Raw genomic sequence first — 118568 nt, forward strand, 5'->3', positions numbered from 1 at the left:
AAGTTTTCTTATAAACCTCTTAAGCTGGTAAGATCCTTAGGCAAACTCACGTGAGATATTAGTACAATTGAACCTAGTGACTGGACATTTCTGGACCTCTCACCAGCAAGGGATGGGAAAAGGAGAATTCTTGCTCTCATCGCCCTAGTGGCTTGGGAAATATGGGAAGACAAGGGAAGCAGGGTATCTCATCAGGAAATCCCCCAAGAATACTTCTCTTTATGGGCTGGTTCCTTCTCACCTTTCTTATCTTTCTCTTTTTCTCCCATATAATTTCTTATTTCTCCTATTTCTTCCAGCTAGAGACTCTTTCCTCTTCTGGGTAATACAGTTACTTGGGGAAGAAATTTATAGTAGTGACAAGGAGATATATTCCCTTACTCCATCCCCAACTCCGAATGTGAAACCAGAAAAATAACTAAATTATCAGTGTGGCCAGCTCCATGCAGAGGTTTAATGTGAAAGACTCAGGCCCCAAGTTGGAATGTAGTCTAGTTAGTCTCATCAAAGAAACCAGAGCCAGCTGAAGGTGAGTGGTCTTTTTACCAGGAACTTAGTAAAGAGGGCTTCCCTGATAGCTCAGTTGGTAAAGAATCTGCTTGCAATGCTGGAGACCCCAGTTTGATTCCTGGGTCGGGAAGATCCCCTGGAGAAGGGAAAGGGTAACCACTTCAGTGTTCTGGCCTGGAGAATTCCACGGACTGTATAGTCCCTGGGGTCACAAAGGGTCGGACACGACTGAGCAACTTTCCCTTTCTTAGTAAAGAGGAAGGAATTGGTTAAGAACATAGGCTCTAGGGACTTCCACAGTGGTCCAATGGCTAAGACTCTGTGCTGCCTAACGCAAGTGGTCCGGGTTCCATCCCTGCTCAGGGAACTAGATTCCATATGCCACAACTAGAGACCCCGCACGCTGCAACTAAGACCTGGCATAGCCAAATAAACAAAGAGAGAAATATTTAAAAAAAAAAAAAAAAAAGAAAGAAAGAAAAGAAAGCTCTAACATCAGGTAGGCCTAGATTTGAATCTGGATTCTACCACTTATTGATTGTAAGACTGGAGCAAGTAACTTAATTTCTCTTAGCCACAGTTTGTTAGTTTAATCAGTAAAATGGGGGTAATATCATTTATTCCAGGGGGATAAATATGGTTGTCGGTTTAAGAAGCTCATCACACTGCAATGTAATTCACATAATCAAGTCCAAGCAGACAGTAGCTATTTATTATAAAAAGTTGAATCAGAGAATCAAATTTGCTCGGTGCCATAAAGCACTTACTTCACAGGGATGTATTCATATCCCTTTGGCAGGAGTAGCTTCACAGATGGATGCATCAGACTATAAATGTGTGATGCTGTTCACCTGAAGATCATCCAACTAATTACCCTTAGTCAGTTTCTCTGTTCACTAAGCAGGCTTCTAACAGGGCTTTCTGTGTAGCTTTGTAATAAGGACACAATATGCTCATCAGATCAGCTGACTTGAACATTCAGGTCTGTGTGGCCATGATAGCTCTCCTTAGAATAAATAAAGCAGAATTCCAGTTTATACATCGGCCTCTTGTGAGTCCAGCTGCATCCAAGAGATGGATCAACTTTGACAAAATCCACCTCTAATCCTGTAGAGTGTTGTACCCTGTGCTGCACCAAAGTACTAGCCCTCCAGGGGCCTCTGAACTGCCAACTGCTGACCTGCAAGACAGATATAGCTATATAGTCCAAGAATTTTTAAAATTATCTGAGAAAATACTTGAAAATCAGGAGATTTCACCAAACATGTGAATACAAGTTTCCAGCTGCTTTTGAAAACCCAGCCAAAGGGCTGGACCTGAGGCAGCTGTTTCCTGTCCAAAGGGCCAGCCTCCTCAGTCCAGCATCCCAGCTCTTAGACCTGGTCATTTCAGTCAGCTATCACCTGGCGGGCCTCAGAGGATTTACTTCTGGGATTCCTGTTCTAAACAAGAACACTTTGAAGATTTCCTTAGGGTTTTTACTCCTTGCAAAAGAGCGGGAAACTCAGGAAGGAAAAAGCCAATCAAATGAACACCATTTAGTATAAACAGATGAGAAGTTTGGAAACACACCCATGTTTTAGGACTTAAGGTGGCTCAGATGGTAAAGCGTCTGTCTACAATGCAGAAGACCCGGGTTTGATCCCTGGGTTGGGAAGATCCCCTGGAGAAGGAAATGGCAATCCACTCCAGGACTATTGCCTGGAAAATCCCATGGACAGAGGAGCCTGGTCGGCTACAGCCCATGGGGTCGCAAAGAGTCGGACACGACTTAGCGACTTCACTTCATTTCACTTGGACTGTGATAGTCTCCTGGGCACGTCTTTGCATGAGCAGACGGGACCACAGGGAGCTGGTAAGAGGCTGAATGTGGGGAAGGAGTATTGAGGCTGATAATTGACAGGGAGGAAGTGCGTGACTTGGGGGCAGAAGACAGAGAGAAGGGCAGCAAGTACTGGTGAGGCATCAACCACTCCTACTTTTTAACCTTCTCTCTCCACATCTCTTGTCCCAAACAAGACCTGCTTTTGACCAGCATTGGAGGAAGAAGTAAGACAGGACAGGGGTTAGGGTTATGGCAGAGTCCTAGGCGGCAGTGGGGTAATTCAGCATCAGCACCGAAAGAGAGGTGAAGAGGAAGTTTCAGCCATCCTTCTAGACCAGCCAGCTCTTAGTGGCCATTCACAGAAAGAGACGGAGGGTAAGTAAAAGGTTAAGTGCTGCCTGTAGAACTCTAATCAGGCATTTTCACGAACTTCTCTCAAGTTCAGCAGATAGTGCTATTCAAGAAATCTTTATACCCAACAGGATAGGAAATAAAGTTTAGTAACCAATGAGGACATCAAGGGAGAGAGATTGTTTAGGAGAATTCTCAAGCTGCCCTTCAGTTAGAGCATCTGGAGAAGTGATCTAATTTCAGAAACTGTCTGCCTTAAGCCCTTCTCTTTATGATCTAGATGGAGGTCACACAATTAGATTTCAGTGGCCCATTCCAGGGCATCCATCAATTGGCTCTACACATCAAACCACATCTTTTGGCTTCTTGCTTTATAAAAAGTCAACATGACTGGGCAAATCTCTAAGCCATCCTGCATTACTTTCATTATTCTCCACCTTTGCCTTTGCTTCTGTTGCTTCCAGAGCTTAAAATACACACCAGGTCTGCTGTCAGCCATGTCCATCAGTTTCACAAAGGCCTGTCCTGAAGCTCGCCTCCATCTGTCAGTTACACGGATCATGACTTGCCTCCCCTGAGAGACTGGTGGTCCCACAAGGCACCAAAGGAGGCACATTAATCTGGGAGTTGCATCATCAGGGCTGTGGCTGTAACGACGACTCTGAACAAGTCAATTTGACATCTCAGCATACAATCCTTAGAGGCTAAGTGATGCAGTCTCTGAAGGCTTATAGCAGCAGTGGAGGCAGGATGAGCACCCTAGTGCTCTGACTTTTCTTTCAATCAGTGGTTCTTTCCACTAAGAGTGTGCATGGTTGCACACTTTCAGATCTCTTAGTTACCAACCGTAAACAGATTTGTTCACATTACCATCGAAGGTAGAGATGGGAATTAAATCAGGTGTTTTTCGTCTCCAAGTAAATACCTCCTGGGCTTCATTACATTCTGATTCAGAAACTGTGCTTTTAAAGAAAGTATAGGGTGAACCACGGAGAAGGTGATGGCACCCCACTGCAGTACTCTTGCCTGGAAAATCCCATGGATGGAGGAGCCTGGTGGGCTGCAGTCCATGGGCTCGTGAAGAGTTGGACACGACTGAGCAACTTCACTTTCACTTTTCACTTTCATGCATTGGAGGAGGAAATGGCAACCCACTCCAGTGTCCTTGCCTGGAGAATCCCAGGGAGCCTGGTGGGCTGCCGTCTATGGGGTCGCACAGAGTTGGACACGACTGAAGCGACTTAGCAACAGCAGCAGCACGGTGAACCACTGTGGATTGTGGATACTTGCTTTTTTTCTACCAAAGAGGTTTTAAAAAGCAAGAATGTATACTTGAATTCAAGTACAGTTTAAGGTACAATGGGTTAGAATATTGGAGAACACAGCAATAGTATTTTTTCATCTCAAGTACCCCTCAGTAGATAATTAACCTGGGCTATGATTAAAAAAAAAAAATTCTATTAGGCCCATTTCTCTTGTGGCTAATGCTGTTGTGCTGCTTGCTGTGGTATTTTTTCTTTGCTTCATTTTAAGCAGACCACTCACGGTAATACTGCAAGTATTACCATTTTTGTAACTATTCCACTTTCCTCCTTGCAATAAAAAAGCCACAGTAGATAAAAACATGAAGTTTTATATTTTCACTTATGAAGACACAACTCTTAGGAAAATCCGAGTGGCAATTGGTGGGTTTCCTGTGCAATCAACTAAGAGAAGTAGCTCTTGCATCCATATAGAACACAGAGTTTTCAGGATACTCCTCTGTTCTGATGCATACTTTGCCCCATACTTGAAGTTTGTGTGAAAGGAAAGTCTGATCTATCACAAAGAGTTCTAACTTTTGTGGATGGGTGTCATGAACCTCTTTGGCAAACTGGTGAAGGCTATGTATACTTTCTTAGAATAATGGTTTTATAATTGCATAATAACTTACACTGGAAACCAATTATACTGATGTACAGTTTTATCCATGAACCCCTTGTGTCAAACTTATTACAGTGCTGACTCAGGCCCCTCCATCTGCCTAATTTTTAGCTTTACAAAGCTTTTCAAATTTTTAGCTTTTCAAACTATGAGGTTAGAAACACAACCTCTTAGTACAGAGTCAAACAAATATGGAAAGTCAAGTCCAAAGTCCAAGTCACAAAGTGCCAAGACACTGGATCACATCAGGGAGCAGGGCTAGCTAGTTAGCAGGTGGCTGCCGACCTGGGATGAATCCAGGGCAATGCAAAGGCTCTCTTCCCACACCCCCCAAACCCCTCTTCTCCTTGTCCACTCATGCTTGAAATCCCTTAATAGAGTCTAACTCCTTTGGTTTAATTAAATAGAGGATTTACTCTTGTTGAAAAGCAAAAACCCCTGGGAGAGGTAATTCTCTGTGCCAAAGATTTTCAAATTTATATTCAGTAGTAGAATTTATTTTTCAGATGTAACTTTAAATAGAATGCTGATAGGTGAATAGATGCAAGTTTTATACAAATTTAGTATAATGTTATATGCTACATTGTATGTAAATAAGAATATATATGTATTTACAATATTGGAAACAGGCTATTTTGATAAAGACAAATTATGACATCAAAATTTATGGATAATAGTGCAGTCTCACATTTATCAGAGCATACACCTTATTCTGTATTTTATTTTGCCTGCACAAGATGGAGAAAATCCTGACATAAATAGATAAGTAATTTCTAGCTAATGATTGGTTATGACATTTATTATCTCAGGATTTTCTTCAGTTAAAATAATCCAGAAGTTTAAAGACTAGTAGGAATTTTTTGTTTCAAACCACTAATGACATTTAACAACTGGTCATATTCCTTAGTAATTAAAAATTAATTGGTAAGTACTTAATTTGGGGATATTTGACAAGTAGATTAATAAATAATTTGAATCCTGAATTCCTGACTTCATAACCTTAGGCAAGTAGCTTAACCTTAATCTCAGCTTCCTCATGTGTAAATGATTACAAAATAGCATCTATTTTACAGGTGAAAAAGTTAAGTAAGACAGTGTACATAAGCAATTAACACAGTGTCTGGCATACTTCATGAGGGCTCTTATTATTGAAGAATTGAATGACCAAAAGTACTTTTTAAATGTGCCATGGACCATTTTAAGATATTCATCATGCCCAATTTAAATTTAATTTCAGATATCTCAGCACCCTTATTTTTCAGATATTCATTCAGTTTCAAAACAATCTAATCTTGTTTTGTACCTGAGTCCAAAATTTCAAGATGATGTTTTATTTCTGACTTTTTATCTGCAGTTGTAAACAAAGTAACACCGCAATACTGCAATGTCCAATTCAGATTGTATAGCACATTTGAATCAAGTAAGGCCCAACCCAAACTTAAAATGAGCAATGAAACAATTTATGATACTATATTATCACGATGCAATATGCATTACTGTAATTGTACAGTTCACTATTATTCTGTGCCAAATGTGCACCAGAGAGCTTGCCTGGCTTTTAATGGATGGGAGCACACAAGTGTTATATGTAATACTAATGCCAGTTAATGTTAACAGAATGCTTACCTGGGGCTAGGAGCTGCTTTAAGAACTTGACAAGGAAATGGCAACCCACTCCAGTATTCTTGCCTGGAGAATCCCAGGGATGGGGGAGCCTGGTGGGCTGCCGTCTATGGAGTCGCACACAACGACTTACCAGTAGCAGCAGCAGGAGCTGCTTTAAGAACTTGACAAGTATTAGCTCTAATCTTCACTTATTTACCTTGTATGATTATTATAGGAGTGTACATGAGTGGATGTGCATTTCAAAATATGACTGGTACACAGATAAACCATATCTAATTTAAAAATCACCCTTAAAAGAAATTCAAATGTGCACACGCACATACATCGACATGCACGCATCTGCACCCATGTGCTCATGGAGTTAACCAAATAGCACAAACTAACAAAGAGTCGGACACGACTGAGCGACTGGACTGAACCGAACTGAACCCGTTGATGGCATTGAATGCGTTAAAATTTGGTGTTTAACTTACATATGTATGTTTTATTCTTTATTATGCTTCAAAATAGCTTAAATATCAGAAAAATGAAATATGAATTAAATGCTTGAAGGCTCCCTGAAGCTCACTGGAGCTCTCTGTAACAGTTTGAAAACCAGGGCATTAAACCCTAATACTCACTTACAGTGGAGCGTGAAAAGAACCAAATCAGATCCTTTTTTGGATACAAGGGTGTGAAAAAGGGAGAAGTATGAGGTTTTTAATATTCATTAATTTTCCAGAAAGACAGGAACCTTATTAAGCACCTATTATGTTCCAGCAATGTTAATATATTATCCCCATAACACCCAAGCCTAGTAGACACCATTATTCTGATTTTACAAAGAAGGAAACAGAGGATCAGAGATGTTAATTTGCTTACCTAGGGTTACACAACTGGAAAATGGCAAATAGGACCCAACTCTGATCCATTCAACTCCAAGCCCTTATTCCCACCCGACTGCCTCCCATCTAGCTTCCCCGTTTTATAAACTAGGAAAATAAGAATAACTGAACTAGAGTGACTGGCTCCTAGAAACAGTTAGTCAGTGGCCAGGCTGTTACAAGAATCCAGGAACAAGAGGGTTTCACAGATAAACTTCATCAGATGGCTAAGTGGGAAGATGCCCTGTGCCTACTAAGAGTCAGCAAAACCATTATTTCACTTCCAGATTTGGCAAGAAGTAACACAGCTTCAGAGAAGGCATGGCAACCCACTCCAGTACCTCTGCCTGGAAAATCCCATGGACGGAGGAGCCTGGTAGGCTGTAGTCCACGGGGTCACGAAGAGTCGGACACTTACTGAGCGACTTCACTTTCACTTTTCACTTACATGCATTGGAGAAGGAAATGGCAACCCACTCCAGTGTTCTTGTCTGAAGAATCCCAGGGATGGTGGAGCCTGGTGGGCTGCCATCTGTGGGATCGCACAGAGTCGGACACGACTGAAGCGACTTAGCAGTAGCAGCAGCAGCAACACAGCTTCAGTGTGGGGACTGGCTGGATGAGACCAATTAATCCTCTCCTATTATGTGCAAAACACTGCTTGGTGGCAGTGGAGGATGTGAAAAACAAACGGACCAGACAACTGTCCCCATAGCAGTATGGGAAAGAAGGCATCATCATGTGAAATGTTAAATAGAATCTCTGGAAGGAACCTCAGTAATACTTTGGTTCACCCCCTTGACCCCCTAAGCTTTAAATGACTGTATAAAACATGGCATAAGATAATATGTGATATTGCCAACAGTCATAACTAAAACTTTCAGAGCACTTATTTGTACCAGGACCTCTGCTAAGTGCTTTGAATTATTTCATTTAAATCTTAATACAATCCTGGGACTTCCTTGGGAGTCCAGTAGTTAAGAATCTGCCTTCTAATGCAGGGGACACAGGTTTGATCCCTGGTCCCCTAAGATCCCACTTGCCGTGGGGCCACTAAGCCTGTGTGCTGCAGCTAGAGAGCCTGTGCTGCAACTACTGAGCCTGTGCTCTCTGGAGTCCGAATGCCACAAGGAAAGGCCTTGCATGTCACAACTGAGGCCCAACACAGCCAAAAAAAGCCAAAAACTCAATATCATCCTATGAGACTCTTTTATCATGGACATTTTACCCATAAGGAAATGGAGGCCATTTCTGTGAGGTTCTCCTTCTATTATTAAGAGTCCACAGCAGGCAGTCTAACCCAGAAATGGGATGCTCCCAGCTAAAAAGTGGTTGGAGTTTGGCGTGGGGTTGGTTTGGGAACGCATGCAGGATCTCAGCCCGGAAATTCAAGAAATAACAGCGTTCACAAGAACTTAGAGAATGTGCGTTACCTGATGAGGGCATGGCCTCCAATTTCCTCTCCCCACTTCCAGACGGGCTTCTGTGAGAGGACCAGACGTGAGCCAGTGGCATTGGCCGCCTCACTTTCTTAGGTTTGTCAGCACTGCAAACCAAAGCAGAACTAACGTTCTCAGTCACCTCAGCCTCCAAAGCCAGTACACCACTCTATCACCACCATGCTGGTGGAGCAGGCTAGGAGTCAAGAAGAACATGAAAAGTCACTGTTTTCTTGGAAGCTCTTTCAAGACAACCTGAAGAGGAACCTCTCTTTAGTGACAGAAGTGGGGGTGTTGAACATGCCGCTGCAGTTCTTGGGTAATGACTGTGTGTCATAAATAGGATGTGGCATTTCGAAATGTCTTTAAAGCTATTTCCTTTTGTTCAACTAATTTAATTTACCAAATGCTCCTGGGAAAAGGGAGGGGGACAAGATGCTGACTCTACATTTCCTGAAAATTCAACATTTTCTTTTGAAACTGTTCTCACAGAAATCCCGTCTGATTGTTGCCTTCTGGCTCCCTCAAACCCTACCTCTGTCAAAATTCTGCCCTGGCAGGTGTGGGAAAGAATAGAGATGCAGAACTTGAGTGAATATCCACATCTGTTTTTGGAAAAAAGGAACAGAAGCAGCACAGAAGGAAGTAAAAGAGATAATTGCTGGCTTGAACTACAATACATTTTACTTGTGGGCAGAGGGCCAGCTTACAGCAGGCGGAATATGCAGGCCCATCTTATTGGAATTCAGGGGTGGGCCTCCATTCTTGTCCGGAGACAGCTGTAAACCAGCAGCCCATAGCAGCACAATCAGGCACCAGGTTTTGTCAAGGAATGCTGATACGTACAGAAGCAGCTTTGTCTGCTTCAGCTGCACCCCTGCCTAGTGAAATGACAGTCAATCTCTGATTCCAGATGACAAGAACTGGATAAAAACTTAAAACAAATGGCGACCTTTCAAAAGATTAATTTGTTTACCAACAAAATGTTCCCTCTTTGTCATCTGAGATGGGGGTGACCTTCACTTTCCCATATCTAGGCTGAAAGGATGCTGACTATAGTCATCTGTTAAGTTAACTCCATCTCAGCAATTATTCCCTTTTTTATTTTTAGTGACAAGAAGGGTTTATTAATTCACTCTGCTTCTTGTTATGGTTTATAAATGCAACAAGCTCATTCTGAATTACTGCAGTGTAACATCAATTTGTTTAAATCTAATTCTGCTACCGTTGCCAAATTACGTTGAGACTGTAATTGTGGCCATATGCATGGGCTTAAAACACAATCATGTTGTGAAATAGTCCTTCTTTCTGCCCCCACCCCTCCTACTTACCCCCACCTTACTCCTGGTGCTTCTTCTAATCATTTGACATTAACACAATTGCCTCACTTTCCATTACTTTATCACTTCAGAAATGAATGCGCTTTCAGTGAGAGTACTACACACACCCTAAGTGAAACAGTAAAGAATGAAACTATGATTTGTGAAGTGCGGTTGCTACCCAACTAAGTTAGTGCAAAACACTGCATAACATATGACTCATAAAATCTAGAAATCATAATAGTATTAAATCCAACCTCATGAATAAATAAAAGATTCTAAGTTTACATTGCATTATATATTTATTTATTTGGAAAGTGGGACCTAAGAACTGGTATAATTCTACAGCAACTCATATGTTGCCAAAAAGAAAAATGGTTTTACGATTCTTTTCTAGGTCATAACAGTTATAATCAGAGTTATTTGTGCAGCAATTCAAAGCAATGTTTTGTTTGGCTATTTTGTTATGCATTCATAATCGTTCTTTTAAAATTCATGGTAACAGATACATGTTTCAAGCCTTTTAAGAAACCCTTATTTAAAAAAAAATAAATCAAAGTCAAATTTTCTGTAGATCTTTTAATGTGCTGCATTATAAAGTCTAACTGGAACTGAATGTCAATGAGTAAGTATGAACAGAACCAGAGACTTCTTCTTGTCTATTCAAACCTGTAAGGCCCTGCTCAAGAATGTGTTAGAGGGTTTTTGTTTTAATTTGGCAAATTTAATGTATTGAAAAAAATCAGTGACTTTCACTTTTAACGCTTTTTTTTGTGAATTGCTTTTACACAAGAGAGTTACAGGATATATAATTCTAAAGGCAGTTTTGTGGGGGCAGGTATATGTGTACGTAGAGTTATATGTGTTTTAAATGCGCTAAAATCTTTTCATCAGCCTATGATTATCAGAAAGTATATATCTTTTCATAAAATGGAGAAAACACCGGTTTCTGGGAATTGGTAATGTAAATTAGCAACAAATTCAAATTTGCTCTGTCAAAAGTATCTAAGATTACTTATAGGCTTTTGACAAGCCATTCAAGTTTCATAAGAAGTAAGGAAACACATGGCCCTCAGCAGCCAAATAATAATCCCCTTTGAGTGTTTAGAGTGGTTATAAAAAGCAATTAGCTCTGATGCTGTTTTTCTAATTAACTATACATCATAATGCCAGACACATTGCTTCAGTTTGGGTAAGTGCTTTCAAAAACATTTTCATAAGTGGTAAATCACAACTGTATTTATTCCCAAGTATTCCACATGCTTGTTTAAAGCCAACACTGGAATATTTCTTTCATAGGACTTTTTGCATAATGCTTATTTTACAAATCTAAAATGAGAATATGTTTTTCAGTTAGTACCATCGTCTATACATATATCAACATAAAATGATAGGGTCAACTATTTTGATTGAAATGCCAATAGTTTGAGCAAGATGGATATAATGTACCTACATTTTAAAGGTTTTTGGTATAGATTTTTATGAAGTCAAGTTTTACAGGGGGAAAAAAGGATCTTAAATACAGTCAATGAGTATACATTACCTATGTGTCTACAAGGCCAAGTGCTTTCCCAAGTCCTCTGTGTTCTAAGGACAAGGGTACACTATCCAAGGCACATATCCTACTTGGGAAATTTTGGATATAGTTTTGAATTCCCTGTTTATGTCAGAATTTTTGTTCAGATTCATTAAAGCAAAGCTTAATCCCCTCTAAATCTAGAGGTATATCTTTTTAAACTTCAATACTCATCAGAAAAAGTTTGCATGAAATGCTGCAATTGCCTTGGGCTACAAAGCCTCAGCGCTCCACCAGCTAAGCCAATATTAATTCTAGACTGATGGGGAAGACCAACAACAACAAAAGCGAAATCTGCTTCCGTCTGTACAGCCAGAAAAATAATATTTTTATTTCAAGGGCTTTGGGCTCACGGGAAGCAGATAAAAACCCTTTCACATTATTCACAGTGACATTTTAAATAAAGTTTCAGCAGGAATAAAAATATCTAACTTTCTAGTTATTTCTTAGGCTATAAAAGGATTTCTATGATAAAATGCTCTTAAACCAACCCTGTTAGAATAACATAAAGCACATATAAAGAAACTAAAAATATATTTCAGGGTTACATGAATGAAGTAGGCAGTTGAAAATGTCTACGTAGGAAATTTGAAAGATTAAGAGACTATTATGCTGGTTAGAAATGGCTTTGCAATTTAATTCTAAAATTAATCTTGTTTTTAGTTTTGATTTCACTGAAAGATACATTTAAGAGCTTTGGAGAGAAGCCAAAAGTTAAAAAAAATGTATTTAAAAATTATAGATATCACTTTGGTAATTATTTTCAATATTAGAAATGATCTCAAATAAAATAATTTTTCTAATTAAAATCAAGCACTACTCTTGATTCTTCTAAGAAAACCATGAAACACAGAAAGAGTACAATCCTTGCTTTAGGACACTCAGCAGCAAGTCAGTGGTAAAAATAGGCACAGACTCTGAGATTCCTTAATGACAGTCTCCTTATTATTTTTCCTTCTCATCACTTTGCTGACATAAAGGATCAGCCCCTACTTTCTTTAGATTTAGAATAATATTCTTAAATTTTTGCCTATTATATGAGCATATATAATTGAAGCTTACGCCTTGCTGTTGGTTTCTTTTTTTTCTTTTTCTAGGAGAAGCCTGTACACAAAAGAAAATATTTAAAAGCTCTGTATTCTTTCTGTTGTTAAATTACCTCTTCTTGTTAAATTTTGGTACTAGTTAAAATTATGGTACTAGTTTATTTAGGGATATCAGATAAAATAGAAAAATTTGAATGATCTATACATAGATCTTTAAAAAAGAAGCTTACACTTTCTTCACCATTTCTAATTACAAACAGAATGAATGCCACTTCATTTCATCTCCAAAAATTTCTAAGGACAAAAGGATCCAATTCTTAAAATCTACCTTATGTCTTATAGCACCAATGAATGAATTTTAATTCTAAAAAATAAGAGCTCATTAAAACCACTCATTACTTACACTTGCTTTTCTCTGGTTAATGTATGGCAAACTGATTCCATAGGTCGCATTTACAGCAGCTCTGTGGTGGATGCTTTCAGGATCCTGCATGATTTTTATATTCAACCCTGTCTTTCGCTGAAACAAAGAAACAATGAAAGTTTCATGCTGGATGAACAAAACTGCTTGTTAACATTTTATACCCTCAAAGGAGTATAAAGTTCTTTGAGAATAATTATTTTAATGTAATTCTCACTGGAAAAAAAATGTATATCTCTTTAGGTCTTTTATTTAGGTAACTAATTTTGTCTTTTATTCACAGAAATAGAATTTTCTGCAGATTTTCCTTCCCGAATCCCTGTTACTCATAAAAATCCACCATTCATTTTCTCCAAAATACTGCTAGAAGCCAACCAAGGTGGACAAAGGGTAGAACACCTGGTCTCGATTTAGTTTTAGCTTTCCAGGTCAAGAATTTTGCCAATGAAATCTATACTACAACTATGCAGGCAGAGGGCTCCCTTGGTCTGTTAATGTGGCCACTTTTCTCAAGGGACATTTACAGGTAAACCTCAGTTAGGACTTGGTAAATTTACCACAACAAATGTATCTCCTCCTTCATAGAGATTTTGCTATTTTATAGGGGAAATGTATGCTTTCATTAGAAAAAAATAAAACCCACACATCTTTTTGAACCATGTGTTCCTCATTTAAAATAATTCAAGTGAGTTACTGCTGAGATAAACTACCAGGGAAGGCAGCATAGTGGTGGTGGGAAGGGGCGCTGGACAGGTGACTGGAGACCTGCGATCCAGTCTTGCTCTACCCTGGACTGTCTGCACGTGACCTTAAGTAAGTCACTTTCCTTCTTTGGAAGTCAGTTTCTTTATTTGCAAAATGTGGCACTAGACTGGACAGTCTCCTGTCGAATTATCAACCCCCAACACCTCCCTCCCATGTTTTGCATTCTATGCTAAAAGGTAGCATTCTATGCATTGATGCTAAAAGGTAAGCTGACATGGAATATGGTAGTACCAAGAGTTTCTGAAGTCTTTGGGGAGTTTTAAATTTAGTGAACTTTAGCATATTCATGATGTTGTTCTATCACCACCCCTGCCTTAATTCCAGAACATTTTCATTACCCCAATAAGAAACCTCATACTCATTAACAATCACTGCTCATCCCCTCCTCCTCCCAGAGCCTGGCAACTGCTAATCAGCTTTCTTTCTCTTGTTTGTGCCCATTCTGGATATTTCCTATAAATGAAATCATACAATGTGTGGCCTTTGTGACTTTTTTTTTAAAAGAGGTGTTGTGAGCAATTAAAAACACTGATTTCCTTTCAATATAGTGCTAGTTCTGAGGGTGATCTGATGCAATTGTTAAAACGGTTATAGGAACCAGACAGATTAGCTCATGCTGCAGTAATTTCTTTGATCCTAAGCATTCATACATGGCCTGTGCCTGAGGTCAAAGTGAAGGGGAAGGCTACAAAAACACCTTTGGAATGCATGCTGTCTAGATAAGTTATTTCTTAATACAGCCTCCAAACCTTCCTTTTATTTCTTTAAAAATAGTTTTTAGACAAATCTCCAGGTAACTGCACTCAGTTGTGCACTTTAACTCATGCAGGAACACAGGTTACAAATAAGGCACAGCTTTTCTCTCTCTTTAAAGTCCGTGTGGTGACAAAAATAATGTAGTGCCTAATTACAAATGGCTTTCCTTCTGTGGGTAACCCACATGTACAGCACTACTCTGGGGTTTTTGCGTGAAAGCTGAGCGCCTCTTTTATTGAAATTAATACCTGAACATAATTTTTTCCTTCTTAATTAAACTTTCAGAATAATTTCCATCCTACCAAGGATGGGGAAATTGCTAATATGTATTATATTGACTGGATGTGGTTTCTGTAATTAGGGTGTTTTTAAAATGTGTATTCTGGATACAATTGATGGTAATAGCTTCATCTATCATGTCTAAGCTTTGTTAGAACTTTTTAATTCCGGGATCATTGGCTCAGTGGACTATAGCCATTTTCTTAGTTTTATTATGCTCCATCAACTTTGCATGGCTATAGGACTGGTGTAGAAACAAAATGATCAAATTTAGAATCACTGTTAAAACTGGCATTAAAATCTAGTTGTTCCCTTCCATTTTTACATTTCTATGGCACTAGACACAAATATTTCTGGAAAGAAATTGAAATGTAAGCAGAAATTCAACAGAAATGTCAGGTTGTAATACCAATTCTTTATTAGTTTCTAAAGCAATAGAAAGATCCTTTAAATATTAATATTCTATTATTTACCCTTTTAACACCAAAGCATGGATATATCAAAATTATATGTAGCACATATGATTTAATTCCCCTTTTAAAAAATATTAAGAGTCTACATATAAATGATATAAAAATGTCAAATGGTCTCACTGAAAATCACTGCCATATACATGCATAATCTAAATTTATCTTAAAATCTACAGAGAGGTATAGGAAAATATTTATGAGCATAAATTATCAGACCCAGTAATAAGGTTTTTCAAGGAAAACAATTATAGATTAAAAAAACAAAATTAATCATTCCATTAAGCATAAAACCAATGTTCTGGAAGATGATCATTTTTTGCCAACAGTAAGATAAATATCAGAAATAATTTAAGAAAATTTTCTTACATTGTTCAAGAAAAGACAGCAATTTATTTAATCTATCTTGAGTCACTAAACAATCTAAACTTTGTATTCTCTTCTTTTGATAGTAATTACAAGCAGATATATCAAATGTGACTCTCATTTAGACTTTGGTTTGTAAGAACAAAAGTTATTATCAGAGCCAATTACTGTTTTACCTACATGGCTGCACAGAAGCAGGGAGCTCAATTTTCATCTCATCAGTGATTTTGTGGTATTTATTTTATTACTATGCCCACAAAGCGATATAAGAAGGAAATAGCTTATGCTATTAAAACTAGGGCTTGAACATAAGAGGCTAAGGTTTCTTTCAAAAGAAGTTCTGAATTAAAAACACTAGGCAGCACATAATACCAGCTCCCCAGACATGAGCAGACCATAAAATGACATACATCTGAGCAGTAGATCCCACACAGAGTAATCAAAATTGAAATGCTTCACAAACAAAGTTGAGACAAGCTATTTACTAAGTTACAGTATTATCAGCATAACATTATTCTCAACAGTGTTTGCCACAAGTAATGCCTTCTAAAGTGTACACTGGTTAGTACTATAGTCCCACTGGTTAAAGGTATCTGCTATTTAATCTCAAAAGAAAAAGAATCCAGCCACCTTTAATGGTCTGATTCTTTCAACCAATATCATATTTAATTGAAAGAACAGTAGACACCAAATCCTACTTCAAGCTATATGATCTAGATTTTTTTCATTTGTAAAACTGGGAAGTATTAATAATACTTTACCTTCAGGGGGTTGTTTGTGAAGTTTAAGTGACTAATGTGTGTTAGTATCTCACAAATGATAAAGTACTATTCAGTATCCTACAAGTAACACTTTATGCACTGAAACACCTCAAATATATAAAAATCCATAGTTCTTAATATTCCCCCTTCCCAAAAACCCAATTGATAAAATAGATCAATTAATCTGAAAGTAGATAGATAAAAGAAAGAATCATATATTTATTCTGTTTTTCCTGAAAAATCTGTTTTTCAGATTCACCAAAGAGTTGCTAAGGGAAAGTTCTTCAGGGAAGCTAATAAATGCAGAAGGAATGATAGAATTATAAGATCATCACTCTGCAATCTCTAATGAAATAATTAGGTAAATATCAATTTTTGCTAATATCACGGGGTGAAAGGTTGTGGGGAACTTTATATAAGACTAGATCAAGCTGGTAATACACAGACTTACAGATCAACCGTAACATCACTAAAAGAAAAAAGAAACTGCCTCCTGATAAACAGTAAAAGCAAGTGCACAGTACCACCTGTGAAGTATTGCCACCGAAAAGATATTACCTGCATCCAATCAAGCTTCTAGATAGAACTGCTGCTGTGCTGTGCTCAGCTGTGTCTGACTCCTTGTGACCCCATGGATTGTAGCCCTCCAGGCTGCTCTGTCCATGGGGATTCTCCAGGCAAGAATACTGGAGCAGGTTGCCATGCCCTGCTCCAGGGGATCTTCCTAACCCAGGGATCGAACCCAAGTCTCCCACATTGCAGGTGGACTCTTTACCACCTGAGCCACCAGGGAAGCCCAGATAGAACTGCTGCTGCTGCTGCTGCTGCTGCTAAGTTGCTTCAGTCGTGTCCGACTCTGCAACCCCATAGACGGCAGCCCACAAGGTTCCCCCGCCCCTGGGATTCTCCAGGCAAGAACACTGGAGTAGGTTGCCATTTCCTTCTCCAATGCATGAAAGTGAAAAGTGAAAGGGAAGTCGCTCAGTTGTGTCTGTCTCTTAGCGACCCCATGGACTGCAGCCCACCAGGCTCCTCCATCCGTGGGATTTTCCAGGCAAGAGTACTGGAGTGGGGTGCCATCGCCTTCTCCGATAGAACTGCTAGTTTACAAGAAATACTAGAGCAGGGGAACATGTAAAATGACACCATGAGATTGTAGTCAGCCAAATCCACACTAAGCGGGTGGTGAACCTATTTGAGAAATGACCTGATTTCTTAAATATGTGACCTTTTAAAAACTGAAGTATAGTTGACTTACAATGGTGACTCTCTTCATGAAGCAAACTGTTACAGATAAAATGAGATACGAATGAAACACATGATATTGTACAACATAGAGAACATAGTCAATATTCTATAATAATTAGAATCTTAAAAATCGAGAATCATTTTATTGTACACCTGTAACTTATACTGTACAACTATGCTTCAGTTTTTCAAAATGAATAAATAAAATGAACAACAACAAAAAAAAAAACAAATGCAATCTGCAGACATTTTTTACATCCTGATTCAAACAAACAATAGAAAAATAGTTTTAAGACAACTGGGGAAGACTGAACGTGGACTGAGAATTATATAGTATTGTGCTCACTCAGTCGTGTCCGACTCTTTGTGACCTTTTGGACTGTAGCCTGCCAGGCTCCTCTGTCCATGGGGTTTTTCAGGCAAGGATACTGAAGTGGGTTGCTGTTTCCTTCTCCAGGGGATCTTCCCAATCCAGGGACTAAACCAGAGTCTTTTATGTCTCCTGTATTACAGGCAAATGTAATATTAAGTGTTAGGTGTGATGATACGTCTGTGCTTTATGATATCCCCTCTCATATCCCTGCTAGGCTAGGGGACCAACAATCACAGCATCTCTTAACCCCAAGCTGCTTCTAAAAGTCCAGGTGCCTCAAGTTCACAAAACCTTAAGATTTTAGTTCCATTCAGATGTGCCCATCCTGTTTTCTGATCCTGGTAGGAGTTGAATTGTAGAAAAAGAGGAAGGTTAGGGGAGAGAGCTAACATTTATTTAGCTCCCGTTTTGTGCCAGGCACCATAATACGTTGGGGGTTGCCATAATCCAAATGACGTAGTTTAGTCCTTAAAACGGCAAGAGGGAGTATATGGAACTATCCTCTTTACCAGTGAGGATAGATGGCCAAGTGATATTACCCCAAAGTGAAGAGACAGGATTTTGCTTATGTCTCTGTCTTCAAAAACCTCTTTCCATCATAACATGCTGCCACAGCACAAAGAAATGTTGGTTGATACACTCTTGATTCAGCTTCCCATCGTCAGATCCTTTACTTTCTCTCGAATACCCACAGGCACTGCTCCGATCTGTGCCCTCATTGACTGTTACACGGACCTCTATAATGAGCCCTGAGATGGGTCTCCTTGAGTCTGCATAACCTCCAGTGTGACTGAACCTCTGGTTACTAACTGAAACACGTATCTCGCCTCTAGTGGTTTCCTTTAGAGGGGCCCTTCCTACTTTCTAGCCCTGTATTCTGCCACTTCCTCATGACTGCTCAGTGACCAGCCAGCCCCCACATATAAAATGTTCTCTCCACCTCTACAGGTGAGCAGGCTGTGCCATTTTCTGGGAATGTCCTCTTCTCCCCCCCACCTTCAGCTGGTCTCTGGGCACACTGTTACTAATAATGAAATTGGATCGGGTGCAACTTCCTCTGGGAGATCTCCCCTAACCTCCATCTCTCCTTCTCTAACTCCCAACAAAATTCATTCATTCATTCCAACATTTATGGAAAGCCTCACTGAGGTGTCAGTCAATAAAGACAAGTTTTTGTCCACATGGATCTTACATTCTTGAAGGAATGAGAGGAATCAGTTAATAACCATGTAAACAAATATAGACTTAATTTCACATTTCTATAAGTGCTCTAAATAAAATACCCTAGGAGAATGGGAGGCTGCCTTAAACATGGTGGTCAAGGAGAGCCTCTCTGAGGAAGTGACAAGTATACTGAGGCCTGAATGGAATAGTCACACAAAGATCTGGGGATGATAGAGAAATCAGAAATCGATGATTGAGAGGGGAATAACTAACTGGAAGAGCTAAGGTAAATAAGAGGCTGGCTTTAACCAGAGAAGGGACATTTCCTCCACTCTGACAAGGTAGAAGACATGAAACGTAAATCTAGAGATAGAGAAAGTAAATATGGTTATAAAAGGGTAATGGGAATGGGAATAGGGCTGTTTGTCACTGTGACTGAAAATTGGAAGAATATTACTTCAGTAAGACCAAATTTATTGTCCTCGTGTATATGAAGTCCAGAGATAGGCTGTTCAGGGTTGGTCTGGAAGTCCAGGAAGTTGCTAGGGACCAGGTCCCTTTCAATTTAGTAGTCTGCTATCCCTAATGTATGGGCCTCCTCCTCCTGGCCTAAGACGGCTGCAAGAGTCCCAGCCAACACAGCTCCATTCCAGGCAGCAGAATAGAGAAAGAAGAAGAAAAGGATTGAAGAGCAAAAGTCAGATATCTTTTAAGGAGGTTTCCAGAAAATTTCCCGAAATACTCACCCCCTAATATTTCATTGGATAAGGAAATGGCAACCTCCACAGTATTCTTGCTTGGAAAATCCCATGGACAGAGGGGACTGGCAGGCTACAGTCCATAGGGTCATAAAAAAGTCAGACACTACTTAGAGATTAAACAATAACAACATTTCATTAGCCAATACTTGATCATATGGCTATGTCCAACTGCAAGGGACACTGAAAAATGGGATCTTTATATTGGGCAGTCATGTATCTACCTAAAAATCTGCAGCTCAGAAAAACCTTTGGGGCCCAGTTCCTTTCCTCCTTTATGTCCTAACCATCTTCAGAGTGTTGCCTTTTGTTCCTGTGGTTGTCACCTCATGGTTACAAGAGCGGAAGGGGAGAAGGGACATGCCAGTTGTTACTATACCCTCTCATCGAGAAAGCAAAACATCCCCTAGAACCAACGCCAGGACACTGCCACTCAGTACCCACTGGACAGAACCGGGACATGTGGTCACACTTAACTGCAAAGAAGGCTCAAAAATGAGGATGCTTATTCCTCTTGGCATGATGCCATCCTGAACAAAATCACAGTTTACAGGAATGCAGATGTTAGATGAATATCAGATAGGGAATTAACAATTTCTGCCACAGCCATCAATCTAATCTAGCTAAGAAATCAAGTACAGTGAGACAAAAGCGATAAATGGTGAAATAATGAGGGGTCAGTGGATTGAATGTCCTCACGGTAATGAAGGACTGTCGGAAGAACATATTATGTGAACTGGCAGGCCAGGACAAGGAGGGCAGAGGTTGCTGTGCTTGAAACAGATTTTAGAGATGATGTACTGACTGGGTACAACAAGCCCAGGCATTCAGCATATCCCCCTAGCCAGAGTACTTTTGCCAAACCTCTCATATCACACTTGCCACTCTGACTGTAGAATGCCTGACTGCGGGCTGTGAACACCGACAGCAGTAAAATCTGCACTCTAGCCCCGAACACATAGTAGCGCTGACATCAAAACGCCTGAAGAAATGAATGAAATAGCACACCTGCGAGAAAAGACATTTTTTGGTTTTACTATGTTTCTGTCATTCTTACAATATGCCATGGTGACACAGTCAACAGCTTGGAGCAGTTCAGTTCAGTTCAGTTCAGTCGCTCAGTCGTGTCCGACTCTTTGCGACCCCATGAATCAAGCACGCCAGGCCTGCCTGTCCATCACCAACTCCCGGAGTTCACTCAGACTCACGTCCATCGAGTCTGTGATGCCATCCAGCCATCTCATCCTCGGTTGTCCCCTTCTCCTCCTGCCCCCAATCCCTCCCAGCATCACAGTCTTTTCCAATGAGTCAACTCTTTGCATGAGGTGGCCAAAGTACTGGAGTTTCAGCTTTAGCATCATTCCTTCCAAAGAAATCCCAGGGCCGATCTCCTTCAGAATGGACTGGTTGGATCTCCTTGCAGTCCAAGGGACTCTCAAGAGTCTTCTCCAACACCACAGTTCAAAAGCATCAATTCTTCGGTGCTCAGCTTTCTTCACAGTCCAACTCTCACATCCATACATGACCACAGGAAAAACCATAGCCTTGACTAGACGGACCTTAGTTGGCAAAGTAATGTCTCTGCTTTTGAGCAGTAATGTGTGCCAAAGGTGACATCCTGTCCAATTTTTATGGCACAGGGGCCAATTGCTAATTCCACAACCTCCCTATCTTTGCTGCAAGCAACTCTCATGAGTTGGTGGCCAGGGAATGAGGTCCCTCTACATGCCCAGAAGTTAGCATCCCCTGGTAAGCCAGGGAGAGAGGCAGGAGAAATTTAGGATGCCATCTTTGAAATGTCATTGAACCACGGGATATCATATATTAATAATAAATTTTGAGTATGCTTTTCAGTTGTAATAAATAGCTTATGATTCTGGAAAAGTAACTATGTATCTACTTGAATCTTCTCACAGAAACCTTTCGTAAAAAAAAAAACAAAAACAATTTATTCAGCTGCTTTCTTTATTTTCCCCAAGTTTCAAGTTGTAAATTTTCCTGTGGCAAATTTCCTGTGGCATAGTGTTATTAGACTATATAGGCCTAAGGGCCTACTTTTGCCCATTTTTAATAGAAATAACCCCAAATGCCATGTTTAATTACCTGTCCCATTAGCCACAACTTATATACACTGTAAAGTATAAACCTCTTTATATATGTAAACCACCTGAATGGTAACTAATTACAGAAAAACAGCATTGCACACGATAGAGTATAATAATGTATTATGAATAATTCTAATGTGGCTTCACCATTGCTGTATTGGTGTCACTGCAACAAATCAGAAAGCAAAAAAGGTCACTTTTATCAGGAGCATTACGTTGAGAAGTTTCTTTGGGAAAATGTATTTATTTATTCTTAAATATTTATTTGACTGCTCTGGTCTTAGTTGCAGCATGTGGGATCTAGTTTTCTGACCATTGATCAAACCCCCTTCATTGCGAGTGTGGAGTCTTAGCCACTCAACCACCAGGGAAGTCCCTTTTCAGGAGAGTGTAGAGGGACATATCTGAGGATAATTCTGGGGATGGTTAGGACCTTTTGTTAAAAAAAAAAAATCAACAATTTATTCAGCTGCTTTCTTTATTTTCCCCAAGTTTCAAGTTGTAAATTTTCCTGTGGCAAACACAGGGATGGAGGTCAGGGTTTCGTATTTTTAACACTCGCGAGGAAAAGCCAGCACTCTGAGGTTACACTGAGCTGAGTCTGAATCCTCGTTCTCCTGTTTCTTAGTTCTAAATTACTATCACCTTTCATCCTCGGTACGCTCATCTGTCAAATGGGGATAGCAGTAATTCCCTCCTTCAGAAATGTCGTGGGGATGAGATATGACTTCCTCATCATGGCTAACACAGTCTCCTGCATGGCCTCCCTGCCTCTGCCCTTGTCCTCCTACATCGCAGTCTCCACAGGACAGGCAGAGGGACTCTTGCCAGTTGTAAATCATACCCAGTCGGTCCCCTGGTGAAAAGCCTCCCATCTAACTCATGATCTCTGCAGTCTTCACAACGGTCTGTAAGATCTGACCTCCACCCCTGCCCCTACTTTTCTCCTCCTTGTATCTTCCTCTCCATCTTCCTTGCTGTTCACACTCCCAATTCAGGGTCCTTAGTGGTTCTGTCTTCTCTGCCTGGGATACTCTTCCTCCAGGTATCTGCACAATGCCTTGCTCCCTCACGTCTATCAGATTTCTGCTCGAGAGTCACCTTACAATTGAGACCATCCCAACAGTCCCTATGTTCCTACCCTAACTATTCTCTCACCAACTAACATATTACACGTTTACGTTTCAAACAGTTTTCTGTTTTTCTAATGACTACCTTACCCTAACTAGAATGACAGCCCCCTGAGAATAGAGAAGTTCGGTTGATGCCTGAAATAGTGTCTGGCACATATCAGGCACAGGGCCCCGTACCTACTGAATGCTATGTAAGTGTTCATTCTTCTGATTATTTGTTGACCAGAATAATGAACACTTACATAGCACTCACCAGGTATGCGGCACTGTTATAAACATGTCCATATGTTACTTCATCTATCCTTACAACAGAGTATCACAGAGCCCGTTTTGCAGATGAGGAACTGAGGCATGGAGAGGTTAAGTGACTTGCTGAGGTACAGAGAGTAAGTGGTGGAGAGCTAGTATGGGACATACACCCATACTTCTAACCATCGTGTTGCCATCTATTGAGAGCCTATTCCAGGCTGGGCACTGTCTAGTCACTGGTTACAGCAGTGAACTAAACAGAGTCTCTCTGCTTTAGATTAATAAGGACTTAAGAAATAAAATAACAAAACGGACTCATAGACATACAGAACAGACTTTTGGTTGCCAAAGGGGTGGGGGGCAGGAGAGGGATGGACTGGGAGTTTGGGGCTGGTAGATGAAAACTATTATATTTAGAATGGATAAACAACAAAGCCCTAATGTATAGCACAGGGAACTATATTCAATATCCTTTGATAAACCATAATGGAAAAAAAATATTTTAAAAAAGAATGTATTAAAAAAAGAAATAAACAATATATAAACCTTAACAGGTCCAAGTTTGTATAAAGAACAGTAAAAGTCATTTGGAAGATAACTGTGGAAATCTAAACATAAACTGGATATCTATTATATTCAGGAATTACTGTTAATTTTGTTAGATGGGATAATGGTATTGTGGGTAAGGAGGAATGTGTTCATTTTTAAAGATGCATGTAAAAGCATTAAGGGATGAAATGTTATTAGATCTATATTTTAAAACATTTCAATAAAAAATAGGTGAAGTGAAACTGGTAAAGGTTAACACTTATTAAATCCAGGTGAAAGAAAAATAGTTATTAATATACTATTTTTGGTTTATTTGAATAGTTTCATACTAAGAAGGTCTTAAGAAGTCACAGAAAGGGAAAAGTAGTTTTTAAAGGTTACTGCTCTCATGGAGTTTATATTCTAATGAGAAGGCAGAGTTCACAATGCTTGTTGGTTTCTTGTAGGCATTTACTTTTCCCCACTTTATTCTATAAAATCCACCTGGTATTTCATTAGCAAAATTTTCCCACCCAATAAGTGAGTTATAACCCACAGTGAAAATATGTAGAGCAACCCTTTCTTACCCTTTTTCCATCTTTGATCTCTCATCACATTATTCCTCATAATGACAAAAACCCTCAAAACTTAAGTTTTGATCAAATTTTGAAAATCATTCTCAATGAGATCCATATTCACAAAATTAAAGATCCTTCCCATCTTATACACAGATCTTATATATTGCTGTATCGAATTAGATCACAATCTATATTTTTACATTCTTTTGATAGAGTATCCATTTTATGGAATTCATTTGGAGAATAACTCTCAAGCAATGAGAGCCATTTATTTTCCCTGCTCTGTAAACATACAATTTGTATCATGCGTCTAAGTAGTTCCTTGGATTTAAACAATTTCAGTTCAGTTCAGCTCAGTCACTCAGTCGTGTCCAACTCTTTGCGACCCCATGGACTGCAGCACGCCAAGGCTTCCTTGTCCATCACCAACTCCCGGAGCCTACTCAAACTCATATCCATCGCGTCGGTGATGCCATCCAATCATCTTATCCTCTGTCATCCCATTCTCCTCCTGCCCTCAATCTTTCCCAGCATCAGGGCCTTTTCCAATGAGTCGGTTCTTCACATCAGGTGGCCAAAGGATTGGAGTTTCAGCTCCAGCATCAGTCCTTCCAATGAATATTCACACAGTAGGAAACCCTTTCACAGGAGGGTCTGTGGGGAGTTTTGGAATCTCAGAAGGCAAAATAACTGGAAAAAAAAACAAAAAAATCCACAGAATACACGCCTAACTGCAACTGCCGAAAAGAGAACTTTACCGCGAGAGGCTCTAACCTAACAACCTAACATGCAGCCTGGCCCACTCACAGAACAAAGGATTGAGTGAATACCAAAGGAGAGCTAGCCGGTTAAACAGCTTAGGAACTTCTGTTTTGAAATTTGCCTTCAGACAGCTCACCAGACACAAGAAAATCAATTACTCTCTTGGCCTATAAAGTTTTTCTCCTTCTCTTCCTCCCTCCTTCTTTTGTGTTTGCTACTATTTCCAACACTCTCCTTGACTGTTATGAGTATACATGTGCTCAAGGTGCCTAAAAGAAGGGTTGGGCTCATGTTGATTTGAAGCTAAGATATACTATAAAGAAAAGGTACCAGAATATGGCTTTTTAAATGTTACAGAAGAGTGATAATTCTTTATTGTGATTCTTAATTACAACTGAGAAACTCCAAATGATTTGTCATTTTAGTTTTTTCATGTGAAATGGAATTCCAAAAACAATTTCTTCACTTTGGAGAAAGAGCTTAAAGTAGCAACTGGGGTTTACCTAGTTTAAAAGGTTGGCAGTAGGCAATTAAAGGTGGTGATATCCCAGTTGGATTTCACAACTACTCAATAATACAAGGTTTTAAGTTGGTGCAGTAGGCTTACAGAACAGCTGGCAAAACAGCACTGTTTGTCATTGACTTTACAATGCAAAATTAGGGCTATCTTTGTGTCAGCAGTTATGCATTTTTAAGCAGATGTCACTGATATTAGATATAAAACAACAATAGGGATCCAGGCCCTGGAGGTAAAGTCAGGGTGGGAAGCAGCCCATGCCTCCTTCTAAATGAAGTTCACCCCTGCCTGCAGTATTTAAAAGAACACGGGGCATATAAGATCCCTTATCTTTATAATCATTGGCCAGGATTCAAAACTCTTTGGGGAAAATAAATTTCTGGCCATAGTTTTTTTTCTTTTTTTTTCCTGGAATAATATTAGTAACAGCAACTATGTGTTCTAAAATAGTCCTAATTTCATATATTTTATTTCATTGTCTTTATAACCTAGAGATCTCCAATTTTGTGTTTATGAACCATTCTGGCTCCCCTGAGACTCTTGGCAAAATAAAAATTTAATGAAAGCAGAGACTTAATAGTAACAAAGATGAGAAGTTTAAGTTCCATTTACGATAGCACTTTTTTTTTTTTCCATGAGAGTGTTTATTATTACCTGGTATTCTCTTACTGATGGTGTATCTCCATCGCTCAAGAATGGGGACCTGGTCTGAATTGTTCCTCCCAATGTGCCTCTAATAGTCCTTGGCACATAGTCAGCACTCCACAGATGGTAACTGAAGAAACCCAATGTGACAAGTCCAGTTACAAAGATAGGAGTGAGCTGCTTTGAGAGTGCAAAGTGGAAGTCATACAAGAGTATCAGGATGTTAATTATAGTGTATTGGTTCAGGCTGTTGTATCTGAATGCCATAGACTGGAGGCTTATGAACAACAGAAATTCCCCACTCTCACCTCCTCCTCCTTCCAGCCTCTGGCAACCACTAATCTGCTTTCTGTCTCTATGGATTTCTCTCTTCCTATCTCTACTCCTGTAATCATTGGAATACTCATTGGAAGGACTGATGCTGAAGCTGAACCTCCAATACTTTGGCCACCTGATGGGAACAGCTGACTCATTAGATAAGACCCCGACGCTGGGAAAGACTGGAGGTGGTGGTTTCCAAATACTTGGTGTGTGTTTGCACCTGAGTTGTGTGTTGCACTGTGAAAACTGCTACACTGTGGTATATCTTGGCATATCTGTCACATGGAGGAGGAAATGGCAACCCACTCCAGTATGCTTGCCTGGAAAATTCCATGGACAGAGATGCCTGGTGGCCTATAGTCCATGGGGTCCAAAGTGTCAGATACAACTGAAAGAATGAGCATGCACAGATCCCTCTTAATGCAGGAAAAAAAATGACAGTAAAAATCAAAAAGTGTGATGCCATCCATACAAGGAGCCGAGTCAACAAACAGACAAAATATATATAAAATACTATGAACGAAAGACTTGAAAGACAAGTGCTTCGGTATAACCCACAAAATAAAATCGGTCATTTGCAAAGCACTGCCATGATCTACACATGTTAATTCAAATATTCCGTATTTTGCAAAAAAAGTCATTTAAATTTTGTCATTCACTTCTCATACTTCTTTATGTCTTTGTTAATGTCCCTCTTTTATTTTTTTAATAGCAAAACTGCCTTATGGCCAATGAGTTATGCAGCAAAAATGCTTGAGGTGAAAAGAGTTGCAGCAAAGATGTCCACAGCAAAGATGTTTATGGACAGAGTACCTGGAACTGATACAAGCCAGGGTAAAAAGGGTGCCACATGATGGCTGCCCAACTCTGTGAATATACCAAAAGTCACTTTTAAAAGGGAGAATTATGTGGGATATAAATTAAATCTCAATAAAGCTATTGTTTTAAAAGGGGTATCACAGTGGTTAAGAGCACAGTCTGGATTCCTATATTTCTGGATTCATGATCCTTGCTCTGATACCAGCTGTGTTCTCTTCGCCCATCCAATAGTTAACATTTCTGAATCTTGGTTTCTTCGTCAATAAAAGGAAGATAATAATAATATCTCCTTCTAGGATTATTCTGAAGATTAAACAATTTAACATCCCCAAAGCACTGAAAATAACACCTGGTACCCAGAAGAAGTGATTATCACTTTGGGGGAGTGTTATCACTTTGGGGGAGTCAGGGAGGGAACAGGGATTCAATTGAGAGCACACCCAAAAGTCAGAAACATCTTGGGCTCTATTCCTTGCCACCTGGAAACTTAACTACAAAGAAAGCTCTTTTGTCATAGAAATTGACTATGCCATGAACATATCTGAAACAACAATGGCATGTTTTTCCATTTAGAACACAATTTCCTGCCTTCACTCTTGGAGAAAAAAAAAAAAAGGCTTCCAACAGCTTTATGGAGATATAATTCATAAACCTTAAATTCACCCTTTCAAGGTACACAACTCAATGTTCAGTGGATTCCCAGAGTTGTGCAGCCATCACCACTGTTTGATTCCAGGACACTCCGTCATCCCCAAAGACACCTGACAACCATTACAAGCCACCCCCACTCTCCCCACCCCTCCTCCAGCCTCCGGGAACCACCAATCCACTTTCTGTCTCTACAGAGTTCTCTTGTCCTACCTTTATTCTTGGAAAGGCACGTGGAAATGCACTGTGCTCCTTTTGGGGTTGCCAAAGTTTCCCCTCAGATTCCAGAGGGAAAATAAATGTTTTCTGATCAAGCACAGCTGGGAACAACCTAAGTTTAAAGAAAAATATTACAATCAAATTTGCTATCCTTAAAGCTTCAAAACTGTAATTTAAAACAATGCTTCCTAGTTAAAGTACATTTGATAGGAAATATTCTATTGGTAATTACAACAAATTTGACCAACTTTAGTATTTTTACCACAATAAAACTGCAGTTGTTTATTAAGCATAAGAACTTCCAAGTCTGATAAGGACCCTTATAGCATGAATAAAAAGCTATATCTCTGGCTGAATTTATATGACTTACAATTGACAGAATTATTGCACTATAAAACATTTCTTGGTTAAAAAAAATACAGTATGCTGTATTTTGTTAAATAAAGTTAAGTCACAAGATAGCCAATGTTAAATATATTAAAAACGCTATTCCTAAGCAGTTCATCCTTATATCTTTAAACTTCTACTGTTCTATGTAATTGCAAAGACTTAAGGATCAACTGGCTTCCCAGGTGGCGCTAGCAGTAAAGAACCCACCTGCCAATGCAGGAGACCTGAGTCGCAGGTTTGATCCCTGCATTGAAAAGATCCTCTGGAGAAGGAAATGGCAACCCACTCCAGTATTCTTGCCTGGAGAATCCCATGGACAGAGCAGCTTGGCGGGCTTCAGTCTACAGGGTCACAACGGTTGGACACAGCTGAAGCGACTTAGCACTGAGGATAAAAAGTGTTAAAGGTCTTCCTTGTTAAGCAGTCAGGAGTTTCATGGGATAGCAATGCGCAAACAAAATAAAGCTATAAGAATGTGCATATGCGTGTAACATAGGTCTTAATTTAAAGCAGGTTCCAGTTCTTTAAAATGGTTAACATAATTGAGGTCAATTAAACTTAACAACCAATGACTTGATTTCTTGATTCTATTGTCCACTTCTGTAAAATTATCACTAAAAAGCAATCTACAGACTTCTGGTTTCATTTCAACATGGAAGGAGCTTGGAAGTTATCACGCCAACCCTCACAATAAGAAACAGCTGAAGAAACAGAAAAGCAACTCTTCTTAGATACATCAAAGAATTGAGGAAACTGCAGGGAAAACTGCTGCCTTCAAAACTGGAAAAAGAAGTGGATAAACCCAAGAGCAGAAACCTGCTGCTAGAGCCAGTACTGGAAGAACACTTAAATTCTAATCAACAAAGTGCTGGAGGTTCAGCATAGATTCACATGAGACTTAAAATTTCCGAGGGGCCAAGTCTTAGCACAGCCTACAATGAGTTTTACTTCTAGGAGCCCCACTTTATTTTCTCTGTGAACATCAGAGGAAAAACCCCTCCTGCTTCTAGCAGGGCAAAGAAAAGGAAGAGAGGCCATTTCAAAACACTCCAAGCTCTGTTCTTTGTTCTGTTCTCTGCAATGAAGGCTGTGTCTCACAGAGAACTCTTTTACCAGAGCTTTATCTGATCTGAAGGAGGGCAATTAGCCAACTCCAGCCCCATTTGGTCTTCCTATCTCACCAAAGAGGGGGAAAAATGCTGAGAAAAACTTGTGAAGAGTCCAGGGGCACAGACCTTCCAAAAGATTGAGATCTAATCACAGGATTATTGAATACTTCCCCCCAACACACACCACATCCACTTCTGCAGACACAAGATTACAGATACAAGAACTGCAAGGCTCACATTCTACATAGGAAGGAGCCTCTAGGGAAACACAAAGACAATAGAGAGGCTAAAAACAAAGATAACTGGTGAAATTGAAGCCTCAGATACTGACGGTTATAGCAGATGGCGTAACTCCTGGCTAGAAAAATGCCTACTTACACTAAATGCCTACTTACCTGCCTGGTATTCTCTGTGTAGTTTATCATCTGTCATTAATTTTGGAAAACTCTTAATATCTTATAGAAAAACCTGCCCTTTTTTTCCGCACTCTCAGCAGCACTGAGTACTAGGGTGGCTTTATATGTTTTGCTAATTTGTTAGTTTTCTGTAACAAATTATATCACAAGCTAACGGATCACAGCCTTGTCTAACTCAGTGAAACTATGAGCCATATCATGTAGGGCCACCCAAGACGGATGGGTCATGGTGGAGTGTTCTGACAAAATGTGGTCCACTGGAGAAGGGAATGGCAAACCACTTCAGTATTCTTACCTTAAGAACCTCATGAACAGTATGAAAAGACAAAAAGATAGGACACTGAAAGATGAACTCCCCAGGTTGGTAGGTGCCCAATATGCTACAGGAGATCAGTGGAGAAATAACTCCAGAAAGAATGAAGAGGCTGAGCCAAAGCGAAAACAACACCCAGTTGTGGATGTGACCGATGATGGAAGTAAAGTGTGATGCTATAAAGAACAATATTGCATAGAAACCTGGAATGTTAAGTCCATGGATCAAGGTAAATTGGAAGTGGTCAAACAGGAGATGGCAAGAGTGAATATTGACATTTTAGGGATCAGTGAACTAAAATGGACTAGAATGGGTGAATTTAATTCAGAGGACCATTACATCTACTACTGTGGGCAAGAATCCCTTAGAAGAAATGGAGTAGACCTCAGAGTCAACAAAAGAGACCAAAATGCAGTACTTGGGTGCAATCTGAAAAACGACAGAATGATCTCTGTTCGTTTCTAAGGCAAACCATTCAATATCACGGTAATCCAAGTCTATGCCCCAAGCACTAATGCTGAAGAAGCTGAGGTTGAATGGTTCTATGAAGACCTACAAGACCTTCTATAACTAACACCCAAAAATGATGTCCTTTTCATTATAGGGGACTGGAATGCAAAAGTAGGAAGTCAAGAGATACCTGGAGTAACAGGCAAATTTGGCCTTGGAGTACAAAATGAAGCAGGGCAAAGGCTAACAGAGTTTTGCCAAGAGAATGCACTGGTTATAGGAAACACCTTCTTCCAACAACACAAGACACAGCTCTACAAATGGACATCACCAGATGGTCAAAACCAAAATCAAACTGATTATATTCTTTGCAGCCAAAGATGGAGAAGCTCTATATAGTTGGCAAAACAAGACGGGGACCTGACCGTGGCTCAGATTAAATTGAAAAAAGCAGGGAAAACCACTAGACCATTCAGCTATGACCTAAATAAAATCCCTTACAGTGAAAGTGACAAATAGATTCAAGAGATTAGATCTGATAGAAAGAGTGCCTGAAGAACACTGGATGGAATTTCATAACATTGTACAGGAGGTAGTGATTAAAATCATCCCCAAGAAAAAGAAATGCAAAAAGGCAAAATGATTGTCTGAGGAGGCCTTAGAAATAGCTGAGGACAGAAGAGAAGCTAAAGGCAAAGGAGACAAGGAAAGATAAATCCATCTGAATGCAGAGTTCCAAAGAATAGCAAGGAGAGATAAGAAAGCCTTCCTCAGTGATCAATGCAAAGAAATAGAATGGGAAAACAGTAGAATGGGAAAGACTAGAGATCTCTTCAAGAAAATTAGAAATACCAAGGGAACATTTTGTACAAAGATGGGCACAATAAAGGACAGAAATTATATGGACCAAACAAGCAGAAAATGTTAAGAAGAGGTGGCAAGAATACACAGATGAAATATACAAAAAAGATCTTAATGACCCAGATAACCATGATGGCTCATCTAGAGCCAGACATCCTGAAGTGTGAAGTCAAGTGGGTCTTCGGAAGCGTCACTACGAACAAAGCCAGTGGAAGTGAAGGAATTCCAGCTGAGCTATTTCAAATCCTAAAAGAAGATGCTGTGAAAGTGCTGCACTCAATATGCCAGCAAATTTGGAAAACTCAGCAGTGGCCACGGGACTGGAAAAGGTCAGTTTTTTCATTCCAATCCCAAAGAAAGGCAATGCCAAAGAATGTTCAAACTACTGCACAACTGCACTCATTTCACATGCTAGCCAAGTAATGCTCAAAATTCTCCAAGTGAGGCTTCAACGGGACATGAACCAAGAACTTCCAGATGTTCCAACTGGATTTAGAAAAGGCAGAGGAACCAGAGATCAAATTGCCAACATCTGTTGGCTCATACAAAAAGCAAGAGAATTCCAGAAAAACATCTACTTCTGCGTTATTGACTATGCCAAAGCCTTTGACTGTGTGGGTAACAACAAACTGTGGAAAATTCTTTAAGAGATGGGCATATCAGACCACCTTACCTGCCTCCTGAGAAATCTGTATGCAGGTCAAGAAGCAACTCTTAGAACTGGACATGGAAAAACGTACTGGCTCCAAATTGGGAAAAGAGTGTACTTCAAGGCTGTATATTGTCACCTTGCTTATTTAATTTATATGCAGAGTACATCATATGCCAGACTGGATGAAGCACAAGCTGGAATCAAGATTGCTGGGAGAAATATCCACAACCTGAGACAGGCAGACAGCACCACCCTTATGGCAGAAACCAAAGAGAAACTAAAGAGCCTCTTGAAGAAAGTGAAAGAGGAGAGTGAAAAAGCTGGCTTAAAACTCAACATTCAAAAACAAAGATCCAGTCCAATTACTTCATGGTAAACAGATGGGGAAACAATGGAAACAGTGACAGACTTTCTTTCCTAGGCCTCCAAAATCACTCAGATGGTGATTGCAGCCATGAAATTAAAAGACGCTTGCTCCTTGGAAGAAAAGTTATGACCAACCTAGACAGCATATTAAAAAGCAGAGACATTACTTTGCCAACAAAGGTCCATCTAGTCAAAGCCATGGTTTTTCCAGTAGTCATGTCTGGATGTGAGAATTGGACTATAAAGAAAGATGAGCGCTGAAGAATTGATGCTTTTGAAGTGTGGTGTTGGAGAAGACTTTTGAGAATTCCTTGGACTGCAAGGAGATCCAACCAGTCCATCCTAAAGGAAATGAGTCCTGAATATTCATTGGAAGGACTGACACTGAAGCTGAAGCTCCAATACTTTGGCCACCTGATGCGAAGACCTGACTCACGGGAAAAGACCCTGATGCTGAAGGCAGGAGAAGGGGACGACGGAGAACGAGATGGCTGGGTGGCATCACCGATGCAATGGACGTGAGTTTAAGTAGTCTCCGAGAGTTGGTGATGGACAGGAAAGCCTGACGTGCTACGGTCCATGGGGTCACAAAGAGTTGGACACGACTGAGTGACTGAACTGAACTGAACTGCTAATTTGTTAGGCAAAAGAGTAATATTGGTTTGGCCAAAAAGTTTATTCAGGTTTTTATGTAAGATGTTATAGAAGAACCTAAATGAACTTTTTAGCCAACCCATGATACAGTTCAATTTGTATTCCTATGGTTCAACAGTGTTATGAAACATTTTTCACACATTTACTGGTTCTTTGCATTTTTAGCTCTGTGAGTAGTCCACTGATGTCATTTTGTCTGTGTCAAGGTGTTTAATTATGATTATGGCAAGAAAACACTTTGTATTTAAGAGTATTAGTAATTTTTGTATTCCATATGTTGGAACTGTTTTTCCTATTTGTTATTTTATGATGCTTCTTAAAATTTTAATTTTTTGTTTCAAAAAACTTCAAAGCCACCAAGAAACTGAAAGGATAGTGAGGATGCAAACACCCTTCACCTAGATGACCAAGTGTAAACATCTGGTCCCCTGTGTTTTGTCTCCCTTTGTCTCTAGGAGGTAGTCATATTCTGAATAAGTGGGATTTCTGTACTGCCTTGTAACAACACAGAAGAGGGTGGCTCTAAGGGGGTCCAATAACTGAGTGAGAATATACCTTCCAATCTATGCTTATCGTTTAACAGAAACCTCTTCTTTCCTTCTCATTGTTTCTCACTCTTATTTATTTGCTTTGTTCTTTTTTTCCCTCTCAAACAGTAGTGTAACAGAATATAAAACGAAGATTTCTGTGCAGTTCTGATGGTGTTGGTACAGATGGTAGTCACCCTCCTAGTGTCAATGAGCAAAGGGTGGTCGTTAAGAACAGTGTGAGCAGATACATCATGCAATAAAATCTGTGCAAGCCAGCAATGGTAAGAGGAAGAACCACACTTTGACATAGAAGAAGAATCATTGCCAAAGTGGGAATAATAATGAAACCTATTTTGAAAACAATACAAAAGCACTTTGAGCTCTTTGGAGAAAATATACCACTTTTGATAATATCCTTATCATTGTCTTTGAATGACTGCTGGGGAAATCTTCCATTTGCTGGAATCCATTGTCATCACATTGTTTACCTACTGGGTTTTGTCTCTACTAGACAAAATACCACCAGATTTTTTTCTTGAGCAATACTGGCGAAAAAGGAAAACCAGCCTCTGTGAAAATTAGACTTCTTGGCTTTTATATAGTTATGGTGTAGGAGAGGACACTTGCAGACAGTTGACTGGACTCTAGTCTGGGCCTCACTGTTCTTTTTAAGTTTTAAAAATTGAAGGATAGTTAGACTATAATGTTGTGTTAATTACTGCTATATAGCAAAGTGATTCAGTTATACATATATATGCATTCTTTTTTAAAATATTATTTTCCATTATGGTTTATCATAAGATACTGAATATAGTACTTTGTGCTATACAGCAGGACCTTGTTGTTTATCCATCCTATATATAAAAGGTTACACCTTCCACTCCCAGGGACTGCCTTGGATCTGCTTACTTTTAAGACCCAGTTTGGACTCTCTCCAGTTTTTGACCATGGCTCATTTCATTTCATTTTCAAATCTGAGGCCACTTTAGCCTCCCAAATCCACAGCTATGACTGAGATGCTCCCCCAGGCTTGTAGGGCTCCTACGAACTTGCCAGGCTCCTGTTTTCCTGATAAGACAGCCAGTGGTTGTATTACTTTATTGAATAGGAAAGGAAGGATGCAAAGACCATTTCTGGGTTCCAGCTCCACGCCCCAGTTCACATCTTTCTCCACTCTTCTAGAACCTAACAGGGGCAAGTGTGCTCCTTGGCCATGGAGAACGGTGCAAGCAAAGTGCTCTGCCAGAATCTTGGTATTTGGTTCTCTGCTACCTAGTCTGTTCTCTTCAGCTAGCAGAGCGTGCAAAACTGCAGCCCAGAAACTTCTGATGAGAAGACAAAGAGGAACTGGACACAGGCCAGGAGAACTCTCTTTGGAGCTGGTGACAGACATCTCGTCTCCCACCCTACTTCCCCTACCTGCTCCATGTTGGAGCTTTCTCATGGCCATGTGTACACTCCATCTCTTGGATGCACACTCCCCACCTACTACAGATCTCCTGGCTGCCGTCTAAATAGTCCTCCCAGTTTGCCTTGTGTGGCTCTCTTAATTTATTATTATTTTTAATATTTGTTCATTTGGCTGTGTTGGGTCTTAGTTGTTGCATGTAGGGTCTAGTTCCCTGACTGGGGATCAAACCCAGGCCCCCTGCACTGGGAGTGTGGAGTCTTAACTGCTGGACATGAGGAAGTCCCTATTCTTTTAATTTAGAACTGAGTCAATATGAGGTAGTAAAATAACCTCCAATATTTTCTTCTCCAAGAATCCCTTTGTTATTTTCCCTACAGATTCTTTGTTTCAAACGATGATTTATATAAACCTATCTGAAAATTATATTTTTATTCTCAAATTTAAAAATCTAAGATAGGGCAATTCCCTGATGGTCCAGTAGTTAAGACTTCATGCTTTCATTGCCAAGGGCATGGGTTTGATATCTGATGGGGGAACTAAGATCCCACAAACTGCACGGTATGGCCAAAACAAACAAACAAAACCCTAAGATATAAATGACTTCAAACTAGACAGACTAGGGAAGGGTTGCCTCTGCCAAGGGATGATGGTTGCCTGTGGCACTACCTTCATGGAGGGGAAAAGGAAACGGGTACACTGAACACCCGAGGCTCTGTTCCCAACTACGAGAGCTGGGACCTGGTTGTATCTTTGGGTGTCTCTCTGAAACTTGACCTCCCTGTCTGATATGATTCATTTACCCTTGATATATATTTACGATGCGAAAAGGACCACAGGATTTTAAGCTTCATACAAAACCTTGATCTACGTTCACTTCAAGTCAGAAGGCCTGGACTGAAGAAGGTCCAAAGTAAGAAAAGGTTATTTCTCTTTTTATTTCTTTTTAATTTTTTTTTTACTATGGTTGGCTTACAATCAATTATACATATATACTCACCTAGAGTATATACACTCACCTAGAGACAAACATTCTGGAATGTGAAGTCAAGTGGGCCTTAGGAAGCATCACTATGAACAAAGCTAGTGGAGGTGATGGAATTCTAGTTGAGCTAAGTCAAATCCTAAGAGAAGATGCTGTGGAAGTGCTGCATTCAATGTGCCAGCAAATCTGGAAAACTCAGCAGTGGCCACAGGACTGGAAAAGGTCAGTTTTCATTCCAATTCTAAAGAAAAGCAATGCCAAAGAATGCTCAAACTACCACACAATTGCACTCATCTCACACGCTAGTAAAGTAATGCTCAAAAGCTTCCAAGTCAGGCTTCAGCAATACATGAACTGTGAACTTCCAGATGTTCAAGCTGGTTTTAGAAAACGCAAAGGAACCAGAGATCAAATTGCCAATATCATCGAAAAAGCAAGAGTTCCAGAATAACATCTATTTCTGCTTTATTGACTATGCCAAAGCCTTTGACTGTGTGGATCACACTAATCTGTGGAAAATTCTGAAAGAGATGGGAATACCAGACAACCTGACTTGCCTCTTGAGAAACCTGTGTGCAGGTCAGGAAGCAACAGTTAGAACTGGACATGGAACAACAGACTGGTTCCAAATAGGAAAAGGAGTACATCAAGGTCATATATTGTCACCCTGCTTATTTAACTTATATGTAGAGTACATCATGAGAAATGCCTGGCTGGAAGAAGCACAAGCTGGAATCAAGACTGCTGGGAGAAATATCAATAACCTCAGATATGCAGATGACACCACCCTTATGGCAGAAAGTGAAGAAGAACTAAAGAGCATTTTGATCAAAGTGAAAGAGGAGAATGAAAAAGTTGGCTTAAAGCTCAAGATTAGGAAAACTAAGATCATGGCATCTGGTCCCATCACTTCATGGCAAATAGATGGGGAAACAGTGGAAACAGTGTTAGACTTTATTTTTTGGGGCTCCAAAATCACTGCAGATGGTGACTGCAGCCATGAAATTAAAAGACGCTTACTCCTTGGAAGAAAAGTTATGACCAACCTAGACAGCATATTAAAAAGCAGACACATTACTTTGCCAACAAAGGTCTATCTAGTCGAGGCTATGGTTTTTCCAGTGGTCATATATGGATGTGAGAGTTGGACTATAAAGAAAGCTGAACACCGAAGAATTGATGCTTTTGAACTGTGGTGTCAGAGAAGACTCTTGAGAGTCCCTTGGACTGCAAGTCTGATCCAACCAGACTAAAGGAGATCAGTTCTGGGTGTTCATTGGAGGGTGATGTTGAAGCTGAACTCTAATACTTTGGCCACCTGATGCAAAGAGGTGACTCATTGGAAAAGACTCTGATGCTGGGAAAGATTGAAGGCAGGAGGAGAAGGGGACGACAGAAGATGAGATGGTTGGGATGGCATCACCGACTCAATGGACATGAATCTGGGTGAACTCCAGGAGTTGGTGATGGTCAGGGAGGCCTGGTGTGCTGTAGTTTATGTGGTTCCAAAGAGTCGGACACGACTGAGCAACTGAACTGATACTAATACTGATACATATATCTACTCTTTTTTAGATTCTTTTCCTATATAAATCATTACAGGGTATTGAGTTCCCTGTGCCATACAGTAAGTCCTTATTAGTTATCTATTTTATACATAGTTGTGTGTGAAAAGATCATTTCTCTTTAACTCAATACTAATTTTAATAAATCATCTCTTAGGTTGTATTATTAATGTATATGTTAGTTTCTCAGTCCTGTTTGACTCTTTGTGACCCCATGGACTATAGCCCACCAGGCTCCTCTGTCCATGGAATTTCCCAGGCAAGAGTACTAGAGTGGGTAGCCATTCCCTTCTCCAGATCTTCCTGACTCAGCGATTGAACCTGGGTCTCCTATATTGCAGACAGATTCTTTACCATCTGAACCACCATTTCAAGCAAGTTTTATTACTTTTGTTTTGTTTACCCTGGATACCAAAATCATCTTTACAGTAAAGCACATCAGTCAGTCAGTCAGTCAGTCAGTCAGTTCAGTCACTCAGTTGTGTCCGACTCTTTGCGACCCCATGAATCGCAGCACGCCAGGCCTCCCTGTCCATCACCAACTCCTGGAGTTCACTCAGACTCATGTCCATCGAGTCAGTGGGGCCATCCAGCCATCTCATCCTATGTCGTCCCCTTCTACCCCTGCCCCCAATCCCTCCCAGAATCAGAGTCTTTTCCAATGAGTCAACTCTTCTCATGAGGTGGCCAGAGTACTGGAGTTTCAGCTTTAGCATCAGTCCTTCTAAAGAAATCCCAGGGCTGATCTCCTTCAGAATGGACTGGTTCGATCTCGTTGCAGTCCAAGGGACTCTCAAGAGTCTTCTCCAACACCACAGTTCAAAAGCATCAATTCTTCAGTGCTCAGCCTTCTTCCCAGTCCAACTCTCACATCCATATATGACCACTGGAAAAACCATAGCCTCCACTAGATGGACCTTTGTTGGCAAAGTAATGTCTCTGCTTTTCAATATGCTATCTAGGTTGGTCATAACTTTTCTTCCAAGGAGTAAGCATCTTTTAATTTCATGGCTGCAGTCACCATCTGCAGTGATTTTGGAGCCCCCCAAAATAAAGTCTGACACTGTTTCCACACATGATGGGCTAAAAACTGAAAAGAAAGCTCCAGATGATCTAAATAGCATAAAAATCGATTTGCTTTAAACTATTTCCTGTAGGAATTGAATTTGACATGTTGTTGTTATTGTCTAGTTACTAAGTTGTGTCCGATTCTTTTGGGACACAATAGACTGTAGCCTACCAGGCTCCTCTCTCCATGGGATTTCCCAGGCAAGAATACTAGTGTGGGTTGCCATTTCCTTCTGCAAGGGATCTTCCTGACCCAGGGATTGAATATCCATCTCCTGCATTGACAGGCAGATTCTTTCCTATTGAGCAACCAGCGAAGCCCTTGAATTTGGGATACGCTTTACTAAAAATACAAAAGATGTAACCAAAACTAGGGCCCTGAAATAACTGTCATGATGTCAAGCACTGAAACGCAGGAAAAATAACACAGAATAACTTTATTAAAGTCTAAATTCTGCCATTAACTTCATATGCAAAACTTGTATGGAAATTAGAATGGATATAAACAAAGCACAGGAAATTTTGTCTTTACAGTCATCTCACTGAGTGAGAAAAGTTGTTTGTTTTTTTTTGTACTTATATTAGACCCTAAAATGGCTATTTTACTTACCATTTGGAAGCATGAGAAGAATATAAGTTATAATCAATAGGAGTTGTTAACACATGTTGGTGTACAACGTTTAAATACTTCTCGATGTGTATCTGTTACAGAAAAGTTAAAGTTTAGGCTGTTAGAGTGGACTGGAAATCCTCACCTAATTTTCTCCATTTCATTAGGTTAACCCTCTGACTGATGTAATTAAGCCAAAAGAGATAACATGCTATGTTAATTACAAGCCTAAGGTATCATTAGGCATCTCAAGGCCAAATTACTTTATCCCAAAAAGCATCATAAACAGTTGAGACTCAAAGCTTAGGTGACCTGTAGCATTTTTCACAAATGAAACTGCACAGTAGTCAGTTTGCTACTTGGTCGGGGAAACTTGCTAGGTACCATGGACACAGAGTAATGTCTTTCTCTTGCCAGGACTTCAAGCAAGCATCTGAGGAAAGAGTTTGGCCTTTAGGTAACAGATGATTTTAAATGGCCAAATCCAAAGACTCCAGCTGGGTCCAGCCCTCTCACCATCACGTTATCTAGGACAACAGCATGCTAACCTGATGAGGCAACAACATATTACCCCATCTCTCAGCCTCAGGAGCTGAGCTAGGAAGCCAGTAAGATGGAACAGTGAAGCTTGGAAGTAAGAGCAGAGATGCTGATAGAGGTCTAGACGATGGAGGCTGTCTTTATTGGAAACACGTGCTAATCGATCCTGGTTTTGTACATGAGTGTTATCCTAGTCTGAAGATTGGATTCTTCTGTGCCCTTAGGTCCATCTATAATAATGAAGTTCCTATCTATTTTAAAAAATATTTATTTATTTATTCGGCTGTGCCAGGTCTTCATTGCAACATGTGGGATCTTTAGTTGGGGCATGTGAACTCTTAGTTACAGCAGGTGGGATCTCGTACCCTGACCGGAAATTGAACCCAGGACCCCCCTGCATTAGAAGCTTGGGGTCTTAGCCACTGGACCACCACAGGAAAGTCCTCCTATCTCCTTTATTTCTATTTCCAGTGTTATGTACTAGGTTATAATATTTAAAAATTACTTAATCTTAAAATACTTAAGCTATTAAGGAAGAGTGAACTCTTGTTTTTTAGAACCCCAGTGATTCTAATAGAGACTCTCTGTGATGTGTTGGTATGAATCCTTTTCTGTCAGGCATACTGTTGGACTAAGAGTAGTTATTTTTAAAATTATAAATTCTTTTTATCAAACCACACTTTAGGGGTCATAAATTACTGCATAATCATATATTACCCATATCACATTCTTTGTGGCATGTGACAGGATGTAAATCAATCAATCAGCTAATAATCACCATTCTTAAAAAATGAACAGGATGGGAAAGCTGATGACCAACCAAAGCCCCCTCTGTTCCAGAATTGCACGGAGCCTGTGAGAAGCACAGTTCTTCTGGAGGAATCTTTGTCTCCTTCCAGGATTTTATTTAATATCTAAAGCTCTACTTACTTTTAACCCCATTTCAGTCCTTTTGATGGCTGTTTCAAGATTCTGAATGTCTAGAGCCCCGCCTTTTTCCTCAAGTGGGAATTTTGTTAACTTCTCCCTTAATTCATAAAGATCTTCATGGACCTAGGGAGAGAAAAATGTAAAAGAATACATAAATATTACACCTAAAACAGTTACTTGGCTTAAAGGTTTGCAATCTGCTTGAACTGCTAAAGACAATAAAGTTGATTTAAAGGTGGTGTTCATTGAAAAGACTGTGCTTATAGTTCTAGGATGTGCTTTATTAGATGGCTCCAGTTACTGTCTTTCAGAGTTTGAAAAATTAAGATTTCATACAATTTTCTATTTATCCTTCCCCCATTAGAAACAGATCCAAGATAAAATTGCAACCCAAATACCTTCTGCTTTCTCTGGTGGAAAAGAAGGTGAGTCAGATATAAGAAAAAGTTCATTCCAAACTCGGATTTCTACTAATTGATTGAGAGGTTAAAAAGAAAAAAGAAAACTTCCAGAAAAGAGAGGTTCTAGTGAAAACAGTGCCTGTCAAAAGAGAATTATAAATATGTTGACAGGGTCTGTTGGTTTTCCATTCTAGGTAGATCTTCCCCACTTAGCGCTCTGAAGGAGCAGTTTTGTAGGTGTGGCCTTAATTTTATGTACCCAGAAATGAAAACAATCCATGAAGAAAAAGCAACATGTCATTACTTGAACATTTTCCTTCAGTTCATATTTTCCTTAGAAATGAACATTTCTCCAAAGTCAAGCACCCTCAGAGTAATATGAGCATTATGAAATTAGACAGCACAAGATTTTCTGCCTTCATATTAGAAACCAAACTTCCAGAGACAAATACAGATGGCACCAATTATGGCATGGGCTGCTGCCACAAGAGAAACATTTCGCTATGCAAATTTATGAACCCAACACCTGTTTCAGCAATAGTCACACCAATAACAATCTGCAGATTGGGTTGCTAAAGGCATTTTGAAACAGTTACCTTTTTCTCTGTTGGTATAACTGGACCTACACATTGATCCAGCCTATGTTATCAGTTACTCTCAAACATTCCCAAGGAGCCAAGTATTTGAAAGATCAAAAGATTTGCATCTTTCCAGTGATGAGCAGCACAATCTGGCAGACAGATCAGGTCATTTGTACCCTGCACAGATTATCATGTTGCGCCTCCAGGGCTCACAGACTGAAATTTGAACACACCTACTGTTTGCTGATAGGCACTATGGATGAAGAGGTATTAATACTTTTTTGGATTTTTTTTGTCCAAATTACTGCTGCAAGCTATTTACATTCTATTGTCTAAAGACATTTGGAAAGTACAAAAAGGCGGTTCAAGGGCAAGCGCACTTCCAGGCCCATAGTTTTGTGGTCTAACTTTTTCTTTTGTAAGGTTTAGTTGTTTATGGCTGCACTGGGTCTTCATTTTCCTCTAGCTGTGGCACGTGGACCGCTCACTGTGGTGAGCTGTTGCCGAGCACAGGCGCTAGGCTCACAGGCTTCAGCTGTTGTGGCTCTAGACAGCTGGCTCCGTAGTTGCAGCTCACAGGCTTAGTTGCCACAAGGCATTTGGGATCTGTCTTCCAAGAGCAGGGATTGAACCCGTGTTCCCTGCATTGGCAGGAGGATTCTTAACCACTGGACCACCAGGGAAGGCCCTGGCTCAACTTTTGAATGCACCGAATTTCCTTCTCGTAGCTCTAGTATTTGTAGCTTCATGTATCCTTCTAAAATTATACCTGTCAACTGCTGGAGGGAGTGTAAACAACACTGGATTATTTATCAGGGAACTGAAAATCTGGTTACTTCCTCTGTTTTGTAGGAACCATTACGTCTTCATAGCGTTGTGAGATAATATGTAACAGTCTAATAGTAATAACTCGGTAAAAGGCAGATGAACGTGATTCCTTGTTCTATTACTAGTCACACAATGTCCGTGCACACCATCCACATTTCCTCTAGTGTGAGGAAATTACTAGAGTGAGAATTAGTCTTTTTATGGAATGAAAATGAGACAATACATGTGTAAATGAACTAATATAGGCTTTGGAATCAGACAGCTATGAGCTAGAATTCTATTTCCTTTTTTACTAAAGTGAGATAGGCAAATTTACTTTTTTTTTAGAGCCTTAGTGTTCTTGTCTGTAAAATGGGGATAAACAGCACCTTTCAACACAGTGGCAAGAATAAAATGAGTTAAAAAGATGTAAAGTGCTTTGTCCAGGGCCAGCCACAGAGGAGGACACTGAGCCAATGTTAATTCTCTTCTCCTGATTGGTAAAACCTAGTGAAACACTTTGTATGTAACTGGCACTTAGTAAATATTCACTGATTTGAATTACTCTCTTAATCTTTCTCAAGAGCTTTTTACTTTCCTAGCCAGGTATTGTCTTCTTCCCTCTTAGTAACTGTACATTTGTTTATATAGCTGCAACAGAGACAACTACTGTAGGAAATGTTTCACCAGACCTGGGTAGAAAAAGATTAGGTTCTAAATCTTTGTTCTTTCTTCAAATAGATTCATTCTCCCATACTGAAATTTTATGTGTCACCCATCATTTTTGTGATCATCAAATACATTGCTTTCTGTACATTTCCCACTTGGAGAAAGATTTTGACAGTTTGGGGACAGGGCTACTTAATAAGAAGCTCTCAAAAGATTTAATGCAGACAAAAATTGCTCTACAATTTAAATTATTTTTTAGGCTTTTGCCATACCACGTGGCTTGTTGGATCTTAGTTCCCCAACCAGGGATTGAACCTGGGCTCTTTGCATGAGGAGTCTTAACCACTGGACCGCCGGGGAATTTCCTAGAATTTAAGAGCCATGCAACGAGACTCAGTTTTTTCAAAAGCAGTCTATAATTCCATTTCTCTGCTAGTCCTAGGATCACACTTTGAGATAAGAGCTAAAGATAAGACTTTGAATGAGTCATTATCATTTCTTTTAATATGGTGTACCATATTAAACCAGACAGAAGAGGTTGATAAGAGTTCAGTCCAGTTCAGTTGCTCAGTCATGTCCAACTCTTTGCGACCCCATGGACTGCAGCACACCAGGGCTCCTTGTCCATCACCAACTCCTGGAGTTATTCAAACTCATTGCATTGAGTCGGTGTTGCCATCCAACTATCTCATCCTTTGTTGTCCCCTTCTGCTCCTGCCTTCAACCTTTCTCAGCATCAGGGTCTTTTCAAATGAGTCAGTTCTTCGCATCAGGTGGCCAAAGTATTGGAGTTTCAGCTTCAGCATCAGACCTTCCAGTGAATATTCAGGACTGATTTCCTTTAGGATGGACCGGTTGGATCTGCTTGCAGTCTAAGGGACTCTCAAGAGTCTTCTCTAACACCACAGTTCAAAAGCATCAAATCTTCAGTGCTCAGCTTTCTTTATAGTCCGTCTCTCACATCCATTCATGACTACATATAATATTAATTTTTTTCTCATTATACATATTCTACATTGTATCAGGGCGAATTGTAACTACAGATCAGATTCAATAATTAGATTAAGGGGTGGCCTCTCTTTCTCTACATAACCCTCCACTTAAGTGTGTACAAAGTAACCCTTTCAAGCAAGTAGGGGTGTTGATCAACATAGATATGATTATTCCTAGTTCTTCCCAAAGAGAGATCTAGCCTCCGCCCTTAGACCCTGGGAAGTGATCAGTAGGCTCCCGGAGTATCCCGCTTGATGGGAATGGGGTTTATGATGGGGACTTTGAGCTATGCTGTATCAGTTCTAATCTCTAGAGGAATTCGACTGAAATTATTGGTCTGCTCTCTGGGAAGGGCTGAAGACTAAAGTCAGCCAAATGGGCATTGTGACTGAGCTCCAATAAAACCTCTGGACATTAAAGTCTTGGGAAAGCTTCCCTAGTTGGCAATAATCTGTATATGTTGTCACATATCATGACTGAAAGGAGGTAATGCTCTCTATGACTCCACAGGGAGAAAATGGCTGGAAGCTCCATTTGAACCCCTTCTGGACTCTGCCCTGAGCCTCTCTTCCCTTGGTTGATTTTAATTTCTATTCTTTTGCTATAAAAACACTGTAATTATAAACATAGTGCTTTTCTGAGTTTTGTGAGTGCTCTAGCAAATTAGCCAATGTGACATGGTTGGGGCTTCCAAAAGTGTAGGCAGCTGGTCTGAATTAAGGATAGTTCTAGGGGGCCCTGAACTTGTGCCTGGTGTCTAAATGAGGGCAGTCTTGTGGAGACTCTTCCCTCACACTTGACAGTTTGGCTAAACTCATTCTAGGGTGATGGTGAAAGCAAGGACAAGAAAAGGTGAGGTAAGAAGATCTGGGTATGATTCATATTGGGGAAATCTATAAAATTGGTGAGTTTAGGGGTTTAAAGAAGTCTCCCAGAGGGGAGGACCAAATCATGGCAGGAAGAAAAATTAGACCAAGTGCAGAACTGAGTAGAGTTCTGATAGTCCTTAGGGAAATAACTTCAAATTTTTAGTCAAGTAGAGCTATATATGCGTTAAAGTTGATGATATGTCAAAAATGTTTCAGAACCATCACAAATAAATGTAGGGCAGGGCGAAAGTAGTGCTTTCAACATTCTGGAAAAATCTGAGTGTAACGGTCACAAACTGAGTTGTACTGAGAAATCAAAACTTTCATGATGTTCCCCCCTCAGATTAGAGAAAGTTACTTTCCTGTGCTTTTTGTCACCTTTCCACATTCCACAAAGTTTAACTTGATTAGCAAGCTTTTATCTTGTTCCCAAGTAAGGAATTTTTATTATTTTTTATTGCGATATAATTGACATAAACATTATATTAGCTTCACATAGACAACATCAGTCAATATTTGTACATATTGCTAAATGATTGCCACAGTAAGGCTAGTTAACATCCATCACCACATATAGTTATAATACAACTTTTTTCTTGTGATGAGAACTTGTAAGATTTACTCAGCCGCTTTCAAATATACAGAATTATTAACTGTAATCACCATGGTGTGCATTACATCCCCAGAACTCCATTATATGCAAGGGACTTTTAGAGTGAAAAAAATTGGGGTACTTAAGAAAAGCAAGTCTTCCCTTATAGCTCAGCTGGTAAAGAATCCGCCTGCAATGCAGGAGATCGAAAGCAGTTAATCCGTTTCAACTTCCGGCCAGATACGTGTCTATTTGTATCTCCTCCACTTCCTTACATCATAGGATCAAACTTTTCAGAATACAACATTTAAAAATGGTGCCTCAGTGGAACATGGATTTTTCCAAAGTAAAGGTCCCAGAGGGGTGTATCGTCCTGGAGTTTTACCAGAGGCGGGTTGGTCGTGCTTCGGCCGCGCAACCTCCATCGTCAGGCTCAAGAGGTGTGTGAGGCTGGCGAGAGAGGTCTAGGTTGGCACACTTGAGAGTTCTTTAAACCGTGGTGTTGGAGGCAATCTGAGAAGCGGCGCTTTAAGTGGGTAAGCCTAAGTGGGTAGGCTCTGCTGGTCCTCGCTCGCTCGAAGGGTTCTAGCTGGACAGGGTTAGGAGAGGCCCATTTCCCACCTGGATTAAGATAGATCCGACGGGGTCTTGGTTTTCCTTCTCCTGGGCCATGCCTACGGCCCGGCGAGAATCCCTCCCCAGGAAGGCTCGGTCTCCAGACTCGGGAACTTGCCGCGGAGGGAGCTCGTCCCCATGGCAACGCCACGCGAAGCCCAGCCTGGTCCACGCCGGGAGCGGAAGAGGGGGCAAAGGAGGAGGCAGGGCCGGCCGTGCCTTCTGAGACGCGCCTTTCTTGCGCGTCTCCCCCGCGCGCCGGCGGCCGTGGTATCGCCCAAGGCGGAAGTGGCTCCGGGAAGGAACCGGTTCTCGGGCGCAGTGATGGCTGCAGGCGTCCCCTGCGCGCTCGTTACCAGCTGCTCCTCCACCTTCTCCGCAGACCGGCTAGTGCAACGTGAGTAGCGAGGCTCCTGGGCCGACCTCCAGGCCCCAGTACGAGCCTCGGCAGGGGGCAGTCCCAGCACCGCAGCCTCTCTCGGGGCCTCGGTCCTCGCCGCGAGCCCTGGACTCTTCCTCCCCTCGGTGGTGGCCCGAGGCCCCTCGGGTGCCCCTCGGATGTGGTCATGGTGCTTAGTGCCCCAGGTGTCCACTGTTAGCTACAATACTCGTTGCTTCTCTGTCTCTACGTGGCCCACCATGGGGTTTGTTCCAGCGTTTTCTGTTAAGTAGGACCTCAACCCAGGGGTTGTCGGCGGGGAGCCGTTGAGGTGAGCAGAAAAGGCTCTCTGGGAATTGAACCTATGAACGCGAGCGTCAGGTGCAGGATTCGTAGTTTATGCTGTCATCCCTGCTCTTGAGGTAGAGAGTGTGGTTCCTCTGCACCCTCTGCCCCATGTGTATATGTTAAGACTTGTTAAACTTGCCCCCTCCTCTCTGAGTTATTCACTGCCATGCCTTCCTCCTGAGACGAGGCCCTCCGCCAGCATTAGTTTTTGGTTATTATTGGGCCTAGTATTTTTCCCTCTAGACCCTCATAGTGGTTGTCAACCTAAGTCACTCTTCAAAGAATCGTAGGCGAGGAGGGGGGACCAGTGGAGTAGAGAGAGCATAGGGTCTTGGGTTTGGGGCTCGACCCTTCCACTGAGACTCCGCAAAGTTGATTATAACTCAAGACTCCTCTGTTTCAAATTGTGGCTTCGAGTCAGAACGATGACTCTCAGCTGTAACCTGTTTCTTCAGTTTGCTGATCTGTAAAGTGGTAATAATTTTCACATGACTGTTGTGCTTAACACTTTGAGTGATCAGTCGGTAAATGGTAAATACTGTTAATAAAGCACATTCTCTCTCTAGCCCTCGGTTTCCTGATTCTGAAAGTGGGGCGTGCTAAGTCGCTTCAGTCGTGTCCGACTCTTTGCGACCTCATGGACTGTAGCTCGTCAGGCTCTTCTTTCCGTGGGATTCTCCAGGCCAGAATACTGAAGTGGGTTGCAAAGATCCAGGGGATCTTCCCGACCCAAGGATCGAACCCGCGTCTCTTACGTCTCCTGCTTTGGCAGACAGGTTCTTTACCACTAGCGCCACTTGGGAAGCCCTGAAATGGGGCATATGAATCTACCTCGCGGGATTCTTTGAAGGATAGATGATGTGACATTTTGAAAGCATTTGGTAAACTATAAAGCATTATATAAAAGTAACTTTTCTTTGTACTGGTCAAATGACAGAATTAGGCAGGGTGTCTCTCCAGCACAAATACTATGTAACTTAGTTATCATTTGCGATCACCTAAAAAGTTCCTTGCCAGAGTAAAAGTTTAATTATACACTAAGTGGTAACCAGCTGCTTTAATTATGCCATTTCCTTACCTCTCAGCAGCGCTTCTTCTCATTTATTTCCTTTCTTTTTAAAAATTGTTTTATTGTAAAAGTAGTGCATAGTCCATTAAATAAGATTTAGTGTAATGGAGAAAAGAAAATGTCAGCCAGGGTCTCATCCCCCAAACACAAATACTGTGTTAACATTCCTGTGCATTTACTTCCAGTGTTTTTCCCCCAATGCACAGATTTTTAAAAATTGGTAATTGCATTTCCAATATATATACAATTTTGATCCTGATATTTTATAGTAGTTTTAACATTTTATATATAGCATGTTATATTTTATTTTACATATAAAAATTCAAATATTGTATGTGAAATAGTAAATATATATAAATGTATGAAGTTATGTATTTATAACATTTAAGGCATATGATTTTTATAAATATATTTATATAAATATACTTTTATTTCCAAATGTTTCATATTTTTCATTTGTAAAAATTTATCTTTACATTGTAAGTTAATTTTCATTATATATTACATCTAGAGAACGTATTAGAATTTGTTCAGAATTCTTAAGCTTCTTGGTGTGTGCATTTTGATTTCCATTACTGATATATAAAAGTCCTTTCAAAGTCAGTCTTGAAAGTATTAAGTTTTCTTGTGGCTATCACGTGCTTTCGTTGCAGGAAGGGGTCCGTTTCCAGGGCCCGAGAGTGGGCTCTTGTCTAACACTCAGAAAAATGAATTGTCAGAGGAGACACACAAGCTGGCAAATCTACAGACTTTCTTGGGAAGGGGCTTCCCTGGTGGCTCAGAGGTTAAAGCGTCTGCCTGCAATGCAGGAGACCTGGGTTCGATCCCTGGGTCAGGAAGATCCCCTGGAGAGGGAAATGGCAACCCACTCCAGTATTCTTGCCTGGAGAATCCCATGGATGGAGGAGCCTGGGGGGCTATAGTTCATGGGGTCGCAAAGAGTCGGACACAACTGAGTGACTTCACCTGGGCAGAGAACGGCAGGGTAAGGGGACCCAGCAGAGCTGCTTTGCCACGTGGCTCATAGTCTTGTGTGTGGTGATAATGGAATCAGTTTCCAGGTTGTCTCTGGCCAGTCTTTTCTGACTTGGCGTCCTTCCCGGTGGCGAGTGCATGGCTTAGTGAAGATGGCTTCCAGCGTGGAGGATTCTGGGAGGTGGGTAGGACGTATGGACTGGAGTCTCCTCTCTTCTTTTGCTGCTAAGTTGCTGCTAAGTCACTTCAGTCGTGTCCAACTCTGTGCGACCCCATAGATGGCAGCCCACCAGGCTCCCCCGTCCCTGGGATTCTCCAGGCAAGAACACTGGAGTGGGTTGCCATTTCCTTCTCCAGTGCATGAAAGTGAAGTTGCTCAGTCGTGTCCGACTCTTAACAACCCCATGGACCGCAGCCTACCAGGCTCCTCCACCCATGGGTTTCTCCAGGCAAGAGTACATATGGACTGGAGTTTCCTCTCTCCTCTTGACCTTTCCTCAACTCTTCCAGTTGGTGATATTTTGTTAGTTATGCATTCCTTATCAGGACCTGCTGTCCTAAGATAAGCTTGCAAGTGGTACTATCTTGCCTGCCCAGGGCAGGCAGTTTCTGTTGGTGTTTCCCCTAACAGTTTAAGAATTTGCAGACACAGTCATTTCTTGAAGGAGCTGATTACCTGTAGTTGGTGAATGATAATACTGTACTTTAAAATGTATTAGCATCATTGGAAATGAAATAAATCCTGTAAAACAATCCACTTTATTTCTGTATATAAAATGTTTCTTGGATAGCTTCTATGTTGGTTAAAATTAGATAACCTTTCCTTTGTGGTTCCATTAGTGTTTTATAGTGAAAAATAAGAACAATTTATGAAGAGATTAGTTGAGTAAGGAAAAGTGAACCATAAAAGAGAGATTTTACCCAGGTTAATGATTTGGGTAACCATGGTAACATTAGAATGTAGTATTTGCTGAGTTTTGATTCTGTTTTATACTTAAAGATGGAGTCATCACAGTTTGAATCTAAGTTTGGCATAAAAGATGGAGACTACCATAATGAATGACTTTTCATTAAGTGTTCAGTGACATTAAGCCATAGTATGGTTTTGGACTGAATCTGAATTTACCTTTTTGGGAAGATTTGGTTTCCTTCCATGCATTAGGAAGGAGAACATTTAGGGTTTCTCCAGTTTCTTTCCTTCAATATTTGATCTATTTCATTGCTTTTAACCAACGATGGAAAATATTTCTTAACCAAATAACCAAGTTTATTATAAGTATTCATGAAATAAAAATCAGTATGCCGCCACTATGGGTAAAGTATGGACTTTGTGAGAAGCTTTTTTCATTTTGTCACTCAGGGGCCTTATGTGCAGTTTTCTGGGTAGGTATCTGACATTAGATAAAAGGGGCATTACCGTTGTAGATTTTTAAAGGGGAGTGAAGGTTCCTGATGCTTGTACAAGGCTATATGTGGTGTGAGAGCAAGTGTCTGTACCCCCAGGCCAGACCTCTTTCCACCTCACACATGTTTATACGAACATTTTACTTTTATTCTGGAAAAGTGTATTCTGATACTAAGAACGGAGCTAGTCTGTGTGCCAGTTTGTTGTTTAGTCACTAAACCGTGGCTGACTTTTTTGCGACCCCATGGACTGTAGCCCGCCAGGCTCCTCTGTCCATGGCATTTCTCAAGGAAGAATACTGGGGTGGGTTGCCATTTCCTTATCCAGGGAATCTTTCCAATCTAGGGGTCCAACCTCCAATCTAGGGGTCCAACTGGTGTCTCCTACACTGGCAGGTAGATTCTTTACCACTGAACCACCAGGGAAGCCAGTTACTGTAGCTAAAATGATGGCTAAGGGACTGTTCCTGTCTTCAGGAAGGATGTGGTCAAAGTGCATGCTCCACCTGTGAAAATATTAAATGTATTAGTAGATACCTAAGTCTTAACATCTTATTTTACTTTCCTAGAAGAAACTTTCGATAGAAAAATCCCATTTGGTTTTAATATATGTAATGCATATTTAGCAACTGTAAGCCATTTAGGTTCTACACCTAAACTTTTGGAGCAAAATTTTTTTCTTCCTGTGAAATGTGGGAATTTGGAGATCTTAAAATCAAGCATTTTTATGTATATCAATACTCTTCCCAAACATGTTTTCACATAATTCAGTTTGGTTCTTGTATCCCCGTGAATTAACAAAGTCAGAAAATTTGAATCTTAAAAATGAATAAACTGTGGCTCAGAAGCAGTTGGTGAGTTGCTTAGATTGCTGAAGTACCAAGTGTGGAGGATATGTTCTGTTTCGGGATTTGTGTGCATGGGCTGTGCAAATGAAATATGTTGAAATTCCTCAACAATCAGAATTATTTAAATTTAAGGTGGTTGCATTGAAGAGAGAAGATTAACTCTAAAAGAAGGTTTTAAAATATGCTGGCATTTCCATTTAGAATGGTTGAAGTCTTAATTCTGAGTGAAGGGAAAAAAAGAAATCATTGCCCAAAGCATCTGTATTTTAAATAGAGTATGTGCATGCCTAATAGTCTTTAACAGTGTCTGGATTTTTTTCCCCTCAATGGAGGGAACCCATAGTACACACATTGTATATATTAGTCAGTTCTGATATATAAAATTAACATTAAAATTAAAGGGTTGTTCCACATCATGTCTAACAGCATCCCTTCTAAATGTGAAATTCTAAGAATTGGTTATTTTTATGTTAGATTATATAATTCAGTTCAGTCGCTCAGTCATCGTCAACTCTTTGTGACCCCATGGCCTGCAGCGCGCCAGGCTTCCCTGTCCATCAGCAACTGCTGGAGCTTGCTCGAACTCATGTCTGTTGAGTCGGTGATGCCATCCAACCATCTCATCCTTTGTTGTCCCTTTCTCCTCCTGCCTTCAATCTTTCCCAGCATCAGGGTCTTTTCCAGTGAGTCAGTTCTTCTCATCAGGTGGCCAAAGTATTGGAGTTTCAGCTTCAGCCTCAGTCCTTCGAGTGAATATTCAGGACTGATCTCCTTGATGATTGACTGGTTGGATCTCCTTGCAGTCCAGGGGACTGTGAAGAGTCTTCTCCAGCGCCACAGTTCAAAAACATCAAAGTTTATATAATTTTTTTTCATGTTTATCTTTTGAAAACTGAAAAATCAAGCCCCATTTTAAAGTTGCAGTAGACACTTCACTTGTAATAAAAAATCTGACATTTTGTATTTGGAATTCAGATGCATTTTTACCCTGGAAACAACCTGCTGGTCCTCAGGTTTCTACAGCTGTGGAACCAGGTAGCTCAATTATAAGATGGAGAAACTAGACTTTGGGGAATTACACAGGCAAAGCTGGCCTTCAGGCTGCCCACTGCTGCATTCGGAAGCATTCATTCTGTGAAACTGGGAGTTTGTTCTAGGTCTGTCAGACTCCTACAGTTTACAAAAGATCTTAAAGTAATTTACCAAAGAGAACATTCCTAGTTCGGGGCAGGGGCTATTATACAACGTAGCCAATGTTATCTATCAACAGAATAGGGATAGGAGCTTGTGACTTCTAATTTGGGTTTTCCTGTAGCAGCTGGAGGTTTTCTGAATGGAGCCTTTAGTTTACTTGGGGAATAAGTAATAATTTTTGCTTAAACAAAGTTGCTTATTTTGTTGTGGTAGGAGAACTCTGCCTTTGATTGGATTGTGTATTTCCAAGTCTGTACTTTCCTCAAAGAAAAAGATTGGGCCAGGAAAATTTCCCATGAGGTTGATTTCAAATGGTAGTGGAGGAACTTTGATTTGTTTTCAACTATGATACTTAATATATTTAATTTTCAAATAACATTAAAAGAAGGCTCAAGATTTTTATCTTTATTGAATGAGGATTATTAAGTCATCAACTTTAAGATTAAATACAAGTTCACATCCTCTCCATACTCAAAGGGGACTTAAAACACGTTCATATTATCTTTCTGTGTGTCTGTGTGTGTGTGTAGGTGTATGTAAAATTAAAGCTCAAAGAGATTGTGATTTTCTAAGTTTGTTTAGGCCATAAAAGTTGGGGAGCCAAGATTCAATTCTATCTTTTGTGTGTATGAAATACGAACTTTCTGCTGACCAGAGCTATCTGTCTTCAAGGTGAATTGAGGGACAGGAAAAATTACAGAAGATTTTACTATGACATTGAGAACTTTTATGGTTCAAATAAGTTTATACCTTTTCTTTTGTGATAGTTGGAGCCTTAGTAGATGAACTATGGTAAGTTAAATAATAAATGAAAATGCCTCTGTTGTTGCCCAATTTGTTTTTTTAATCCATTGAGTAGAGAATTTGTATGAAGTGCTTGACTAATCCTTTAGCCATTGTCGATGAGTTAAATGATTATAAGGTGTTTGTCTTCCCAGTAACAGAGGTTGGGGAGCAGGAGGAGAACAGCAGTGGGAAAGTGTTGCGCATCAGACCGTGGTGCACAAAACCGTTCATGGTACTGAGAGTACTGCATCTTCCTGGAGAACTGAGTGTGTCAAAACTCAGACCTTTCTTTCTGGGCCACTCAGTGGCTTATTTTTGCGCAGCGAAAGGTAAAAACATCCAGAACATATGCAGTTGTCATTTGATTTAAACAACTTGCTGCCTTTTGCCCTGAATAATTTTTTAGCCAATAGTGACACTCAATAAATAATGAAATCTGATATGAAACCTTTTTTTTTAAAGCTATAAGTATGAAAATTGTTTTAAATATGTCTGGCAAGAATGAGAATCCTGGACATGACATTGTATTTATGTTGGAGCCAGTGCACAAACATTTCCCTGATAATTACTTATCCAAGAAGCAAGACTAAGGTATATTAAGACAGAGAGGATTGCTGTGGAACTCTTAAAGAGCCTTTGTGATGTTTCAGGTTCGGTAACAAATGACCTATTTAGGGTTTAATTTTGTACATAGACCTGAAAGCTGGTTCTACACAGGGGTAAAGTAGTATCGTACCTGAATCAAAATCAGTATGCTCAGAGCAGAAAAATGAGCAGGATCATTGGGGAATAACACTGTTATGCTGACATAAGAGAATTACCATTCTGTCTGAAGTCTGCTGGGGTTTTTAGGACTTTTGTGGGGAAAACATTTGTGAATTGAGCACTGAGTGCTACCCACGTTCTGGCTACCTGACTTTAAGCAGGTTAATTTCTCATCCCACAGATACTTAACTGTCTTTGCATGTGCTGTCGTCGTTCTCAGCGTCTAAATCCTGTGCGTCAGTCACCTACCTTATCCATAAAGTGAGAGCATTATCGCCCAGTTTCCGTGATTTTCTTCCAAGCCCCTTTATTGGGGTGTAATTTAAATGCTGTAAAATCCACCTGTTTTTAAGTGTAGGCCATTCCTCTCATCCTGGAAGAAAACCTAACTGTGTGCCGTCATTCCTCATTCCCAGCCCCAGCTCTGCGCAGCCACTAATATACCTCCCACCACTATACAGTTGCCCTTTCTGGACATTTTATATAAAAGGAATCCTGCAGTATGTGGTCTTTTGTGCCTGGCTTCTTTGACTTAGCTTGATCTTTTTGAGGTTCATCCCTGTTGTAGCATGTACTTGATATGCCATCGTATGGCTGGGTCACATTTTGTTCACCTGTTCATCAGTTGATAGACATTCGATTGCTTCCAGTTTTTGGCTATTATGAACAAATGCTATGAATAATAATAATATGAATGCCGTTGTGGACTTTCTAAGAAACTGTTGTATTCTTTTATGAAACTGCTGGACTCTTCCAGAGTGGCGGTACCATTTTACCTTTCCCATCAGCAGTGTGTGGTGTTGTTTAATCTCTTAGTCGTGTTCGACTTTTGCGACCGCAGGGATTGCAGCCTGCCAGGTTTCTCAATCTGTGGGATTTCCCAGGCAAGATGACTGGAGTGGGTTGCCATTTCCTTCTGCAGGGATCTTCCTGACCTAGGGATCAACCCGCATCTCCTGCATTACAGGCGGATTCTTTACCTCTGAGCCACTGGGGAAGATATATGACAGTTTCAATTTCTCCACATTTTTGACAACAGTTGTGTTTGTATTTTCAATTAGTATTTTCCACTGTATTTTCAGTTTTATTCTAGTGGGAGTGAGGTAATGTCTCGTTGTGGTTTTAATTCGCATTTTCTTAGTAACTAACGATGTTGAGAATCTTTTCATGTGTATATAGTCTATTCATATATCTTTGGTCAGAAGTTTATTCAGATCTTTTGCTCATTAAAAAAAATTGAAGTATAGTTGAATTACAATACAATGTTGTATTAAACAACAGCAAAGTGATTCAGTTATATATATATATTTCAGATAATTTTCCCTCGTAGGTTATTAAAAGATATTGAATATAATTCCCTGTGCTATCTTGTTGCTTACCTATTTTATGTATAGTAGCTTGTATCTGTTTATCCTATACTCCTAATTTCTCTCCCCTCTCCCTGCTTTGGTAACCGTGTTTGTTTTCTATGTCTATGAGTCTATTTCTGTTTTGTATATAGATTCGTTATTATTTTTGAGTCCACATATAAGTTATATTGTATAATATTTGTCTTCCTCTGGTTTCACTGACTGTAATATCACTGAGTGTAATATTCTCTAGGCCCATCTATGCTGCTGCAAATGGCAATATTTCATTCTTTTTTATGGCTGAGTAATATTCCATTATATATGTATATTACATCTTTGTAAGCCAATTGTCTGTTGATGGGCACTTGGGTTGTTCCCATATCTTGCTTTTTTCCCATTAAAAAAAACCTTTATCTTCTTATTAATGAATTTGTAAGTATTTTATGTATCCTAGATACAAATTCCTTATCATGTATGTAATTTGTGACTATCTTCTCCCATTCTGTGGCTTATCGTTTGGTTTTCTTGATGGTATCTTGAAATGCAGAAATTTTAAGTTTTGATGAAGTCCAATTTACTGATATCTTAGTTTTCTTTTTCTGTGATCCTCTGACTGTATGTTGTCCAGTTATGATTCTAACCTGTTTTGAAGAACCTTTGGGTACTGGGATGTTGGGTCTGTTACCTTTGTAATGTTTTTCATTGGACCAAGCTTATTTTCAATGCATGCATTCCGGGACTACAGAATAAATGCTCTTCATTGAATTTATTCTGTTTTGGGAGGTTCATCTCAAATATGTTTACCTTCTTTCAGAATCAGTTAACATCTGCTGCAGATTCTGTTGTCAGCTTGAGCTGACATCAGTATTTTTGGTGTGAGGTTTTATTATGTGATGCTGATTTGTTTATGAACATTACCATTTGAGTATAAAAATTATTTTCATCTCATAATTGTCCTGTTCAGGCTTATGTGTTCTTCAGAAAACCACCATTTATAAATTATTTTCAAAACATCTAAGATTAATTGCCAGATAGTTTTTACGGTTAGAAGAAGTAAAGAATACTTTTAAGATAGGTTTTTGATCAGATGCAAATGAATGGCATTTATGTCTGGGGTGGGAGGTTATTGTGCCTGGCTGTAAAAGGGCTAGCTTCAGTTCTGTAAGAAAGAATAAAACCAGCTGTGCATTCCACAGCTTCTGTTTTGTTTCATGAATACAGTTAAGTCAGAGCCACGAGTTCTTTTGCTTTAAATTAGGGTTTCTGAGCATTAGCAGTGTTGCCATTTTGGACCGAGCAGTTCCCTGTTGTGTGGGGCTGTCCCGTGCGTTGTATTCCTGGCCTCTGCCCACTAGGGGCCAGTAGCGTCCCCCTAGTTGTGACAGCCAAAAATGTCTCCAGGTGTTGACACGATCATCTCCCAGTAAAGAATCACTGCTTTAGATGTGTATCTCAAACTCTGAGAAGAGGAATGGAATTCAGAGAAGTCCCCTCCTTTCCCCAAATATAAGTAGGAATTATCTGTCAGCTGTGCCACTGGCATTGATAAAGTGGTCTTTGCAAGAAGCCCATGAAACTTAGAGGCTGGTGGTTCTTCCTTGGTCCTCCTAAGGCACTTCCCCATAATCTCTCTCCCCTACCTGCCAGCTTCTTTATGTTCTTTTGTGCATATTGCTCTTCCATGGGCAAGCAGAGACACCCCCACCCCTAGGTTTTTTTTTTTTTTGAACTTTTAAATTTTATATTGGGGTGTAGCTGATAAATGATGTTGTGATGGTTTCAGTTGGACAGCAAAAGAGTCTCAGCCATACATATGTATCCATTCTCCCCCAAGCTGCTGTCCCATCCAGGCTGCAGCATAACATTGGGCAGAGTTCCCTGTGCTATAGAATAGGTCCTTGTTGGTTATCCATTTTAAATATAGCAGTGTGGACTTGTTCATCCCAAACTCGCTAACTGTCCCAGTTATTTTAACCTGAAGATGTGGTAACCGTTTCCAGATGGGTATTGGAAGAAAGTGAACTTAAGGAAAAGGAGGAGGACTGAGTTGGGTTTCCTCTGCTTCCACTTTTAAAACTTCCGCTGTGATACAGAAAGCCCTAAAGCATATGGAAATGGAACTTTAGAGAGTGACCAGAGAGGAATGTGTGAGGAAGAGGTAATTAAGTGTTGTGAGCAAACCAGAATCGCGGCACTCTTGTTAAAGCAGGCATATATTGCTTCAACTCAGCCCAGTTCCTCTTCTCAGTCACTTACTGCTGCTCCACTGATGGAGCTGTCATCTACACGCAGACGGATGTTGCATTTATCTGCACCAGGAGGCTGCAGGATGATTACTCAGAGAATCACAGATAAGAATTTCCCGACATTTGTCTCTGTAAAGTCCCAGCCCTAACCTTGCAGTTTTAACCTTTAAATGGCACACAGGCTCCAAAAGCCCTCTCCACTGCAGCAGTGTGAGCTACTCCTAGTGATTGGGGAATCATCTGGTGGTTAATGACGGCTACAGAGTTTTTGACAGAGCAGCACCCACCTTATACAACGTTTTCCTGAAATTGTGGTTATGAAATGGTCGCTGGTGGCAACGGCACGGAGCCATTATGATTTTTGAAGATTTCTGGCTTTCCTTCTCGCTGATTAATGAAAACCCTGGCTGTCATACATGTTCCCGAATCACACTTTGCTCAATTCTTCTCTGTCATAATGGCTGCTCTCCCCTTCAGCTGACGTCAGACTCCGCTGCCTCCCGTAATTTTCCTAATTGCTTTCTCTTCTGTCTCAGTCTGCACAGTAACAGTGGAAAAGAAAAATTCAAGAAGGCTGGCTTTGGGGAGGGAGGGGCCCGGGCGGCTTAAGGGAGGTGGTTACTTCCCAACTAATGTTTCTTACCCACTCTCCTCAGTGTGGCGTAACTTGGCCTCTTAGAGTCAGGAGTCCTCTCGTGTGCAGGAGCTGAGCCGAGGAGGAGGACTTGGATTTGACTGAGGGCCTGCTCTGTGCCCGGTGCCCGCCTGGGCTTCTTGTGCATCGTTTTATTTAATCTTTTAACACTCCCTTTGAGGAGTGTTTCTGTCTCCTGTTGCAGGCGAGGAGCTGACACACAGAGAGGTTAATTTGTCGTTCTCACCCAGGGCTGGCATTCAGATACAGGTCCCTCTGACCCTAGGTCTGTGCTGTCTTCTTTTCCTGGCCTTTTCAGGTTAGTAGTACTGTCATCTAAAAGGGAAAGGGAAGCAACTGTGGGTCCCCAGAGTAGTGTGTACCATGAAAGGCACTGGTGTTGGGGGTGGAGATTACAGTCCTCAGCTGCAAAGGCAGTTTCAGGTCCGTGAGGAAGAATAAAACTAACTGTATTCTCAGAAGAGTACTGCTTTCTGGAAGGATCATCTTGGCTTGAAATGGTAGCTACCACTTCCCTCAAGGCGTAGAAAATATGATTTAACTACTGGACGACTCTTCGCAAAGAATATCATGATTAATTAAGTGCCCGTTAATTCTGCTGGTATTAAAAGTGTCTTTAATTGTCCGACTGAAGGAGACAGGAATAATCTTAAGAGAGTGTCAGTTGCTTGAGTGCACTGATTTGGTCTCTTTTGGCTGGAGTAGATAGAGGAAAAGGAGTAAGGTAGAGGTTATGTTTATATGTATGTGTGTTTGAAATTGGATATTTGTACTGCTTGAGAAATTTGCCTTGAATCTGCAGTCTGCTTCTTAGTTCACAATAAAGAGAATATTAACCTTTTATTGATTCTAAACCACAGAAAGCTACTTGCCTCCTTTCTTTCATGTTTCCTTTTCAAATTTATACTTTTTTCTGAGGGAAGGAACATCAGAAAAGATGGGAAGTAGTACACAGAGGGGCAAGATAGAAGAAGGAGTCTTTGAGTTGCTGGCCTAAAACTTCTTTGGCTTACAGTTGTCTTCAACTCTTGAACCTCTTCACTGACTTCCCGTGTGGGAGGGACTGTAGGGGAAATAAATTCCCCCCCAAAGTGAGAAATAAGTAGGAGCTTCTGGAGAAATGATGGCTGCATAAGTTTCTCAACCAGGGAGGGAGATTTATACTGTGCTTAAAGCTGGGGGAAACGTTTATACCTGCTACTGGAACCGATTTGACGTTTAACTTCTCATCTAAAAGTATTATGAATTAACTGTTTGAAGCTGTGAAACCATTTGTAGTAACAGACCCAGCAATTAATCACCTAGTATTTGTCTCTTAAAAAATGATGTGTTACAGCTCCTCCGGGTGGCTGCCGGCAGTGTGCGTGAGACAGGCCACCATCTCCAGGAGGAGGGAGAAGCTGCTCTTAATTGCGTTTGTGCATCATTTTGACTCCATCAAAATCCAGTTGAGTGCAGGGCTTCCCAGGGAGCAGGGCTTCCCAGCTGGCGCTCGTGGTAAAGAACCCTCCTGACAATGAAGGAGGTGTTAAGAGACACGGGTTTGATCCCTAGGTTGGGATGATCCCCTGGACGAGGGCATGGTAACTCAATCTAGTGTTCTTGCCTGGAGAATCCCTTGGACGGAGGAGCCTGGGGGGCTACAGTCCATGGGGTCACAAAGAGTCAGACACAACTGAAGCAACCTAGCGTGCATGTAGGGCAAAGAAGAGAGACCATGGCAGGTTTTTCTAGGAAGTCTGTCTGGCAAAAAACTCCCACAAGATCACTGTGACTCATTTTTGACATATAAATACCCAAACCTGTAGACAGTTTTCTGATGGGTTAGTTGTACCTCTCATGTCTTTGGGTATCCTCATTCTGGCTATTGTTTTTGGTTTTCATGAAAAGGCAGAGGATACTTAGGCCCACAGTTGATTTTAGCTTGTGGCTGTTAGACACCTGAATGTGACTTAGCTCAGATGCTAAATATTGTGGTGTGTAATGGCCACAGTGAAGTAGGAGAGATGCTGGTGACCTGGATTCTGTTCTAGGTTCTGCTCCTATTAGGCAGGTGGCTTTTCTTTTTTTTTTCTGGTTGTCAGTTTTCTTATCTGGAAATGAGTGAATTATACTGACCATTTCCATAAACTCTTAGTGCATTTGAGTGGTTTTTGCTTTAATTTGGAAAAGAATAAACTCATTAAACACTTGAAACCAAATATAAAAGATGAAGGAGAAAAGCTATGCTTAGTGTAGACATTTACATTTTTTAAATTAAACTCTGCATTATGATATTTATTGATGATAAGAACTAGAATGAGCCAGTCTTCACTTTTCTCTCTCTAATTCTAATATGGCACAGATGTGATAATAAAGCCCATATGCAGCCTTGCTGAAAGTATCAGATTAGACATAAAATGTTGAAAAAAAATCTGATAAGTAAATTGAGCCATCAAGTTGTTTTAGGCAGCACAAAGAATGAAAACAAAACAAAAAAACCCACTCAGCTCCTAAATCTTTGAAAGGTGAAATTCATTTTTCCAACTTATTGGTGCTGCTGCTGCTGCTAAGTTGCTTCAGTCGTGTCCGACTCTGTACGACCCCAAAGAGAGCAGCCCACCAGGCTCCGCCGTCCCTGGGACTCTCCAGGCAAGAACACTGGAGTGGGTTGCCATTTCCTTCTCCAATGCATGAAAGTGAAAAGTGAAAGTGAGGTCGCTTGGTCATGTCCGACTCTTCACGACCCCAAGGACTGTAGCCTACCGGGCTCCTCCGCGCGTGGGATTTTCCAGGCAAGAGTACTGGAGTGGGGTGCCATTGCCTTCTCCAAGGTAGAGAAAAGAGAAAGAAGTAACTTCTTTCTACATGTTAAGTAAATACCTTCCTGTTTGAAAATCAGTGACAATATGTAATTGGAATTTTAGGGGCACTGAGTAACACATTGTCCTCTTGTGTTCTAGACATTTATTAACAAAATGGACCATCCTTAAATGGACCCAGATATTCTGTATTGCAGTTTGTGAAGTATATGACATCCTCATTGATTTAATTTTTTCATGTTAGTTGAAGACACTGATTGGAAAAAAAATGTAATCCACATTGTATTCCAGTGTCTGACACTGCAACCAATCTAGGAAATATCAAGAACCGGCTGTAGCGGTACTGGTAGGAATACTGGTCCCCGGCGCCTTCTGCTTCCCCTTAACAACAGTAAGTTCATCACTGTACTCCTTTAGCTTCCCCAGTTTAAAAAAACAAGTCAGTTCATTATTTTTAAAAATTATCCATGAATGAAGACTGATTGCATATGGTGGCTTGTCTTACCCTTAAAAAAAATCAGTTTATACTTTTTTTTGCTGCACCCCTTGGTTCAGTTTGTGTTCTTCCATATGTGCTTTTATTGGCATATTGCTACACCACCTGCTTGAAGTTTGAAATGTTAGTTTTGGATGCAACATTGACTTTGATCTAAGAGTTCTTTTTTTTTTTTCTGCAAGACATTTATATGAAAGCAGAATCTTTGATTTTAGTAACTTATGTGTTCTTCCTGCTGCTTATATCTTAACTGTGCTTGTCATAATGTCTGTTATGGGACCACTGTGGCATTATTGATAATTAATAAAAGATTATAACTTGAGATAGAAATTAAGCGGAAAGAACTACTGATTTCTTAAAGAGACAAGGTAAACTCTGATTTTCAAATAGTGGCACAGACCTTCTGTTAATGTGAGAATAACAATTCTAGTTTTGGTGAAAAATTTAGAAAGTTTCAAAATGTGCCTTATGGCAAAGGTAAATTCCTAAATTTATTTGAAATTTAATTTTTCATAATTAAAAAGTTTTGTTTTCAGCAGGCTGGTTCTTAATAACCACGTGATGAAGTTTACTAATGAAAGAATGCATGTTCGCACATACATGCTTTATATATGTTATTCCTAGCAGTTTGGGAACTAAGTAATCTGTACATATCTTTGTTGAGCAGAAACTATGGCAGTGTCCCAAATATATATAATCCTACGTCTGGAATTTTAAATTTAACTTCTAGTTTTCTGTGTCCTGCTAATTGTGAGTTTGAGGAATATTTTTTAAAATTTATTTTGTTCAAGTATAGATGATTTATGATGTTAATTTCTGCTGTACAGCAGCATCATTCAGTTATACATATATCAGTTCAGTTCAGTTGCTCAGTCGTGTCCGACTCTTTGTGACTTCATGAGCTGCAGCACGCCAGGCCTCCCTGTCCATCACCAACTCCCGGAGCTTGCTCAAACTCATGTCTGTCCAGTCGGTGATGCCATCCAGCCATCTCATCCTTTGTCGTCCCCTTCTCCTCCTGCCCCCAGTCCCTCTCAGCATCAGAGTCTTTTTCCAATGAGTCAACTCTTTGCATGAGGTGGCCAAAGTATGCATGAGTTTCAGTTTTAGCATCATTTCTTCCAAAGAACACCCAGGACTGATCTCCTTTAGAATGGACTTGTTGGATCTCCTTGCAGTCTGAGGGACTCTCAAGATATATATATATATATATATATATATATATATATATTATTTTTCATAATCTTTTCCATTATGGTTTATCAGAGAATATGGAATATAGTTCCCTGTGCTACGAGTAGAACCTTATTTATCCATCCTATATATAATAGTTTGCATCTGCTAATCCTAAACTCCCAGTCCCTCTCTTTCCCACCCCCCCCATTTGTATCATATTTTAGAATCTGCACATGAGTGATATTATATGGTATTGGTCTTTTTTCATGAATTATTTAGTATGATCATTTCTAGTCCCTCCATATTACTGAAAATGGCATCATTTCATTTTTTTTAATGCTAGAGTTCCATTGTATTATGCACCACATCTTCTTAATCCATTCGTCTGTTGACGGACATTTAGATTGTTTCCATGTCTTGGTTGTTGAGAATAGTGCGGCTATGAGCATAGGAGTGCATGTATCTTTTCAAATTATAGTTTTGTCTGGGTAGATATCTAAGAGTGGGACTGCTGAATCCTATGGTAATTCTATTTTTATTTTCTGAGGAACTCCATACTGTTTTCCATAGTAGCTGCACCAACTTATATTCCTCCCAACAGTGGAGGGTTCCTTCTTCTCCATACCCTCTATAGCATTTGTAACATACAGCCTTTTTAATGGTGGTCATTGTAGTTTTGATTTGCATTTTTCTTAATAATTAATGATGTTGAGCATCTTTTTATGTTTGCAATCTGTGTGTCTTCTTTGGGGAAGTATCTGTTTAGGTCCTGCGCCCATTGTTTGATTGGGTTGTTTTTTTGTTATTGGTTTATATGAACTGTTTGTATATTTTGGAAATCAAGCCCTTGTCAGTTGCATAATTTGTAAATATTTTCTCTAAGTCCATAGGCTGTCTTTTAGTTTTATTTATGGTTTCCATTGCTGTACAAAAGCTTGTAAGTTTGATTAGGTCCTATTTGTTTATTTTTGCTTTTATTTCTATTGCCTTGGTAGACTGATCAAAGAAATGCAAAAAAAGCAAAATGGCTGTCTGAGGAGGGCTTACAAATAGCTGTGAATAGAAGAGAAGCAAGAAGCAAAGGAGAAAAGGAAAGATATACCCATTTGAATGCAAAGTTCCAGAGACTGGCAAGGAGAGATAAGAAAGCCTTCTTCAGTGATCAGTGCAAGAAATAGAGGAAAACTATATAATGGGAAAGACTAGAGATCTCTTCAAGAAAATTAGGGATACCAAGGCAACATTTCATGCAAGGATGGGCTCAATAAAGGACAGAAATGGTATGGACCTAACAGAAGCAGAAGATATTAAGAAGAGGTGGCAAGAATACACAGAAGAAGTGTGCAAAAAAGATCTTCATGACCCAGATAATCACGATGGTGTGGTCACTGACCTAGAGCCAGACATCCTGGAATGTGAAGTTAAGTGGGCCTTATGAAGCATCACTGTGAACAAAGATAGTGGAGGTGATGGAATTCCAGCTGAGCTATTTCAAATCCTAAAAGATGATGCTGTGAAAGTGCTGCATGCAAAATGTCAGCAAATTTGGAAAACTCAGCAGTGGCCACAGGACTGGAAAAGGTCAGTTTTCATTCCAATCCCAAAGAAAGGCAATGCCAAAAAATGCTCAAACCACCGCACAATTGCACTCATCTCACATGCTAGTAAAGTAATGCTCAAAAGTCTCCAAGTCAGGCTTCAGCAATACATGAACCGTGAACTTCCAGATGTTCAAGCTGGTTGTAGAAAAGGCAGAGGAACCAGAGATCAAGTTGCCAACATCTTCTGGATCATTGAAAGAGCAAGAGAGTTCCAGAAAAACATCTATTTCTGCTTTATTGACTATGCCAAAGCCTTTGATTGTGTGGATCACAATAAACTGGAAAATTCTGGAAGAGATGGGAATACCAGACCACCTAACCTGCGTCTTGAGAAATCTGTATGCAGGTCAGGAAGCAACAGTTAGAACTGGACATGGAACAACAGACTGGTTCCAAATAGGAAAAGGAGTATGTCAAGGCTGTATATTGTCACCCTACTTATTTAACTTATGTACAGAGTACATCATGAGAAATGCTAGGCTGGATAAAGCACAAGCTGGAGTCAAGATTGCTGGGAGAAATATCAATAACCTCAGATATGCAGATGACACCACCCTTATGGCAGAAAGCGAAGATGAACTAAAGAGCCTCTTGATGAAAGTGAAAGAGGAGAGTGAAAAAGTTGGCTTAAAGCTCAACATTTAGAAAACTATGATCATGACATCCAGTCCCATCACTTCATGGCAAATAGATGGAGAAACAATGGAAACAGTGTCAGACTTTTTTTGAGGGGGCTCCATAATCACTGCAGATGGTGACTGCAGCCATGAAATTAAAAGACGCTTACTCCTTGGAAGGAAAGTTATGACCAACTTAGACAGCATATTAAAAAGCAGAGACATTACTTTGCCAACAAAAGTCCGTCTAGTCAAGGCTATGGTTTTTCCAGTGGTCATGTATGGATGTGAGAGTTGAACTATAAAGAAAGCTGAGTGCCAAAGAATTGACGCTTTTGAACTGTGGTGTTGGAGAAGACTCTTGAGAATTCCTTGGACTGCAGCGAGATCCAACCAGTCTATCCAAGAAAATCAGTCCTGAATGTTCATTGATAAGAATGATGTTGAAACTGAAACTGCAATACTTTGGCCACCTATTTCAAAGAGCTGACTCATTGGTAAAGACCCTTATGCTAGGAAAGGTTGAAGGCGAGAGGAGAAGGGGATGACAGAGGATGAGATGGTTGGATGGCATCACTGACTCAATGGGCATGGGTTTGGGTAAACTCCGGGAGGTGATGGACAGGGAGGCCTGGCATGCTGCAGTCCATGGGGTTGCAAAGAGTCGGACACGACTGAGCGACTGAACTGAACTGAGGCTGATCTAAGAAAACATTGTTATGGTTTATGTCAGAGAGTGTTTTGCTTGTGTTCTCTTCTATGAGTTTTATGGTGTCTTATATTTGCAGCTGTAAGTCATTGAGTTTATTTTTGTGAATGGTGTGTGGGTGTGTTTTAACTTCATTGATTTGCATGTGACTGTCCAGCTTTCCTAGTACCACTTGCTGAAGAGACTGTCTTTTCTCCATTGTACATTCTTGCCATCTGTCAAAGATTAATTAACCTTAGTTGTGTGGATTTATTTCTGGGCTCTTTATTCTGTTCCATTGATCCATATGCCTATTTTTATGCCAGTGCCTTTCCCTTTGGGTTACTGTAGCTTTGTAATACTGTCTGAAGTCTAGGAGGGTTATGCCTCCTGCTTTGTTCTTTCCTTGAGGAATATTTTATATCTTCATCTTGTTGTTTTAATCACTAAGTCATATCCGATTCTTTTTGCAACTCCATGGACTATATAGCCTGCCAGGCTCCTCTGTTCTTGAAATTTTCCAGGCGTGAATACTAGACTGGGTTGCCATTTCTTTCTCCAGGGGATTTTCCTGACCCAGAGATCAAACCTCCATCTCCTGCGTTTCATGCAGATTCTTTACCACTGAGGCACCTGGAGGCTCATATGTGTGTTCATCTTAGTATGTATTAAAAAGGAGTTTGTGGCCATTTTGCCGTATATTCTTATAATAACCCAGTTAGTGGCGTGTCAGTTTAGATCTCTAAGTTCATTTCCTACATCTGTGTAGAATGAAGATTGTGGATTTGGGTATGAGAGATGGGAGTTTGAGTTAGAACAATTTCTGGTGTCTCTTCCGGTTCTAAATATCACATGACTTTATAGAAGCAGAATGCTCCAGTGGTCCCATGACCACAGCTGTATTTGTTCATCATTGACTTGGCTTTTACTCGAAGAATTTTGAAAGTTATACCCTTACTATACATGGATTTCTGAAAGATTTGGTTCTCTCCTAAATCATTTAATATTCTTGGCTCTTTTATATTAACATTTGCCAAAAGTATCTTTGTCAACAAGAATTTGAAATGGCTTTCAAAGAATGTAACAAGGCTGAATATAAATGGAATGGGGTCATTCATCAGTATCCATTCTTTAATTTTATTAGTTAATGTGCCAGCGTTTGGTGTAGGGACTGTGTGTAGGCCTTCCATTTTGTTAATGGTTAGCCTTGCTGCCACCTTCCTTTTAGCTTGCAGTAAGTACAGAATAGTTAAATATTCTTGACTTGTCTTAGTCTTTCAGCTGCCATGAAGTATGTAAGCAATAAAATAAATGTAACTGTTAGATTTTCTCTTCCACACGCCCTTTAGTGGGTGTTTCATTAGACGACTGTTTTGTGCTCTAGTACTGTCTAATCTGGTCACAGTAGCTTTCATATTCTCTTTTTGGCTGCGCCAGGTGGCATGAAGTATCTTAACTCCCTGACCAGGGATTGAACCCATGCCCCCTGCATTGGAAGCATAGGGTCCTAACCACTGGACCTTCAGGGAATTCCCGTTTTTATATTCTTAGAGAAAAATGCCAATTAATTGAATTAAATTCTGTCACTATTACAGTCAAATTATCAAAGAAGAAAATAGCATAATAAATGGGATCCGCTTTGAAAACTTCGAAATCCTTGCCTAAAGAGAAGCAGCGGAAGTAAATGCCTTTTTAATATGGTATTTTACTGAGAAGCTTGACCAGTGTATATTGATTTTGCACTTTCCATGGTAATGTTGTGTCATTTATTTAGATATTCTTGGAACAGAAGATGTTGTTGTGGAAGTGACTGCCGATGATGCTGTGAGGTTTTATCCCTGGACCATCGATAATAAATACTACTCAGCAGATATCAATCTGTGTGTGGTGCCAAACAAATTTCTAGTCACCGCAGAGATTGCAGAGTCTGTCCAAGCATTTGTGGTTTACTTTGACAGCACACAAGTAAGATTTTGTTTTCCTTGGACCTTGAACAAAAAATTATTTTGTGCTTTTTCTTTCTCCTTTGCATTTTCTGTGAGTTCTCTTAATGTCTCTTTTTCTGTTTTTGTTCGTATATTTTTTATCCCTCTAGAAATCTGGTCTTGATAGTGTTGCCTCCTGGCTTCCTCTGGCGGAGTCATGGTTACCTGAGGTGATGATCTTGGTTTGCGATAGAGTATCTGAGAACGGTAAGGCACAGCAGTAGGTGGCACGTATGTTTGCCATTCCTTGGTAAACAAAACATTGGTTTCCTTAGCTCAGAGCAGTATGTCTTGTATGAACAGTATGTCTTGTATGATTTTACTACCTTACAAAAATATCTTCAGCTTTTTCTCTTGCAGTATTTAATTTTTTAAGAATGGACACTTGGGGTTTGAAAAGTCATCTTTTTATTAATTTATTTTGGATGCCTTTAGAATAACGTTGACATTAAAGATCAACACTTTGTGGAGAGTGTTGCAGCAATATTCATGTTTTATTTTATTTTTTTGTTTATGAAGAATCTTTTACGTGTTATTTTAGGTGTAAATCGACAGAAAGCTCAAGAGTGGTGTATCAAACATGGCTTTGAATTGGTAGAACTTAGTCCGGAAGAGTTGCCTGAGGAAGATGGTAAGTATTTTTATGTCTGGAGATAACATAAATTTTGTATTAAGAGATGAGAGATTATTTTAATTCAAGGAAGAAGAATCAAAGTGATATTCAAAACACATTATTTTTCCCTAGCTTTTTGAAAAGATTTATGCAGAATCCATTGATGCAGTCTGACTGTTAATCGAATAATCCATTTATTTGGTTTTACCACCCACTTTAGGACGTTTGACATGTTTGTTTTCTTATGGATGGAGATTTCTACCTTAAATCTCAGTCATTTCCCCAATCTCGTATCCTTTCTTTGCTGCCAAAAAAAGAGGGTTTGGCCTAATTCATAAACAGTTACAAAGTTTATGTCTCTTATTTTGAATTTCTAGTAACCTGAGGCTGAATTCCTAGGGGGCATGTCAGTACTATTTGTACGTCTTTTGGACATTTGAAACCACAAATAGACACAGAATGTCCCCCTGCCCCTGGGGGGTGGTAACTCTGTACTTACCTTCCTTCTGCTTTATTTTGGACCTTCTATTTCTTTCCCCTCTTTTTTCCCCTTCCCCCATTCTTCTCATATTTTTCCTTCCAAGTACAACTGTGCTAGCTACTGTGGAGTCTACCAAGATAAGACACTTTTGGCCTCCAAAACCTTATAATCTGGTACAAGAGATGAAACTTGTATACAAATTACTGAATACACGGAACTTCCTAAGTATTATAAAAAATATAAATCATGGTGCTGTGGTGTTTCAGAGATCAAAGAAAGAGGTTATTTCACTTCATAAGTTCAAAGAATGCGTTGGCACTGTGAACTCCCACTTGTAAGCTGCTCCATGGGAAAGAAATAGAGAAGGTACTGGATTTAGAGCTAGAGGGCTGGTGGGGAGATGCTAGTTGTTGCAAAAGACATTCTAAGTAGGGCAGCCAACTTGAATTAAAGTGCATAGAGAGGCTAAAAGTAATCATTATGTGAAACCTTTTTTTTTTTTTTAAGAAATTAAGAAACACTTTTCTATATTCTGACTTAGAATTTTTTCCAAAGTGTTGTTACCTTCAGGAATAAAGCCCCACCAGAGAAAAAGAGGACAAAAATGAAATAAAAAGGCTGATTTTTCTCCCTGTACATTTTTTAGAATATTGAAAATTAGTAAGTATAATTTCTCTTCCATGTTTTTCTAGAATTCTTGAAACTTGTGCCCTGTTTTACACGCTAGCATGCGTGTGATTGCTCATTTCTGGCACAAGAGCGTTCTCTTTTTCCTATTGTCCTTGAGAATCAACATTTGAGTCATTTTCTTTATCTGTTTTCATTTTGGAATCTCTGCTCCTCTATCTTGCTATGCTGCTGCCTTACCCCTTGTCTGGATAATGTTCCTTTTTTAAAAAACATTTATTCATTTTTAATTAGAGGATAATTGCTTTACAGTATTGTGTTGGTTTCTGCTATGTGTGTGTGCGTGCGTAGTCGCTTAGTCGTGTCCAGCTCTTTGCGACCCCATGTAGCCTGCCAGGCTCCCCTGTCCATGGGCATTCTCCAGGCAAGAATACTGCAGTGGTTTGCCATGCCCTCCTCCAGGAGATCTTTCCAACCCAGGTACCGAACCCAGGTCTCCCTCATTGCAGGTGGATTCTTTACCATCTGAGCCACCAGTGAAGCCTGGTTTCTGCTATACATCAACATAAATTAACCATAGTGAATAATGTTCTTGTATTCAGCATAATCTTTTTTTAAATTATTCAATTTTGTTCCTTTATTATGATTTTGTGTCTTGTATACAGACTTTTTTTTTTTTATGGTTGTGCCACGCAGCTTGCAGGATCTTAGTTCCCTGCTGCTGCTGCTGCTAAGTCGCTTCAGTCGTGTCCGACCCTGTGCAACCCCATAGATGGCAGCCCACCAGGCTCCCCCATCCCTGGAGTGGGTTGCCATTTCCTTCTCCAGTGCATGAAAGTGAAAAGTGAAAGTGAAGTCACTCAGTCATGTCTGACTCCCAGCGACCCCATGGACTGCAGCCTACCAGGCTCCTCCATCCATGGGATTCTCCAGGCAAGAGCATTGGGGTGGGGTGCCATTGCCTTCTCCCTTAGTTCCCTGACCAGGGATCGAACCCTGGCCTGTGGCAGTGAGAACGTGGGGTCCTAACCACTGGAGTGCCAGGGAATTCCCTAACTGAGCTTAAAAGTAGATTTCAACATATTGTCTTTAGGTAAATTAACTAAAACCTTCCTAGAATGTTTCAGTGCCAATTGTTTGCATATACCCTCATTTATTGGCATGTATTATTACATATACTCTCATTGTTTATTAGCATGTATTGTTCCCATGTATCTTCATTGTTTTTTCCCATGTATCCTCATCCCATATACCCTCATCATTTCCCACATATACCCTCTCGTTTATTGGCATGTATTATTCAAACATCAATATGAGACTTTATCTTTATTTATATTAAATTAATCTTATTGATTCTAATTCTTTATTTCTGCTCATATTTTTGGCTCCTGGTTATATATCATCTAAAGTATTAGTTATCCTTTCAAGACTTGAATCACTGACAGTTAAGATAAACATAGCTTTTTTTAAACACTGATGATGATAAACTTGTCTTTGTTGAGTATTTCCGGTTTAATCCTTCCTATATTTCTGTTAGGTTGGTAGGATGGTATTTAAAAGCCTCTTGTCTTTCAGGCACTATGTTAGTTTAAGTAGTGAGAATAATGAATTCAGTAAGACATGACTCCTGCCTTCAAGGAGTTTCCAGTTTAGAGGCAAAGGTTACACCAGTGAATCATCAGTTCCAGTGCATCTGTTCCATGGGAAAGGTACACAGAGTGATGTCATCCCCACTTTTCTTTGAGAATAGCATGAGTGATTTGCCCTTAATCAAATAGCTAATAAGTTACAGAGCCTGGCTTCACATTCAGATCTTATGACTTCTACTTCTGTGCTGTTCCCCGTTAAACCACCCAGGACTGGGCCAGGCCACTAGAGACAGGTTCTGTACGGACTGTGCTCTGTAAACTCTTAAAAAACTTTTTAAACCACATGAAAACTTTTAGATTCTGCTGCTATTTTCCACATGAGTATTGTAAGACTCAGCTGAAGGATTTTCATTTTCATTTCCTTTGTGCACACTCATATCTACATTGTAGATAAGAATACTGCCTTAGTATTGATACGCTGAGTAGGATTACTGCCCTGTTATTTTTAGTGTCAAATTCCAGAAGCAAGATAGTACCAATACTGAACTAATTAAACTAAGTTGTCAATGTTTGTGGTTTTTTCTTTCTTTTTTTAAATGACCCCTTGCCTTATGGTTATAGTAATTTCACTTCTCACTCTTAAGCTATTTCTCATCAAGAAATTGTTATCTAGATATCTAGTATAAACAGTAATTATCACTGTATTGTTCCCAATGAGGAAAGTTGGGGCATTTACTGGATTTTATGCCATATCAAGAGGACCTTTCCTGCCCTTGGGAAACTCATTGTTTATGAATAGCCAAGTTTGGTATTTCTAGTACAGTCCCAGGATTGTGTAGCCAAGTTTGGTATTTCTAGTACAATCCCAGGATTGTGTAATTGATGGAAACTAACATTTTCAGAGGAATATAAGTGGATTCCATTGGTGAGGTAATGAGGTTGACTTTACTATATAAACCTTCATACTGTGTGTTTATTTAATTTAGTTTCTAGAATATATTTTAATTAAAGTCATGGCTCAGACAGTAAGGAATCTACCTGCAGTGCAGAAGACCCAGGTTTGAGCCCTGGGTTGGGAAGATCCCCTGGAGAAGGAAATGGCAACCCACTCCAGTATTCTTGCCTGGAGAATCCCATGGACAGGGGCTACAGTCCATGGGGTAACAAAGAGTCAGACACAACTGAGCAACTACACTTTTCGTAGTTGATTTACAATGTTGTATTAATTTATGCTGTACAACAGAGTGATTCAGTTGTGTGTGTATATGTATGTGTTGTGCTTAGTTGCTCAGTTGTGTCTGACCCTTTGCGACCCCATGGACTATAGCCTGCCAGCTCCTCTGTCCATAGGGATTCTCCAGACAGGAATACTAGAGTGGTTTGCCATGCCCTCCTCGAGGGGATCTTTCCAACCCAGGGATCAAACCCAGGTCTCCCAGATTGCAAGTGGATTCTTTACTGTCTGAGCCACCAGGGAAGCCCAAGAATACTAGAGTGGGTAGCCTGTCCCTTCTCCAGGGGAACTTCACAACCCATTAATTGAACCCAGGGTCTCTTGCATTGCAGGCAGATTCTTTACCAGCTGAGCTACCAGGGAAGGGGGTGTGTGTGTGGGTGTGGGTGTGTGTGTGTGTATAAAAGAATATATATAAGTATATATATGTATATTCTTTTTTATATTATTTTCCATCATGGTGGAAAATATCTCAGGATATTGAATATAGTCCCCTGTGCTATACAGTAGGACTTTGTGGTTTATTCATTCTCTATGTGATGGTTTGCTTCTGCTAACCCCAGCCTCCCACTCCGTCTCTTCCCCCACCCCCACCCCCTTGGCAACCACAAGTCTGTTTTTGTTATGTAGATAGGTTGACTTGTGTCATATTTTAGATTCCACATAAAAGTGATATTATATGGTATTTGTCTTTTTCTGTCTGACTGACTTTGCTTAGAACGGTAATCTTTGGGTCCATCCATGTTGCTGCAAATGGCGTTCTTTCCTTCTCTTTGGTGGCTGAGTAATATTCCATTGTGTATACAGACCACATCTTCTTTACCCATTCATCTCTCTGTGGACATTTACTTTGTTTCTTTGTCTTTGCAATTGTATATAGTGCTGCTGTGAACATAGGTTTGCATGTATCTTTTTGAATTATAGTTTTGTCTAGAGTATATGCCCAGGAGTGGGATTGATGGATCATAAGATGAGTCTATTTTTAGTTTTTGGAGGAGTCTTCATTCGTTTTTCACAGTGGCTATACCAATTTGCATTCCCAGCAACAGTGGAGGAGGGTTCACTTCTCTCCACACCCTCTAATAGCAGTAATTGCTATTTGAAGACTTTTTAATGATGGCCATTCTGATTTGTGTGAGGTACTACTTCGTTGTAGTTTTGATTTGCATTTCTCTAATAATTAATGACGTTGAGGATCTTTTCATGTGCCTGTTAGCTATCTGTATGTTTTCTTTGGAGAAAAGTCTGTTTAGGTCTTCTGCCTGTTTTTTGATTGGGTTTTTGTTTTTTTGTTGCTGTTGAGTTGTATGAACTGTGTATGTATTTTGGAAATGAAGCCCTTGTCAGTTACATCATATGCAAATATTTTCTCCCATTCTGTAGGTTGTCTTTTTGTTTTGTTTCCTTTGCTTTGGAAAAGCTTATAAGTTTAATTAGGTCCCATTTGTTTATTTTTGCTTTTATTTCTATTGCCTTGGGAGACTGACCTAAGAAAACATAGGTTTTATGTCAGAGATTTATGACATAAAATGATTTATCTCAGAGAATGTTTTGCCTATGGTCTCTTCTAGGAGTTTTATGGGGTCTTGTCTTATATTTAGGTCTTTAAGCCATTTTGAATTTATTTTTGTGTATGGTGAGAGGGTATATTTTAGCTTTATTGTTTTACGTGTGGCTGTCCAACTTTCCCAGCACCACTTGCTGAAGAGACTGTCTTTCCCCATTGTATATTCTTGCTTCTCTTGTTGAAGGTTAATTGACCATAGGTGTGTGGGTTTATTTCTGGTCTCTGTTCTGTTCCACTGACGCATATTTCTGTTTCTGTGCCAATACATGCTGTTCTATATGCTTCTAAATTGTGGTGGGAAGTATCTCAGGATACTGAGTTTAGTTTCCTGTGCTGTACAGAGGGGCCTTGATGTTTTCCATTCTGTGTGCAGTGGTTTGCTTCCACTGACCCCAGCCTCCCACTGCACCCCTCCTCCCACCCCGCTGGCAGCCACAGGTCTGTTTTCTGTGTTTTTGTTTTGTAGATACGTTATGCCTCCTGCTTCGTTCTTTGCCTTAAGGGTTGCTTCTGCAATCCTGGTCTTTTATGGTTTCATATACATTTTGGGATTATTCTGGTTCTGTGAAAAATGACATGGGTAATTTAATAGGAATTGCATTAAACTTGTAGGTTGCTTTGGGTAGTATGGCCTTTGTTTTGGGGTATGGTTGCTGTATAATATTGTGTTAATTTCTGCTGTACAATGGAGTGAATCAGCTCTATGTATCAGCTATATATCTTCTTCCTCTTGGACCTCTCTTCCACCCCCACCTTTCCCCATTCCATCTGGATCATCAGAGAACACTGAGCTGAACTCCCACTAGCTTTCTCTTTTACACATGGCAGTGCTCAGTCTCCCAATGTAGTATGGATATTTTAGCAATATTAAATCTTCCAATCCAAGAGCGTGGGACATCTTTCCATTTCTTCGAATCATCATTAAAGAACATTTAAAAAGGAAGTGTGTGTATCACACAGAACCCTCCCAGACCTCAAATAATACAACATGCTAAGCAAAGTAAGTCATAAAGAGAAAGACAAATATCATATATCTCTTATATGTGGAATCTGAAATACAATACAAATCAATACGGGTCCATCGTGTTGCTACAAATGGCATTATTTCATTCCTTTTGTTGGCAGAGTAATACTCCATTGTGTATGTAGGCCACATCTTCTTTACCCATTCTTCTGTCTATGGATATTTAGGTTGCATCTTTAATTTCCTTTATTAATATTTTGTAGTTTCTAGCATATAAGTACGTCTTTTACCTCCTTGGTGAGATTTATTCCTAAGTAATTTTTTGGATGCGATTTTAAATGGGATGGTTTGTTTACATTCCCTTTCTCATCTTTCACTGTTAGTGTAAAGAAATGCAACTAACTTCTGTATGTTAATCTTGTATCTCGCTAAGTTGCTGAATTTGTTTATCAATTCTAGTCATTTTTGTGTGGAGTCTTTAGGATCTTCTGCTATGATAGCATGTCATCTACAAATAATGACATTTTCACCTCTTCCATTGTAATCTGATACCTTTTGTTTCTTGTCTGGTTGCTGTGGCTAGAACTTCCAATACTGTGTTGAATAGAAATGATGATAGTGGGCCTCCTTGTTCTGGATTTTAGAGAGAAGGCTATCAACCTTTCACTGTTGAGTATTATATTGACTGTGGGTTTGTCATAAATAACTTTTATAATATTGAAATATGTTCCTTTTATACCCACTTTGGTAAGAGTTTTTTATCATGAATGGGTGTTATATTTGGTTAGGTGGTTTTTCTGCATCTATCGAGATGATCATGCGGTTTTTATCTTTTGTTGAGATGGTGTATCACATTGACTGATTTGCATATGTTGAGCCATCCTTGTGAACTTAGGATGAATCCTACTTGGCCATGGTATATGATCTTTTTTATGTGTTGTTGGGTTCAGTTCAGTTCGGTCACTCGGTCATGTCCGACTCTTTGTGACCTGATGAACCACAGCACGCCAGGCCTCCCTGTCCATCACCAACTCCCAGAGTCTACCCAAACCTGTGTACATTGAGTCGGTGATGCCATCCAACCATCTTATCCTCTGTCGTTCCCTTCTCCTCCTGCCCTCAATCTTTCCCAGCATCAGGGTCTTTTCCAGTGGGTCAGCTCTTTGCATCAGGTGGCCAAAGTATTGGAGTTTCAGCTTCAACATCAGTCCTTCCAATGAACACCCAGGACTGATCTCCTTTAGGATGGACTGGTTGGATCTCCTTGCAGTCCAAGGACTCTCAAGAGTCTTCTCCAACACCACAGTTCAAAAGCATCAATTCTTCGACACTCAGCTTTCTTTATAGTCCAACTCTCACATCCATACATGACTACTGGAAAAACCATAGCCTTGATTAGATGGACCTTTGCTGACAAAGTAATGTCTCTGCTTTTTAATATGCTGTCTAGATTGGTCATAACTTTTCCTTTCAAGGAGTAAGCGTTTTTTAATTTCATGGCTGCAGTCACCATCTGCAGTGATTTTGGAGTCCAGAAAAATAAAGTCAGCCACTGTTTCCCCATATATTTGCCAGGAAGTGATGTTGGATTCAGTTTGCTAATATTTTTTGAAAATTTTTACGTCTGTGTTCATCAGAGATTATTATTGTTGTTCAGTCGCTAAGTTGTGTTTGACTGTTTGTGACCCCATGAACTGCAGCATGCCAGGCTTCCCTGTCCTTCAGTACCTCCCAGAGTTTACTTCAACTCAGGTCCGTTGAGTTGGTAATGCCGTCCAACCATCTCATCCCTTGTTGCCCTCTTCTCCTCTTGCCCTCAATCTTTCCCAGCATCAGAGTCTTTTCCAGTAAGTAGTCTCTTCACATCAGGTGGCCAAAGTATTAGAGCTTCAGTATCAGTCCTTCCAGTGAATATTCAGGGTTAATTTCCTTTAGGATTGATTGACTAGTTTGATCTCTTTGCTGTCCATGGGAATCTCAAGAGTCTTTTCCAGCACCACAGGTCAAAACCATCAGTCCTTAAGCTCTCCCACCTTCTTTATGGTCCAGCTCTCACATCTGTATGTGATTACTGAAAAAACCATAGCTTTGACTATATGGACCTTTCTCAGCAAAGTGATGTCTCTGCTTTTTAATATACTGTCTAGGTTTGTCATAGCTTTTCTTCCAAGGAGCAACCAACCGTCTTCATTTCATGGCTGCAGTCACCGTCCACAGTGATTTTGGAATCAGAGATAGTAAAATCTGTCACTGTTTCCACTTTTGCCCCTTCTATTTGCCTTGAGGTGATGGGACCAGGTGCCATAATCTTAGTTTTTTGAATGTTGAGTTTTAAGCTATCTTTTTCACTCTCCTCTTTCACCTTCATCACAAGGCTCCTTGGTTCCTCTTCACTTCTCCCCTTAGAATGGTATCATCTGCATATCTGAGGTTGTTGATATTTTTCCTGGCAATCTTGATTCCACCTTGTGACTGATCCAGCCCGGCATTTCGCATGATATACTCTGCATATAAGTTAAATAATCAAGATGACAATATACAGCCTTGACGTACTTCTTTCCCAATTTTGATCTAGTCCATTGTTCCATGTCTGGTTCTAATTATTGCTTCTTGACCTGCATACAGGTTTCTCAGGAGGCAGGTAGGGTGTTCTGGTATTCCCATCTAAGAGTTTTCCAGTTTGTCATGATCCACACAGTCAAAAGCTTTAGTATAGTCAATGAAGCAAAAGTAGATGTTTTTCTGGAATTCCCTTGCTTTATCTGTGATCCAGCAGATGTTGGCAATTTGTTCTCTGTTTCCTCTGCCTTTTCTAAATCTAGCTTGTACATATGGAAGATCTTGGTTCACGTCCTGCTGAAGCCTAGCTTGAAGGATTTTGAGCATTCTTGCCAGCATGTGAAATGAGTACAGTTGGGCGATAGTTTCAACGTTATTTGGCATTGTCCTTTTGAATTGGAATGAAAACTGACCTTTTCCAGTCCTGTGGCCATTGCTGAGTTTTCCAAATTTGCTGGCATATTGAGTACAGCACTTTATCAGCATCATCTTTTAGAATTTGAAATAGCTCAGTTAGAATTCTGTAACCTCCACTAGCTTTGTTTGTAGTAATGCTTCGTAAGGCCCACTTGACTTCACACTCCAGGATGTCTGACTCTGGGTAAATGAACATATCATTGTGGTTACCCGAGTCATTAAGATCTTTTTTGTGTAGTTCTTCTGTGTATTTTTGCCACCTCTTCTTAATCTCTTCTGTTTCTGTTAAGTCTTTGCCATTTTTGTCCTTTATTGTGCTCATCTTTGCATAAAATGTTCCCTTGGTAGCTCTCGTCTTTCCCATTCTGTTGCTTTCCTCTATTTCTTCACATTATTCACTTAAGAAGGCTTTCTTACCTCTCCTAGCTATTCTCTGGAACTCGGCATTCAGTTGGGTATATTGTTCCCTTTCTCCTTTGCCTTTCACTTCTGTTCTTTTCTCAGCTATTTGTAAGGTCTCATCAGACAACCATTTTGCCTTTTTGCATTTCTTTTCCTTGGAAATGGTTTGATCACTTCCTCCTGTACAGTGTTACAAACCTCTGTCCATAGTTCTTGAGGCATTCTGTCTACCAGATCTAATCCCTTGAATCTATTTGTCACCTCCACAGCAAAATCATAAGGAATTTGATTTAGGTCATACCTGAATGGCCTAATGGTTTTCCCTACTGTCTTCATTTTAAGCCTGAATTTTGCAATAAGTTGCTGATGATCTAAGCCACAGTCAGCCCCTGATCTTCTTTTTGCTGACTGTATAGAGCTTCTCCATCTTAGGCTACAAAGATTATAATCAGTCTCATTTCGCTATTGACTATCTGGTGATGTCCATTTGTAGAGTCATCTGTTGTGTTGTTGGAAGAGGGTGTTTGCTATGACCAGTGCATTCTCTTGGGAAAACTGTGTATCAGCCTTTGCCCTGCTTCATTTTGTACTTCGTAATATCATCAAAGATACTGGCCTGTAATTTTCTTTTTTGGCGGTGTCTTTGTTTAGCTTGGCATCAGGGTGACGGTGGCTTCATAGTGTGTCTTTGGTAGCGTTCCCTTCTCTTCAGTCTTTTGGAAGAGTTTGAGAAGGATAAAAGCTCTTTGTATATTTGGTAGAATTCGCCTGTGGAGCCACCTGGACCTGGACCTGGACTTGCATCTGTAGGGAGTTTTTTGTTTTTTCAACTACAGATTCTCTTTCACTACCAGTGACCCATCTTTTCAAATTACCATCTTCTTGATTCAGTTTTAATGGGATGTATTTTTCTGGAAACTTGTTCATTTCTTCTCCGTTGTTGAATTTGTTGCCATAAAATTGTTCATAGTATTTCTCTTATGGTTTTCATGTTTGAGTTCCACGTAAGTGAAAAAATGTCAATCATATTTTCACACGTGACTCTACTTAAACGTAATGAAAACATCCCATTTTAAAAACAATTTGCGACAAGCAATGAAAGGTAGATACTGTACAATAATGTGGAATGAAAGAGAGAACAAGAGATCGTGGAACTACCAGCCACACCGAAGGTTGGTCTTCGTCCAGAGAAGGTGATGTTGTGTATATGTGGGATTGGAAGTGAGTCCTCTACCATGAGCTCCTTTCGGAGCTCAATTAATTCCAGTAAGTACTGGTCCCACCTAGACCAAGTGAAAGCAGCACTAGATGAAAAGTGTCTGGAATTAGTCAACAGAAGATGCATAATCTTCCATCAGGACAACTCAAGACCACATGTTTCTTTGATGACTAGGCAAAAAATGTTATAACTTGACTGGAAAGTTCTGATTCATCATCATATTCACCAGATATTGCACCTTCAGATGTCCATTTATTTCAGTCTTTATAAAATTCTCTTAATGGAAAAAATGTCAATTCCCTGGATGATTGTAAAAGACACCTGGAAGAGTTCTTTGCTCAAAAAGATACCAAGTTTTGGGGAGGTGGAATTATGAGGTTTCCTGAAAAATGGCAGAAAATAGTAGAACAAAATTGTGAATACGTTGTTCAGTAAAGTTCTTGGTGAAATTGAAAAATGGGTCTGTTATTGTTACTTAAAAACCAAGGAAACTTTTTGGCCAACCTAGTATTACTGTATTCCCATCAATTTCTCACTTATGTCTGTCGTTATTGGTTTTATGTATTTGGGTGTTCCTGTATTGGGTACATACAGTGTCCTCCTCTAGTTTTCTTTATGCCTTTTGCTTTAAAGTCTATTTTGTCTGACATGAGTATTGCCAACTCTTGCTTTCCTGTGATCTTCATTTGCATGATACGTCTTTTTCCGTCCCCTCGCTTCCAGTCTGTGTGTTCTTTGCCCTGAAGTGCACAGCGCCTTGTAGCGCCTACAAGGGTGCCTCGTAGGTGGCATAGTCTCTTGTTTTTTAATCCAGTCCGCCACTCCGTCTTTTTTGATTGAAACAGTCTGTTTACATTTGAGGAAATTATTGGTAAATATGTATTTAATATCACTTTAAACCTTGTTTTCCAGTTGATTTTGTGTTTCTTTTTTGTCTCTTTGTTTTTCATTTTGTGGTTTGATGATTTCCCTTTATTTTATGCTTGTGTTTTCTGTTTGGTTTTTGTGAATCCTGTTGTATGTTTTTGATTTGTGGTTACCCTGTTTTTCAAGTATGTTAACCCCTTCCTGTATCTGCTTGCTTTTAGGCTGGTAGTCATATAGGCTCAGATGAAAGAATCTGTATTTTCTTACTCTCCTCCCCTGCATTTTATCATTTTGATGTCCTCAGTTACATCTTCATGTTTATCCTTTTGCCATTCCTTATGTTTATCATTGCTTTCATAAAAAGATTTAAAGCCTTTTTTTTTTTCTTTTTGGTCTGTATACTGGCTTATTTAAATGATTTACTTTACAATTGTGATTTTCTCTTTCCTACATCTTCTTGATTCTTTTATAATAGAAGACCTTAATATTTCTTTTAGAATAGGTGTAGTATTGCTCTTTTCTTTTAGTTTTTCCTTATTTGAGAAATTCTTTATCTCCTTCTCTTCTAAATGTTATTCTTACTGGGTAGAGCATTCTAGATTGCAGATTTTTCCCTTTTAAGACTTTAAATAGGTTTATCCACTCCCTTCTAGTCTGCATGATTTCTGTAGAGAAATCAGCTTATAGCCTTATGGGTATTCCCTTATCATTAACTCTTCGTTTTTCTCTTAGTGCATTTGGGATCTTCTCTTTGTCTTTCGCTTTTGCCATTTTGATTATAATATGTCTTCGTGTTGGTCTGTTTGGGTTCATCTTGTCCAGGAACTCCTGTGCTTTCTGTATCTGGATATCTGTTTCCTTCTTTGGGTTTGTAGTTTTCAGCCATAATTTCTTCAAACACATTTTCAATCCCCTTTTCTCTTTCTTCTCCTTCTGAAGTCCCTGTCATCATAGAGGGGCACCCTTTATGTTATCCCATGCATGCATGCTCAGTTGCTTTAGTCATGTTCAGCTCTTTGCAACCCTATGAACCATAGCCTGCCAGGCACCTCTGTCCATGGGATTTTCCCTGCAGGAGTACTGGAGTGGAATTTTCCCGACCCAGGGATTGAACCCACGTTTTCTGTGTCTCCTGCATTGCAGGAGAATTTACCGCTGAGCCACTGGGGAAGCCCATGTTATCCCGTAGGTATTTTATGTTATTTTCACGTTTTTTTTTTTTTTTTTTTTTCATTTGGCTTTCTGTCTACTGTGTTCTTGGAGAAGGCAACGGCAACCCACTCCAGTACTCTTGCCTGGGAAATCCCATGGACAGAGGAGTCTGGTGGGCTACAGTCCATGGGGTTGTGAAGAGTCGGACATGACTGAGCGACTTTCACTTTTCACTTTCATGCATTGGAGAAGGAAATGGCTCCAGTGTTCTTGCCTGGAGAATCCCAGGGACGGGAGCCTGGTGGGGTCGCACAGAGTCGGACACGACTGACGTGCCTCAGCAGCAGCAGCAGCAGCTACTGTGTTCTGAATGGGTGATTTTCATTATTCTATTTGCCAGATCACTTTTTTATTTTGCTAGTCATTGCCTTTATCTTAGTTTTAATCTTGGCTAACGAATTTTCTAATTTTCTTGCCTCCTGCTCATAGTTTCTAGTTATTTGTTTGTTTTACAGTAATATGCATTTCTGTCAATAGCCTGTCTTAATTCCTCTGGTATCTTCATTACCTCTTTTTTGAACTTGGAGTCTATTACACTGGAGAGGCCTGTTTAATTGTTCTTTCAGGGGAATTCTCTTGGTCTTTTAACTGGTATTGGCTCCTCTGCATCTTCATTTTCCATATATCTCTCTTACTCTGAGTTTAGGAGAAACTTATATACTGTGGTCTTGGAAGGCTATTTATTTGTGGGAGTGTCTCTGTGTAGCTTGTGTGGGTTTACTGTTTTCGGTGCAAGGGCTGCTTTTGTGTGGATGTCTGCCTCCTCTCCTCAGCATGTGCCAGCTGTTACCCCCTTGACAGGGGCACACAGATGCTGTAACTCATGTGTTCTCCCAGGCTGATGGCAGCATTGGCTGATACCCACTCCCAGGGCCCATGGCGGCAGCTCCTGTGCCCTCATAGGTTCCCCAACGACAGGGGCAGTGACTGGCGCCAGATCTTGGATCTCTCTGTGCCTGTAGTGGTTTGTGTTGCCCCCAGAGCTTGCATAGGCAGTGTCCTGAAGTCTGAGACCGTGTGTGCGGGGAAAGAGGCTCTTAAAGCATCCTGCCTTTCCCCTTGCGTGGCCCCTACAGTGGCATCTTGCCTCTGTGGCAGGTCCAGGCTTCTTCCTCTTGTACCTTTGGTTGTGGGCATACCATACTCCAACCCTTCAGGCCCTCTCTGCACAGCCAACCCCAGCACTCCCCCCTGAGTTTGACCTCCAAAGCCTGAAGTGCAGCACCCAGCCCCACCTTCACTGGCAGACACATGTCTCAGACTGGGCAGTGCAGGGCGGCCACACCTACTGTCTGCGTAGGTCTCCGTTTTGCCTTCTCCAGCCAGTTGCTGCACTCTCCTTTGAGGCTCCAGAGCTCCCACTCTGTCCTGGCTGAAGTCTCTGCTGGTGCGGGGACTTCCCAGGATATTGGAACCTTTGCTCTTTCATAGCTCCCTTCCAGGGATGCAGGTCCTGTCCTGATTCCTTTCTCTTCCTTTTTTCCTTTTGTTTTGTCCTACCTGGTTATGTGGAAGTTTTCTTCCCCTTTCAGAAGTCTTAGTTCTTCTGCCAGTGTTCAGTAGGTATTCTGTGAGAATTGTTCCATGTGTAGATGCATTTTTGACGTTATTTGTTGAAGGAGGTGAGCTCCACATCCTTCTCCTCTCCCATCTTGTTCACTGTCCAGTTTCTAGAATTTTCTTATCAGGAGCTCTAAGCTTTGTATTTTCTTAGGTTTTTTGTTTTTTCCAAAGTTTTTTTAAAAAAAACAAAACAAAACTTTTTTTCAAAGTTTTTTCAAAGTTTTTTTCCAAACTTTTTTTTTTTAAGTTTACGTAGTATTAGGTATTATAAGTAGTCAAGGAATGATTTAAAGTATATGGGAGGAAAAAAGGTATTTGGGATGATGCAGGTAGATTATGTGCTAGGTCATTTCAGTCGTGTCCAACTCTCTGCAACCCTATGGACTGCAGCCTGCCAGGCTCCTCTGTCCATGGGATTTTCCAGGCAGGAATATTGGAGTGGGTTGCCGTGCCCTTCTCCAGGGTTTCTTCCGGACTCAGGGATTGATCAGCGGGTAGATTATATGTAAACACTAAGCCATGTTATAAGGAACTTGAGCATCTGCAGATTTTGGTATCCATGGTGGAGAGAGAGTCCTGGAGCCAGTCCTCTATGAATACTGAGGGATGAATATATATAAATATTTATGTGTGTGTGAGTATGTGTAAGTGTGTGTGTGTGTGTGTATATATATATATATATATATATTTTTTTTTTTTTTTTTTGCCCTCCATGATTAGATGACTTCCCAGAATCTACAGGAGTAAAGCGAATTGTTCAAGCCTTGAATGCCAACGTCTGGTCCAATGTAGTGATGAAGAATGGTAAGTAACTTGGGACTAAACGTCCTAGGGATTTTTTCCTTCCTGTTCTTCCTAAGTTTTAAATTATTCAGATCTATGTGGAAGCATTAGGATTATATAAAATCTGTATATCTGTTCCATTTTAAAGTCCCCAGTTGAAGGGAAAGCCAAAATAAACATTTCTAAGAATTTAAAATATATGTTTAATCGTTAAAAGAATTTGGAACTTACGTTTAATATGCTTGGCCTTGTCTTTGGCTTTGAGAAATAGCCTCAAAGTTGTAAAGCATGAATTCTGTTCTTACAGAGCTCATAGCCCAGCAGTCCTGTGTACTTTTAAAATGCTAGGTAACCGTGCAAGGCAGTCTTTGATGAGTACAGAATGCCTGATACAAGCAGCGGAGGCAGAGAGGCCCAGAGATGTGGCCTTTATTTATTGTGGGCCTGAGTACAGAGAGTTTCAAGACAAAAGCAGGTCTTAACAGTTGTCTTCATGGGATGGTCAAGATTTGGGTTGGTGAAGCGAGAGCATGGAGCAAACAGTGCAGGGAGCATGTCTTCAAGAATAATGGTTGTATCTTTCAGGGTTTCTCAGAAACTCTTGCCTACCAGTTGGACCTAGCTTAGGGGAGAGAGGCCTGCATTTGAGGCAGGAGAATCAGCTTTTCCTGTAGGAAGTGGTGAGTCATTATGAGACTTCTTAACAAGTGGTGCATAGAAGTTGGCACCTTTGAAAGATTGATGTTGTGGGTTTGGCAGCTGAAGCAGGTAGAAGTAGAGCCTGAAGTCAGGAGACCAGGCCCCTGTGGCTGCAGCTCAGTAGCCATAGGGCAAGAAGCTGAATCTGAAGTGCAGTTGAAGCCATCAGGCTAGTCTGTACACATTAGCCTCTTATTGTCTGTGTTAGTTCGCTCGAGGCTGCAGTAACAAAGTACAGCCAGCTGGAGTCTTAGAACAACAGGTGTTTATTGTCTCACAGTTCTAGATGCCAGAGGTCCAGAATCAAGGTGTCAGCAGGGGCTGTGTTCCCTTGGAAGGTGCTAGGGAGGTGTCTGCCCCGGCTGTTTCTTCTGGCCTCTGGTAGCGTTAATTCCAGGCTTCACATGTATTCCCCCTGTTTGCTAGTCTCTGTCCCTGTCTTCTTTATATAAGGATAATAGTCATAATGAATTAAGAGCCCACCCTACCCCAACATGACTTCATCTTTACTAATTATATTTGCAAATAAGGTAACAATCAGAGGTATGAAAGGTTAGAACTTCACCATATAATTTGTTCAGTTCAGTTCAGTCGCTCAGTCGTGTCCGAGTCTTTGCGACCCCATGAATCGCAGCACGCCAGGCCTCCCTGTTCATCACCATCTCCCAGAGTTCACTCACAGACTCATGTCCATCGAGTCCGTGATGCCATCCAGCCATCTCACTCTCGGTCGTCCCCTTCTCCTCCTGCCCCCAATCCCTGACAGCATCAGAGTCTTTTCCAATGAGTCAGCTCTTCTCATGAGGTAGCCAAAGTATTGGAGTTTCAGCTTTAGCATCATTCCTTCCAGAGAAATCCCAGGGTTGATCGCCTTCAGAATGGACTGGTTGGATCTCCTTGCAGTCCAAGGGACCCTCAAGAGTCTTCTCCAACACCACAGTTCAAAAGCATCAATTCTTCGGCGCTCAGCCTTCTTCACAGTCCAACTCTCACATCCATACGTGACCACAGGAAAAACCATAGCCTTGACTAGACGGACCTTAGTCGGCAAAGTAATGTGTCTGCTTTTGAATATGCTATCTAGGTTGGTCATAACTTTTCTTCCAAGGAGTAAGCATCTTTTAATTTCATGGCTTGCAGTCACCATCTGCAGTGATTTTGGAGCCCCCCCAAAATAAAGTCTGACACTGTTTCCCCATCTATTTCCCATGAAGTGACGGGACTGGATGCCATGATCTTCATTTTCTGGGTGTTGAGCTTTAAGCCAACTTTTTCACTCTCCTCTTTCACTTTCATCGAGAGGCTTTTTAGCTCCTCTTCACTTTCTGCCATAAGGGTGGTGTCATCTGCATATCTGAGGTTATTGATATTTCTCCCGGCAATCTTGATTCCAGCTTGTGTTTCTTCCAGTCTAGCGTTTCTCATGATGTACTCTGCATATAAGTTAAATAAGCAGGGTGACAATATACAGCCTTGACGTACTCCTTTTCCTATTTAGAACCAGTCTGTTGTTCCATGTCCAGTTCTAACTGTTGCTTCCTGACCTGCATACAGATTTCTCAAGAAGCAGGTCAGGTGGTCTGATATTCCCATCTCTTTTAGAATTTTCCGCCTGGGCTTCCCAGGTGGTGCTAGTGGTAAAGAACCCAGCTACCAACGCAGGAGACTTAAGAGACACAGCTTCGATCCCTGGATCAGGAAGATCCCTGGAGAAGGTCACGGCAACCCATTCCTGGTGAATCCCATGGATAGAGGAGCCAGGCAGGCTATAGTCTGTGGGGTTGCAGAGAGTCAGACATGACTGAAGTAACTTAGCACACATGCACATCTTATAATTTACATTTATAGCTATAAATTTAGAAGCTGGACTGAACACACTTTATTACTTTGGAATTATGGTCAAAGGTATTTTCTGGAAAACAAAATATGCTTTTCAGACATTAAACAATACTCAAGAGAACTGCAAAGCCAAGAGGCACACTGAATTTCTCACGGTCTTTGCCTTGAAGCATCTTTTCTTTATTTTTTTTCTCTGCAGTAAGTGATATATTTGTTTGCTGTTAATCAAATCTCAAATATTGCTGTTAGCTTAATTCCATTTTTAAGAGGATCTTGACCTACATGGTATGAAGGAAACTTAACTCTCTTCTTTCTTGAAGGAGGCCTAGGTATGGAAATACAGTGACATTTAGATGCAACCCAAGTTTTAGGAGGCTTGGAGGATGTCCTTGTGTAACCCCACATCTTAGATTAGAGACAAAACTCAGTATGAGTGTATGGGGGGAGTCGTGTTCCTGTTCCAGGGTTGCCCTGCCTCCTGTGCTCTCTGCAGGCCCTTGCTTTGCTGGTGGACTGAGTGAGCCGTGCCTGCCTCCCGGCGGGCTGCTCTTGAATGTTGCCTGCCAGCAGGCGCTCAGACTGCTTTATTTGCAGGTGTCCATCTTTTCTACTTCTGTTTTCTCTTTCATTTCCCCCCTTTCCTCTTTCTCTCCTTTTATTTCTCTTTCTTTTGAAAAATTGTGGTTAAATATACATAGCATAAGGGCTTCCCTGGTGGCGCAGAGGTTAAAGCATCTGCCTGCAATGTGGGAGACCCGGGTTCGATCCCTGGGTCAGGAAGATCCCCTGGAGACGGAAATGGCAACCCACTCCAGTACTCTTGCCTGGAGAATCCCATGGACGGAGGAGCCTGGTGGGCTATAGTCCACGGGGTCGCAAAGAGTCGGACAAGACTGAGCGACTTCACATACCTAGCGTAAGAGTTACCATTTTAACCATTTTTAAGTATACCTTTCAGAGGCATTAAATACGTTCACATTGTTGTGCAGCCATCACTACTCAAAGCTTTTCAAACCCCCCAAAATTTTAAATCAGGAAGTTAGTTGACAAAGTAAAGAAAGGTGTTGGTGGTGTTCTTTTTTGTTTGTTTTTCTGCTGGAAATTCAACCAAGGTTTTTTACACAGGGTTTTATTTATTTATTTATTTTAATTGGAGGCTAATTACTTTACAGTATTGTGGTGGTTTTTGCCATACATTGACATGAATCAGCCATGGGTGTACATATGTGGCCCATCCTGAACCCCCTCCCTCCTCCCTCCCCATCCCATCCCTCTGGGTCATCCCAATGCACCAGCCCTGAGCACCCTGTCTCATGCATCGAACCTGGACTGGCGATCTGTTTCACATAGGGTAATATACATGTTTCAGTGCTATTCTCTCAGATCATCCCACCCTCGCCCTCTCCCACAGAGTCCAAAAGACTGTTCTATACATCTTTTACACAGGATTTTAGAGAACAGTAAGAGAGGTGGCATACCTAATTCACTCTAAGGCCAGGTTAAAACGATCCAAATCCCTAAAGATAGGACCAGTAAAGAAAATCATTAGAGGCCATCTCCTCTATGAACATAGATGCCATGCTGCTGCTGCTGCTGCTAAGTCGCTTCAGTCGTGTCTGACTCTGTGCGACCCCATAGATGGGGGCCCACTGTCCCTGGGATTCTCCAGGCAAGAACACTGGAGTGGGTTGCCATTTCCTTCTCCAATGCATGAAAGTGAAAAGCGAAAGTGAAGTCGCTCAGTCGTGCCCGACTCTCAGTGAACCCATGGACTGCAGCCTACCAGGCTCCTCCATGGGATTCTCCAGGCAAGAGTACTGGAGTGGGGTGCCATTGCCTTCTCTGATTTAAACCAAAATACTAGCAACCCTAGTCCTGAAATACATGAAAAGACTATAACATGACCTAGTTGAGTTATTCCAAGAACCTAACATTCTTTAATATAAGAAAGTGAAAGTGAAGTCGCTCAATCATATCTGACTCTTTGCGACCCGTGGACTGTAGTCCACCAAGCTCCTCCGTCCATGGGATTCTCCAGGCAAGAATACTGGAGTGGGTTGCCATTTCCTTCTCCAATATAAGAAAAAGCTACTTAAATCACCACATGAACAGGTTATGGGAGGATAATATCATTATGGCAGTTAGTGAAAAATGCATTTAAAATTTTCAACATTTGTACAGAGGAAGGAAATAAAGAAACTGTGAACAAATCAGAAGTGGACTCCTGTGGCAGAAATTGACAGTATGTAATATAGTGTATACCACACTGAAACAGGGAGAGGTGGAGTGGTGCCACTTCTCACTTTCAGGACACTAATGACTAATTTTTCTGTTGTTGTTTTCAATTAGAAAAATTACTGTAATCACAGTTGATTCTTTGGGATTATTACATTGCCAGTTATATAATCTCAGTTAATTATTTTGAAATATGTACTGTCTATTTGTCAAGCAACAATGGATCATTCAGGTTATGTCATATTGGTCTTTAATTTCGATTCAGAAAAGTATCAGTATGAAAATCTTTTAAAAATGCATTTTAAATGTGCTCAGCTTGGGCAAAACATTTCCAATTCTAATAAGGACTGTGAAAATTTAGCTGTTATGGCAAATACCCCTGAAAACGTACAGATCTGACTAGGGTTTCATTTCTTTGCAGTTTATTGGCCACTAGGCATTCAAAAGTCAAATACTCAATCTGAAAATCCACTTGATTAAAAACTTAGAGATGAATAACTGTCTTCCTGCCTTCCACCAAGATAAAGTAAATGTCTTTTCCTCAATGTACTTCCTGACTGAAATGAATGGCAACCTCAATTCTTTGCTTATTGCAAGTCTGAACAACTTACCCTGCTATAGTAGGTAGCCTTGTAAGTTTTTGCCCCTAATCTTTTCCTTAAAAGTTAATAATATAGAAGACGGCTCCTTGGGACTCTAGTCTCACCACCTTCGTGGCCTGCTGGTTTTGCAAATAAGGTCGTTATTCCTGCCCCAACAACTTGTCTCTCAATTTGTTAATCTGTCGTGCCATGAGCATTATGAGCTTGGACTTGGTAAAAACTTTTGGCCTGACAGCCTGGAACCTTGGGGCTCATAGACAGCTGGCATGGGTTGAGGAATTTTCAGGTAAGGCCCTAACAGCTTCCAGGACCACTTGTCCTGAGAATTTCCCCTTCAGAATCCCCCAAAGCAACACTGTCTGCCACAGGGCTTGGCAGTTGAAGCAAGAAACTGACATCTGGAAGCTGATGGGGTCTGTACAATAGGGTAAATAGAAAAAATAAAGTTGATAACTTAGAAGTATGAGATTAACAGATACAAACCACATAAAACAATAAGGATTTACTGTATAGCAAAGGGAGCTATATTCAATATATTATAGTAGTCTATAATGGAAAATAATCTGAATATATATATGTAAAACTGAATCACTTTGCTGTACACTAGAAACTAACAAAGTATTCTAAATCAGTTATGTGAAGTGAAAGTTGCTCAGTCATGTCCAACTGTTTGTGACCCATGGACTGTATAGTCCATGGAATTCTCCAGGCCAGAATACTGAAATGCGTAGCCTTTCCCTTCTCCAGGGGATCTTCCCAACCCAGGGATCAAACCCACGTCTCCCATATTGCTGGCGGATTCTTTACCAGCTGAGCCACAAGGGAAGCCCAAGAATACTAGAGTGGGTAGCCTGTCCCTTCTCCAGCAGATCTTCCCAACCCAGGAATCAAACCTGGGTCTCCTGCATTGCAGGCAGATTCTTTACCAACTGAGCTATCAGGGAAACCAACTATACTTGAACTACTTAAAAAAAGTGAGGGATATATTGTGCAGCTGGAAACACACACACACACACGCACGCGCGCGCGCACACACACACATTAATGATACAGAAACAACCAAAGAAAAGATAAATTGAACTTCATCAAAATTTTAAAAACTCTTGTAATTCAAAGTACACTTAGGAAAGTGTCCTCTGAGTGGTGGAAAGTATCTGTAAGCCATACATTTATCTAATAAGGATCCAGTTGTTCAGTCAGTCAGTCATGTCTGACTCTGCGACTCCATGGACTGCAGCATGCCAGGCTTCCCTGCCCTTCACTATCTCCTGGAGTTTGGTCACACTTATGTCTATTAAGTCGATGATGCCACCTAACTTATCTTATCCTCTGTTGTCCCCTTGTCTTCCTGCCCTCAATCTTTCCCAGCATCAGTGTCTTTTCCAGTGAGTTGGCTCTTTGCATCAGGTGACCAAAGATTTGGAGCTTCAGTATCAGTCCTTCCAGTGAATATTCAGGGTTAATTTCCTTTAGGATTGACTAGTTAGATCTCCTTCCTATCCAAGGGATTCTCAAGAGTCTTCTCCAGCACCACAGTTCGAAATCATTAATTCTCTGGTGCTCAGCCTTCTTTCTGGTTCAGCTCTCACATCTCTACACGATTACTGGAAAGACCATAGCTTTGACTATATGGACCTTTCTTGGCAAAATAATGTCTTTGCTTTTAATACGTTGTCTAGGTTTGTCATAGGTTTTCTTCCAAGGAGCAAGCACCTTTAATTTCATGGCTGCAGTCACCATCTGCAGTGATTTTGGAGCCCAAGATTCTGTCACTGTTTCCATCTTTTCATCTATTTCCCATGAAGTGATGGGACCAGATGCCATGATCTTAAGTGTTTTAAGCCAGCTTTTGCACCCTCCTTCACCTTCATCAAGAGGCTTTTAGTTCCCTTTCTCTTTGGGGTGGTGTCATCTGCGTATCTCGAGGTTATTGGTATTTCTACCAGCAGTCTTGATTCCAGCTTATAATTCATCCAGCCCAGCATTTTTCATAATGTACTCTGTATATAAGTTGAATAAACAGGTGACGGTATACAGTCTTGACACATTCCTTTCCCAATTTTGAACCAGTCTTTTGTTCCATGTCTGGTTCTGACTTTTGCTTCTTGACCTGCATACAGGTTTCTCAGGAGGCAGGTAAGGTGGTCTGATGTTCTAATCTCTCTTAACAGCTAATGTTAGTAGTTCTCAAACTTTGCTGCATATTATAATTACCTGGGGATAATTATCTAGAGAAGATGTTCTAAATCTCTATGCCTAGGCCTCACCCCACAACAGTTAATACAGAACCTCCAAAAATTTTCCAGTTTGTTGTGATCCACACAGTGAAAGGTCTCAGCGTAGTCAGTGAAACAGATGTTTTTCTGGAAGTCCCTTGCTTTTTCTATGATCCAGCGGATGTTGGCAGTTTGACCTCTGGTTCCTCTGCCTTTTCTAAATCCACCTTGACATCTGAAGGTTCTTGGTTCATGTGTTGTTGAAGCCTGTCATGAAGGATTTTGAGCACTACCTTGCTTACATGGTGAATTAAGTGCAACTGTGCCATAGTTTGAGCATTCTTTGGCATTGCCCTTCTTTGGAATTAGGATGAAAACTGACCTTTTCCAGTCTTGTGGCCACTGCTGAGTTTTCCAAATTTGCTGGCCTGTTGAGTGCAGCACTTTCACAGCATCATCTTTTAGGATTTGAAATAGCTGGGATTTGATCACTTTCACTAGCTTTGTTCATAGTAATGCTTCCTAAGGCCCACTTGACTTCACACTCCAAGATGTCTAGCTCTAGGTGAGTGACCACACCATCGTGGTTATCTGGGTCACTAAGACCTTTTTTGTACAGTTCTTCTGTGTATTCTTGCCACTTTTTTTAGGTCCATACCCTTTCTGTCTTCATTGTGCCCATCTTTGCATGGAATGTAGTACTTAGAATGTGTAAAGAACTCTTATAGCTTAATAATAAAAAGGCAATGCAATTTCTAAAATGGTGAAGGAGTTGAGTAGATATTTTTGCAGAGAAGGTACACAAATGGCCAGTAAGCACATAAAAAGATGCTTAACATTATTAATCATCAGGGAAGGCACAACCACATGAGGTACAACTTCATTCCCACCAGGTTAGCTATAATCTAAAGAGACATTAAGAAGCATTAGTGAGGATGTCAAGAAATTAGAACCCTTATATACTGATGATGAGAATGTAAAATGGTGCTATAACCACTTTGAAACAGTAGTAGTTTCTCAGAAAAGTAAGCCATATGACCCAACAATTCCACTCATAGGTGTTTTACCCAAGAGAATTGAAAACATATGTCCACAGAAAACTTATACACAGATGTTTCTAGCAGCAGCATTCATAATTGCAAAACAAGTGGAAACAAATGCTGAATTGGAAATAACTGCTGAAAACAACATGCATATGATAGAATATTATTTAACCATAAAAAGAAATGAAGCATGGATGCATGCTACAACGTGGATGAACCTCAGAAACATTATGCTAAATGGAAAAAGCCAGACACAAAGGCCACATAGTTTAACAATTCCACTTAAGTGAAGTGTTCAGAATAGTTAAATTCATAGAGATAGAAAGTAGGTTAGTGGCTCCCAGGGACAGGGAGGGGTGGTTTGGGGTATGAGATTTCTTTTTTGGAGTGGTAAAAGTGTTTTAGAATTATATAGTGATGGTGGCTACACAACTTCGTAAATATACTAAAACCCACCAAATTCCATACTTTAAAGAAGTTGAATGTTATATATATGTAAATGATACCTCAGTAAGAAGGAGGAAAGGGGAGGCTGGAAGGAGAAGGGAAAAAAGGCAGGCAGGAAGGAAATAGTCCTGTTCATGATGATAGTACTGTTAGAAGGATGTTGGTAGAAGGCAGTGAGATGGCAACCATACTAATGAGCTGCTGCTATACATGCATTATCTTATTTAATCACAGTATTCAAGAGAGTTAGGCTTAAAGAGGTCAAGTAATTTCCCCAAGGTCATATAAGTCATCAGTTCTCAGACTTGTGTGCACACTGGAATCACTTGGGGAACTTTAAAAAGTACTGATGCCTGAATCTCATTCTTGGAGATTCTGCATTAACTGTTGTGGCCTACACATAGAGATTTAAAACGTCTTCTCCAGGTAATTATCCCCAGGTAATTATAATATGCAGTAAAGTGTGAGAACCACTAATATTAGCTGTGAAATAGCAAAGCCTCTGATTTGAACTTAGATCTTTATAATTTTGAAGTCTCATGCATTTATCTACTGTAACGTGTAGCCTTATAAATCTCTATATTGTAGTGAAATTTTTCTGAAGAGTCTGGTGACAGTGTCCTGTCCCAACATTTCTATGTAGCTGTGTGACCTTATGTGGATCTCATTCTGTCTAGGCTTTATTTTTAATCTGGAAAAGGAGGTTGGTCTCCATCCATGGCTCTGGCTGTACAGTGAGATCACCTGGGAAGCTTTTACGGCCTGCGCTGCCTGGGTCTCACCCAGACCATTTCTCTTAGAAGGGAGGGGCGGGCTCCGTATTTTCTAAGTGCCTCAGAAATTCAGATACGCAATTTGGTTGAGAACCACTGACATAGATGTTAGTCCTCTGATTCTAGCTTGTAAGAGTCTGTGCTTAATCCACAGGAGTAAACTTGGCATTTTGAAAGCTACTAGCCCTTTGACTGATTTGCTTTCTCGCATTCATGAATTGTGTGAATACTCACAAGTCGCTCCTCTGACTTACAAAGCCAGAGGACAGAGATAGGACTCTGCCTAGGGTAGAGTCACCTAGAGGCAAAGGTGAAAATAGTGGGCCCTGTCCTCTGTACTTCCTTGGTACCTATTTCTAGTATGACAAGATCTCCTTGAGACCAGGAAAAAATAACACAGCCTTTATAAGTAGCTACCTGTCTAGGGCACAGTTGAGACCTTAGGTGTGGCTAGGTCATATGAGTTTGTCTTCTGTCAACCTCAGATTTCTTACTGTTTCATAATTTTAAGACCCAGTTTCAAGTGTCTGTTCATTCATTCAGAAAAACACTTTTCTTGTTTTCTGGCTGGGCTGGGTCTTCATTGCTCTGCACAGACTTTCTCTAGTTGTGGCAGGTAAGGGCTGCGCTTGATTGCGGTGCGCAAGCTTCTCATTGCAGTGGCTTCTCTTGTTGTATCGCACGGTCTCTAGGCATGTGGGCTTCCGTAGCTGCTGCCCATGGACTCAAGAGCACGGGCTCAGTATCATGGCACATGGGCTTAGTTGCTCCCGGCATGTGGAATCTTCCTGGACCAGAGATCAGATGTCCCCTTTATTGGCAGGCAGGTTCTTATCCACTGAACCACCAGGCAAGTCCAGATAATATTTATCAAGTGGTTACTATGTGCCAGGCATTGATCTCTGTGGTTGGGATACATCAGTGAACAAAACAGACACAAAGTTCTGTCCTTGTGGAGTTTTCATTCTCGTGGGACACATTAGCCAGTAGACAATACACCTAATTAGTAAGTTGTACAATATACTAGAAGATGATAAGTGATAATGAAAAAAAATAAAGCAGGGTTAAGGATGTTGAGCTAGTTGGGTAGACTGCAGTATTAAATAGGTGTAGGTCTTAAGATTGATCTTAAGAGCTTGAGATGGGAGGATGGAGATGAGGTGTTTGCCATGTGACATCTGGGAGAATACTTAGCAGGCAGAGTGGACAGCTACAGCAGAGGCCCTGAAGAGAATCCACGCCTGGTGCGTTGGAAGAGTATTGAGGACTGCACGTGGCTGAGGAGGGAGCACAGTCGGGATGATGAAGGACCGGTTATTCAGGGTCTCACGGGCCTTCACAGTAACTTTCATATTTGCTCAGAGTCACCCAGGGCCTTTGGCAGGGCTTTTGCTGAGTAGAAGAGTGACATGATCTGATGTGAGGTCTGACAGGAGCACTCGGCTGCTTTGTGGAGAGGAGACGGTGGAGGTGAGGCGCGCCCAGGGCGATCTCATAGGAGGTGACTGCAGTATTCCAGGAGAGAGAGCGGTGACACAGCCCAGAGTGGTAGCAGTGGGAGGGGTCAGGAAAGGTCAGATTCCGCATCTGTCTGTGGTCATGCCAGCTTTTCCTGATGGTTTGGATGTGAGGGGTGAGCGAGAGAGGACGGTCAAGGAGGACCGCAGGGTGCGGGCCTGAGCAGTCAGAGGAAGGGGATGCCATCAGCAGCAGTGAGGAGGCTGCAGGTGAAGCCGACTTTGAGGGGCAAGGGGCATATCAGTGGCTTCCTTCTGGACATGTTAACTTTTGAAATGGACGCTTGACTTCTGGGTGGAGTTACCCGGTAGCCAGTTGCCTGGATGCATGGAGAGGCACATGCATGGCGTGTAAACCTGGAGCCTGTATGAGATCGCCAGGCGAGTAAGTGTAGTAAAGAGGACCAAGGACTCAGCGCAGGGACATGCCAACAGCAGGAGGATGGGGAGAAGAGAAAGAACCAGCCAGGGACACAGAGAGAGAGTGACAGGGGCCTGGAAGCACACTGGAGGCCTGTCAAGGTGGAAGGGGTGGTCAGCCGCGCCAGAGGCTGCTAACAGGTCAAGGAAGGTGAGAACTGGCCTTCAGGTTTAGCAATGTGGAGATCATCAGAGGCCTTGAGGAGAACAGTTTTGGTGAAGTAATTTTAGGAGAGATTGGGAGGAGAGGAATTGGAAATGGTGACTGAAAACCGCTCTTGAAAACTTTTTTTGCCAGAAAAAGGAACAAAGAAATAGGTGGGTGCTAGTGAGAAGAGTGTGGTTTTCTTTTATTATTTTTTTTGAGAATGAGATCAAGAGCAGCACGTTCATAGGCTGAAGGGAACGAGGTTGTAAAAAGTGGGAAAACTGTTGAAGGAGGAGAGAGAAGGGAGGAGTACTAGAAGGCTGTCCTTGAGTAGGCGAGAGAGGGCGGGCTCTAGCGGGGGAGTGAAGAGGTTGGCCGTGGATGGGCGGGGAAAGCAGATCTGTGCCGAGGCAGAATGGAGTATGTGCACACAGATGTTGCTGGGTGGGGAGATGTGGCCTGGAGATCTGTGGAAGATTCTTCTGATAGCCTCTGTTTTCTCAGTGAAGTAAGAAGCCAGGTTATCATCTGAGGACAGAAGGAGGTTGTATTCGGATTTGAGGAGAGACAAGAAAATGTGAAAGTTATCTAGGAAAATGAGAGAGTAGGTGATTCTAGGGATGTAAGATGAAATGCTACAAATAAATGACTGCCAGGCAGCACGAAGGGGCCTGCTAGAAATTTGGTGTGATACGTTTAAAGTGAAGACAGGCACAGGCGGCGTGAGTGTGTGTGTGTGCCTGTGGGGGTGGAGTCAGGGGTGGGTCTTTTCCCTGGCTGCCTTAAGGTACACGGGTGCAGCCATGGAATCATCAGTTGAGCTTTTACCAAGCAAGGGTATCATGGTAAGAGAGAAGAAAGGGATTAGGTTGTGTCCATAAGAGCATGAGTATAATGATTGATCTTGGAATTTAAGCTGGGTAAGAAAGGGAGAGAGAAAATCAGTGGGGAGAGGGTCAGGGAAAAGGTGATAGTTTCGAGGTCCCAATGAAGCTGAAGGATAATTGGCTTGGGCTACTATAAGGGAGTGGGGATATTAAGCTGGGAAAATAAGCGGTGATCAGTGAGTGAGATGCATGCAGTTGAGATGGCAGAGGGGTTGTAATTGATAATAATAAGATCTTAGGCTATGACCATGTGACTGTTTGACTGAAATAGGTTGAGGACAACATCTATAAAACGGAACTTTAATGAACCAAGAGTCAAGTTCTTAGAAGGACTGTCAGTATGTATATTGAACTTTCTGAGAATCAGACAGAAATAGTATTGGAGAAAAGGACAGTGAGCCAGTAATTTAAATTGTGATGAAATAAGGGGAATGGTTGGATAATATGTTGGATGATGGTAGCAAAGTGTCAGATGCTTGGCCTTCAAATATAGACTGTGTGAGAGTATTGGTAGGGTTTCATGTTCAGAGGCAGTTTTAGAAGTAATTTAATCCAGTGGGAGTGGGGGACTATATACTAGATATGACACACATCTTCTCGAGGTGTTTGCCTGGCTCCCAGTGATAATCATTTTAACTAGTAAGCCAGTATTACCCAGTTGATTGACAGGTGACATACCTCTCGAATGCATTTAGATAGAAAACTGATAGGAACGTTTGAGCTAGTCTGTTCTATCCAGTACAGGTATGGTTTCTGTAGCATCCCTGCCAGATGATTGTCCACCATTTTTGGTTGAATGCTTCTAATAATAGGTACTTCAGTATTTTATGAAGCAGTATTCCTAGAAGCAGTAAATGGCGTAGAGAAGTCAGAGAACAGGCCTGTTAATCCTCAGAAGATAGAATATCCTAGTCTGGTAGTTTGGGGAAAGGACATTTTACTTTGTGACATAGAGCTGAGAGCAGTGGTGAAAATTTTCTCTCTAATGTATTTTCCCCACATCTCCCTATTTACTGGCTTTCGTTTTTATCCCTCTTCTTCCTTGTCCTTCTTGGAGGTGAAGAAAGTTCTGATGAAAATGATTTAGCTCAGAGCTGTTGAAATGATCAAAGGGATGGGAAGAATGGAGATTGTCTAAAGTAATGAGTTTGGAAAAACCAAAGCTGGGAAGGGATTTAATTGGAATATGTAGTGTAGGGTATGTGTAGGGTACATACGGACTTGATTTCCCAAAGCCTAGGAGGTAATTTGTGGAGTACATTCCACTAAGAGATGATCCAGGCAGAAAAGAGAAATGATTGAAAAAGGACTGCAGTGAATTCTTTTGAATGACAGTTGTGCCTGATTCAAGTTAGGAAGGCACTTGGCCTAAACTTTTAAGACTTTTCTTTTGGAGAACAATCATTTACTTCCCAATATTTTTCTATGCAGTATTTTTTTATATCAAGTCTTGTACTGGCTGTATAGATTGCATATTGTTGAATTTTATAAAATTTAATAAGGGTCATTGTTTTGTTTGGTATGCTAGTGTACATGAATTAGCCAGGGGAAGCATTTAGAACATAGACTCGCTATGCATGCCTCTGGCGTGCTATGTTCCTTTCATAGATGCAGAAAAATGAGGCCCCAGGGAAGAGAGGTGACTTGCCCGCATCCACACAGTGAATCAGTAGCTAAGGTGTGACAAGAGGGCAGGTCTCCTGACCCAGGAGTGTCATGTGTTTTTCCATTACTGTGTGTGTATGTGTCTCTGTGTTGTTTGCTCAGTCATGTCCGACTCTCTGTGACCCATGGCCTGTCGCCCACCAGGTTGGGAATTCTCCAGGCAAGCGCACTGGGGTGGGTTTCGAGTCCCTTCTCCACAGATTACAGTGTGTGGATCTACATTATTGGCTGGTGAGCGAGATGAACACAGAGGAGCTAAATAATTCACCCAGGCTGCATGGGAAATTATTGGCAGGGTCAGATGAGTTCATTCCCCACAGAACTCTCTCAAGCCGAGACGTTCTGCTGCCATGAGTAAGATTTTTAATGAGACAGGCAGGAAGTAATGATCATACCTGAGTTTTTGGACCTTTTTTACTGACTGCATTTTAAATAAATCCTTTTTAAAAGGTTGTCTGATGTAGTGCTGATACTAACTTTATCCCATTGTTCTCCATTTAATCCAGAATCCCAGTAAGACTTCTGGATAGTTACTATAATAACTGTCCTGTTGAGCCTAATGAAAGATAGTTTATTTTAAATTATTTCACTTTAGAGTCACCATGGGTTGTTCTCTTTAGTTTGAGTTAAGGTTTATTTGTACATAATAGGTGCTCAGTTAATGTAATTTGTTACTTAATTTCACATTGTAAAAGGAAACAGGTTAAATTATAATACTACGGTTGTAGACAAATTGTTATTCTAGAGAGAGATTTATAAATCTTCTTGATATAGAGGTAAAATTTCTGGGTTAACTTACAATAACCTGATTTCATATTCTTGGCCCTAGCAATGTCTTGTTTCATAAGTGAAAGCTTCATACTTTAAAAGAATTTTTTATTTGTTTTAAATTGAAGGATAATTGCTTTACATCTGGTCAATTGTGTTGACTTCTGCCATATATCAGCATGAATCAGCCATAGGGATACATATGTCCCTTCTCTCTTGAACCTCACTCCCACCCCTCCATCCCCTACACCCCTGCCACATTGTTACAGAGCCCCAGTTTGAGTTTCTGAGTCATACGACAAATTCCCATTGGCTATCTGTCTTACATATGATAGTGTATATAATTTATTTTTTATGTATAAAGCACAGATATGCATATAATGTGTAAGCATAGATATAGTGCATCTGTGATGTTAACAGTTCAGTGGGGAGGGTATATCATAATGAGGAAACACATGTCTATAAAGGCCCTGAGGGGGCATGTCTTTGTACCCAATTCCTGGCACAGAGCTCCAAATAATACAGTAAATTAATATTTGGGTTTTGTCCTGGCTCCTGAAATAACTCCAGAGCAGTCAAGGTGAAAATAGTATCTTCTGTGAATTCAATAACAGACCCCTTTAAACCACACTGGAGTTTGTGTTAATAGAATGACTTTTGGAAAGCCCCTGAGAATGGGAGACTGGTTATCAGGGGAACCAACCACATGATTAGATGGTTGGAACTTGCGACCCCACCCCCAACCTCTGAGTTGGGGAGGAGGGCTAGAGGTTGTTAATCACCAATGGTCAATGATTTAATCAGTCATTTACTTCCAGTCAAATTCCAAGCAATGCAATTTGGAGTTTCCAGATTGGTTAACACAGTGAGGTGCTGGGAGGGTGGCATGCCTGGATACCTGGCTCTATGCATCTCTTCCATTTGGGTGTTCCTGAGCTATATTCTTTTATAATGAATTGGTAATCTAGTAGGTAAACTGTTTTCCTGAGTTCTGTGAGGCCTTCTAGCAAATTATCAAAGCTGAGGAGGGGTTCATGAGGAACTGCGCCCTTGGAGCAGAGAGTTCTGCAGTATCTATGGAGAGTATTGTCAGAATTGCATTAAATTGTAGGATATGTAGGTGGTGTCCTCCAAGAACTGGAGAATTGCTTGGTGTGGGAAAAAACCGCACATCTGATGTCAGAAGTGTTGGATATAAGTAGAGAAGGAAACAAGTTTTTCCCTTAGGGGCCATGATGAAAACAGCTGAGGAACAGTGAGCTGAGGGATTAGGTGGTACATACTAAGCTCTTAGTTCAGTTCAGTCACTCAGTCGTGCCCGACTGTGTATGATCCCATGGACTGCAGCACGCCAGGCTTCCCTGTCCATCACCAACTCCTGGAGTTTACTCAAACTCATGTCCATTGAGTCAGTGACGCCATCCAACCATCTCATCCTCTGTTGTCCCCTTTTCCTCCCACCTTCAATCTTTCCCAGCATCAGGGTCTTTTCCAGTGAGTCAGTTCTTCGGATCAAGTGGCCAAAGTATTGGAGTTTCAGCGTCAGCATCAGTCCTTCCAATGAATATTCAGGACTGATCTCCTTTAGGATGGACTGCTCGGGTCTGCTTGCAGTCCAAGGGACTCTCAAGAGTCTTCTCCAACACCACAGTTCAAAAGCATCAATTCTCGGCACTCAGCTTTCTTTATGGTCCAACTCTCACATCCATACATGACCACTGGAAAAACCATAGCTTTGACTGGACGGACCTTTGTTGGCAAAATAATGTGTCTGCTTTGTAATATGCTGTCCCTGGAGGAAATTCCCAGATGTCACTGTGTTCACTGTGAAGGTCAAACTTCTAGAGAGGTCAGAGTGTCCACTGTATGCATTAAAGCCTTCAAATGGTCTGCAAATGAAGTGGTTAGAAATGCCTATACACCTCATAGGGTTTTTTAGATGTCTCTATCCACATTAATTTGCTCACCTTGTATAATCTTCCCTGTACTGTCTTGCCTTCCATTTACTCTACCTGAAAATTGATTTAAGAAAAGGGATGTCAATAAAATCTCGGCTGCCTACTTGAGTTACCCTCAGCTCCTGTGAGTGCCAGCTTGTGGCTGTGGAGACTTAGCATTTGGAGTTTTTCATAATTGGATAATGTCCTCTTGTTATCATGGAAGAGGAACTGACGGGGGCAGTGCTCTATGCCGAATGTGACAGATTTTTAAAGTTGATTCCCCCACTCCCGCCTCCCTCTTTGGTCTCCGGTGAAGCTGTCTCCCCTTCCATTTGCCTGGTGCTCCAGGAAGCCTGGTGACAGACTCCTTGGTCATCAAACCCCTTGGACTGTAGCCCACCAGGCTCCTCTGTCCATAGAATTCTCCAGGCAAGAATACTGAAGTGGGTTGCCATTTCCTTCTCCAGGGGATCTTCCAGGCCCAAGGCTTAAATCTGGGTCTCCTGCACTGCAGGCAGATTCTTTACTGTTAAGACTTGGTTTTAAGCTCAAGGGAAAGAAGATGGTTAGTAGAAGCCTGATGAGTCTTGCTTCGTGTCAGGTGAAGCTGTCGCCTGTTGCTTTGCATAGAAATGCAGCGTTATGTGTAGTGACCTTGTTTAGAGTGTCAGTTTAATGCTACCCCCAAGCCCTGGCCCCCCAGTCGCAGGCTTTGTCACCTGACCACTGGTGCCACAGAGGATTTAGTTGAGTCTTGGGTGTTCAGTGGGTTTTTGTTTTTGTTTTTTACAAATACCACCACTGAGGGATGGGCTAGGAAGGGAAATTCTGTAATCTTTTACAGTTCCTAATCAGTGAAGGAGGGATTAGACTAAATAAATACTACAGGGCTGTAGCAGTGCTCTCCCAGTGGTAAGCAGTAATTGTGGAGATTGGATTTCAGAAGCTCTGAAAATTTGCTTTCAGTTTATTATAATATTGACTATCCAGTGATGCAAGTGGGTAAAGATTAAGTGGAATTTTAATGTTAGAAACAATTCTTCCATATGGTTTTCTGTATTTTCCCATTATAAATGGAAAGATTGGTCATCTATTAATGTATGTTCTCCAGAATGTACTCGGTAACAAGACACCATGGCAGAAATCCCAGTCCATTTTTAAGGCATCCTCTGCAGCTGCGGTGGAGCACTATCAATAATGGAGTACCAAAAGATAAGGTCTCTCTGGCTGCCTGATAACCTGGGTTACTCTCCTGAGAACGCAGATGGCTAGTACCTTTAATATAATTTGTTTTCTAAAAGTTGAAAAAAATGATGATTAAATTAAAACTTGAATTTAATGTTACAGAAAACAAAATAACATCAAAGTAGTGAATGGAAGAATGGTTAATGAAGAGGCTTCTAACGGGGTCTGTCTCTGCCTGGGTGATTTTGGGAAAATGGCATCCTGTTACTGGATTCCACTTTCCTAACCTCTAGGATAGAGTAGAATTGCATCAACAGAATATTCTATGAAACTGAGTTCCTTGAGACAGAATGAGTTGTTCCTCTTTTTTTATTCCAGCACCTAATATTGTGGAACTGAAAAAAATGATCTGAATAATCTGTCAGTGCTCTCACTGTGAATGTTGTGGTCAAAAATAAAATGTGTTATATTAATACATTGATTTTTAGGTAGAATGCATAATTTGGTGGAGAAGATTGTGTTGTAAGAGCAAAAGGGGAAGGAAGAATTGTGACAAATTAGAGAAGATAGAAGGCAGTAAATGTATGAGTAAAATAATGAGATGTGTTTTTAAAAAATCACCCCCAAAATTGTCCATAGGCAAATAAATGGTGGGAAATGTCTCAGATTAGTCACCATGAGGGCACTGCAGGCCTCCTCCTGTGGCCCCCTTGCAAAACATTTTTGTAGTCATTCTCTGGAATTATTTTTAGAGCTGGTTATGAGCCGCATAAGAAAACTCATCTTTTTGTTTGTTTCATGTGTTCTCATTAATCCCCACACTTGGTTTTGAATGTTTTTTTGTTTCTACTTGATTCTAAACATTCCTTTGAGGAATTTCAAGAGTGTGCTTTAGGCTTTGGAGAAGGGACTCACAGTAGAACCACTTTTGGAATTAGTGTAAAGCTTTCCAACCTTGGAAAAAACGGTACTCATTCTGATATTTAATTCAGTTTATTAAGAATTTGTGTGTATACATAAACAGGAAAAAAAGAATAGGACATATGCTGAAGTTAACTGGCATCTTTGGTTATTTAGTTTTCTTCCTTATGCTTTTCTCTATTTTACAAATTTTCTACGAAGAACATATTTACAATCAGAAAAAAAAGGCAAAAAATATAATGTGGTTATTTTCTGGTCACATTTATTACATGTTCAGGTATTGGCAGAAACAGTTCTTCACTTGTGAGCACGTGTCACAAGTGTCAGAGATTGACTTTTCTGAATTCAAAGCTGGTGATGGAGCCAGATTCAGCGCTTAAGCCTATTTTCCTAAAGATGTGCTGTCTTTAATAATAAACTTTATAATTTTACCCTTTTTAAGCAGTAGTTTAGAAAAAGAGAATAAGTCAATTCTGATTCTTTTGTGATTTTAAGAACATGTCATTTCCATTTGTCAAAACAGAAGTGGAATGTGAGATAAAAGTATACGCTTACTTTCCTAATACTAGTGAAATCATTTTGGACAGAGTACTGTATTTGCATAACAGTTTTTATGCAAATAATATGGTATGTTTTAAAAATATTATTAAAAAACATACCTCTTCTCTGTATAAGTTGAGGTATCTTAGTTGTGATTATGGTAAATTTGATCATCTTATCACATGGGTAGAAAAAAAAATACTTTGTGGGGAGAGAAAGGGAATGTAAAGAAGACTTAAAAGACAGGAAAACTTGAACTTTGTATGATGAGATGATGCCAAATAATTGGTACTTTAAAGAAATAAAAGCTGGGGATTTCCCTGGAGGTCCCGTGGTCAAGACTGTGCTTCCAATGCAGGAGGTGCAGGTTTGATCCCTGGCCAAGGAACTAAGATCCCACGTGCCACGTGGTGCAGCCAGAAAAATAAAGGAAGGAACAAAAGCTAAGACATGCACGTGGAAAATATATAATATGTCATCTAAGACATTGTGGGAGTGCAGTCATAGAAATTCAAACATTGTGAGCAATACATATAAATTTGAAGTAAAACCTTCTGTCACACTTGCAGCCTCTGTCTAACAGCATGTCAGGCTGTCAGCGGGTATCTCCGCATCCCTCCCCCCCCGTAGGCTTAGCACTGTGCTGTGGGCTCTGCAAGGTGGAAGAACCCTGAACTCCTGTCTCTGTCTGCACGGAGTTCCTAATCTAGTTGAGAACAGCAGATAGACTCAAGGTCGGTGTTCATGCTGCCACAGAAAGGACAACAAGGCAGGTGGGACTGAGGAGCGGAAACCATTTAGAGAAGTTTCCCAGAGCAGGCGGAGGCGGTTTGTGATGCTGACAGGATGTAAAGATTGACTCCAAAGTGCTTTTATTACCTTTCCATTGAAAAATCCGTACCAGAAATGACTTAAAACCTGAGCATTTTAGGCCCGAATTTCCTGCCCTAACTAGATGTGAGCAACTCTTTGCGACCCCGTAGACTGTAGCCTACCAGGCTCCTCCTTCTGTGGGATTCTCCAGGCAAGAATACTGGAGTGGGTTGCCATTTCCTGCTCCAAGATTTTTATCGATGGTTCTTAATCAAGGTAGTTGTGCCCCCACCCTGGGGACATTTGGCAGTGCCACAGGTATTTGGTAGTATAGGTGGGGATGTACAGGACGCCCCCATACACGCTCAAATGTCAAAAGTGGTGAGTTTGAGAAACCTGTCTACATATCCTTGAAGGCACAGTGAAGGGACACTGGGGCTAACCACCTGTCTGCCACGGGTTTTATGTGACCAGTGCCTCCAGAGTTACGGGGGCTGGGCTAGGATAAGTTAGTGAGAGGCACTGAAGTGGTATGTAATTAATTATTCAGTTCTCAGCTGTTCATCTTATTTCAGTTGAAATCAGCCTAAACCAGGGATATAATTAAGGATTACAGACAAAAGAGAACTCTATGTGAATAAAAGGATATCTTTTTGCACTTGATCCAAGTTTGTGCCATCATATTCAATATTTGTACTGTCATGGTCAGTATTTGTATGTTAGGCGTTTAATGCCGGTTTGCTCTTTATATGATACCTTTGGGCTTAATGGAAATTAATCAGGATGGAGATTTTTAAAGTCGTTTTATTTGCTTACCTTTGGCTGTGCTGGACTTTCGTTGCTGTGTGGGCTTTCTTTAGGTGCAGCGAGCGGGGGCTGCTCTCCTGCTGCCGTGCCTGGGCTGCTCGTTGCGGTGGCTTCTCTTGTTGCAGAGCAGTGGGTGTAGGGCGTACGGGTGTAGGGCTTTCACCAGCTGGCGTATGTGGGCTCGGTAGTTGCAGCCCTCTGGGCTCCGGAGCGCAGGCTCAGTAGTTGTGGTGCAGAGGCTTAGTCTTCCCCTGCATATGGGATCTTCGTGGATCAGGGATCGAACCATGCCTTCCGCTGAACCACCAGGGAAGCCCTCGAATGGGAATAAGGTAGAATCAAAGAGTTCTGAATTTCACGTTCAGGTTCTAGTTGTGTGCCTTTGAAGAAGTTACCTAATGTCTATGAGTTATAGTTTACTCTGTTAAAAAAAAAAAAAGAGAAAACCTCGATTCATGTTGATATTTGACAGAAACCAACGCAATACTGTAAAGCAGTTATCCTTCAATTAAAGATAAATATAACAAATTTTGTAGAAGATAAATAACAGTGTTCCTTTAGATTTATAAAGAGATATCCAACTAATTTCATATATTTCCACAAGGCTTGAATTTTCCATTTCTAATCTTTATTCTAGATGCTCTGGTTTTGTTTCTGACATTTCCTTGAGGAATTCTATGCAGATGATCAGTACTGAATTAGTGTTTTTAGGACCAGAGTTTAGTATACTTACTTAATTTGCATCACTTAGCAAGTTCCCCTTTCTGTAGCTCTGAAGTTCCAGAAGAATCCATTGAGTAGACAAATTTATTCCTTCTTAGTCTGGAATTTTGTGGTGTCAGTAAAACCAGAGATGCTAAAGTCAGTTTCAACAGCTATCAGCTAAAAGAATAAATTCTTAACAGGGATGACATTTCCATGCCCCGAATCCTGGGGAGAAAAATCTGGCAAACAAGACAAGATTTAGGTGATTCTTACCTGTTAGAACAGTAGTTTTACAGTGGGTGCACATGGGTAGAGTTTTGCTAAACATTGAACTCGGGGAAAATGGAAAGTTTCTTTAAAACCATGGGTGTTTAAAACATCCAGGTTTTTTAAAAAAATAAATAAAACATCTAGGTTTTTTGAGCAACATTAACATGCTTTTCTAATTGTGAAAATTTTTGTCTCTAACTTCCTTAAAATATAAGCAGTGGAACATAGTGAACTCATGTTAGTTGGCCAAATTCTCCATTGTTTATAAGAAAATACTGAGCCAAAGTTCTTCCCGCTTTCATTAGCCTGAAACCTGATTATAAATTCATAACCATCTATAGATCTTAAAAGGATTTTGGAATTTTTGCTTCTTATTTTTCTATGAAGTAACTTAAAATACTTATTTCAGAGTTGACTGTCAAGAGAAGCTGAAGAATACCACTTCTTAAAATCACAAACCTCTAGAGCAGAAAGAGCCTTAACAACCATTCTAGCAACGCTTTTTTTTTTTAAACAGATCAGAAAATTGAGACACAGAATGATTGACTTGTCCAAGGTCACACTGGTAGGTCAGGCCTATTTGACCACTAGCCCTGTCTTCTTCCCACCTATTTGGACTCTTTTCATAATTTTATTCATTATTAGAATGGGACAACCAGGGGTTTTTTGTTGTGATGGTTGTTAAACACACATAGCATTTAATCATTAAAAGTGTTATCTTTAAATAGGCAAACACATGAATGTGGAACAAACGTTAAAAGGTACACAAAGGTTTACGGTATGCAGTCCTGAGGCCAGCTCCCCTGCTCTCTTGTTCATCCCAGATCCTTTCCTTGGAGGCAGCCACGGTAAAGAATGAGGGATTTTAAATAGACCATTTGGGTCTAAATGGCACGTCTAAACTGACATTGTATTGTATTATTCTTCACGGATTGCAGTTTGGCCTGCCAAGTTTAGGTAATGCCCAACAAAGGAAAAACATAAGCCGTGGACTTGGAATATGGAGAGACTTGTGTACTGATTTGAAAATTACCCAAAGTCCAAGTGATTTCCAGTAATGGAAGTGACGGCTCCCTTACATCAGTACTCTGTTACTCAGATTATGCCTTTTGTGCAAAGAGCCTGAAGTATTTTTTAAGAACTCTCATGTATCCTCATGACATGTAAAATCCCTGAGTAGTGCATAACTACTTTCAACTGCTTTAGACTCCCTAGCACACTGGCCACAAAAAAGAATTATGTTGATGTTTGAACAAACACCCGCAGGCTCTGTGAAACCATCAGTGTGGGACATCACACGGATCTGCTTTTCTCAGCCCCTGAGCCTCCATGGCCTGCCTTGATGAAACCTTAGTGTCTGGTCCTTGGATGGGGGGCATACCCAAGCACTGGGCCTAGAGAATTCCTCTCCAAGTGGGCAGTTTGGCTGAGGGACGAGGGGGGCTCCAGGAGTGCGTGTGCACCTTTGGCTGTGGAGCAGGGAAGGCAGCAGGGCAGCAGCAGACACTTGGTGCCGCCTAGTGCCTTTGTAGCCTTAAAGCACAGGTGCTGACTCGGGTAGATACCTGCCTTCAGTAAGTAGGTGACTGCCCATGTGGTAAGAGGTCAGCCTGGAAAAAGCTGCAGGTCTAGACTCCATGTGCCGCAGTCGAGCTCCATCCCAGTTTCCAAGGCAGACCTCCCCAAGTAGCCTGCAAGTGCTTGTCTGTCTGTGGTGCTCTGTGTGACTTATGACAGGTTTCACCCAGTAGGGAAGAAGACCTTGAAAGTCTGTAGGTGGTTTGAAGAGAGTTGAGAATGGAGCCAGGGAAGCCACAGGGAGAGGAAAAGTGATGTAGGAGGAAATTATCTTTTTGAGAGAGCAGTTCTGTGACTTCTGTGCTGCCAGCCTCTTAAATTATGGGTTTCACATTCTGCTCTCAGGCAGTGATTTTTTGTTTGGGGGGCTTTTTATTGTTGTTGTTGTTTGGTTTTCCCTCCAGTTTTCCTGATCCTAAGGATATTCCTGGGCTTCCCTGATGGCTCAGTGATAAAGAATACGGCTGCCAATGCAGGAGGAGGTGCTGGTTTGATCTCTGGTCGGGAAGATCCTCTGGAGAAGAGGATGGCTATCCTCTCCAGTGTTCTTGCCTGGAGAATTCCATGGACAGAGGAGCCTGGTGGGCTACGGTCCATGGAGTTGCAGAGTCAGACACCACTGAGTGACTAACACTACCTAAAAAATGCAAATACTGAAAGTATTGGGAACCTTAACTGAATTAAACAGAGCTTAATTTCAAGAAAGCATGAATGTCCATTTTCATCTGGTAATGATGCCTTGACGTTGATTCTTTTTAATGTTTTTTAATTGTTTAGACACTGAAATATTAGTTCATAGTAGCTATTAAAACATCAGTGCCGTTAATCTTTGCAAACAGAACTACTGAGCAGCCTTTTGTTATAATGGCCCTGCCATATATTTGATCTGGGCTAATAACGCCTTGATTTCAAAGTTATTCAGAATTTAGAGGGATTTGTAATTAATAGTAACTTCTTTATAGCTAAAACTTTTATAACGAGGAAATAGCTATTATATCATCATCACAGTCATTTTAACAGCTTTAAATGTAAATAAAACATTTCACTGATTGTACTTTTTCTCTTCAGAGAGGAACCAAGGCCTTAACCTTCTCAGCTCATTGACTGGAGCAAACCATAGCATTGGATCAGCAGAGACCTGCCACTCAGAGGTAAAGATTTTTCCTGGATCTTTTCTCTGCTTTGGCCTTTCTTTCTTTCTACTCATCATTATGAATCTCTACACCATTCATCGTCTTTTCCTTTCCATTTAAGAAGTGGTAGAGAATATCAGAAATAGGTACAAGGAATCTGCTGTCTGTTAAGAGCAGGCTAGGTTGGTATTAAAGCAGTAAGCCCTTTCTGTTTACAATTTGGGCTGTTCCATGTGTTTTTGCTCGAGTGCTTTTAAAAACATGCTAGAATTTCCTTGAGGCTGAAGTTTCCCCCCAGATCTTCAAATATAAAATAAAATTAATGGTTCTTTTAAGCACTTCCTGTGTGCTCTCCAATCTGAGGAAGGCCCTTGTCCTTAATGAGCTTAGAGGGCTGGCTTCAGCCCTCCGTCCGCAAGGAATCTGGCCCATGTCTGTCCCGGCCGGCACGCTGGAGTCATGAGCACGGTACGTAGTGCCGCGCTGTCTGCCCAGGGCCACCTTCTTCCGTCTCGGAGCTCTTTTGTGATGGGCTTGTGTCCGTTCTCAGGTTTTGAGTAAAACGTGATTCGAAACAAAACAAACAATCTGTTTTTAATAGTCAAAGGCAAAATCATAACACTTTTCTATCCCTGAGGAAAACCAGCCCCAAGTTAGTGAATCTCTGGCCCTTTTTTTATATTATTTATAATGTGACCTTGATCCTTCTTCCATCCCTCCTTGTGTCTCGCTCCTATAACTGCTTCTCTGAAGCTGGGCAGTGAGTAGAACTGTGAGCCTTTTTGGAGTTAGTTTGGAAGCAGCCTCCTGTTAGATTGTGACTCATGTATGTTTTTCTCCACAGCAGCCCTGTGTGCCAGCAGCAGAGAGGACTGAATCCCTCTTGGATCATCGAGGGGCTGCTTCTAACACAGCAAACGTGCAGGTCGATAGCATTGTGGGTAAGTGCTGTGTGGCTGCCAAGTGACCGCTCTGTGGAAGTTGCCAAAGCCCATGCATTGGGGCATAAATCATGCAAAGGGAAACTGACTCTAAACAGGGGTAAGGGAAGGACATTGACCGTGGTTATTGTTTAGTTGCTCTTTTGCGACCCAGTGGACTGTAACCCGCCAGGCCCCTCTGTCCATGGGATTTCCCAGGTAAGAATACTGGCGTGGGCTGCCATTCCCGTCTCCAGGGGATCTCCGTACCTAGGGATCAAACTTCGTCACCTGCACTGGGTCCTTTACCACTGAGCCTCCAGGGAGTCCAAGGACGTCAGCACTGACCCCCAGATGAATGTGAGCCTTGTGGCGGCTGCAGAAAAGGCAGGGAGAGTAAAGACATTACAGTACAAATCTGTGGGCACCACTGATTGGCTCAGCAGGATCTTGATTAAGATCTGAGTTAAAGTAGATCAAACCAGGTGGTGAAACAGCTTTATATCTCCATATTCCACCATTTTTTCATGGTATTTTACGGTAGTCAGAATTGGTAACAAGAAGAATATAGTCTTACAAGCCCTCTCATATTCTTTTAAAGTTCTTTTATGTCCACATGCTCATTTGGTAATGAAGTTTGGCAGATAAGTTATTTTACAAAGATGAAGGTGTGGCCCAGAGCAGTTTAATAACTTGTCCAAGGGCATCGAACAAGAAAGTCTTGGAGCTGAAACTGAAATGCAGTTTGCTGTGCAAAAAGCTAGAAGGCCAGGGCGCTTAGTTGACAATAACTCTAAATGTTCTTCTGTTGGGAAACTACTCACATCACTACTGCTTTTAATGCCACGGAGGGCCCATGTGCAATAATAAGTCTTAAAAATTTTTTTTCTGTTTATAAAATAATCCATAAAGAAAACTCAACTAATTGGCTATAGAAACATATTAAGAAGAAAAAATTGCATATAACTTCATTTCTCTCTGGTTTATTCAGTCTTGTCCTCTTGGTTGAACCCTTCATATTAGCTTTGAAACCTACTAAAGTCTCTGCCATGAGAACAAACCATTGACCACACTGAGGAAGATGGGAGGATAAGAACTACCCTAAAGAACTTGGGGAAGTGGTGTCTGGACTGGATGCCATGAGCCAGAGACAAAGAGAACTGAGCGTAAATCCTACACTCTGCTTGATAGACTTGATTCTTACAGGGATATGGGTTTGAAATTCTGAAAGTAAATATATTTTACATATATTATGGTTGAAAGAATAAGAAAATGTAGCATAGAGAAAGAGAGCTAGGTTTCTCACTGTCAGAGAAAGAATTTACTAATAAGGAAAGGTGAAGGCTGGGTTGAATCCTTTGGTACTGGAACTAGAATTGAAGGTATCAGTATGAACTCTTAGTTTGTTAAAATATGGTTTGAGTAGTGGAGAAATAAGTATACGTGTATGCATGTGTGGTCTTCCCAGGTGACGGTAGTGGGAAAGAACCTGCTTGCCAGTGCAGGAGACATAAGACATCTGAGTTCTATCCCTGGGTCAGGAGTATCCCCTGGAGAAGGGAACGGCAACCCACTCCAGTATTCTTGCCTGGGAAGTCCCAAGGACAGAGGAACCTGGCTGACTACAGTCCATAGCATCACAGAGTGTCGGACAATACTGAAGTGACTTAGCACACACGCAGGTATGCATGTATAAGTACACACACACACACACACACTTCCTAGCTCAGTCCACTAGGAGGGTGTAGAAGCAATAATACTCTAATAGTGATGGAGATGCTTAACACTTAGATCTTGGTTTCTAAATACCATTCTCCAAGAAAATATACCAGGGCTACCTGGAGAAGTGTGTGATTCAGGGCTGGGGCAGGAAAAATGAAGGATGAACCTGAAGCATCTCATGGTGGCAGAAAATAAAGTGAAAGTGAAAGTCATTTAGTCATGTCCAACTCTTTGGGACCCCATAGACTATACAGTCTGGCCTGAATTCTCCAGGCCAGAGTACTGGAGTAGGTAGCTTTTCCCTTCTCCAGGGGATCTTCCCAACCCAGGGATCGAACCCAAGTCTCCCACACTGCAGGCAGATTCTTTACCAGCTGAGCCACAAGGGAAGTCCTAGAATTCTGGAGTGGTTAGCCTACCCCTTCTCTAGGGGATCTTCCCGACCCAGGAATTGAACCAGGATCTCCTGCATTGCAGGTGGATTCTTTATCAACTGAGATGTGTGGGAAGCCAGAAAGTAAGGAAGTGCTCAAAAAAGGATGAGGGCATGTTGAAAGGTCACAGGAACCAACCAGAAAGCATTTCCAATGGCTAACGCTGGAAGATTTTGACAAGCAACATAATTAACATTAGTATTAGGCTGTAATCTATAAAATAAAATGTATATCCATGAATCCATACTAATTTAAATAAATAATTGAATAAATACATACCTGGAAAAGAAAGGGCTGCTACTCCTCCTAGAAGAATTCCAGTTGATAAATGTAGACATTATGGGGGAAATAGAAGGTCACCCTTAGCCACACTCTACAGTAATAGTCGTTGCAGGCAAGATCCACTGATGGCGAAATTAGTAGATGAACATTTGAGAAGAAACACAACATTTCCGTAGTCAAAGAATATCTTTTCCAAATTACTGATTACAAAGGGAGAATAGCAACTTTATCCTGGAAAGCCCTGGCAAGTACCCCTTTAAGGGATGAAGGCTACGGCACCAGTAATGGCACATTGATGTGTCCCCTCAGTATGATGCACCGAAAGGGTGCTCATGTCTGTGGTGTTCCCGACAAAGGTCCATAACCTGCATCGTAAGAAAACATCAGACAAACCCGAATTAAGGGGCATTACACAAAAAACTGGCCAGTACTCTTCGGAAGTGTCAGAATCATGAAAGACAAAGGAAGACTTAGGAGCTATCGCAAATGGGAGAAGACTAAGCAGGTTTGACAGCTAAGCTCTGAATCCTGAAACAGAAAAAAGATATTAGTGGGAAAAGTGATGAAGGTTGAATGAAGCACTGTTCCATTATTAACGTCTTGATGTTTATACTTGTACCATAGTTACGTAAGATGTTACCACTAAGGGAGGGTGGGGAAACGGCATATTGGAATGCTCTATACTATTTTTGCAACTTTTTTTGTAAGAGTAAAATTATTTCAGATTTCTTTAAAAAAGGAAAAACCAAACCAGCGAAAATAAAACACTTTCCCTACCCCACATCTTCCTCCTCTCTTCACTTATTTCCATTCCCCAACTCAGTCTCATCTAGCTCTTGTTCCCATTTTCTGCTAAAACAGCTCACCAACAACTTCCGTGCCATTCGAGCTAATTGATGTCCTCCTGTCCCCCTCTTGACCTCTTAGCAGCATTTGATGTTATGAATCAGTCCCTTTCTGAAGCAATAGCTTCTCTTCACTCAGCCAACACATCTCCTGGTCTTCCTACCTCTCTGATGATTCCTTCTCTTCCTTTGGAAGAGGACTCTCCTTTACCCAGCCTTTAAATATCTCCATTCCTCAATGTTCCATCCAAGCTCCTCTTCCAAACCCATATTTCAGCATGAAGTGATTTTACCATATCCATAGTCCAATTACCATGTATACAGATAAATCACAAATTTTTTGTCTCTAGCCCTGTATAGCAACTGCTACCATGACATACCCATTGAACGAAAACAAATTTATTAACCAGAAATATTTTTGACATCAAATAATCTATATGGCATTGTAGTAGATGCAAAGAATTATGTTATTGTCCTTGTCTTCAAGGAGCTTATAGTCTAAAACATGCAGAGACAGGCCTTGCAATGTAATGGGTAAAGGCATGGACTTGGAGTCCTGGACAGCTGGGTTTGAACCATGACTCTGCCACTGGTGGTGGGATGACCTTGAGTAAGTTATCTAGCTTTCCTTAGTTTCCGTAGGGCCTTAGTTTCCCCTTCTATAAAGTAAGGGTAAGAAATCTTTCCTCACAATGCTGTTGGAAAAACGAAATGGAATTGTGTCAGTTAAAGCACTCAGCGGCGGAGACAAAGCTGTCTTTCTTACTGTGGCATATATTATAGTAGTGGTGGACAGATGTGAGAATACAGACTAGTGTGCGTCCGTGCCAAGGCAGCTCTGTGAACACCAGTTGTGGGATGAATCTTAAGGAAGGAGACGTGTGAGTTGGAACAGTCAGGGAAGACATCCTACACGTGGCCAGCCTGGAGTGGAGGCTGAGTGAAAATTCTGACTAAAACAAAGTTTGATAAAGAAACCACATGCTGAAACAGAAATAGTAAAGGATTTGTGGTGAGAAAATAGGAATTTAGATTGGCTCTGCCTTTGAATAGCTCTAATTTTAGAAGAGTTCATTTTTAAACCCAGGTTGCTTCATGTGTAAATTGTGGACAGTGGTGTCTGTCCTAACCACCTTATATGGTTGTCAGTAACAGATGTGAAAATGGTTGTTGTCCAGTAAAGTATGGTATAAATTTCAGGCATTTATTGAAGCTGCATATCTTAGTACAGGGTGTGGGCTTCAGAAATTGGGAACACATAAGTCTGAATCCGGGCTTCCCAGGTGGCTCACTGGTGAAGAACCTGCCTGCCAGTGCAGGAGCTGCAGGAGAGGCGGGTTTGATCCTTAGGTCGGGAAGATCCCCTGGAAGAGGAAATGGCAGCCCACTCCAGTATTCTTGCCTGGAGAATCCCAGGGACAGGGGAGCCTGGCAGGCTGCAGTCCATAGGATCCCAAAGAGTCAGGACCGAGGTTGCATACATGCGTAAGTCTGAAGCCAAGGTCACACTTACTAGTGGCGACCCAGAGTACGATCACCTGTCTCTGTATTCTAGTTTTCTTAAGAAAGGTAGAAACAGAATTCTTTGTCTCATTGCTGTTATTTCAAGGATAAAAAGAGGCCCTGCTCATTTGTGAGGGCCCCCTAGCAGCCAGGCAGGATGTAGCACCAGGAGCTGTACAGCTGTCCATGCTGGGCCCTCATTCAGTGGTAACTTGCATCCAAGCCAGATTGACTGCTTTAGGATTCTGTGTATTTAGCACATACATAATACTGTGTGGCAAATCCTTATTGCAGATCCCGTGTTAGACCTGGACATTCAAGAACTTGCCAGTCTTACTACAGGCGGAGGAGATTTGGAGAATTTTGAAAGACTGTTTTCAAAGTTAAAAGAAATGAAAGGTAATTGGATCCACTGGGTCTTACAGGTTTCCATAGTGGTGCTCCTCTGTTTTATCTAGTAGGATTTTACTTTGTAACTGCTAATAGCATTCCATGCTTTGGCCTCATCTGCGAAATGTAGATACTGTGGGACTGTGCCATCCTCTGTTGGTAAAAATTTCTTTAGGAAAGTTCTCCTCTTTTTTCATTCTTTTTCTTTTTCCTTTTCCTCCTCCTCTTGCCTGTCTGTGTCTTTCAGTCTGTCTCATTAACATGGAATCGGTAAGATCCCTACCAGTTTACTCACATCATTCCCATCTGGAAGATTGGGAAGACTTGAACTGTCTAACAGCTGTAATGACTCCACCATAAACATGTGTCTTTGCAACCCATCTTCTAGTGTTAGAACATCTATGCACTCCAGATTCTCCTGTGCAATTAGATGAATTTCTTAAGATGTATTTTCCCCCTAGACAAGGCTGCGACGCTTCCTCACGAGCAAAGAAAGATGCATGCAGAAAAGGTGAGAAAATGAGTCAGATACTTACTTACCTACTGCAGGCCCAGTGCTGCGAGAATTATATGTCACACTCGTTCACTGCTAAAGCGTCTTACTGTGAACTTTCTGTTGGGTATTCACTTAACAATTATTTGAATATTTAGTTGGTGCCATCTAGCCAGGATTTTCCAATGTATGTTGAGTGATGTGGAACATTGAGGCTCAGAATGTTTGCCTTCCTAGCTGTTAGGCTGGAAGACTCTTAGTTATTTTGTTTGGGTTGGGTTGGTTATTACCAACACATGTTCTTGGCAAGAAATGTATATGGTTTATGGTATACCATTGTATGACTGTGTCATAACTTACTTATCCACTTGCCTTTTGGACATTTCAGTCCTGTGCCTTTTTTTTTTTTTTTTTTCCTGTAGTGAAGTTGTTCATATCCCTATACGTCACTTATTTATACAGTTCTGATTATATCCTCAGTATAAAGTCTAGAAGTCCTGGATCAGGGTGTTCAGGGGTTTTGATAGATGTTGTCAGAGCACTGAAGAGCAAGAGTTTTAAGTCTTAATCAGTTCTGTGTGACATGAAACGAGCTGGTTTAGGTGTTGCCTGAACTCCGTTGCTTGCTTCTCTCCACAGGTGGCCAAAGCCTTCTGGATGGCAATTGGGGGAGACAGAGATGAAATTGAAGGCCTTTCATCTGATGAAGAGCACTGAACTATTCATGCGAGGACTTGCCTAACTAGGACCCTAGCACTCTCTCCCTGAGATTCTTCTCTCCTCAACCCCGTCATCTTTTGCTGAGCTTACCAGCATCATGTTGGCTGCCTGACTTGTTTATAGGGTCCCCTTAATTTTAGTTTTTAGTAGAGGGTAAAGCAGAAATCTCTTCTCCCTCAGTATATTGTAAGGGAGTGAGAAATTTTCATATAACATTTTTTGTTCTAGGAACGGGAGTGGGGTGAGCCTCGAAGGCCTGTGTGATTTGCCCAAGTTAAAGAAGAAAAACCACCACCAAGCTTTCCTGGTCAGTCTTTTGAGGAGCATTCCCTGTGTTCGTGTTGATCACTGCAGATCAGGAGTTTTCTCTTTCAAGGAGCTTGCTGCTCGAGGTTTGATGCTTTTGGTGGGAGGAAAGGAAGAAACTGCAGGTTTAATCTGTGCTGTAGCACAGATTATAGGTCAGCCACTGGCCCTCAGGTTAGTCTCTAGCAAGAAAAAAAAAAAAAAAAGCATCTGCATATTTCATTTGAAATACAGTATCTGACCTCTTGGTAGAAAGTATTGAGAAACCAGTGTGAATTTTTAGACTATAATAAATGATGCAAAGGTTTTCTACTCTGGTGGGGATAAAAATAAACCCTTCTCTACCAAGTTGTGGGCAGGGGTGGGGGTGGGGCATGGGTACGAGAAACCTAAGGAATTTCCTGTATAGGCCATTGAATCGGTATGATCCTAGCCCGAGATTTTTGCATTAGTATTACCATGTAGAAACTTTTCTTCCTTAGAGTTTGCTACTTGAGATGGCAGAGATGTGTTGTCACAGTTGATACCCTCAGAACAAGGGGTGTTTCCTCTTCTCTCTCTGAACTCCAGAGATCTCTGCCAAACTAGTGACACCTAAGTGGGACTTGGTGGGAAGGCAAGCGAATCCCGCAGTACCTGTGTTACTTCCAGGGCTGAGGAGTTCGGCTCCAGGGAAACTGACCTCCACGGGAGAGAATTCCCAGAAGAGTGGGAAATACAGCAAATGACACCCTGTTTCTGTTTGTTTAGGGACTGTGTAATGCATGTCACGAGCCTTCCGTCTGCTGTGGCTCTCAGCTGGCTCAGGGCACACGGGCTGAGAACTGCTGCTGGCCTGGTGTGGGTGTGAACCCCGTGGGTCACCAGCAGAAACGAATTTCAGACCTGTCTGTGCAACACCTTTTCAGCCCTGCAGAACCTGCTACAAATGGCAGAAGGAACGGCATGCTCCAGGGTCCTGGCCAGAGCGGCCACAGGATGGAAGGTTTCAGTGAGTGGGATGTTCAAGGAGGACCGTTCCGGGGAAAACTGGAAGCTGTCTTCCTTGATAACTTCTTTTCTTTTTCTTTAACTATTCTGGGGGTCTTTGAGACTGTAGTTTACCACCATTCCAGCACTGTTTCTTTGAGGTGACTGCTTTGGCCATTGATGGGGAATGTAGGGAAAGTCAGTTCTGGGGTTGCAAAATGAAAGGTGGAACAAGTTTTTCTGAAAATATGAAAGGTTTCAGAGAACACATAAGGTCACATGGTTTGGGAAAACAGACTATAAAAAGCTGTGAACTTGATCTTGTGGATTAAACAAAGCCAGGTGATTAAAATGTGATTTATAAAGCCTGCTTATGTATATTTTTATGATTTTGTTGTTTTTTAGTAGAGGATGTGGGCAGGCGGGGGGAGGAGCCTTCCTTCATTGGATTAGGCATAAATAGCAATAATCTGTTCGTCAGACTCACTGTTTTAAGTCTACCATTCGTGTGTATAATACCATGTTTTCCAGGTCTCAGCCATCTCGGGGTATTGGCCCCTTCTGGGTGACATGTGAGATTAAAGTATGCAGTAGTAACTACTAACGGCCCTTTTAAGAAG

General features: G+C 40.8%; 2 protein-coding genes across 4 annotated transcripts; one reads left to right on the forward strand and one right to left on the reverse strand.

Annotated features, from left to right (window-relative positions):
* Positions 1 to 8527: 8527 nt before the first annotated feature.
* Positions 8528 to 46791, reverse strand: LOC138097224 (IQ domain-containing protein H-like). Its single transcript, XM_068993498.1, has 7 exons — positions 46741 to 46791; positions 41208 to 41330; positions 39738 to 39829; positions 28355 to 28472; positions 12882 to 12998; positions 9248 to 9418; positions 8528 to 8581 (listed from the first exon to the last, which is right to left on the reverse strand). Exons 1-7 carry the CDS (start codon positions 46789 to 46791, stop codon positions 8528 to 8530), a joined length of 726 nt encoding a protein of 241 aa, XP_068849599.1.
* A 262-nt stretch (positions 46792 to 47053) lies between these two features.
* On the forward strand, positions 47054 to 118271 carry AAGAB (alpha and gamma adaptin binding protein). Of its 3 annotated transcripts, none has more exons than XM_068964884.1 (10): positions 47054 to 47131; positions 67906 to 68096; positions 68227 to 68323; positions 68658 to 68747; positions 84151 to 84234; positions 109300 to 109382; positions 110209 to 110305; positions 115365 to 115469; positions 115922 to 115971; positions 116593 to 118271. In XM_068964884.1, exons 1-10 carry the CDS (start codon positions 47059 to 47061, stop codon positions 116668 to 116670), a joined length of 948 nt encoding a protein of 315 aa, XP_068820985.1. In that variant the 5' UTR covers positions 47054 to 47058; the 3' UTR covers positions 116671 to 118271. The 3 variants fall into 3 exon arrangements, with proteins under 3 accessions (XP_068820985.1, XP_068820986.1, XP_068820987.1); XM_068964885.1 differs by having other exon boundaries at positions 110212 to 110305; XM_068964886.1 differs by lacking the exon at positions 115922 to 115971.
* Positions 118272 to 118568: the final 297 nt, after the last annotated feature.

Source organism: Capricornis sumatraensis, chromosome 2 (genome assembly GCF_032405125.1).
Source record: "Capricornis sumatraensis isolate serow.1 chromosome 2, serow.2, whole genome shotgun sequence".
Lineage (NCBI taxonomy): Eukaryota > Metazoa > Chordata > Mammalia > Artiodactyla > Bovidae > Capricornis > Capricornis sumatraensis.

Bases quoted from the DNA above. Each gene is read 5' to 3' on its own strand.
- LOC138097224 (XM_068993498.1), bottom strand. From the start codon at position 46,791: ATGGCCCAGGAGAAGGAAAACCAAGACCCCGTCGGATCTATCTTAATC. The intron at 41,331-46,740 runs GTGGGAAATGGG...TTCTCTCCCTAG, and splicing joins TCGGATCTATCTTAATCCAG to GTCCATGAAGATCTTTATGA. The intron at 39,830-41,207 runs GTAAGTAGAGCT...TTTCTGTAACAG, and splicing joins GGACTGAAATGGGGTTAAAA to ATACACATCGAGAAGTATTT.
- AAGAB (XM_068964884.1), top strand. From the start codon at position 47,059: ATGGCTGCAGGCGTCCCCTGCGCGCTCGTTACCAGCTGCTCCTCCACC. The intron at 68,748-84,150 runs GTAAGTATTTTT...CTCCATGATTAG, and splicing joins AGAGTTGCCTGAGGAAGATG to ATGACTTCCCAGAATCTACA. The intron at 115,972-116,592 runs GTGAGAAAATGA...TTCTCTCCACAG, and splicing joins GAAAGATGCATGCAGAAAAG to GTGGCCAAAGCCTTCTGGAT.